This window comes from Euleptes europaea, chromosome 13 (assembly GCF_029931775.1).
Source record: "Euleptes europaea isolate rEulEur1 chromosome 13, rEulEur1.hap1, whole genome shotgun sequence".
Lineage (NCBI taxonomy): Eukaryota > Metazoa > Chordata > Lepidosauria > Squamata > Sphaerodactylidae > Euleptes > Euleptes europaea.
The window spans coordinates 37,477,934-37,592,763 of NC_079324.1; the positions used below are offsets into that span (position 1 = coordinate 37,477,934).

Below are 114,830 nucleotides of genomic sequence, written 5' to 3' on the forward strand. Positions count from 1 at the left end.
GGGGAGGGGAGGGGAGGGGATGGACCTCAGCAGAGTATAATGCCACAGAGTCCACCCTCCAAAGTAGCCATTTTCTCCAGGGGAGCTGATCTTTGTAGTCTGAAGATCAGCGATAATTCCAGGAGTTCTCCAGCCTCCACGTGGAGACTGGCAACCTGTAAGAGATTGCATTGTTGCTATCCTGTAATCCGTCTTGACTCTTAGTGAGAAAAGGAAATTATAAAGCAAGGAAATAAATAAATAAATAATGAAAAAATTGGAACTCTCCCTGAAAAAAAGGGAAGATGGAAGTCTGAAGTCAGTAGTAATCACAGAAAACCCATTAATTAGTACTGTTAAAACCTTTTGGAAAAGTTAGTAAGAGAGTTGAAGCCCCTTGTTAAAAACATTCAACATATTCAAACTAAATACAGAAAGGTTCCTCTGGAGGATAGGGTATGTCCATGTGCTTTAAAGGAAATTGAAACAACAGAGCACTTCCTACTGCGCTGTCCTTTATATCCAGAGGTTCATTCTAAGTTTATCTCCCCTGGCTTAGTCGGCATTCCAGCCATTTAGGTCAGGAGCAAACTAAAATGTTGCTTATAGACGAAAACTCAGAGGTTACAGTAGGAACGGCTGTTTTGTGCAGTGGCCTGTAGAATCTGTCAGGCGCTGCTGAGAACATCAGTGTGTCAATAATTTTAATGGGCAGTTTATATAGTTTGCAAAGAGTCCAAACAACTTTTTATACTATTTGTATTAACCTGTGGGTAGAGCGTAACACTAAGGGTTTTAATGGTAAATTGTGAAGAGCTGTGCTGGTCTATGAGTGTTTTTAATAAAGATCGAGCTATCCAAACCAAGAAAACAATTAAAACAGTGACAATGTATTAATGCTATTAGTACAAACTGAAAATCTCCACTAGGTTTGCAATGATTTTTAATGGGTAGTGAAGGTGGGGGAGAATCAGGAGGAGGAGGTTGCTGTGAAACACCAGGCCCTGATGGTGGATGCTTGCAGGAGACACCCCTTTTGTCCTGATTTTGCAAGGGAGATGGGTCCCTTGTCCTTTCTTTTCATTACACTCCCGACTGCCCAAGATTTGCCTGAGGAAATGTAGGATAAAGGGGATCGTGTGGCACTTGCCACTGGAAGCAGGTTGCTAATTGAAACTGTGCAGTTAAAATAATCAAGCCAAAGCTTAGCTTTAATGTACGCTAATTCCCATCTAAAGCGAATGATGCCAGGAGCACCGTTTGTATGGATAACTCTATTAAATTTTTAGAGACTCAGAGGTTTAACTGAAATGATTAATTTGTTGAGGCTCCCGGAAACAGGTGCTCTTCTTAAGGACAAGGACAAGTCGTCGTCGTTGTCTCCTTCTTCTTCTTCTTCTTCTTCTTCTTCTTCTTCTTCTTCTTCTTCTTCTTCTTCTTCTTCTTCTTCTTCTTCTTCTTCTTCTTCTTCTTCTTCTTCTTCTTCTCCTCTTTCCCAGGGCCCAGCATGGCTGTCTTAAGCTTCATGGTTTTTGGATTGGCTGGACTGCTGCATACTGGCTGCCTGATCCCTGAAGCCAGGATGCGGGTTCTTTTCCAGGGTGAAAGTGACATGTAGTGGATCCTTCTGATGGATCACATTTTGGGGGGTTTGTTGGTTTATATTAAAAAAAAAACAGGAAGCCCACAAAATATTAAACATAGGGAGGAGGGACCAAAAGTCCAGAACACCAGCCACTTAATCTAAAGGAATGCTGTCATTTTTTTCTCAGAAACCCGGTTCCTCTGCTTTTAAAGGCACATAGAAATTCAGCAAGTGAAGCATTTCCATTCCTGCTGTGGAGAAAAGTGGTGGGCAAAGCTTCACCTGCCCCTGACCGAGACTGTTAAAGGTTCAGGAATAGGGTTGCCAACCTCCAGATGATGGCTGGAGATCTCCCGCTATTACAACTGATCTCCAGGTGACAGAGATCAGTTCCTCTGGAGGAAATGGCTGCTTTGGCCATTGGATTCTATGGCGTTGAATTCCCTCCCCTCTCCAAACCCTGCTCTCCTCAGGCTCCACCCCCAAATCTCCAGGTAATTCAGAATCCAGAGGTGGCAACCCTACTCCTGAACTTCCTTAATAAGCAGATAGGACGGCAGCCCTTGTTGTGGCCAGCTGTAGCTTGCCTTTTGCTTGGGCATGCCCTTTTCCTCGTTTTCTTTCTTTGGGGCATTGCTCAGCCCCAAGTCATTGTTTTAATTATACACATGCACACGTATGCGCGCAAACGCATGCACACATCCATATATAAAAGCAAAAATTCAACCAGCATTTTCAGCCAAATCACTTGCATAAGAAAAACACAATGAAATTGTACTCTTGAGCCATCTGAATTAGCAAATACACATCAAGTGGCAGTTAGAGAGCCCCAACCAGCTGTGGGCTTAATTGTACTGAAATTCCCAAGTTTGTATTCCAAACTCTATTTGCTTTCTCTCTCTCTCTGTCTCTGCCTGGAGACAGGCAACCGCATTCAAGTGAATTGAATTTGCATGGAGACAGGCATAACTTCCCAAGGCGTACATACATATTTGTTACCCAACTGTCTCTTCTGGTCAAACAGGTTGTGAAAACAATACAAAAACCTGCAAAACCTATTTAATGGGAGCCAAAAGTGAGATGAGGGTACTCACTACAGGCATATATCCTAAAGATTGCTTCTCTCTCCTTGGGGTACCTTTGCACGCTATGATAACGTAGGGTTTGACAGGAGTTTTCTGGGAAGCTCAAGTTACACATTACCAAGAGATGTGTGGGCGTTGCCCCCCTCCTGTATCTCCCTGGCAACATCAAGCCAATAATAAGTGGGGTGCAACGTAACTACATTACTGCCTCCTCCCCTTGTTAGCTGCCACTTGCGTGGGTAGGGAAACATTAATGCAGTTGTGTAATGCCTTGTTCCCACCCTCCAACACTCTTGGAGGGTTGTGCGGGTTGCAAGATACAGCCTTCCGAGATGTTCTTTCCTTTTTTAATCGTTCACAATGAAAGGCATAAATAGTTTGGTGGCACAGCACACGGATTTACAGTTGCTAATATTTGTACTCCTTCCCCCCCGCAAAAACCCTACAAGGGCACCTATTCATTGGGAAGGCCGATGGCAAGATAATGAGCCCATGATTTTAATTCAGATGCACAACAATTAAGCTGTCTAAATTACATTTTGTGCAGAAGTTGGCTCTTCTGCCAAGAATTCGCTTGCTTCTGTGTGCACCATGGAGAAGGCTGCAGCATTCCCTCTTCCTTCCCCTCCCTCCTTCTGCATCAGTTACTCCAGCTGGCAAGCAATTCCCATTAAAAAGACAACAACGCAAGATGCATTCTGCCAAGTTGGATTTTCAAGCAGTCCACATTTCTCCCTTGAAATCTCAGGATTGCTTCTGAAAATGCACAGAGCGAGAAAAACATCTACCTTTGTAATGTCAGGATGCTTAGAATTGCTTAGAAGACCAAGGTTTCCCAAACTTTTGGCCAAGGCAGACCTGCCACCTATGCCAATAAATTTTGGGGTTGCTGAGTGGGTGACAGTTCTGTGACATGTGGCCATAATTCAGTGGGAATGTCTCCTGCACAAGTCCTGTTGAACAGAGAAAGAGCAGAGCATGCTCAGGACGATGTCCCCAGATGGTTTCTACCTGGGGTTGCCAACTCTGGGTCAGGGAATTCCTGGAGATTTAGGGGTGGAGTCTCAGGAGGGTGGGATTGAGGAGGGGCCTCAGTAGGGTATAATGCCATAGAGTCTACCCTCCAAAGCAGCCATTTTCTGCAAAGGAACTGATCTCTGTAGTCTGGAGACCAGTTGTAATTCCAGGAGATCTCTAAGGCTCACCTGGAGTTTGACAATCCTATTTTTACCCCACCTGAATGAGCGGAAGTCTGTGTATGGCTAGTTCAATATTTTCCTTCAGGCACTAAAAGTTTGGGGGCCATTGTAGGCTCTGAGGCCTTTTCTTGTGCTTGTTGCATGATCATTGACTCTGCTGATACTGCAAAGATGCCACTGTGTTGCACAGACAAAGATTTAGGTGATAATTTCTTCTGGAAGTGGTTGTGGCTCTATGGTAGCACATCGACTGCATGCAGAAGGTCTCAGATTCAAGCCATGGCATCCCTAGTTAAAATTGTCAGGTAACAGATGATGTGATAGATCTCTCCCTGGGAGCTGCTACCTGTCAGAGTGGACAATACTGACTTTGATAGATCAGTGGGCTGACTCAATATAAGGCAGCTTCATGTGTTCATCTGAGGGATGTGGAATGGTATAGTATATCCCAATCTCGTCAGATCTCGGAAGCTAAGCCGAGTTTATACTTGGAAGGGAGACCTCCAAGGAAGACTCTGCAGAGGAAGGCAATGGCAAACCACCTTGAAAACCCCACCAGGGGACGCTATAAGTCTGCTGTGACTTGATGGCACTTTACACACACACACACTTTACACACACACACACACAAGAGATCTGTGCCTTTACACTTTCCAGGCACTCTCATTTGGTCTACACATTGCCAGTTAGCCTCTTGTACTCTAAAGCGCTACACAAATGCTGCCCATTTGTTTTCGTTGTTAACCTACTCTCCACTTTGTAGATGCAATAATTGTGCGAGTCAGCAGCGTTCCTGTGCAACTGAGTCCTGATCTCTGTAGTCTAGAGATGAGCTGTAATTCCAGGGGAAACCCAGGTCACACCTGGAGGCTGGCATTTCTATCTCTAGCCACTACCTGGAGGTAGTGAGATTTCCTGTAGCAGCACTAGTCTAGGGAAGGGCCGTTCTGATTTCTTTTTGACATTATTATACATTTCTGTCCTGTTATGTCTGTAGACTTGCAGAAAACACGCAGGCCTGGGGCTTTCTTTAATTTGATATAAGATCCAGAATTTCATATGAGTGGGCATATTATTTTGCTCGTTGAATGTGTCGTTGCCTGTCTTGAGCCCTCTGAATGGGACAGATTAAGCAATTGGGGTGGGGGATCCCTTCCTGGTTTGTTTGCAATTGACATTACACTGAGGGCCATTCTCCTACTTTTACAGCAACTATATATAACTGCTCCCCTTCCTTCAAAGCAAATGAGGGTTGTCAAGACGACACAACTGTTATTCCTTTGGGAAGACAGGCCCGTCATCCATTTCATTCTGCATCCATCCGACCCTATGAATACAAGATCCCTTTCTCCATTCTGTTAAAAGCAAGACCACCCTAAACAAGTCATAGTCACCATGAGTCACTGGACTGATTCCTGGGATGAAGGAAAACAGCCGTAAGCAAACTCCAATAGCAATTGTTTGGTCTATGCAGACTATATTTGCAACTTGCCCATGGCTACCCCATCCCAAAAAAAAAGATTTCCAGTGATAAGGCCAGAACAATGCATGATCGAGGATGTGTGTAGGGTTGCCAGGTCCCTCTTTGCCACCAGCAAGAGGTTTTGGGGGTGGAACCTGAGGTTTGGGGAAGGGAGGGACTTCAATGCTATATAGAGTCCAATTGCCAAAGCGGCCATTTTCTCCAGGTGAGCTGATCTCTATCGGCTGGAGATCAGTTGTAATAGCAGGAGATCTCCAGCTAATGCCTGGAGGTTCAAAAATCAATAGAAAAACAGAGCTGCTCAAACAGGTTATTCCAAATATACACATAGCCAAAGCAGCTGTATATTTTGAAGTACCTGGAGGTTGGCAACACTAGATGAGTGACTGCCACCAAAAACAGCAGCCGCCAGTCTTCTGCTGCTCTCCAGGCTGGCTGCGCTCCACTTCATTGGCTGCAGCAGAGGCAGACTGGAAAGGTCAAAGAGGCCAGGTGCCAGATGAACCAAGATACACAACAGCAAAACGGGCCACGCCGAAAGGGCCACATAGTCTAGGCTTGGCCCAGAGGCATTAATGGCAGGCGGAGGCTCACCCACTGGCTCCTCTTGTGTTATGTGCCCAACGCAGCTCTGTCTCAGCTGGACTCGTTTCTGACTGACAGGCCTCAAGGATAGCAGGCGACCCGTAAGTGAAAGGGCCAATCTGTTCCATGGCTCTTGCTTGTGTGGGCAAGGGAGAGCTCAAAAGGTATCATGACACTTTTTGTAATGCTAAGCACTTCTGAGGGAGGAGGCAGAGGCAGGAGGCTGCTCCTTTTGTTGCCAGCCTTGCCTCTCCTGTAATTTCTAGTTCTGATCTCATTTATAGCCTGAAATAAGACCCATTGCATTCAGCAGTGCTTATGTTCAAATGAGCATATCTAAGATTGTTGCCAGGAAATGAACTTCTGTGGGTGTTTATTTGGAAATGTCTTGTTGAGTTTATTTATTCAGATATTTATACCCAGTAGGGTTGCCAACCTCCAGGTGCTAACTGGAGATCTCCTGCTATTACAACTGATCTCCAGCCGATAGGGATCAATTCACCTGGAGAAAATGGCCGCTTTGGCAATTGGACTCTATGGCATTGAAGTCACTCCCCTCCCCAAACCCCACTCTCCTCAGGCTCCACCCCAAAAACCTCCCACCGGTGGCGAAGAGGGACCTGGCAACCCTAATACTCAGCTTTTCTCCCCAAAGTGGTTTATAACCATTTTTGGCCCTCCTCCATTTTATCTTCATATCAAATCTGTGAGGTAGGTTAGGCTGAGAGAGATAGTGACTGGCCCGGGGTCACCCATTATGCTTCAGAAAAGAGCAAGGATTTGAATCCGGGTCTCCCAGATCCTGGACCAACTTTCTAACCACTATACCACACTGGCTGTCTTTGAACACCTGGTTCAGTGGGGCTTACTTACTTGCAAGTACATGTGGGCAGGGCTGCAGCCCAAATTATTTACAATACTTATCTTCAAGTGTTTCTGAGAGTATGGTATTTTCTGCATGGCTGTTTCCCTTGTAGTCACCCCGCCTAACTACTTCAGGGGCTTTGTTTTGTTTATGCACGCATTTTCCAACATTCAGAGGTCGCCTTGCTCTCTGCATTCGTTTCCCCCATATTTTTTTAATATTTTTTAGCCAGCATCCAGAAAACACGGGGAAAATGCGCAGAAACACATGGAGAGAGTGAGGCGATCTTTGAAGGCTGGAAAATGCATGCATAATCAACACAATGCCCCGAAGTAGTTGGGTGACCATGAGGGAAACACCCATGTATAAAAGGCCTATGTTGGCTTGTCCAGCCTAGGTCAGCGTCATGTACCACAGTCTGACTGGGTACAAGTACTTTTGCCACTGGCAGAGATCACAACTTTTATTCTTTTAAGTTCACTATGATTAGGTTTTGTTGATTGGTTTTTATCACATTGTTATTTTTATAGATTTATTTCTTTGAATTGATTCTCAGTGTTGATTTTATCATGGAAGTCTCCTTGGAAGCCTTTGGACAAGTGACAGAGTACTAGTTTTTAGAATAAATAGATTCTACAGAGTGCTGTAATGTTAAAATTCTGAAATCTATCATGTTTTCAGTGAATCTGCTTGTGTCTCCTTGGCAGGAAAGAACATTATATCATATTCTTGCACCCCAGCAACTGTTTTGCACCAAACCGTCTTCATCCTCACCACATTTTAAACCCTTTAATGCAAAATCTAGCCCTCATGAAACATCCATGTATAAGAATGGCTGACTGCGCTACGCAGTAAGTAGGACACACAGATGCAAATCCGCCAGTAGTCTGGGGGTTTCCAGGAAACAAGAAATTCTGCAGTGTGACTGGAACCTACCGTGATGCGACTGTTTTGCTAAAGCTAAGCATGTGTCAATCTGGTCAGAGCTTGGATTGGAGAAAGCCTGAGAAACTCCTATGTATGTCACCTTGGTTCCACAATGGAAAAAAAGGCAGATTGAAATATAAGGTCGGACCAGAACCAATGGGTTAAAATTAAATCAGAAGAATTTCCATCTAGACATTAGGAAGAATTTTCTAACAGTTAGAGCGGTTCCTCAGTGGAACAGGCTTCCTTGGGAGGTGGTAAGTTCTACTTCCCTGGAGGTTTTTAAGCAGAGGCTAGATAACCATCTGTCAGCAATGCTGATTCTATGAACTTGGGTAGTTTGTGGGAGGGGGGGCATCTTGGCCATCTTCTGGGCACTGGGTAGTTGTGAGGTAGTTGTGAGTTTCCTGCATTGTGCAGGGGGCTGGACTAGATGACCCTGGTGGTCCCTTCCAGCTCTATGATTCTATGATAACACCTAAATATATATGGTTGGATCCCATGGCTTTGTTCTGTGAGCAGTGGAGCTTTCCCCCAATGCAAGGAGCCTTGTGGTGGTGGAAGGGCCCTTACACCGGAGGAAAACCCCACCAATGGTACATTGGAGTCATAGGATTCAACTGTGATTTTATTTTATTTTTATTTATTTTTTTGCTGTCAAGTGAAAACTGACTTATAGAAACCTGGTAGGTTTTCAAGTCAAGAAATGTTCAGAGGTGGTTTGCCATTGCCTGCTTCTGTGTCACGACCCTGGTATTTCTTGGCAGTCTCCCAGCCAAATACTAGTCAATCCATCTCTTGTGAGGTCTTCCTCTTTTCTACCTAATCTCAAATCATTCGGTGCTGCTGGGAGGCCAGGCTGGTGTTGATTGAGATGCCAAAGTTGATGCCTGGGGGGAGGCCCCAATGTGCTTTTGTACATAGAGATCCCCAGGCAAGAAGGAAGATGCACACCTTGACACATCATATTGATGAGCCTCTTCCTGATTAATATTGAATGCACTGATCATGCAAACAGAATCTGTCACCATTCAAACCAGCAACTAGACTTTCTTTTCAAGGATGAGCAAAGAAGCAGCAGAGAGCTCCTTGTGCATGCCTAGTCCCATGATCTAGACCTCCAAATGTTATTCTTCATCTCAGTTCCAACGGCAACCTTCCATTATTAAGGACCAAGACTCCACTAATCAGGGCTTCCCCACTGTGCTGTTCCTAAGACACACAAAGGCTTGCTCATCGTTGATGCAATCTCTCCGGAAAAGTGACAGCTTGTGTCCCTGAATCGCCAGTTGTCACTTTGCCTCGTTTGCAGTCCTCTTTTTCTTTTTTTAAAATATATTTTTCCACCAATAGATGGCTGGAAGGAACAGCTTGCTACTTTAAAGCCAAAAAGTCTTAGGGAGCAATAAATAATGGATGAGAAGCAACTCGCATGGAATAGCAACAGCCTCTAAAACAAAGTCTCCGGTATCAAATTGCGAGTCCCAGCAGGAAAGGTCTCATCTGGGGGAAACTCAGAAAACAAGCAGCCTTCCTACTTAGAGAAAGCAAACCATTTTTTGTTTTGTTGTTAATGCCAAGTTCCTAATGAGCAAAACTTGATGACCATTGGCCAACACTAAGCCTCACTCTTTGATTAGTTAGGGGGGGTGGGGTGGACTTCAGTTGTCGCTGCCAGCACAGTTTGCAAAAGTGCTCTGGTTCCTCTGGCTGTACGATTGAGGACTATTAACAGTTAGACTGAGATGAGGTCATTTCCACTTCGAGCAATCCAGAACGAGTGAACAAGGGGGCTTTCCCAGATTCATGCTTTCAAAATGTCTGTAATAACGTTGCATCAACCTGCATTTACATATGCTCCAATATTCATCAAATCATAGAAAATGGAAGGGACATCCAAGGTAATCTAGTCCAGAGTTGGAAGGGACAACCAGGGTAATCTAGTCCAACCCCCTGCACAATGCAGGAAATTCACAACTCCCCCCTTCCCCCACAAACCCCCAGTGATTTCTGCTCCATGCCCAAAAGATGGGCATGCTCTGAAACATCTTATGCCTTCTGGACCACATCCAAAAGTCCGTAGGGAGCAGCATGACTGACAGTAAATTCAGGAAAGACAAATGGAAGGGACTTCACACAGTGTACTGTGAATGCATGGTAGTCATTGCCACAGGATGTGGAGATGGCCACTTGACTTGGTGATGGAAAGTGCCACCAAATTGCAGTCGACTTATGGTAGGGTTTTCATGACAAGAGACAGAGTGGATTTGCCATTGCCTGTCTCTATGTAGCTACCCTAGACTTCCTTGGTGTTCTCCAATGCAAGTATTAACCAGGGCTGACCCTGCTTAGCTTCTGAGTTCTAACAAGATCAATGTATCCTGGGCCATCCACTTGGCCTAGACAGCTTTAAAATTTTTTAAAGAAAAATTTATTTAAAGGTTGGCTTTGAAGGTCAGCACCTACTGGTCATATTAGCTAAAAGGGAACTCTCATCTTCAAAAGTGGTATGCCTCTAAAGTCTCAACAAACAACTGAGGAGGACTGTTTACTTTCTGCCTTGCTTTTAAGTTTCTCAGAGGCTTCTGGCCATCTTCTGTCAGAAACAGAACATGGGACAAGCGGGAACTTTGGTTCAATCCGGCAGGACCTTTCTTGTGTCCTTTTGTTTTGGGGAGAGGCCAGAAGAGCTCTGAACTTCAACTGGACAAAGAAAGGGGTTTGCCAATGCAGAGGTGATGATTGACTCCTGGTAATGTGCATCTCTTCAGGACTGCATTGTGGGAGTTTTCTTGGATCATCTTTTTTTTTACCACAAACAAAGATCAACTCTCAAGTAGTTGGTTGTGCAGGAAGATTTAATATTCAACTGTCTTTACTAAACTTCCCACATATATTTCTGGTATTCACTAGCTTTGCATGTAATACTAATCTACAAATTAGGTAGTCAGTATGATGTATGATAGAAATCCAGCCATTTCATCATACCTTGGCATGGGAATGCTGTAGATGGGAAAGGTTTCACTGGCTATCACAGTGTGAAGGATGCCGTAGCCCAGACGTGGGAAACAGCAGAGGCATCATGATCTGCAGATTGTCTCTCAGTGGGAAGGGAATTGGTGAGACGAGTGGTGTAAACTGGGGGGGAGAACCCCTCAAAGACAATCTCATTGATTGTTTTCCCAACAAGAAGAGGATTTTAAACCCAGTGATATTTGCACTGCAGTTAAAATGAAGAGGAGAAGACTGAGAGGGGATATGATAACCATCTTCAAGTACTTGAAGGGCTGACATATGGAGGATGGTGCCGAGTTGTTTTCTGTTGCCCCAGAAGGTCAGACCAGAACCAACAGGTTGAAATTAAATCAAAAGAGTTTCCGTCTAGACATTAGGAAGAATTTTCTAACAGAGCGGTTCCTCAGTGGAACAGGCTTCCTTGGGAGGTGGTAAGCTCTCCTTCTCTGGAGGTTTTTAAGCAGAGTCTAGATGGCCATCTGTCAGCAATGCTGATTCTATGACCTTAGGCAGATCATGAGAGGGAGGGCATGTTGGCTATCTTCTGGGCATGGAGTAGGGGTCACTGAGGGTGCATGGGGGAGGTAGTTGTGAATTTCCTGCATTGTGCAGGGGGTTGGACTAGATGACCCTGATGGTCCCTTCCAACTCTATGATTCTATGATTCTATGACACTTCTCACATAGGTAGCAGAATAAGAACACCCCGCCTTTCTGGATCTGAAAGACGGGGAGTCATTTCATAATTGAGTTTCCATAGCTACGTTTCTTTGGCTGAAGCCTGGCCAGCAACATTTGTGTGATGATACACAGCAAAACAAAAACAAAGCTGACATCTACCACAAAAACTAGGACAACACTCAGAACTGGATGGGGAGATCACCAAACACCAGATTTTTAAATCTAGATTTTCAGTTTGCTGAAAAGAAAATGTATGTTTCGAGATAAAGATTTCATATTCTCCAACAGTTGAAAATAGGCCACTTGTGTACACATGACTCTCCTTTCCCTGAGTGCGGGCACACGCCGCTTTGAGTGCCCTGTTCTGCCTGCTGCTCATTTCCGCAGCAGCACCTGGCCTTGCATAGTCTTCTAAAGCAAGCAAGTTGATAAACTGACCAGCACAGCACAGGATCAAGGGACTGGATGCTGCCCCCAGACCTTATGTTTGACATCCCGGTCTACAAAGTTAGTTATGGGGTAGTGGTAGGGTTGCCAGGTCCCTCTTCACCACCGACCAGAGGTTTTTGGGGCGGAGCCTGAGGGGGTGGAGTTTGGGGAGGGGAGGGACTTCAATGCCATAGAGTCCAATTGCCAAAGCAGCCATCTTCTCCAGGTGAACTGATCTCTATCGGCTGGAAATCTCCAGCTAATAGCAGGAGATCTTCAGCTAATACCTGGAGGTTGGCAACCCTAGGTAGTGGAAGGGCAGCAGGTGTACATGTGAATGCATTAGGAAACAGTCACAGGCAGTAATGTGTCAAGGACAGATACTAAAAAAGATGGATCGCTGAAGCATCTGTGATGTTTTTTTATTCGACAATTTGAAATGTGGCCACTGGCACTCATAGTTCCCCAAAATGTATTTCTGTTCCTGTATCTGTATCTCCTCTTTTAAAACAAAATCTATATTCCTTGCCCTAGAGGAGTTCTTTTATTGCATTGTCATCTTCTCAACCTCCTCAGCCAACCTTAACAGCTGTTGGATTTGCAGCAATTTTCAGGTAATAAAAGGTATCACCGTGCCATTTCAGCATATCCAGTCATTGTTTAGAAGCACAAGAGCAGGAGAACCTCCCATTAAATATGACTAACACCAGATGAAGCTTAGACCAATACCACCAGTCTGTTATTTCCCGCCAACCTCATCCCCAGGAAATTTCTGCTCTGTTGTTGTATATCCGGGTCTCCTTCTTTAGATCAATTATTGCAACTAGGCAGGCTCTGTACATTCGTTATCTCTCTTAACAGTATTATAAAGTTTTTTATTTTTTAATGAGTGAGCAGTTAAGCTTTGAATGGCAGCTGCAGTTTTTTCCTCTGTTTGTGTCATCATAACATCATTATGTTGTTGCTAAGAATTTTAGTTTTTATCTCCCTCACCAAAATATGCATGCAAATAAACGCCAATTTATTTATAGAGCAACATCAAATTAAACAGCTTGGATAATGACTTAACACCGATTATCACCGCCCTGCATAATACCCACTTAGACACACCACTCTGGGAACGAAAGGCGCAACGGGAAACAAAATGTTGCTCCCATTTTATGCCTGTCTTAACCGTTTGGTCCCTTCATAACATTAGGGCCTTGCTCGGGGCACCAGGATGGAAAATCTTTAGACAGTATTTGCCCATAAAATTGCTCCCAGACATCCATCTACTTATATTACTGAGTGTATGCAAAGGACTGTAAACAATGACGAAGGTAACTGAATCTCTGTTTATGCTAGCTATTTAAAAAAAAAAAGACCATTGCCACTAGGTTCTGAGCATGTAAGGATCAAGGAGATCAAATTGAAGCCCTGCTTGATCCAAAATACCTTTCGTTCAAACCAGAAAAAAGCTGAGGTGAGCTCTGAAGTAGACCTGGGTGTGCAAGAAACAGTAGGGGAAAGCATGTCCCCCCAAATGGTCGTTCCAGTACCAGACCTGTACCAGATCAGTCCCAGTGCTCAGGTTTAGTGTGGAGTAGAGACAGGTGGAACCAAGCAGGAATGCAAATCCTCCTTTCCAAGTAGCGTTGCCAACTTCCAGGTACTAGCTGGAGATCTCCTGCTATTACAACTGATCTCCAGCCGATAGAGTTAAGTTCACCTGGGAAAAATGGCTGCTTTGGCAATTGGGCTCTATGGCATTGAAGTCCCTCCCCTCCCCAAACCATGCGCTCCTCAGGCTCTGCACCCCCAAAGCCTCCCACCAGCGGCAAAGAGGGACCTGGCAACCCTATTTCCAAAGACGAATTCTTATTAAGGTAGGCAAACTTGCAAGATAAGCATAATATCTGTAAATGTGTTTAGTGCATAAGTATCTCCCTCGCTGTTTTTCCTCCATGTTGGTGTATGTGTTAAGTGCCATCAAGTCGCTTCCGACTCATAGCGACCCTATTAATGAAAGTCCTCCAAAATGTCCTATCTTCGACAGCCTTGCTCAGATCTTGCAAATTGAAGGCTGTGGCTTCCTTTATTGAGTCAATCCATCTCTTGTTGGGTCTTCCTCTTTTCCTGCTGCCCTCAACTTGTCCTGCAGCATGCCTACGCGCTGGAGCAGTACGAGGGCGAGGGCTGGATGGAGAGCGTCCGTGCCCTGGAGGCCAGCCTGCGCCTCCACCGCCTGCTGCGCGACAGCGAGGCGCGCTGCGACCAGGAGTGCGGCAGCAGCGAGGTGCCGGGGAAGCCCTTGCTCAAAGAGCCGGCCTTTGGAGAGCTGGGCCCCGGTGCTGTGCCGGACGAGGAGCTGGCTGAGCTGAAGATCTTTGGGCGTGTCCTGCGGCATGCGGTGCTGCAAGCGCGGCCTGCCCATCTTCCAGCTCTGCTACCCGCCGGCTGAGACCCTGCAAGACTTCCAGCGACACACCCCTTACCTGTACCTGCACTACGCGCTCTATAAGGTGAGGGGTGTGCCCCCTGGTGACCGTCCAGCCGAGCGATCCTGTGCAGAGCGACTCCGCTAGCATGGGATGAAGTGGGGATGTTAATGTATGAGTTGTTTTTTCTAAACTAAAACCTCAGTATTCAGGTTAAATTGTTGTCACTTTGCGATAAATAAGTGGGTTTTGGGTTGCAGTTTGGGCACTCGGTCTCTAAATGGTTCGCCATCACTGTTCTAGGAGAACTACAGGATACACCCAGAGGTTGCTAGGCCTGAAGAAAAATGTGCTGCCCCTTTAACAGAGGCTTAAGGTGTGAAAACAGGCAGCTGAAGTTTTCACGGCATGAAGCCTCTATTTAAAGGGCAGGGCATTTGTTTCTCCAGTAAGGTTGCCAAGTCCACCCTCTCCACCGATGGGAGGTTTTTGGGGTGGAGTCTGAGGAGGGCAGGGTTTGGGGAGGGGAAGGACTTAGATGCTATAGAGTCCAATTGCCAAAGTGGCCATTTTCTCCAGGGGAACTGATCTCTATCAGCTGGAGATCAGTTGTAATAGCAGGAGATCTCTAGCTATTATCTGGAGGTTGGCAACCCTGTTCTCCAGGCAGTTGGCAACCGTGTTGGTAATCCTATGTCTGATTCACTTCCCATTTCAGAGCCAGGTGTAGACTAGGAAACAGCCCCCAAAATCTCCCGCCGGTTGAGAAGAAAGACCTGGCAACCCTACCCCGGAACAAGCTGCACTTGGTGGCCCTTGAGGCATCCCCATTGCCAATGGTCTGAGCCAAGTGGCCTCTGAGACTCTGACAGAGTTGCTGGGGATTGGCCTGGCTCGCTTGGGCCACTACAGCAGGGGCCCAGCAGGAAATTTCCCTGTATGTTAACAGGCCAGTCCACTCCTGATCAGAGCTGGGTAGGAGAAAAATGGCATTTGAATCTTGCATACTAGGAAAGTGTGCTGTGCACAGTCCTCTTGATATGTGCGGTCACAGTTTTGTGTGAATTGGTCAACCCAGTGTATTTTTCTGCTTCAGCCTGCACAAAAGGAAACCCACGTTGTGTTTTTGCGGGTGGGCATCTGCACACCACTGAAGCTGGAAAATATGTGCAATGGCATAGCCATACAAAATGGTGGCTGTGTGTATCGTATATAGTGTTGTTCTACCCCCGGATATTGTATATAGTATTGTTCAGCCCCCTGGGGAGAAGCTGTGGCTCAGTGGTAGAGCATCTGCTTGGCATGCAGAAGGTCCCAGGTTCAATCCCTGGCATCTCCAGTTAAAGGGACCAGGCAAGTAGGTGATGTGAAAGACCTCTGCCTGAGACTCTGGAGAGCCGCTGCCGGTCTAAGTAGACAATACTGACTTTGATGGACCAAGGGTCTGATTCAGTATAAGGCAGCTTCATGTGTTCATGTGTTTATGTGGAGCAGGAGCACCAAAATTGTAATGACTGAACAGGGCTCATCCTGCCTGGTTTGGCCCTGAGGCTTGCCTACTCACTCCGTGCTCCCCTGCCTTCTGAGTTGTGCCTACTATAAACTCTCATTATTCCAGCCCAGGTGAGCCTCAGCCATTCTTGCTTGTTATTTCCCAGGCAGTGGCTCATAAATTCAGTACACTAAAGCTCACTTACTTCCCCTGCTGTACATGCATAATGGATTTTTCCCCTTCTCCAGCTTGGTCCCTAACGAGCCAATGACAGTTTAAAAAATCTGTCATCATGCTAAGAGCAGACTTTCCTGCTGCACTGACAATTAATATTTGGTCTGTCTCTTTCGGTAGGAACAAGTAGAGCTCTGCTATGATGAAAACCACAGGTTACACCGGAAAGAGCGTATTCTGCCCCCTTCTCTCTCTCCCCGCCACCCTTGTATTTCTCTGCTTGATCATTTAAACCAGGCAAGAAAGGGAGGCTGCACTGCTTGAGAGAGGAAAGGCCCAGGGAGATACTTTAATGGGGGAAAGTAGATAGGCAAGCATTGGGGACATGTGTCCCCGACACAGTCTTTCTGCACCGCCAGAGTTTCCACCCCATAAAGAGAAGACAATATGAACAGTCAGATTATGGGTCACCCAGTCAAGCTGATTTATTATAACACAAGAAAGTACAAGACAGAATACAACACAAAATGAACACAGAGCATGGGCTATTCATTTGATGCCATTTTCCATCCAAAAACGGCTCTCAAGGAACTAGGGTTGCCAACCTCCAGGTACTAGCAACAGAGATCAGTTCGCCTGGAGAAAATGGCAGCTTTCGCAATTGGACTCTATGGCATTGGAGTCCCTTTCCTCCCCAAATCCCGCCCTCCTTAGGCTTCGCCCCAAAAGCCTCCTGCCAGTGGTTAAGAGGGACCTGGCAACCCTACAAAGAACTGAAAAACAAATACAAATTACATTTGACTTCAGTACCCTTTTCCCACTGGGAGGCAATTCTCAGATGAGCTGGATCTCGACATGGTGTGTGGGAGCAGCCTTTTCTCTCCTTCTGATAGCCCTGCCAACAGCAGTTGGAAGCTGGAAGGAGAGCCAGTTCTCAGATATGAATCCAGACATGCGGGAGAGGCATGTTGGCTGCATTCTGCCCTCCATGTGTAGCACAAATTGCAGCCACTCATTTACATGGTTCCATCAGTGGCTGCTAACCATGGCAGTAATTAGGGCTGTTGAAAATTTTTTTTGGGGTATAGTTCGGATTCGGCTGAATTTGGCCCGTCTGGATTTGGGATATGCCAAAGTCCGAACTCCCCCACTTCTGGTCCGTGCAATTCGGCGCGAATTCAAAGTTCGGGAAAAGAATTCGGCCGAATAAAGTCATTAAAAACACAACCGTGCCTTTCCACGGCTCCAGGGGGGGCATTTTTTGGGGTAGAGGTCTCAAACTTTCAGCGGAGCTTCAAAGGACTCAGTCCTGACTGATTGGCCAGAAGAAGACCCAGCTTGGCCACCAATTGGCCGGGGGAGGAGAATGCTGCTTACTGACGGTTATGCTGCTTACTGACGCCCCGAATTTGCCGAAGTTATTCGTGAACTCCCAAACTCGCTGAATTCGGCTCCCCCGGTTTCCCGCCATTTTTGAGTTCGGTTCGTCCCGAACTAAAAACCGCCGAATCAGGGGAAATTCGGCTGTTTTTCAGTTCGGGTCGAACCGAATCGACAGCCCTAAGTGCGATGCCTCTGAATTCCAGATGTGAGGGCAGATGACCAGAGGCAGCTGATGCCTTCATTCTCACTTTGTGGCCTTCCCAGAAACACATAGCTGTCCTTTGTTGCAAACAGGATACTGGATTAGATGGATTTTGGTCTGATCCAGCAAGACAATGAGTGCAAAGCCAGAGGGAAAGAGAGACTTAATCTTTCACAAAGCTTTGATCGGTGTGCATTGCTGTTTATTTGGATCGAGTGCCCCAGACTCCTGCACCTATCTGGAAAATGGAATACAGGGGAAAGAAACATGATTTCACACACACACTTGCAGACACACATTCATTGAAACAGAACCTGAGGACCTTAGCTTTTAGGTGGTAGATAAATCCAGTTACAAGTAGATAAATCCAGTTACAAGTTCTTGCAACACAACGGGGCAATCGGGAAGGGCTGTGTACTCCTTCACCTCTACCAAGCCTCTACCATGATGAACTGTGCGGTTATGTTGATGGCTTTATAACTAGGGATGAAATCATTGTCCTTTATATTCTGTTGTTGCTGCTCTCATGTGGTGCTGTTCTGCTTTCCCATAATTTCTCAGCAAAACGTTGGTTCCACTAACTTGGGGTGGAGTGGGGTGGGGAAAGATTGATGCCGCTTCAACTTGCTCAAAAAGTGTTATTAGGAACTCCTGTTGCCTCTGGGTTCTTTTCAATAGACCCAATCAAAAGGTATATATTTTGGCTTTTTTTTTTTTTTACCATCCATGAGAACTGGGCTACGTACTTGTTTAATAACAGATATTTAACCAGCTCAGGAAGCTGCAAAGACAATTTGAAGAGGTGTAAATTCATACATTAGCAAGTATGCATGACAAGAACCTTCTTTGGAGTCCCAAAGGAATGCACAGAACTGCAAGAAGCACAGCTCTGCAGTTCAGGAGGTTTGGCAATAGTACATTCCTTGTGTCAGAGAACATAGCAGCACAATCTTGGGGAAATTGGATATATATTCCATAAGAACTGTGATCAACATCATCAGGCTGGACCTGAGAATGGGCAAGAAGAAGGAGTATAGGACCCATTTATATGGTGTGCCCCAGGTGCGTCATTTGTTCCTGCAAAAGACAGCTGATCTCACTGCAAAGCCTTTGGGCTGAATATATCAATCAGATGTATGTTTGGGAGGGGCTGTGGCTCGGTGGTAGAGCCTCTGCTTGGCATGCAGAAGGTCCCGGGTTCAATCCCCGACATCTCCAGTTAAAGGGACTAGGCAGGTAGGTGATATGAAAGACCCCTGCCTGAGACCCTGGAGAGCTGCTGCTGGTCTGAGTAGGCAATATGAACTTTGATGGATCAAGGGTCTGATTCAGTATAAGGCAGATTCATGTGTTCATGTTGTATTTTCCCAGTGAGAACTCACTCAATTCCCAGGTGTGTGGGGCCCTGATTCAGATCAGGACTGGACTATGGAGGAAGACATTGCTTTATCCCCTCCTCTGACCATTTTCTCAACCTGAAATGGTGCTGGGGAGCTGCTGTTTGCCTCACTGGAGAAACCTATGTGTACCACATCAGTACACATGAAGCCCCCTAAGGTGGCCATTGGTGGCTCCTTGGAGCTGTTTCAGGTTGGGGAAATGGCGGAGGGAAGCATAAGCTCCAATATGATTCCCACGGGGTAGTCCATGGACTCAGACTTGGACTCCAGAAGAATCCAAAGAACCAGGAGTGTTGCTAGAACAAGAGCGGGGAAGCCAGGGAGACCCCCTATGCTGTAACAGCCCTTCAGACCCTGACCCAGCCGCTCTAGAAGCCAATTTCGAGGAGCCTGCTGTAAGGCCCCTGCCACCAGGACCTCCAGGTGCCCTCCCAGATCCTGGGACAGCTACGCATCTGCCAGGACAGAGAAGAGCCCATACCTCTAGCCTTTGAGGATTCTTCCCCATCCAGCATGAACAAAGGCGGCAGTGGGCTTGTACAGATGCAACACAGAGAGATGCAATACCAGGCTGGTATGCTCCAGCCAGTGAGTCAGACCTGTTGCTGACTTAATTCCCTGCAGGATTCTGGCCCCATTGGGACCTCGGCTGTTTTCAGAACATCTGGGGCTGCTTTCCTCCCAGGCTAACTAAGCAGAGGGTGAAGAAGGGAGCTTTGCTGGGTCAACCGGCTTGCAAGACCACTAACCTTGTACTCCAGGCCCAGCTCCAGATGGCAGGGTAAGTCCCTGCTCTTGAGGAGACCAGCAGGCTCAGAAGCTAGAGACCAGCACAAGCATCTTCTCATGTACTGCAGTCCTGATCCAAATTGAGACCATGCGTACCTGGGAATTAAGTTCCCAGTGCAGAACTCCCAGAACACCTCTGGTTGATAGGGCCTGTAGCAGACATGGGTGGGTGGGGGGGGCGGTGGCCCAGGGACATCATAAGATATTATTGGGTTTTTTGCTTCAGCAGGTAAAAGGCATTCAGGAATCAGATTAGAAGGAAAGTAGCAGTCCTCCCACTACATCAAATCAAATATAAAATAAATCCTAACCAAGATTTAAGCTGTGCCAAGTAGAAAAATGGAAGAACAAGTATGACCTGGCTATTCCAATCATTTGGCCTGTGAACTCCCACCTGCCTACCAGAGTTAGGTCTTCACCCAGTTTGCTCCTTTATGGAACAAACCCAGTTTGTTCCATAAAGGAACTGAGCCTCTGGTCTGGGCAAGCATGAGGCTGGGCTTCACATTTATCACTATTCTGAGACGTGCTGGTGGTGGTCATTCTTCGGGAATGGATGCTGCTTTGGAATAGGCACTGCTGGGCTGTGTGCTTAAATCTCTGCCCTTGTAAGCACACAACCTCTACATCTGTAAATAATCCCAGTATTACAAAGACATCATCGGGTAGTTAGGGCTTGATCCCCTGAAGGGGCACAAAACAATACTGTGCAAAAGGTGCCCAATGCTTGTTAAAAGGTATGAACCCATCTGAACCACCACCTCTTTTCCAGACTTTTATAGCGGTGAATAAAAGTCCTCGAGACCAGATTTCAGCTCCCAAACTCTAATAAACCAGATTTTATGGATGTTCTTGCTGTGATGAGGGGGGACCCCCCCCCCACACACACACTACAATCTGTCAGCTACATCTTATGAAAGAGCCTGGATCACTGCACTGCATAATAAAAAGAATGAGAAATTTCATGTCAGCCTGTCAGTGGAAAAGCTCATGAAATGTGAGGGCATTTGGTGTGGTGTTTGTTAATCTCCTGGAGTGGCAGAGAACTGGTAACGGAGGCTGGGGTGGCCTGATAGGCTATTCAGGAAGACTGCTGGGTTTATTCTGTCCCCTTCTCCATCTCCAAGTACTATGTTCATTGCTCTTCTTCTGACATAATGAAGGCCATAAAGGAACTGAGTCTCTGGTCTGGGCAAGCATGAGGCTGAGCTTCATATTTATCACTATTCTGAGACGTGCTAGTGGTGGTCAATAGTGACATGAGGTTGTTGTTTTTTAAAGAAGAAAGATTAGAAAAAGAAAGGACTGGTCTAATAACTACTATTGCCCTGACCTGGATGGCCCAGGCTAGCCCGATCTCGTCAGATCTCAGAAGCTAAGCTGGGTCAGCCCTGGTTAGTATTTGGATGGGAGACCACCAAAGAAGTCCAGGGTCTCTATGCAGAGGAAGGCACTGGCAAACCACCTCTGTTAGTCTCTTGCCATGAAAACCCCAAAAGGGGTCACCATAAGTCAGCTGCGACTTGACGGCACTTCACACACACACACACACAAAATAACTACTATTAGCCATGGCATCTGAATGGAACCTCCATATTTCAAGGCAACATACCTCTGATGTATGGAGACCAATAACCTTCATAGTCTGGATTTCTTGGGTTGCCAACCTCCAGGTAGTTGGAGAACAATAAGCAGCAGTAGCTTAGCCAAAGCAATTCACAAGTATTATAATATTTCAAGTAAATGTTTGCATTTTATGTTATCTTCAAAAAGAATTTTTTTTCAATCATATGACACATTCATATCATATACTAATTCAAACAAATTCCAACAAAGACTACAAAATTAGTTGAACCATCGGTGTTCAACAACAAGAAAATTCAGAACGCTAGAGTGCGTTCTGAATTTTCTTGCTATTGAACACCGATGGTTCAACTAATTTTGTAGTCTTTGTTGTAATTTGTTTGAGTTATTATATGATATGAATGTATATCATTGAAAAAAATTCTTTTTGAAGATAACATAAAATGCAAACATTTACTTGAAATATTATAATACTTGTGAATTGCTTTGGCTAAACTACTGCTGCATATTGTTCTCCAATTATCATACAGCAGGCTAACTTTTGTTTACTAAACCTGGAGATCTCCTGGGATTACAATGGATCTTTCGTGGGGCTGCCACCAAGCTGATAGATTGAGATGTTTCCTCCCCCCTACCATCCATTATATTTCAACAGTATCTAACAGTTTTTTTAGAAGCATATTTTCTCCCTGTTCCTTACATTTACTGTTACTGCCCCAGAGTCTCTGGCAATGGCAATTGCGGAATGAGACATATCACTTCCAACCGTACACTTCTAGACAGGCAAATGTGCATGGAAGGAGGTAATAAGGGTTTTATCTCCATCACAGCTGCCTTGGGAGATCTTCGTGGTTTGCAGGTGGACAAAGCAGAAAAGCTACTTTATGTTTTATGAGGTCAGATAAATCCAGTTGGAGGTGTTCCAATACACACCATTTTTATCTGTCCAGCTGCTTTCTCTTTAGTGCCTGCATTTTATGGGCTGGATCTCCAGGAGGGCAGTGAAGTGCCAAAGGGTATACAAATCAAGCCCACCTGAGGCTCAGCAGGATGATATGTGTCTCTTGGGGCAGAGGCTGGCACAGGGGACTCGAGTCAGGACTCCTTTTCAGACTGGCCCAGTCATGTTTCTTGTCACTCCAGGCTGATCTTAGCATTTATGTAAAATGTTCAAAAGACAAATCTTGTAATCCTTATAACAACCCTGTAAGGTGTGTGCCTAAAGTGCTGTCAAATCGCTGCTGACTCATGGCAATCCCTTATGGGGTTTTCAAGGCAAGAGAGGTGGTTTGCCATGGTCTTCCTCTGCATAGCAACCCTGGTATTCCATGGTGGTCTCCCTTCCAAATACTAACCAGGGCCAACCCTGATTAGCTTCTGAGATCTGACGAGATCAGGCTACACCTCACTGCCTTCCCTCCTAACCTATAAAGTAGGTCTATATTATTGTTGAATGTTTGTTTTGATTTTTGGAAGATTATCTCCCATTGTTAATATTGTGATTTTTTTTTAAAAAAATCCTGTTTTAAAAAATGCTTTTCTGGTTTGGTTTAATTAATTTCAGTGTTTTATGGTGATTTCCCTGTTGTTTTAACTATGATGCTACTCATTTCAGATTTTCATTTTAATACTTTTATTGTATATTTTGCACTTTCCATGCTTCAGGCTGGCTGTCTACCTTACTAATGGATCCATTTAAGCATTCATTCATTACCTTATTACTTTAAAAAAATGTCTGAAACCAAAAAATGGACCTGGCATTGGAAGGGGAGACAAGTTTCTGGGTGCTCTCATGAGTTGGCAGCCAATTAGTAGTCAGCATCTGTGTCAAACTTGCAGATTCAATTATTTTCAGAACTTGACCCTGGAAAGGTAAAGCCCCAAAAGCAGTGAGGATGCTTCCAAAGCAACATCATTGCTTGAAAAAATGGTAACTACTTTCCTCCTTATAGACAGTGTTCTCCAGTAGCTCACATGATAAGTGTTGCTGTACAGTTACATGAAATCTTTGATGTTTTCCAGTGCAGATGCTGCGGATTCACCCACGGTATGCCAGAGAAGCGAATTTCGCAGCAAGCAGGTTGACAGTTGAGCTTACCACGTTCAATTGTGGCAATCCAATGAGAGCTAATTACCAGAGTAACCTGCAAAACAAACACAAATGGGTCGACATTTCTGTTGCTCCAGAAGGTCAGACCAGAACCAATGGGTTGAAATTAAATCAAGAGTGTCCGTCTAGACATTAGGAAGAATTTTCTAACAGAGCGGTTCCTCAGTGGAACAGGCTTCCTCGGGAGGTGTTGAGCTTCCCTGGAGGTTTTTAAGCAGAGGCTAGATAGCCATCTGTCAGCAATGCAGATTCTATGACCTTAGGCAGATCATGAGAGGGAGGGCATCTTGGCCATCTTCTTGGAATTGAGTAGGGGTCACTGAGGGTGTGTGTGTGGGGGAGGTAGTTGTGAATTTCCTGCATTGTGCAGTGGGTTGGACTAGATGACCCTGATGGTCTTTTCCAACTCTATGATTCTATGACACACAGGTGAGGGATGGTGGTGGAAAGTGCCATGCCATCAAGTTGCAGCCGATTTATGGCAGCCCTGTAGGGTTTTCAAGGCAAGAGGCGTTCAGAGGTGGTTTGCCATTGCCTGCTTGTGCGTAGCAACCCTGGACTTCCTTGGTGGTCTCCCATCCAAATACTAACCAGGGCTGACCCTACTTAGCTTCTGAGATCAGACTATCCTGGGCCACCCAGGTCAGGGCTGTGTTCGATTGTCCCAATCAAATGAGAGCTGATCACTGGAGTAACCCGCCAGACAACCAGAAATGGGTCGATGCACAGGTGTGTATTTCATCAACAAAAAATGGTTGCATGATCTTGACTGGCAAAAAGGATGTGAACCAATGGGCGTCTCTAATAAGCTTCAGCTCACCACTTTTGTGGAACAAACTCGGAGCACTTTCAGATAGATCCCATCCAGGGAGATTGCATAGAACTGCTGAGCGACCTCTATTATTGTGCTTTACTTTGCTTATTTCCCACTTCCACATCTGCCTGCTGGGAATATCTTCATTTTCTGGAATTCCTTAATGACACTGGAGTCCCTTCTCAGAAAAAAAAATGTGTTTCCCCTCCCTGAAGTTACTCCAGTATTGAAAGGGTGGTGAGGTGACACCTCTGCCTTGTCACTCAAAGTCCTGTTTGCTTCTGAAGAAGCCAGCTCTGACTCATGAAAGCTCATATTGAAATAAATGCCATTAGACTTTAAGGAGCCATAGGACTTGTGTTTTATTTTGCTTATTTGCTTACATGAGAGCCAGAGTGATGTAGTGGTAGGAGTTTGGATTAGGATTTGGGAAACCCAGGTTTGAATCCCCACTCTCCTATGGATTCTTCCTTGGATATCTTGGGCCAGTCATATACTCTCAGCCTAACCTACCTCACAGGGTTGTTATGAGGATAAAATGGAGAAGGGGAGAAAGTGGTAAGGCACTTTGGGTTCCCATTGAGGAGAAATGTAGGCTATAAATGAAGTAAATAAGACAAAATTACTCATATGTCCCCATATATCTCTTGTCACCACAATTTAGAAAAAGCTAAATGTTGCAAAAGTTCAAATCCCTTCCCCAGAATAAAGCATGTATAGTGGAAATTTACTACAAAAAATGAAGTACATTTTCATTGATTTTCCTCACATGCATAATTGTATGCTCAGGACTGATCTTTCTTAACCACTGATTTCTTGGCGGGGGCAGAGATTTCAAAGACAAGTGGATGAGAAGTAGGCGTGAATTGTCCCCAGGTGTCAGAACTGTCACTCAAGAAGAAGTTTTTAGTTGGCCAACTCAGGGGTAGACGAAAGCAAGCAGAGAAGAAATCTGGTCTCTGCTGTGGCTTCCACATTCACAACCAAAAGCATGGGATTGTTGAGGAGGTATAATAAGGTTGACAACACGCCTCAGAGTTACAGGACTGAAAGCTTTCTCAACTCGGGATCTGAATCAGCTTGTGGCCCCAGGGGACTTGTTGTTTTCACGGTCATTCAGTTTTTCCAGCTGCGGATTCCTGTTCCAGTCGTCCCTCTAGCCTCCATTTGGCCTTCTTCTCTGCGTTGATCTGTAGCAATGTGTCCTCTCGTTTAGCAGCCTTTGAAAACGAGACAGTTGCTCAGTAAACCTTTCCCACAATGCAGTACTGGGGTAGGAGCCAAAACCCCACATAGAGACCAGTTTCATGTGGCCATTTGGATTCCTGCTTGGTGAACACCAGCCCCATAAAGAGCCCCTCCACCTTACCACAACCCCCCCCCAAAAAACGGCCCTGATGGTTTTATTTAGTTTATTTATTGTTTCGATTTGTATCCTGCTCTCGCCGTCCTGCCAAGACCTTTCTTTGCTATTGGGCCAGGGTTTTCTTTTGGGGGGGGGGGCGGTTTAGTTTCTTCTTCCCTTCCAGCCATTTATTTACTTATTTGCTTTTTTGATGTTATTTTTATACTGCCTCTTAAGACATTTACAAGGCAGTGAACGAGTTAGAGCACCGGATTAAAATACAATAAAAAGACGGCAACAAAATAAAAATAGAAAAAGAGCAGCACAAAATGTCAAAATGGCAGCAAAGAAAGGTTCCCAGTTAGTAGTTCTGTGATCAAAGAAGTATAAAACAGCATAAGCATACATAAAACACAGCACAAACCCTCCACTTAAGCAGCCGGAAAGAGCTGTATTTGTATGTATGACTTTGTGGTTGTGTGTGTGGAGTAGGATTGCCAATTCTGTGTTGGGAAATTCCCGGAGATTTGGGAGGTGGAGGGTGGGAGGGGGTTTGGGGAGGAGCAGGGTATAATGCCATTGAGTACACCCTCCAAAGCAGTTGTTTTTCACCAGGGGAACTGTTCTCTGTAGACCTCCTGGAGGTTGTCAACCCTAGGTGAAGGGAGAATCAAATCAACAGAATCTCAGAGAACAAAAAGGTTTTCATTAGCTTTGCTGCAGGATTCTGTCCCCAGGTCTAGCTGCACTGTATCTAGTGGGGTCCTTTCTGAATCTACCCAAAGCCACTGGATTTTGACCCCAAAGCTGCTTGATTCCGTCTACAAGCCCAACCTCTAGTTTGTTCTTTAACTCACACTGGGCTCTGCCTTGCAGCGGATTGTGGCTCACCACTGCACCCTGCAAATGAGCTCAGTAAGGGATGTAGAAAGTGGAGTCTTCGCACCAGTGTGCCAGTCCTGGTTTGTTTTAACAAGCTCATGGGTTGTGTTGCCAATAGGGTTGCCAACCTCCAGGTATTAGCTGGAGATCTCCTGCTATTGCAACTGATCTCCAGCTGATAGAGATCAGTTCACCTGGAGAAAATGGCCACTTTGGCAATTGGACTCTATGACATTGTCCCTCCCCTCCCCAAACCGTACCCTCCTTAGGCTCCACCCAAAAAACCTCCCACCGGTGGTGAAGAAGGACCTGACCTTAGTTGCCAACCTCCAGGTGGAGCCTGGAGATCTTCCATAATTAACACTGATCTCCAGACAACAGAGATCTGCCCCCCTGGAGGGAATGCCCCACTGAGGTCCCTCCCTTCCTCAAACACCACCATTCCCAGGTTCCACCCCCAAATCTCCAGGAATTTCCCAACCCAGAGTTGGCAACCCTAGGAGGAGGCAAAGGTATTCTTTTTCCTGTCCAGAGCAATCTATGATGAAAACCTCTTACCTGTTTGCCGGAGATGACCATGGCCACACATCCCAGTAAAGTCAGTGCCATCATGATGTAGCAAATTCGAATCCGCATCTTGTTCTGAGCAGCCTTAAGTACCTCCACTCTGCAAAACAGCCAAACAGCTGGGGTGGAGCTGGAATGGGGTTGCCAACCTCCAGATGGTGGCTGGAGATCTCCTGCTATTACAACTGATCTCCAGCTGATAGAGACCAGTTCCCCTGGAGAAAATGGCCGCTTTAGCAATTGGACTCTATGGCATTGAAGTCCCTCCCATGCCCTCCTTAGGCTCCGCCCCAAAAACCTCCCACCGATGGCGAAGAGGGACCTGGCAACCCTAAGCTGGAAGCTACAATGGGGCCCTGGTCCAGCAAGAAGAACAGAACATTGTGAGGAGAAGATGTCAGGCTGCTTCTGGAGGCATGGCTTCCCAAACATGCAACTTTTCAGTGTACCCATGAGGACTAGAAAACCTTTTTAAAACTACTGTTTGCCAGGAAGCTGGATTTAGTGGCCTTTCTCAGGCTGCTCCATTGTGCTTTCTGCATAATGTAATGCCAAGGAAAATGTTGTGCTCCCTATTATTCTGAGCTAGAGGAAATCCCAGGGTCAGCTGTCAGACCCATTTCCTTGTGAGGAAATAACATTGGAGATTTCTGGGTGGTTTTTTTTTGGTAATATCTATTTATTTATAGATATGCAAATTGAGCACAGGGGACCTTGGCAGACACCCAGTCTTTAAAACACCATCCATTTCTCCCAAAGCAAACAGCTTGCAGCCTCTACTGCTCTCCCAGGATGATTCTGGCCAACCAGCTCAGACCCTTTTGCCAGCTAAGCTAGATTCTAGGCCCCGTCGGAGCATTTACAGCACCTAGTCGACACACCAACTATCCAAAGCCATCAGTATTCATTTCCACAAGCATCTCCCAGCCCTCAGTGGCTGTTAAAGAAATATTGTTAGCCATTAACTAAACCAAAGCCTTGAGTGTCTTCCCTGGGCACAATATAATTTGTTTCCCAATGCAATATCTTTGCCTCTCACTCCACTATCAGTGGACAAATATCAGTTACAGAAATCAGATAATGCTGCATTGAGGGTTTGGTAGACATTCATTGCCGCAGTTTGCAGAAGAAGATTCTGTCGAGAATTTGACAGGAAGTAAGTTCACTTCAGGAGCAATCCTAAGCAGGTCTATTCAGAAGTAAGTCTCATGTTACCCAAAGTAAGGCTTTCCCCCAGGATTGCAGCATAACAAGTTTGCAAGCCTTGTTTCTGTCCAGAATGATCCAGGTGTTAGAACTCAACTGTCATGGGTCAATTTGAACAGATGAAATGAATGCTAGAAAGCCCTGCTTGCTGTCTTATTCTTGAGTGCTACAAAGCTTCTCTCCAAAATGGGGGGAAGGAAGAAGGGCGGAGAATAAATTAATGTTTCCAAATTGACTTGGTGTTTTTTGGGACAGAGATAATGATCAACACCCACACATTTCACTTCAGTATCACACAGCTTTCCAGAAGAAACGCACTTCCAACATCAAGGTATTTGGGGTGACACAGAAAATAATGGTTGTGTGGGTGTGCAGAGAAGGAATCAGAGTTTGGTTCTCTCTCTGGCTGAAGTCAGACAAGACTTTCTAGGAGTGTTGAAAGTGGTACTATAGAGCCGTAATTGACTGTGTTCCATGTGCTAATTTTACTTGTCCCATTGTTGCTTGTGGTTAAATAGGTTTTACAGGTTTCTGACACTCTAAAAAACACACACAGCAAAACCTGTTGGAACAGAAATGACATGTAGACAAGGGAAAAGTGTATACCTGTCACAAGACCCAGGGTTCTCATACCACTTCCTTCCAGCTCTGTCCAGCTTTCTTCTAAGGCAGTTGTACACAAAAGATTTAACTAGCTACTTACGACAAAAGTGGCGGAATATCCTCCTCCTTTTTAAACCGCCCAGTCCACAATAGTATCTTTTTATCAAATTCTGTAGGTCTTTTCTCACTTCTGAAGATATTGCGACCTTTAAAAAAATAAACAACACTCAGCAGCAGATCGACTTTAAAAAAAGGAAAGCATTACAGGGGAGGATGGGAGGGAAGAAATAGCATTACATTTTAAAATATGTGACACTAAAATGACTGTTCTATGTTTTTTTAATATGTAAATTAATGTTTCCCACCACAACCGTCAGGCTCAGAGCAATGTTTAAAAACTGACATCTTTTAATGTGGAAAGGACTCCCCAAATGTGAGAAACTGAGATGAATAATAAATAAAATGAGCTCCCTCTTGCTTTTCCTTCACGCCCTTAATGTCTGCCTGTAGGAAAACATCCACAACATCCAAGGATGCTCTAGATCAAGATTGGCTGGACCTCCAGGGGAAGGAAGTTCTGAAGCTGGGGAAAAGCTGTTGAGAACATATCCTTCTCTACACTTGCTGCCAGAGGTACTCAAGGGATCGTAATCGCAGTAGAACACCACCTATGCATGCCTACATCCAAGGTTCAGTCTTTGCCACCTTCAGCTAAAGGGCCTCAATGTCTAGGAAAGACCTTTCCCTGCTTAAGAGCTTGAAGAGCTGCTGCCCTTCAGAGGGGATGCAGCAGCTGAGTTTCCCCTTTGCACGCTAAAGGGTTCGGGTTCAATTCTAAGTTAAAAGGTCTCAGGCCACTGATGCTGGGAACAAAGAGCGTGATCTGCAGCAGCTATTCGCCGCCCAGCACTCCTATGATGAGGAAACGCACACATCTCTGGCCGGAAGACTTCTGCGGAGGTGGAATTAGGGTTGCCAAGTGCCAGGTAGTAGCAGGAGATCTCCTGCTAATTCAACTGATCTCCAGCCGATAGAGATCAGATCAACAGGAGAAAAATGGCCGCTTTGGCAATTTAACTCTATGGCACTGAAGTCCCTCCCCTCCCCAAACCCCGCCCTCCTCAGGCTCCGCCCCAAAAATCTCCAGCCGGTGGAAAAGAGGGGCCTGGCAACCCTAGGTGGAATGGCGGCCTGCGATACTTGTCGGAGCACAAAACTCCCCTTGTCCAAGCACCGTTGGTGTGCGTCACGGGGAGGGAGGAGAAATTTGCCTGCAAGGGCGGGGAGAATACATCCGACTCCAGGGAGTTTTTCATGGAGATCTGCGCCGAAAACTGCGTAGCAAAAGAAAAGAACGGACTAAAACAGGTTTGACTTGACAAGGGGATGAAGTGTTTTTTCCGCCTCAAATTCGAAGCAGTCATGAAAAATCAAAAATTAGCAGCGTGGCAAAACAAACGTGAAACCACTGCAGACCTCCGTGAAAAAAATGACCTAAGGGTCTTGTTACACATTATTCAATCCATGAGGTTTCTGTCAACTCCTGTCTATATGGCCCTGCAAGACAGGTGGAGAGAAGAGAGGAGTCACACCTCCTGGCATACTTGCATAAAGGCAAGCTTCCAGTGTCCATGCGGCTCCCGCCTCCAACAGCATGCGCTTAATAAGAGAGGCTGCAGGCAAAGAGCCAATGAGAAGCTGCATATTCCTGGCTGCTGCCCTCACTAAGCCTCCAAAGGCAGCTGATATCTACAGTATTTAACAAAAAAGGAAGACGGTCCTGAACATAAGATGGCCTACACCTAAAAAAAAGGTTGCGCACAATATTTTTATTAATTACTGTACACATACTTGTAACTTGTATGAAATTTAAGATGACCCTCTCATTTTCTTGATGGCACACCTGGTCTTCCTTTTGTGTAAATACAGTAGCTTTTAATTTGCCTCCTTGCAAACGTGTCTAGTTACTCTAAGCAGAGAAGAAAACATGATGTAATGTCAGGTTATTAATTTTCATTGTATTACATGCTTCTGGATTCCCCTCTTGTACCATTGTTCAGATTGTGCATGGGACTGACTGACGCCTGTCCCTTTTCACCCTAGTTACCATACTGGCTTTGAGTACACCAATTAACAGTGCAATCCTAAACTGGTCTGCTCAGAATCCTACTGAAGTCTACTCCCAGGAAAGGGTTCTTGGGATTGTACAATAAATGCCCTACAAGAGAGGCTTCTTAATAGATCTTTTAGGAGGGAGAAGAGGAGCAAGGACTTCTCAAGGTGACCCGTGTTTTTCAGCTCTGCTAAACTCTGGGGAAAGGGCATCAGGAGGGTTTCCCCCCCCCTTTCCTTAAAAAAAAATTCAGATGGAAATGGAAAATGTCTCATCTACCTCTAGTAATTCCCTCCACTGAAATCAATAAAGCACGCAGCTCCCAGGACAAGCTTTGCAATGAAAATAGTCTCTAAATGATTTATAGTTTGTGGGCAGAAAGCACCAAGAATAAATCGCCAAGTCTGAAAGTTATAACAATGTTGCAGCTCCACTGTACACATTTTGAGAAATAGATTATTTAAAAGGAGGATGTTTGTGTGTGTATTTTACCTTTGTTCTAGATTACCTGTTGCAAGGAAGAAATGAAAATCGCCAGAATTTAAAATGTAGGGATGCCAGCCTCCAGCCTCCTGGGGATCTCCCAGAATCACATCTCATCTCCAGACTACAGAGATCAGTCCCCCAGGAGAAAATGTATGCTTTGGAGAGTGGACTTTATGGCATTGTACCCCACTGAGGTCCCTGTCCTCCCCAGGCTCCACCCACAAATCGTCAGGAGTTTCCCAACTTGGAGTTGGCAACTCTATCCCCTTGTCCCCTGCCGTTGGCCGGGGGGGGGGGGACCCTCTTTAAAAGAAATACATATGTCCTTTTCAAGTATTTCACTATTTAGGTTTTCCACTCCATTAGCTAGAACCTGTATTAAAACAAGAGGGACAGCATGGGGTAGCAGGTGGAGTATTCGACCACACCTCTGCCTTGGCCATGAGGTTAATGTAGTGGCCTTGGGCCAGTTGCTATACCTCACCCTAATCTACCCCACAGGATAATTGCTGCCTTCGTATCTGGGGCACATAGCATGATGTCCATGCAAATTAGCTTCCAACTGAGGAAACAGGCTTAAATGCAAGAGAAATAACCCATGGAAAACATTTCTTTTGGTGGCAAATTACATCCTGTGAACGTTCCTTTATTATGATAATCAAAAATCTGATTTCAAGAGATGGTCGTGGTGCAGGGAAATGAAGCCTCTACTCAGGTCGACCCTCAGTTTTAAAAGCAGGGTGTTTTTTTTTGTGGGGGGGGAGGGTGAAATCAGAGTCAGCCAAAGTCATGACCATGGCAGCTCTTGTGAAAAGGAGATTGCTCATCTGCACGGGTTAGCAGTCTTCTTCAGAAGCCTGGTAAGTAGCTGTAGAAGTGGTCGTTTTTGAGTTGGAGGGTATATCCCTCTGGACGGGACTGGGTGAGCCCTGTCTTTTAAAGTGCAGATCAGATCACTATCAGTTGGTCAGACCAAGTTGGCTCCAGTTACACAACCCCTACCTCAAAAGGTCTATGTGGCCCTAACAAAACCAGTAAAAAGGAAAAAAAATAGAAAAATGGAATAAAGCACATAGCCGTGCATCTGAGCAAAGGTGAATAGCCGAACCCCCAAAGGCCGAATATCTATTCAGCTTTTTCAGGAATCGCCTATTCGCCTGCAGACAGATCCCCAGGTTTTGGTACTCAGTAAACCCTAAACCTGAATATTGCTGAAACGGCTAATTTTGGGTTTATTTTCATTTCGGGTATATCAATATGCACAACCCTATGGGGAAACTATGCATGCCACCCTCCTGGAGAGGTAGACAGAGCAAGAGAGAGAGCACTGTAATACATCAACGTATCGAAACCACCATTCTCTCCCTAACTATGCGATATGACCACTCACTGGTATTTAAGCATCTCAGTTTGACCTCCAATGCCTTTTTCACATTGCCAAGGAGTCTCCCTTTCTCTGTTATACTTGCTGCAATACAAACACCTTACAAGATGTACCCTGGAATCAGGAATGCCGCTTTTGCTTACCCACCTGAAAATGCTCTTTGAAAAACAAACCCTTGAGTCATGGGGCCTTTTCCTTTGTTGGAAGATGCTGTCCTTGCCTGAGTTAACATTTCCGCCTCTGCTGTGTGGTTGCTTCCCCACAGAGCTCTCAAGCCCCATGTGGCAGTGAGAGGCCTGTACCCAGCCATCCTAACAAGCATGGTGGTAGCCTGAGTGCCGTGCAGTCTACTTGTGAGCTTCTGGTGAGGTGGACTGCACATTGGAAACTGAATCCGTGGCTTAAGGCTCCAGCAAGCCAATAAGGAAGGGGACACTCCTTCCAAGGTGAGTCAGAGACAGATATGGCTTTGGGCCAGTTAAGGGAGATGTCTTCCTGTACTGAGATACTGCTGTTATGAAATTACCCTCTGCCAGATCTCCTAAGTCACTCTAGCTACAGCAACAAACCCTACTGCCTTTTTAGGGCCAAAGGCCATGAAAACCAACATGTTTATACAGCTGGTTTAGAAGTACCCTCCTTATATTCAATCCAAATTTACTTTTTAGGCTGGACTTTTCAAACAAATAAGTAAAGGAACAGAAATGGTTTTCTAACGGTGTAGTAAAAGCTGGCTGCAGATGGCTCCAATTGACCAATGCCCATGATGTCATGAATGTCAGTCCCTTCTTCCCATTTTTTGCACTTCTTTAAAAAGCTTCCCTTAACCTCATGTTGCCAATTCTAGGTTGGAAAATTTCTAGAGATTTGGGGATGGAGCCTGGGGAGGGTGGAGTTTAGGGATGGGAGGGACCTCAGCAGGGGTATAATGCCATAGAGTCCACCATCTAAAGCTGACATTTATTCCAGGGAAGCTGATCTCTGTTGTCTGGAGATGAATTGTAATTCTGGGAGATCTCCTGGCCACACCAGGTGTTTGGCAACCCTAAGAGTTACCGCTGCCTTTACCTTGGCTGCCTAATTTCTTCTTTCTTCTTGAAAGACAGGCCCATCCTCCATGTACATTGGCAGAAATGTCTCCAGTTATTCCACTAGCTCTTCTTTCGCTTGTAAGATCCAAGCACTGGGAACTCCATCCTTAGAACTCCCCATGTCTCCTCTGGTTTGGCCTGCCTTGGCTTTTCACTGATATGCCTGTCTATTTCAGAAAGGCTTGCTAAATCAACACCGGTACTGTGGGGGAAATGCCTTTGATGGGTTCAGCCTCCGCTTCAAAGATTTCTGGCCCAGTGAACTTTAGCTGTGCCAAATGGGTGTGATTTGTCTTTGAAGCTGTAAAAGCCGACAAACAAAAGCCCAGCCATAAAAATCACCTTGCAGTGAGCCGGATCTGCGGGAACCAAGAAATTACCGAGCTTCTTCACACAAGCTGATGAGCCTCGGTGGGATTCACATGTGAGTCCCTCATACAAGGACATCCATGACACATGTCACCTGGGGGAAATGCCTTGCTGTGGAAGAGACAAACTCGTTGCTGGGGGCGGGGGGAAAGCTGTGCTTCTTTCCCCCTCATCGCCAGTTTCATAACTGTTTAGGAGTTCTGACATTCATTTTTAAATGCCCCTCATGTAGGGTTGCTTGGTCCCTCTTCGCCACCGGCAGGAGTTTTTTTGGGCGGAGCCTGAGGAGGGCGGGGTTTGGGAGGGGAAGGACTTCAATGCCATAGAGTCAGTTGCCAAAGCAGCCATTTTCTCCAGGTGCACGGATCTCTATCGGCTGGAGATCAGTTGTAATAGCAGGAGATCTCCAGCTAGTACCTGGAGGTTGGCAACCCTACCCACATGTCAGGCCAGTACTGTCTTATTGCTCCACCTCAGCACCCTAATTTGATATGCATGATACTATTAATAACAATTAGCAATGGAGTGGTAGTGGACGCTTCCACGGGTTAGAGGAGCCCTGCTTCAGGAAGCAGCCTGCAATAAATGTGTTAGCTGTTAAGGTACTGGGTCCCCAAGGTTGGGTGGGATAAATAAATTGATAGTGAAAATATAATTTATTTAAGACATGTACAGCCCAGTATAACTACTTGTAGAAAATCTAACCAAATGTTTGTATAATTGGAAATATACTATACAACCTATATACATGCTTGGTCTGATATATAATTATCTGTATATGTTTATATATCTGTAAATATGTGCGTGCCCTGTCCTGGATGGCCCAGGCTAGCCTGATCTTGTCTAGATCTCAGAAGCTAAGCAGGGTCAGCCCTGGTTAGTATTGGGATGGGAGACCACCAAGGAATACCAGGGTTGCTGTGCAGAGGAAGGCACTGGCAAACCACCTCTGTTAGACTCTTGCCATGAAAACCCCAAAAGGGGTTGCCATAAGTCGGCTGCGACTTGACGGCGCTTTACATGCACAAATATGTGTGTATGTTTTACAAGGGTTTCAACTGACCACTAAGGAAGGCCAAATAGGACAAAACGTGTCTGGCATGTGGTTATAGATATCAACCTTAGGAAATGCCATTGTGCTGTTTTAGCTTTAAAAAATAATAATTTTCATCTTGACATAGAGCTTTAAATAAATTATATTTTCACTATCAATTTATTTTATTTATCCCACCCAACCTTGGGTACCCAGCTTGTTTTTTAGGTTGGATTTCATTCCCCTTTTCTTTTTTCTTCAGTTGTTAAGGTACCACAGGATTCTTCACTTTTGATATTCTGTTTCGGAAAAGATGCTTAATTTATCCGGCTATACTCTTGCGCTGACATTCTTCAAAATATCAAGCATCTCTATCGACAGTAGATCATGTAATCCTTCCTGGGGTGTGTGTGTGTAGAACTGGGCCTTGAATAGTGCAAATGATTCAGCCGCTCTCCTCCATCTGTCCCCCGTGGCTGCATTGAAGAACACCCCCACCAACATCACAGTTCTGGGTGTTCTTCTGCAATTCCCACCTCCTCCCACACTCACCGGCAGGCTTTGATTGTCTTGCCATGTGCGTGTAACTTCTCATGGTTCTTCCTTTTTGGCAAACATTCCCTTTCCCTCTGAATGAAAATGGAAATCAATCAGCGAGAGAGCCTCCTGTTTGTCGCTCGTCACAATACAATGAGGAAAACACACACGAATGTCAGGATTCTGAAATCTGGCTTTTCTCTTTGCCAAGCCATACGACGTATTAATGAAACACGGCCAAGAGGAAATAGATCAACTCTATTACACGACTTTTGGCTTGTGCTTCTGGGCTTCCTGGAGGCATCTGCCTGGAGATAGGATGGGGGAATTGAATGGAGCCTTGGTCCAATCCAAAAAGAATTCTTCCTATGCTGTTAGATGCTAGGAACCAAGAAATAGTGTGGGGTGGGAGGTGGATATTGCCACCATTTGCTGAATTACGACTAATAATGAAGCTCAAGACGATGCATTCTGTGGGACTTAATAGAGATCTGGGATTCCTGTCTCATTACCAATGCTGATTTCTCCACAACTACTACCCCTCTGCATATCACACCTAATCCAATCATGCCTGCTAATGTCATTTACTTGCTTTTGACATTTACATTGCCATTGTGTGTCTAGTTCAGTCGTCTGAACTTAAGGATAGATGGAATCTCGTTCTAGCTGTGTCTGAAGAAGTGAGCTGTGGCTCATGAAAGCTCATACCCTGCCAGAAATTTTGTTAGTCTTTAAGGTGCTACTGGATTCCTGCTCTTTTCTGTTGCCACAATCATGACCCATGTATTGCTTCCTAGAAGCATCCAGTTGATGTCTACTTGGAGACAGAAGGCTGAATTAGCTGGACCCTTGGTCTTGTTTAGTAAGGCAAATCCTGTGCTAATATTTCTCTTGTGTGCACGCGCCTGTATGAAAAAGCAGTACAGAAACTGAGGGGCCATGGCTCAGTTGCAGAGCATCTGCTTTGCATGCAAAAACTCCCAGGCTCAATCTCCATTTAAATTATCTGAGCAAACAGGTATTGGGAGAGCCCTATCTCTGAATGAGATCCTAGAGAGCCACTGCCAATCACACTAGATCAGGGGTAAGTAACCCCTGCACGTGTACCAGCCATGGCAACCAGGGCCAGATCTCCAACCGAGCAGGAGAGGGCACTGACAGCACAGCTGGGGACAGTGATGTGGGAGAACGGAAGGCGACAGGTATGGCTTATTATGCCCATCACGGCCTTCCAGACCTGTCAAGTCCATAGTGACTCCTGGAGATCCTGGCAGCGCTGCTGGGACTTGGGTTGCTCCAAGTGTGCTTGTCAAAGTACAACCCTTCCTCTTCCATTTTGTTTGCCTTCAAAGATATACGTTGCATTTTTTTCACTTGGGAAAAAGGTTGCTTATCCTAACACTAGATGATATTGAGTTAGATGGACCAGAGGTCTGCTGGCCCCCATGTTGCCCCTTGCTGCTTCTGAGAGTCCACTGACCCTCAGGAACAAAATTTGGGGAAGCTCAATGGGCTGCAGCAAGAAGGGGAAACAGCAGAAATTGCCACCCCCTCTTAAGAAAATTTAAGTACCCTGAAGTCTTTGGAACTGTGTGGGTGGACAGGGGTCACCCTAAGACAGTGTTGTATTTTTTGTGTGCTGTCAAGTCACAGCTGACTTATGGCAACCCCGTAGGGTTTTCAAGGCAAGAGACGTTCGGAGGTGGTTTGCCATTGCCTGCCTCTGTGTCATGGCCCTGGTGTTCCTTGGAGGTTGCCCTCCCAAATACTAACCAGGGCCAACCTGCTTTTTCATTCACACTCAGAGATCTGATGAGATCAGGCTAGCCTGGGTCCATCCAGGTCAGGGCACTGTATGTTTACTGAGTGTCTTATGTGTGTGAATGATCATTTATGCAGCTTTTGCCCTTCCAAATCTAATATATCAGGGATCAATAATAACTTCTGCCGTTGGTTTAAATAATTCAGGGTTAAGCACCTGCTTTGTAAAATGTCCAGTTTTAATATGCATGAAATTATATAATCAACAGTCCCTTAATGAATCTTGAGGGACCTCTGGGTAAATGTCCTGCAGTGGTCTGCGGAAGAGCCTTTTCCCCAAGCTGGTTTTTGAGGCATGGTTCCCCCAATGGGGAGCCCTAAAAAACTTCAGTGACTTTGCTTGGCTTCATCATTTAAAGGAAGCCAGCCTCCCGTTTTTAATTAATATGAGCAGCTCATTTGGAATCAAACTAATTGAACATTTTGATGTGCAAAACTGCCAAACACCGGGGATTCCATTGATGTTAATGCAAAACTTCCCACAAACTCTCGTGAGAGCCAGAGTGCTGTAGTGGTTAAGAGCAGTGGTTTGGAGTGGTGGACTCTGATCTGGAGAACCGGATTTGATTCCTCACTCCTCCACCTGAGTGGTGGATGCTAATCTGGTGAACTGGATTTGTTTCCCCACTCCTACACATGAAGCCAGCTGGGTGACCTTGGGCTAGTCACAGCTCTCATAGAGCTCTCTCAGCCCCACCTACTTCACAGTCAGGGCCGGATTTAGGTTTGATGAGGCCCTAAGCTATTGAAGGTAATGAGGCCCTTTACAGTATATGTCCAGCTGTCCTTTGTCAACAACAAATTGTTGCTGTTTTTTGTGTTGAATATATGCTATATAACACAAAACACTGTTGCTGTATGTAGGTTTTATTTTATTTGTTTTTTATCTTATATTTTGGAAATGTACATCGTTTTTTTTTCCTTTAAATTTTTTGGGGGGGCCCAAGAGTGTGGGGCCCTAAGCTATGTAGCTTGTTTAGCTTATATGTAAATCCAGCACTGTTCACAGTGCGTCTGTTGTGAGGAGGGGAAGGGAAGTGATTGTAAGCCGGTTTGATTCTTCCTTAAGTGGTAGAGAAAGTTGGCATATAAAAACCAACTCTTCTTCTTGTTCTTGTTTATATAGCAGGCTTTTAAAACCAAAAGGTGATCATTTCGAGAGAAAGGGCAGTCCAGGGTGTTCACGGCTCCCTTGTTTGTAAGCAAGAGGCCAGCTCGTATTTTCAAAATGCAGTTCCCTTTGCTCTACAGCAAAGCACATTTGAAACTGGAGACTCAGAAGCAGTTTATGAGTGGCCAGGGAACTTTTGGTGAAAGAACAGTCAAAAGATGTCACTGGGTACATGAACGGGGTGATAATGCATTTTTCTGGAGGTAAAGACAGCAGCAATTGAACTGCCAGCTGTGAGAAAAAAGTGGAAGCTCTGTTTGAGCTGCTTTGTACCCAAGGCCAACGTCGTTGAGCTGAGCGACAGGATGGCACCTCTGCCCTCGTGAGCTGAGGTGTTGCTTCAACTACTTTGATCTTACAAAAACCATCCACACCTTGGTTATTCTTGTTTCCCTCATGAGGCTAGTTGGGTGTATTTTCTTGGCTGTATGTCATGGCACAGGAGGAAAACTAGCCAAAGAACATGGCAGTGTCCTGAGCTGCATATTAGGAATGCAGCAAACCAGGAATGCAATAATGAAGCAAGTCAGGACTGCCCTCTACCGGCCAGACCTCTTGTGTGCGTAGCACTGCCTCTACTGTCGTCTCTGGCTTGTCAAACTTTGTGTTGAGAGAATACATTCTACATTGATTGGCCTGCTATGAAATCTGTGGCTGCTGCAAAGGACTCTGGTACACGTGTATACTGTTCATGTGGTATAGTTGCCAGGTCCCCCTTGGACACCGGCAGGGGATGGGGGGGGGGGGGGTAGGGTTGCCAGATTGAGGTTGGGAAACTCCTGGAGATTTGGGGATGGAGCCTGGGGAGGACAGGGACCTCAGTGGGGGTATAGTGCCATAGAGTCCACCCTCCAAAGCATCCATTTTCTCCAGGGGGAACGGATCTCTGTAATCTGGAGATGAGCTGTAATTCCAGGGGGGGGGGAATCCCCAGTACCCCAGTACCACAAGGAAGCTGGCATCCCTATCATGTGGGAACACTGACCAGATATGCTGGGTCCCACTGCTGTTGTCCCTACAATGCACTGCAGAGGAGGAGGAGGAAGAAGAAGAAGAGCTGGTTTTTATATGCCGACTTTCTCTACTACTTAAAGGAGAATCAAACCGGCTTACAATCACCTTCCCTTCCCCTCTCCACAACTGACACCCTGTGAGGTAGGTGAGGCTGAGAGAGCTCTAAGATCTGTGACTAGCTCTAGGTCACCCAGCTGGCTTTGTGTGTAGGAGTGGGGAAACAAATCCAGGTCACCAGATTAGCCTCCACTGCACATGTGAAGGAGTGGGGAATCAAACCCGGTTCTCCAGATCAGAGTCCTCTGCTCCAAACCACTGCTCTTAATCACTACACCACACTGGCTCTCAGTTGTGGTGGGCAAGCTGTCTGTCAGAGAAGCTTGTCTGTTGTTACTGCTCTTCTGAGGGACCCTGGGAGATTTCAGAGGAGCCTCTAAGGCACACCAGAGCACACTTTGAAAAACATTCTTCTAGGCTATAGGATTCTGATGAAATCACCAAAAGCGATGAATAAGAAACACTTTAAAAGGGGGTGCAGAAATGTCACCATTTTGCTTCATCAGTTCCAAATAACATCACCAACCAGCAATTAAAAATTCTATATTTTATTGATTTAAGACAGCAACATGTTAAATTAACAAATAAACAAAAAATACATTTCCCAGTATAAAAAGGTACGCAGGAAAACCAGCACCATCCTGCCTCATTGCCACAGGCCGCCCACCCATGACATAGACGCCAGTCTCTGCCATGCCTGCCATATTGTATGCAAGAAAACACAATTTAAAAGACATTGAGGAAGAGGCAGAAAAACATTTTCTCAAACAAGGAGTGCCATTAATAAATCTTCCCTTGCACGTAACACACAGCCAAAGTGCTAATATGAGAAAACTGGACTTCTGGGACCCTAGCCTTCATGACAGGAAACTGTGCAATGAAGGAAGGAAGGACACCGACTGAGTAGTGATTGACTACAGTGCCACATGTGAAGAAACGATTTGGCAGTTGTTCTGTCACATCCTGCCCAGTTGTGAGGAGGATTTTACCACACATACTTCCATAGTCAGAAATACAGGGCACAGAGCATTTGCCAAAGTCCTTTAGGATCTTGTTGGAGCTCCACTGGACAGAGGAAGCTATCCTACCTCCATTTCATCAGGGGTCACCTCAGAGGGCAAGAGAGAGGTGCTTGTTCCCTGTGTAAGGCCCAAGACTGTGTTCTCTTTCAGACCACATAGTTCAAATTCAAGGCTCCGGTCTACTGACTGCATCCTAGCTGTTGCTGAGGCCCTTTCTGACACAATTTCTTTTCTGCCTCTGCAGGAGACAGAAAACAGAGCTACGAGTCCATGAAATAGTACTTAGAGGTGGAAAGTGGTGTCAGTGTTGCATGAAGAGTTTTAAAGAATGGTAGACTAAGAGGAAATTAGGCAGTACGTGTAACATTCTGAAGAAAAATTACACACACACACACAAAATGGAACAATGATCCATATGTGGAAAGAAGCTCTGCAATGCAAGATCATCAAGAACATCAACGTCAACACCAGCTCATGCTGAGATGTACCTCCTATAGACTGCAAGACCAAAACACAGTGGATATCACCACAGCCTGGCTGGCCAGCCAGCCATGCTCAGCCCTCTGGGTATATCCTACGTTGCACGTACGCTGCAATTCTGCAAGAACACAGAAAAATTCTAGCCCTTATACCTGAGGTTGAGCAATTATTGCTAGAAGCTGAAGAAGAGGCTGAATAAGATTCTCAGCAGCTAGGGGGTGAGGTTTCGAGGGCTGCTGTTCCCAGGGCGGCAAAATGAGAATAAACTATGCAAAATCTTACAAATTAAAGAATAAATTATATAGATTCAGATGAAATGATGCACATCATCATCTTTCTTCGGTATACAGATCTGAACTGCTTGTATGCAGAATTGTGTATTTGTGCACTTAGCTCTTGGAACAGGTTTATTCAGAAGTAACTCCCACTAAGTTCAATGGTACTTACTTCAAGGTAAGCATTGCCAGGATTGCAGCCATAGGCACTTACGTGGCTGCTAATCATTTTGCTATATTACAGAAGTGCATTCACCAGCATAATGCCCCCCGAGAGGTATTAGAGGAATGTGGTTTTGGTCAGGCAGAGGATGAAAGTTCCAACAGGATTCATGCAAACTCGTGCCTTGCAAGGACTTTGGTGTGGCAAGGCACTAGGCACGCCCCCGACACGGACTGAGCTTGAACACATCTGGAATCTAGAACTATGCTTGAATCACAAGCTCTGGATACCCGCCCCACTCTTTTTCCATGCACAGCATGGACCCAGTTTAAGCACCGTTTGAGAGGACGGGGCTTTGCTCGCAACCTGAGCACATCCTGCAGCTGTGCAGACTGGCGCAAGCTAGGCTGAAGAACCAGTCTCCAAGCTCCACTGGCTTATCCGTTGCTCTGTAATAGAATGTACAAGTTCTCTGAATAAATAGTATGGCTTCCATTTCCATCCCATTATTTTCAAACTCATGGGTTTTTTTTTTTTTTTAAAGTCAGCACTTGTACCCCGACACCTCTTCATTCCAGCTTGTGTATGTAGGCATCTACGGTTGGGATCTCGATGTCTTTCTCCTTGACAGGATCGATCATGTGGCTGTACCTTTCTCCACGATGGCATGCCAGGGCAGGCCCCCAGGTGTCTGCTGGCTTGCAACAGGTGACAATGCGCTGCAAAAGTGGGGAGAAAGAGAAGTTGGGCTACTTTAGAGGCATTGTTTTAGTAGGGAGCTATGGGAGGTGGGGCCTTGACCTGGATGGCCCAGGCTAGCCTGATCTCATCAGATCTTAGAAGCTAAGCAGGGTCAGCCCTGGTTAGTAACTGGATGGGAGACCACCAAGGAATACCAGGGTCACTATGCAGAGGAAGGCAATAGTAAACCACCTCTGTTAGTCTCTTGCCTTGAAAACCCTACTGGGTTGCTATAAGTCAGCTGTGACTTGACAGCGCTTTACACACACTCATGGGAGGTGGGCATTGCTAAAACTGGCTACTATGCAATGTGGTCACTTGCAGCAATGTCTTTAAAAGAAGATTAGACAAAGTTCACAGAAAAGTCTATCCAGGAGTGAATCAATTGAAATATCTGACTGGTACTGCCTCCCTTGAGGTGGGGCTGGAAGCAGAAGATGGGAGGTACCACTTCAGCCTCTTTCTTACCAGAACTTTGTACCAGCCCCAAACAGTTTACTTTTTAAATGACTGCATCATTCAAATAGAACTGATTTTTGTGCAATTGTTCCCAAGTCTGAAATCAGAGCACATCTTCCTGGGAGGCCTTAGTGGGAGCAAAGGAGCTCATGCTTTGACACGCACTGTTCTCAGACACTCACCCGCCATAGGTTTCCTTTTGATTTTATGATATGGTAAACTGCAACAATGGGAATCCAGATGAGGCAGAACATGATCATGCACCAGCCGATGGCAGATCCCCAGCTGGGGTATTCAATTGAGCCATATGAGGGAGATTCAAATGTGACCAAAGACCAGACCAGAATTGCCTATTTGGAAAAACAGTAACAGAGGGAGAAAGGCATAAGAGTCAAACTCGAACACACGAACCTGCCGTATAGTGAATTAGACCATTGGTCTGTCAAGGTCAGTATTGTCTACTAGCAGTGGCTTTCTAGGGTCTCAGGCAGAGGTCTTTCACATCACCTACTACCTGATCTTTTAACTAGAGATGGGACCTTCTGAATGCAAAGCCTACACTGAGTCACACTCACAGCCCCTTCCCTAGCCTGGCTCAGCTGGGCTGTATAATAAAATCTGAAGCCGTGTGCGCAGCTCCAAGAAAGGCCTGATCAGGCCCTTTCAAATCCTGAATCCAATCAAAAAAGAAATGCCAGCATTTGAGCCTCTCTTTCACCAACCACCACTACTCACGGCCTCCCCAGGCCCATCAAGACTATATTGCGCTGGCCATCTTTACCTCACCACTGCTATTAGGGTTGCCAACTTCCAGGTAGTGGCTGGAGATATCCCGCTATTACAACTGATCTCAAGGTGACAGAGATCAGTACCCAAGAAGAAAATGGCAGCTTTGACCATTGGGCTCTATGGCACTGAAGTCCCTCCCCTCTCCAAACCCTGCCCTCCTCAGGCTCCACCCCCAAAATCTCCAGGTATTTCCCAACCTGGAGCTGGCAACCCTAACTGCTATTCAAAACATACAGTAATAGTACAAGCATACCGAGCACATTTAAAATGGCAAGGTGGTGAAGATGGTGGCATCAGTGTGACGCACGAAGGAGGCAGCATGGCAACTGAGAGATGGGACCGAGGACAGGCAGAGGATCCAGAGGCAGTAGTGGCAGGGGTGTTAGATCTCCCACTCACCTGCTGGCAACCTGCTCTTTCCACCACTGCTCCTTTGGTTGGTGGGGGGGAAATATTGGCGGAGTGTGCAATGTCACGTCACTTCCAGGGAATCCCCAAAAGTGATGTAATATCTCTCTAGGAATCATTGGAACTCTTTGGTTTTTCAACAGAGTTTCCAGCAATTCCTGAGTTCCACTCAGAGGCTCAAATCCTCCTCATCGCCCATATTTCATATAGTTAAGAAAGCTGGGGTGGGAGGAAGAGCTGACTGTTTGCTAGTAGTCCCAGATGAACAGCTGATGTTTGGCCAGTGGGAAACGAACGATAGGCAATGTCTGCTTGGCAGCTGGAAATCTTCCCCCCACCGCCCGCCGTTGGAATGTGAGTGACACCTCTCAGAGCTAAGGGAAGGGGAAGGTAAAATGGTCTGGAGCCAGAATTTGAATTCAAGTAGAACAGAATGTTTAGCTGGAGGGAACTTACTTGGGGTGCAACCCTTGGGTGGAGGGAGGGAGGAGAGTTGCCTCAAGTTGTTCCCTGGGAACCAAGGGCAAGGGCTATGCCATTGCTTCCAAGAGGGCTTTGCTCTTAAGTGCAGATAAAGAGACTCATCCAAGCGAAACAAAAACATTTACACTCGTTCTGGACTTCCTCATCAGGTAGGAATACACAACCATTTTTTTTATTAACCATGTGGAGGCCTGACATTTAGACAGAGGTCTGAATTGCTTGCTCTTGGTGTTATATTTTGGAGGCTTCTGCGTCATTCAGATTTGACCAGCAGGTGCGACAGCCAGAGTGGTGTTGGGGTTAGAGTGTCGGACTAGGATTTGGATTCAAAATCCCCACTCTCACATGAACTTTACTGGATGACCCTGGGCTAGTTACTGTCTTCAGATTGCCAACTGGACGGGGGGGGGGGTGTCCTGTCCCTTTACCAGTTTAGTGAGTGGAAATGGGTGCTGAAGTTTGTCATGACGTCAAGTTTAATAACCTCACTTGATAATTGCTTACAGATCCAACTGATATTAAAGGGACAGCTAGAGGGACCATTTTAAAAACTGGCAACCCTGCTGACTTTCCTTCAACCTAACCTACCTCACAGGGTTGTTTTGAGGATAAAATGAGAGCGGAAGGGCCAATTTTAGCTCTCTGGAGAAAGGGTAAGCGTTCTAGACGGATATTTTCTGAAGTATCTGAAATGCAAATATGATTGTACTCTGGCACCCAAGTTTCCAGAGAGTAAATTAAGCTAGGTAAACTCTTTACTACTGGCCAGTTTATACAGTACATCTATCACAGGCATATTATAAGGATATCTCAGTGCCTTGGACTTCGTATTCTTGGCTTGTGTTTGCAGAGGGCCAAGGAGAAAATCTTCCCTTAACTCTGTCCTGCATTCCAGCCCAACCCCATGATCAATAGTAATTGTTTCCTCAGTTTAGTAAGAACCACTCAGAGGTGATGCCGGCACTGGATCTTCTTAAGGAGGAGAATGGGTGAACCACTGTAGGGGTGGCAAAGAGGAAGGTATCAACTAGAGAGTGGAGAGATAGCACAGCATAGTGGTTAGGGTGTTGGACCTGTTTATCCTAGGTCCTAGTCCAACACCCTAACCACTATGCTGTGTTATCTCTCCTCTCCACTCTCTAGTTGATACCTTCCTCTTTGCCACCCCTACAGTGGAACATCCATTCTCCTCCTTAAGAAAGTAGATTTGTACTAGATTGGGCATCTGGACTTTGCTGAACATTCCCCTACAAAATTCTCACCCTAAAATCTGAAATGGTGTTACTGGTTACTTACAAGCAGGAGAAGAGGGGTGATGAAAAACCAGCATGACCTCCACCACAGCCAGAACCAGAAACTTTTCTTCCCAATCATCATTTCTACGTCTTGGATAAATCGGTTTCCTCCTATACAAAGGAACCAAATAATCTGTCAGTCATTTGGTGGTTGTGATCAGGGCTGCAAGATACATATAATTTCATATCCTCCAGGGGGCATTGTACAGATTTTCTCCATTTGCCTGGTGTATGGCCAGAACAAAATTTGAAAACAAAACTAGACAAGAAAATCTTTCTATCTGGAGCTGGCTTGAATTAAGAGATTGTTAGAAGAACAGTGTTCTTCTAAGTGTCTCTTGATTGAGCCATCTTAGAAAAACTTGGCCTAGTGCCATTTAGCAAGTTAAGGTTCTGCAAGAATTTTTCTTTAATTTTAGAAGGACTTCTTTTGGGGGGTAGTATCTCCACATAAATTATTTACCATAAATCCAGCAGATTCCCACTAGTTCAAGGACAGCTGCAAAAAGGATTCCCCAACCGGCACAGAAATGGTCCACTAAATTGACCCAGTAGATTCCTGCCTGTGGAAACAGCAAGGGGAAGAGGGAAGGTAAGCTTTGACACACAATTCTCAAAATGTCCTGAGATGAGAAGTTCTCAGTGTTTGTCCTTGTGGGCTTCCATACTTTCAAGGAAAAGGAAAGTGTTGCTCAAGCCTTGCACATTTTGAGGCAATGCTTCTTGTCTTGGAGATAACGGGTTAACATCCTACCTGCGTGACGCACACGAGCCCGAGCAGAAAGAGCAGCAGGCATAAGCCCATGGTCACTGGGATCCTCATCTTTTTCATCACCTGGGGGTACAGGTCTTGGATGGTTGTTGTGATGGTTTCTGCAGGATGAGGGGGCATTGTGTTAGTGTGATGCTACGAGGTCCTTTGAGAGCCACTGCCTGGCTCAGCACTGCACACAATTGGTTGTGAAATCCCTCCTTAAATGTCTATGCTGGTTTCCCATTCCTCATCTTGTCCTCCCTTTTAAAGCTCTGTGTGGCCTTACCACAGACCAATTTGCCAGCTCCAACATTTCACAGCTGAAAATAGGATATTCTTGTGTATTACTCTTCTTTCCCCATTCTCTCTCTCTCTCTTTCAGTGCTGGTTGCTATGTTAATTTCCCAAGGAATGACCTGCCCTGTGCAGGCACCTGAAGCAAGGGGGTTAATAAACTAACCAGGACAGTTTCCTTAATTAAAAAAAAATTAATAACAGAAAGTCTAATGCCACCGTGGATCTGCCTGCACTTATCAAATCACGAAAACTCCTTCAGCAACATTTACTGTCTAGATAGGTGGGGGTGGAGAGGAAGGAAAGGGAATCTACTGTGGTATGAATAGGGTTGCCAACCTCCAGGTAGTAGCTGGAGATCTTCTGCTATTACAACTGATCTCCAGCTGATAGAGATCAGTTCACCTGGAGAAAATGGTTGCTTTGGCAATTGGACTCTTTGGCATTGAAGTCCCCCCCCTCCCCAAACCCTGTCCTCCTCAGGCTCTGCCTCCAAAAACCTCCCGCCAGTGGCAAAGAGGGACCTGGCAACCCTAGGTATGAATGTGTGCACACAAACAACATTTTAGAAAGATATCTCCAAAACTGAGACAAAACAGGGATAATGGACCAGGTACTGGAAACAAAAAAATAAGGATTTCCCCTATTAAACAGGGACAGGACAGTTGGAGTATCTAACCCAACTAGTGGATCATCTAGCCCAGCATGGCCTTTCCTAGTTCAGCAGAGATAATTTCCCCAAGGCTTTCCCCAACTCCCCCGTCTTCTCTGTTCCCATAACATTCTTGACACTCTTGACCTTTCTTCTTCCATATCCACCATCCCTCAGCTTCCCAAGGCTTCCTTGTTTTCTTAAGCAATCCCACCCATTCTCCCATTTAACCCCTTGTGCTTGGAATACCATTCCATAAACCCTATTTAGTGCCACCGTCACTTTTTTCACTTCCTTCAAACCCTTCCTTAAAACCCATATTTCGACCATACGTCCCTGGGCTCAATCCCCAAGTCTTCACCCTACTATCAAAATGAAGTCCCCGTGTCATTATGTATTTCTGAGTGTGAGAAGCTCATAAAATATAAGGTCAATTGGTTCTCCGGAAACCATTAACAAGTGCCATCTATGGAATTTCAGTCTCGTACCTATGGATAACTACCAGATGGCTTTCTGTTTTCCTTTGGGCCTATGAATGTATCAGTGACGACCACCGCCATATTGTTATTTACATGGAGTTGAGACCCATTTTTGACCTCCAACCACCTTACACGCATGCTTCTTACACAAAAGAAAGGCAACTTCTAGCCAGCAATGCCAAAGGTCACGATCTCCCAGCATATGGTACTTCAGTTTCCTACATCCAACAGTATGCTGCTTCAGAGTACAGGGGTCTGACCCTCAGGAACAGGGCAGATTGGGGGTCTGTTGTAGGGTAATAGGTAAAAATCTCACCCTTTTGTTGGCCAAAATTATATCTTTGGACTAAACTCATGGGGAAAATAGCATTCAGTCAAAAGCCCTTCATCATCTGACAAGGAGTTCTTAACTCTCAGTCAGATTAAAGTTTGGAGTGTATTCAGTGGGTGTTTGCCCAGTAGAATGGTCCAAGTATACAGCTCAACAGACTGTGCAGTGGCAGACACATCCTGCAAGGTGCATCATGCAGGCTTTCATTTTGCTTCAGTAGGCACACAGCACAAAAATCACAAGAATTGCAGTGAACAGGAGCTAGGGCAGAACAGGTTCTTTCAACCATTACTCACCTATTGTAGCAAACTGAGAGTCGAGGCCCAAGAGCAGAAGCATGAAGAAGAATAAAAAGGACCAGAGAGGAGCGACTGGCAACTTGGAGAGAGCCTCCGGATAGGCAACAAATGCCAAATCAAACCCTGCCAATGAAGAAGAATCAGTTGTGATGTTAGAAGACAATACAAGGGTCTTTTTCCATGGATGTGTGCAACTCAAGGTCATGCCATACATCAGGGATGGCCAGTTGTTGGCCTGTGGGAAGCATCAGTCATACGCTTGATTATGTTTGGGCCCGCCACACCAGGTAGTGTGCTGGTTCACCACTGAGCTCAGAATACATAAAAACATAATAAGTGGGTATGTGAATTAGTCCCAAAGTTCCCCTGGTCCAGCATCTCCTGTTTCTGACAGTGGCCAGCCAGAACCATCCTCCACTGCTTGCACCTCCTCAACTGACACTGAGAATCATGATGCCTCTGAAGCTCAGGAGAGGACAACATGAGAACAAAAAGACCTTTGCTTCCTCTGCCCTTGCATCTCCCCCCCCTACTCCCATCAGGTTGAAGAGAGAAGGAAATTCCCACTGCCGACAATTCCATCATCATTTTATTTCTCCCGTTTGCTTCTAGACCCATTGCGCTTTTGCCACGACAGGTGTTCACTACACACAAATGGCCCAAGGGCACCTCTACAGCACTGACTGGAACTGTCTGCAGTCATTGTCTACCTTACCTGAGTCGACAACTTCCGAGACTTTCTTGTCTGCCATGAATGCCATGTGTCCCAAGATGGAGAAAATGGCAAACCCGGCAAAGACACTGGTGAGGCAATTGGTCACGCAGACGAAGATAGCATCAGAGTAGCAGTTGTTGTGGAACTTATTGTATGACGAGAGGGCAACCAAACCTCCCCATGCAACAGACAGAGAAAAGAAGATCTGGGTAGCTGCATCTTTCCAGACCTGAAGGGAGACGGAAAAGACAAATGTTTTTACATTTATAATCTCTATGACTTTAGGTTTCTCAAAGATGTACGCAATTTTTTTAAAAAATTGTGTGAAATAATTAAATAATGGTGGTATGTCTAGGTCTTTCCCCATATGATCAAAGCATTTTAACATCATTAGCTTAGTAATTGTTACAATCACCTTGTAAGGTAGGCCAGTACCATGATCCTCATACTTAGGGTTACCAACCTCCAGGTGGGGCCTGGGGATCTCTTGCTATTACAACTGATTTCCAGATGGTAGAAATCAGTTCCCCGAGACAAAAATGGGTGCTTTAGAGGGTGGAGTCTATGGCATTGTACCCTGCTGAGGTTTTTGCCCTCCCCAAACCCTGCCCTCCCTAGGCCCCACCCATAGCTGGCAACCCTACTCATACTGCAGACTGGGGAGAAGGATGAGAGCGAGAGAACAGATGGTCTAAAGCCACTAGTAGCTTTGTTGAAGCACTGACTTTTGTCTCATCACTTATGCCCCTAACCACTAGACTCCTCTAGCTTATCTGATCTAGTGGATGGTGTTGCCTTTGTAAGCGAGAAGTCTGGTTTCAAACACTTGCATGTCTATGGATTCACTGGGTGACCTTGGGCACACTGTTCTATATGGCCAAGTGGGGATGGTTTTGAATTAATCCGCCAGGCTGTTTCAACCACCCCTCCCATTTCCCTTTTGCTTTGATTTTGCCAATTGAACCCATGATTTTTTTTCACTTGGCATCATTTTCTGTTTCCTCTCACTGAATTCTCTCTGAAAATGCCGGTCTGTGTCAGTGCTATTTGCATGTCTATGGATTCACTGGGTGACCTTGGGCACACTGTTCTATATGGCCAAGTGGGGATGGTTTTGAATTAATCCGCCAGGCTGTTTCAACCACCCCTCCCATTTCCCTTTTGCTTTGATTTTGCCAATTGAACCCATGATTTTTTTTCACTTGGCATCATTTTCTGTTTCCTCTCACTGAATTCTCTCTGAAAATGCCGGTCTGTGTCAGTGCTATTTGCGGACCATTAAATAAGAACTAGATGTTTTAGGTCTATTATACATGTGTGTGTGTGTGTGTATCACAGAAAATGACCGTGCAACATGTATACACAATACAACCAAAACTACAGAAACTAGAAAGAATTGCAGAGACCAAAAACACTCTCAAAAAATAAACGTATATATAAAAAGCCATATGCAATCAGGACCATTTCCCCTTCCCTAGGGCAAGGCTGGAGCCACCGGAGGTCATACCTGGACCCAGACCAGGAGGGGCCTCTGTCCTGCTCAGCAGCCCAAGTGCCAACAGCTGGAATGAGAGCTCTGTTGAGCCGGCCAATGGGCAGAAGGTTAGGCTCACTGAACTGACCCCAGGTCTGATCAGTCCACAGGCTTCACACTTCCTAATCAACAGAGTGCACAGGTGGGTTGCCAGCTCCTGGCTGGGAAATTCCTGGAGATTTGAGGGTGCAGCCTGGGGAGGGTGGAGTTTAGGGAAGGCAGGGGCCTTTAGTGGGGTGTAATGCCATAGAGTCCACCCTCCAAAGCAGCCATTTCCTCCAGGGGAACTGACCTCTGTAGTCTGGAGATCGGTTGTAATTCCATGAGATCTCCAGGCCTCACCTGGAGGCTGGCAACCTTGGTGCACAGGCCATGCCCCTTCCTCTATGGCTGTTTCATTGCAATGCCTGAGGCTGCCCTTCATCGAGCAGCTTCTGTCTGCCATGTGTACCCACCTCTGCCTCCATAAGCTTGGTGAAATTCGACTGCCTTCCAATATAATACTCAATGCCCTCCTGGGCACCCTCCAGCGTAGCGCCTCGTACCAAAAGCACGATGAGGATGACATAGGGGAAGATTGCTGTGAAGTAGACAACCTACAAAGAGAGAGGAGACAGTGACACTGAGATAGTGGTCTGAGAGCAGGATTGCAAAGAAAGAGGGCTGATTCTTCAATGAAGGCTGGGTGGTGTCCCCCCCCCCCATAAATCAGCAAATGACTTTGACCACTGCTCCAAATAAGAGATGGAGAACATCTTGTGCCCCTCAACAAAGCGTGAAGACCCTCTGGTCCCTCAGTCAGGGTGAATTCACACAACCATCCATCTGGTCTTAAATCAATATCAATTGTTCTTTTTTAATCCTATCAACGGGGTGGACCTGTCTTGCAAGCAGCTCTGAGTATTTCCAGCATATCCAAAATGTTCTGATGACTTTCTAGTCACATATTTTGTTATCATTGTTTCACATTATAACACACTGGTATAGATTAACTGCTTATCCTCCCCCCAAGATACTTCCATAGATGAGATTCCAGTGGAATCTATGATCCAGCATTTGAAACCATCTCCAGAACAGTCTCTCCAATAAAGGAAACCGTTCCGATGAGACGTGCCCACAGAATCACTTCCCAAACCACCATATGAGCGCCAAATACCAAACCAATTTGGCTCAGCTACATTAAGTGCTAGTTTTGAGCGGGGCCACTCCTGGAGATACTTCCAAGTGGTTGCATGAGGAAGGGTGTTGGCCCCCTTGGTTTAGGTTAATCATTGTGCTCTTAAGCTGTCATAGAGCTGGCCCAACTGGTTCTTCTGTTGCACTCCAAGCCTTCCTGTTGCACCCATAACCTCCCACCAAATGCCCATGCAGCCTCCACAGGCCTGCCTCTTTTTCGGCCAAGGGAACTCCCTCATCTCTTACAGAAGCTGTCCAAGGCGTATGTGTTATATGCAGTCAAGTAGTTTCCAATTTATGGCAACCCTATGAATTAATGACCTTCAAAACGTCCTGTCATTAACAGCCTTGCTCAGGTCTTGCAAACTGAAGGCCGTGGCTTCCATTACTGAATCAATCCCTCTCATGCTGGGTCTTCCTCTTTTCCTACTCCCTTCAACTTTTTCTAGCATTATTGTCCTTTTCAGTGAGTCTTCTCTTCTCATAATGTGATAATAGTATGATAGCCTTCTAGGGAGAATACAGTTTTTTTTTAAAAAAAATCCTGAGCAAAAGTATAGAATGTATCTTAAGAACATAAGATCTCACATTGGAACAAGGTGACAATCTTGTAAATTATGCCAGTTGGGGAACAACACAGGCTCATACTACATATGCTCCTACAAAAACACGTTCAGCCAGTGGATGCTGGTTCTCTTGGATACTTATTTTAACTTTTTTTCTGCAGCGTGTGGTTTGGCGAACTTTCTTGAATAACCCAGTGCAGTCAAAAACAATCTTTTAAAACTTTATGGTGTGTGGCTTGACTGACTTTCTTGAACAATCTGGTGGCGTTTGCCTTGCAAGCACCTTTCTGCAATGCACCTGACCTCTGTTGATGTCACACTGAGGTCTGGATAGCACAGGCTGGTTGAGGAGAGGAAAGAAGAGGGGCCAGATCTTTAGTGGACACTCATCATAGAGGCCTGCCACAAACGGCCTGCCTGACCCTTCGAGCACTGCGGCTTGGAGAAATTACCTTTCCTGAAGACTTTATGCCTTTGAACAAAGCTGCTCCCACAATCAGCCACGAAAGGAGAAGGCAGAGGGCCAAGTACCACACTACGTCCCCTGTTTCACCTAAGCCAGATGAACGCTGTAGGGCCTTTTTGCTGGAAAAATAAGGGGGAGGGGAGCATAAGCAAGGATTCCACGGTTTCGAATACAGAACAGAGCACTCCGTGCAAAATTATGGATTCAAAAGGAGGAGGCCAGGTGCCCTCTGACAGGTCTTGTCCAGTCCCAGGTCCCTGTTTGCCCTGGGACTGTTCAGTTTACCGAGTATGGGTTTTAAATGTCGGGGCATCATCTAAAAAGAAATGACTATCAACACAGACACTGCAAACTTTGTCTTGCTCATGACTGTTGATCACAACCCTACCTGCTTGATTGAACCCTACCACGGTCCCTCTATCCACTGTTGCATCCTAGTCCTAGGCCCAGATTGTGCCTGCCAAATTTGAGTCTTGACTCTTGTATCTTGTAAAGGCCATTTAAATTGTCATGGCAATAGCACACCATGAAGCTGATCTGAAAGCACATGAGTCTCATTATTGATTTGCACACCATCACCACAGTGTTCACACCTATATGTGTGCACACAGGGTGTGCCACAGTGTCTCATTAACACACACCCTGTCAGGGTTTAATACTTTAATCAACAGACAATTTGTGTGGTGTATGCCACAATGAATCATACTTAGAAGAGCAATGGGGTGGCCCAAACACCTGCACATTAAATAGGCTCAAATGTTCTTGAAAACAGAAAACTATTCCTCATGTGGGTGCAAAATTATGGGGAGGGGCCATTGTTTAGTGGCAGAGCATCTGTTTGGCATGCAGAAGGTCCTAGGTTCAGTCCCCAGCATCTCCAGTAAAAAGGATCAGGCAGCAGGTGATGTGAAAGACCTCCCTCTGAGTGACTGCCAGTCTTAGACAATACTGACCTTGAAAGACCAGTGGTCTGTTTGGGGAGGGGCTGTGGCTCAATGGTAGAGCGCCTGCAGAAGATCAGAGGTTCAATCCCCGGCATCTCCAGTTAAAGGGACCAGGCAAGTAGGTGATGTGAAAGACCTATACCTGAGACCCTGGAGAGCCGCTGCCAGTCTGAGTAGACAATACTGACTTTGATGGACCAAGGGTCTGATTCAGTATAAGGCAGCTTCATGTGATTCAGTAGAATGCAGTTTCATGTGTATTTGTATGTTTATTTTGAGCAAGGACTTTTCTGATATGAAGTTGATGGGTAATAGATTCAGGATGGACAAAATGAAGTACTTCAATCAATGAGTGATTGAAGTATAGTATTAACTGCCACGGGATGTACTGATGGCCAAAAGCACACATGGCTTTAAGAGGGAATTAAAACAGATTCATGGTGGATGGGTCTTATCAATGGATACTAGTCATAGTGAATAAAGGGACTCTCCATATTCAGAGGCAGCAAACCAGTGCTAGGAGGCAGCATCTGGGGAAAGCCTTGGCCTTTATTCCCTGTCTGTTGGCCTCCCAAGGCAACTGATTGGCTGCAGCGTGAAACAGGATGTTGCACAAGATGGACCACTAATCTGATTCAGTGGGGCTGTTCTTAGGTTCACACAAAATGGATGGCAAAGAGCCCCAAAAGGATCTCTCCAAACAGGGGGAATGGGCATTAAAATGGCAAATGAGATTCAATTTGAGCAAGTGTAAATTGATGCATTTGGGGGCAAAAAATTTGTGCTGGCAGCTACAGACCAAGAAAGGGATCTTGGGGTGGTAGTGGATAGCCCGATGAAAAAGTCAACCTAGTGTGTGGATGCTGTGAAAAAGCAAATTCTATGCTGGCCATAATTAGAACAGGACTTGAGAATAAAACGGCCACCATCATACTGCCCTTATACAAATCTATAGTGAGACCACATTTGGAATACTGTGTATAGTTCTGGCCACTGCACCTGAGAAAGGATATTGTAGAGCCTGAAAAGGTACAGAAAAACAACAACAAAATGATCAGTGGCTAGAGGAACTGCCCTGTGAGAATCACAAAAATGCTTAGGGCTGTTTAGATTAGAAAAAAGGCAAGTAAAGGTAGACATGATAGAAGTCTATGCAATTATGCATGGTGTGGTGAGACAGGACAGGGATAGGCTCTTCTGCCTCTCTCATAATACTAGAACCCAGGGTCATACACTGAAGCTGAAGGGTGGAAAACTGAGGACAGACAAAAGGAAGCATTTCTTCAGATGGCACATGGTTAAATTGTGGAACTTGCTGCCACAGGATGTGGTGATGGCTACCAACTTGGAAGGCTTTACAAAGGGTTAGGATTCTTCCCTCTGCAGTGTTACTTTGAGATGGAATTTGGAATGGTGCATGGAATCCATAACTGCACAAATAGCACAGCATGCTGCACTGAAATTTAAATACAGCTTTCTATTATTATTAATAACTATTTACTATTTAGGGAGGTTAAATCTTGCCTTTCTATTTTTACAAGCTTTTAAAGTGGCTTAAAATGGTGTGAATAATAACAATCATAGTGAAAAGAAAGCTTTGTTACAAATGATTTCTGGGTGGGAGAAACACTTTGGCATTTGCTAATTACTTCTGCGTTTGATGCCCCTTTTATTAAAACTCAGATGTGATAACTGAAATATGGTGTGAGTGTGCATGCGTGTGTATGCATGAGAGTGGGGGATGAAACCTGTTTGATTTTTCATATCAGAAACATACAGTATATCATATTTAATCCCAGGGCTACTTCCCTCATTTTAAAAAATTGCCATTTTCAAGCTTACAAAATCTGAAGAAGTTGAACGGATAGCAAAGACGAAACTGAGCCAGTACAGGCTGCTACAGAGTAAGAAAGCAGCTGAAGTGATCCCTCCCATCTTCTGAGTTGAGTCCCCTGAACGAGATAGAACTGGTAAGAAAAGTAAGTTATTTTTTATCCCTGAAGGCTAGTATAGTGAACTTGGATCTGGAAGACCCCTGATATTCAAGTCCCGTTTCTTTTGAGGCCTCATTATGTGATCTGGGCAAGCCCCTGAGTTCCTCATCTGTAAAATGGGAATAACGGCATCCTTCCCTATGACTCTGGAATAGCACTGGTGAAGCACTGTGCAAATGAGAAGTAGTCATTAAATGACAAACAATAATGGGTGTAATACTTACTTCCAATATTGTTCGCTGGGAACTTGGGTGTTTACAAACTGTGAGGTTCCATTCAAGCAGGTGAGGTTCTGACTTTGGACCCAAGAGTAGTTGGCATGGACAATGGTGCCATCTTTCTCTGTGGTATTGCATGAGCGCACTGAAAGAACAGAAGGCAATATTATATGGTACTGGAGAAAGAAAAGATTGACTTCTTGTCGCAAACATCTTTTTAGTCTTTTGATTGATGAGTTTGTTTAAATTATTATTATGAAGCAAAATGCCTTTCATATTCATGTGTGTGTACAGACAGTGTGTACACTGTAGAGCGCGCCCTCTGTACATAGATGCACATTGCACCTACTTGTGGCTTCCCTGTCAGAGAAGGCTGAGAACTAGGCATTGGAGGGCAGGTTTAGCCCTCCCTGGAACAAAGTCCACAATAGTCAGCTCTTGCCTATCAGTGTGAACGACCTGTACTCAGGGCCACCATTTGAGGAGGAGGCTAAATGTCTCTGAGGACCTCAGCCACTGATCACCCCGCCTTCTCCTGATTGCACAGATAGAGCAACCTCTTCATCTGCATAGATCCACCCTGCTCTTTGTTTTTTGGTCACGTTAAAGTGTGACAGACCACTGGCTTCTTATATACAAGCTAGCCAGGTGTCTGTAAAAATGATGTGTGAAGTTTGTGTGGAAATGGGAGGGACTGGCATATTTAGGGTTGCCAGGTCTGTTCGCCACCAGAGGGTGGTTGTTGGGGCAGAGCCTGAGGAGGTGGGGTTTGGGAAGGGACGTCAATGCCATAGGGTCCAATTGCCAAAGAGGCCATTTTCTCCAGGTGAACCAATCTCTATTGGCTGGAGATCCGTTGCAATAGCAGGAGATCTCCAGCTACTACCTGGAAGTTGGCATCCTTAGACATATAGCCAGACAGAGCCCTGTGAGAGTGTAATATATATCATAGTATCTCACAGTACTTTGCGCAGAGATGTGTTCTGCACATGGCATGGCATGGGGTCTCTGTTGGGGAGGGCTGGATCACCAAGTACAAAGAAAAGAAGAAACTACTCTCATACAACATTATTCCTAAATCCAGGACTCTATTTTTCTCCTTAGGGGTAAATGAGAATAACACATTTACCCGAACAAATGAAACAATGAACTTGGACACACCATTTGGTGTGGGCTAAATCTGCCTCAGGAGACATCTGTCATTAAGAACAAACCAGTCCTGCGTGCATAATCCTGTCCCTTCACCTGCTCCACCTCATTCCTGGTTCTGTTCTGACTCAGACTAGAGCGTGACAGATTGTTGGATCTGGATTATGCACAAGTGCTGAAAGATGACCTTTCTCTCCTCTTTTGGGGAATCCCTCTAGGACCAGAAGTGCACGGTTTAACAACAACCGTGACTCCATTTAATGTAAATAATGCGAAATATTGTAAAGGATTATAGGTCAGGATGGGGAAAACAGCGTATTGCTAATGCAGCCTACCAATTGGAGTCTTGCTGCACAATTCATCAGCCCATTCCGGATCACAGTCTGCCCAGGGAAGCACACTTCGGAAGGAGGCAAATAAATAGTAGAGGCTGTAGCCGATTATGACATTGTAGTAAATGGTCACGAATGTCGAGATCATCACCATTGTGACTCCCACTCCTAGAGGGAAAGAAAGAAGATGTCTCACCATCAAAATGGAAGGTTGGTCCTTTTAAAATGTTTCTTTGTCACTTCCCCAGAACTAAGCAGACTGGGATATGGGAGGAAATAAGGCATATTGAGGGGGGGGGGGTCTGCCCTTTTCACCTCCCATGGACTCCCAAACCATCCTTTATTATTTATTCCAAAACTTTATATGCTACCTCTCTGGGGAACTGCTTAAGACAGCTGTCAAAGTAAAAACAATAAACAAAATTACAAAAAAGCAGCAGAGCGTTAGCATTATGGATAAACAAGCCACAAAAACAACATCCAGCAGCCTAAAATTATATTCATAAAACACACTAGGCCATAAAAAAACCAGCTAAACTATGGAGCCTCTCAATTAAATTCCTAGACACAAAAAAAAAGAATCACTTTGGCCTGGTGCTTAAAAGACAGCAAGGTAGGTGTCAGGCATCAGCAAGCCTCAAACGGAAGGTGCCACCTCTGAAAAAGCCCTGTCTCTGGTAGCCACCTACCTTTCGTCTGCAGGTGGGGGCACAGAGAAAGCAGGGTTTGGGAAGAGAAACTTCTGCTGCTTTTCCCAGGAGGCCAGCCCACAAGAAACAGAAGTTGTAATGAGTAAATCTAATAGACCAAGAGAGCAATCCTAAACAGATCTACTCAGAATCCTACAGGGCTTACTCCCAAGCAAGTGTCCTTAGGATTGTATTCCTCCATGCAGAGTTAGTGGCTGGTTCGAGACTTATTGATAATGCTAGTCAGATCTGCATGAACTGAGTCATCTTTTGCATGCTGTACATGTTACAGAGTCCTTGTGTCTGCCTCTTAAGGTCCTCTCGAATCAGAAGAAGAGTTGGTTTTTATATGCTGACTTTCTCTACCACTTAAGGGAGAATCAAACCGGCTTAGTCACCTTCTCTTCCCCTTCCCACAACAGACACCCTGTGAGGTTGGTGGGGCTGAGAGAGCTCTAAGAGAACTGGGACTAGCCCAAGGTCACCCAGCTGCGCACACCTGGGAATTAAGTTCTGAGCATGCAACTCCCAGAACACAACTGTTGACAGACAAGACACGTGAGACACATCAGGATTTTGTATAGTGTAAGTTGGCCCACAGTGATTGACCCGTGAACTGGCCATCAGCGAAGAGCAGGGGCAGTGTCCTGAAGGTAGCTTCTGTGCAATGGTTGGTGGGAAATTTTCTCATTTAAGGACAGCAGCAGTTGAAAAATGCCAAGCAGGTTTGGGGTGGTTCTTCTTTTGGCAGAGTGGAAATGGTTGCAGGCAACATTTATTTCTGCCAAAACCTGAATTGAGCTGTGGGTGTTTCTCAGACCTCTTCAGACTGGCCAGGAACCTGCCAGTATTTGGAGGCACTAATCCCTTCAGAGCTTGTCTATTCCAAATGATCAACAAGGTTTAATTGTTTTTTAAATGAAGTTTCCTTGTTCCTCCTATAATCTACTATGAAGGTCAGAAGGACAGCCTCTGGATCTTTAAAGCCAACTTGCTCTCTTCCGTCAAACAGAAGTAGTAAGAATATAAAGGGAAGCGAAGATCAGCTTGCAAAAAAACAGACTTTCTTTTAAACACAGCAGTAACAACCAAAGCACTAAAACCTACACAGGGGTGCTTCAGAGCTCTCATGCCTCATATTTTCTGTTGATGTGACCAGTCTCAACCATCCTGAGGCTCATCTTCACAGGGACAAATGTACCATACCTCTCTCTTTCTTACAACTTTTCAAAGCAATGATCTTTCCTTCTGAATCAAACTCAATGTAACAATGACTGAGGGTCAACAGGAACCAGGGTCAAGCTGATTCAGGCCACAGGTGGCACCAGGTCAGGGGGAAGGTGGATATGCATCATAACAACAACAAGAGTTGGTTTTTATATGCTGACTTTCTCTACCACTTAAGGGAGAATCAAACTGGCTTAGAATCACCTTCCCTTCCCCTCCCCACAATAGACATCCTGTGAGGTATGTGGGGCTGAGAGAGCTGTGACTTGCCCAAGGTCACCCAGCTGGCTTCATGTGTAGGAGTGGGGAAACCAACCCAGTTCACCAGCTTAGCTTCCGCTGCTCATGTGGAGGAGTAGGGAATCAAACCTGGTTCTCCAGGTCCACCACTCCAAACCACCACTCTTAACCACTACACCATGCTGCCTGCCCAGCTATGATCAAAGGCCTGTGTTTGTATTATTGCATGTTAAAATGCTGTTATTATGCCAATAAAAGTTTATGAATGTATGTATGATCAAAGGCCTGATTTAAAAATGATGCTGGCTGGGGCAAGAGAGCACATCTGGGGGACTGTGCAGTTGCACAGCATTTCCATGTAACCTGGGCTCCCACCCATGCAAAGCAGCTAAGGTAAAGGTAAAAGTCCCCTGTGCAAGCACAGGGTCATTCCTGACCCATGGGGTGACGTCACATCCCGACATTTCCTAGGCAGACTTTGTTTACGGGGTGGTTTGCTAGCGCCTTCCCCAGTCATCTTCCCTTTACCCCCAGCAAGCTGGGTACTCATTTGATTGACCTTGGAAGGATGGAAGGCTGAGTCAGCCTTGAGCCAGCTACCTGAAACCAACTTCCGTTGGGATCAAACTCAGGTCATGAGCAGAGCTTGGACTGCAGTAGTGCAGCTTACCACTCTGTGCTATGGGGCTCTTGCAAAGCAGCTACACGTGCTTAAATAGAACACCAGTATAATACCTTCCTGGACATAAAGGATAGGTCTATCAATGCCTATTAGCTATGATAAGTAAAGGGAACCTCCATATTCAGAGGCAACATCAGGGGAAGGCCTTGGCCACTGTGCCCTTTTTATTGGCCCTTTAGGGCAACTGGCTGACCTCTGTGTGAAACAGAATATTGGACAAGATGGGCCACTGGTCTGACCCAGGAGGATCTTCTTATGTTCTTATGACTGTGACCCATACCCACCAGCAATGCTAACTAAGCAGGTATAGCTTTATGGGTGAGTGCTTTTGTCTTGCCAGCATGACACTGAAATCGACCCTCATGTGCCTCCTTGGAAAGGTGAGGCATGCTTTCTCACTACCACTGTTACCTCTCATGCCTAACACAGGACAGTAAATCTCCTCTGTGTATTTCGAAGCTTTAGACTCTACCTTTCTATTATGAAATAATACTCAAGGTGACTTACAGCACAGAATTGCAAAAACAAAAAACCAAGTGAATGCTAAAAAAATGTAAATGCCAGAATAACGTCAATAAACCACAGTGACTGGCAGCAACCTCATACATAAATAACACAGCAACAAAAGTTTTAAAAAAAACAGCTTAAAAACCCAACTCAGAGATAATAAACTAGCTATCAGTGATAAAACCAGCAATCAGTGGTAACTTCAGATAAAATCCACAAGTATATATTAGAATAGCACAGAGTCAGGGAGACAAGACAATTGAAAGCCTCCCAGCAACCCTTCCCCCAAGTATTGGGGAAGTCAGGACTGAGAAGTATTGATGAGTCTCATGGGAAAGGGAATTCCATTGTATGGGGGCCAAAGCAAAGAAAGCCCTGCTGCAAGCGGAGAGAAGGAAGCTATGGCTGCCTGTCCATGGCCTGGTCCCATTGCCCAGCCTCTACTACCCCCATTGTGATACACTGGAGAGCTGCTTTGCTGCAGCAGTGGACCGAGGGGTGCAAAACAGGGCTGGGGTGCCAGTGGTGTGGAGGAGTCACCCTTGCTTATCCCATTTCACTTGGAGCTATGTAGCTCCTTTACAATGGCAGCAGCCCACTGTCAACAAGACATTGTGTGAATGCCAAGTCCCCCAGGAAACAGCTTTCGGCTGCATCGTGTTTCCATCAGCCCATAGAAAGTGGCAGATGTGTTTGCATTTGGGAAGGTGGCATGAGGCAAGGCACGGTTCTTTATCACCACATCCCTCACCACCTCCTTGCTCTTTTGCTGCCCATTCTATTTTTTTCCCTGAAGCCTTTCTACTTTATGGGCCATCTCCACACCACAGGGCGAGAAACTGAATAGTGGCTTCTCTGGAATGCATTTATAACCCACCCTTCCTCCACGAAACTCCAGCCCGGGGGAAGTTCTCCCATTCTGTCCTCACAACAGCTCTTCAAGGTAGCAATGGATTCAATGAGAGCTGGAAGAAGGTCTCCCTGGTCCAAGTCCCACCACTCTCTATCCCTTGAACCACATCAGCTGTGCTTTCTTTCTCTGGCCCCCTTGCTCTAGCCCAGCGGTTCCCAAACTTTTTGAGTCATGGAGCACTTTTCAGGAGAGAAGTTCGACACGGAGCACTAATTTTCACCTAGCACCGATAGGGCCGATATGATGGGTGACAGATGGCAAACTTTGAGTTGGGCACAATGAACGCTGACTAGCCCTTTATCATTACTGCTTCACAGCACACTGCAGGAGCGAAATAATTTCTACTCGATACTTACCTACACACAGTTCATGGCTGAAAAAATTCACAATTTTGAGATCTTGTCACATTTATTTCATTTATTTTTCTTTCTAGTCTCTTCACGGAGCACTAGGAGATGTTTCACAGAGCACCAAGTGCTCCGTGGTACACAGTTTGGGAACCACTGCTCTAGCCTGTGTACAACTGTGCTATCCACCAAATTGGAAGGCTACGACCTTTCCCAGGGAGCTCATGTTTCTATTTCAAGTTTATCTTGGCAACCGGTAGAAATCAATATGAGAATGTAACAACACCGACCTTGTAAAAGGGGTAGAATCCTCCAGATGGAAATGGGTCCTAAACTGGCAAACTGCCCCAGGGAGCATTCCATGAAGAACAAAGGCAGCCCAGCCAGCGCCAGCATGATGGTGTAAGGTATCAAGAAGGCCCCTGCCAAGAGAGCAAAACCCACATGAGGCTCCAACCTGCTTCTGCTTCATATGTTCGTGTAAACACAACACAATGCAAAGCTGTAAAAATCAAACGTGCCAGCTTATTAAAGGAAATCAAAGCCTTCTCTTGTTGTGATTGGCACAGAGAATAACAGTGGCAAAGAATAAGTAAATTGTCACCTGAGATGGGGCCAGCTTCTGTTGGCATAACATTAAACCAGCATTAGAGTTTTGCGTAATTCTGAACTGCGCATTGACTGATGTCAGCAGAAGTTAGCACAAATACTAGACAGTTCGGGAGGGTTCCAATGAGAGAGCCTCCCAAGCAGGACTTAGCTCACACACATCATGGAAGACAGTAAACAACACCCCCAGTCGTAGAAATGCAGGGAACCAGGATGCCACAGAAAGAAGCCTGCGACAACAGAGACCACACTGGCCGGTCTGTTGCAATCCCATCCTCCTCGCTGCTCACTTCAGTGTATCGTGCATGTGACATTTCCACTGCACGTGTCTTCCCTGGTGGGTGAAAGGCTGCCTAGAATAATGCATGAGTTATCACGGCAAGGCAGCACTTCCAAGCCAACCAATATCTGGGGCGTGGACTCTTGCCTTTATAGGTGAGGAGTGCCTTGCTGGATCAGACCATGGGCTTGATCATTTGAATTTAAGAAGAGTCCCGCAGGATGAGATCAAAGGTCTATCTAGTCCAACATCCTGTTTCCCACAGTGGCTAACCAGATGCCTCCAGGAAGCCCATTAGTAGGGTGCAAAGGAAAGAGCCCTCCTCTGTAGTTGCCTCCAGCAACAGGTATCGAGTGATATATTGCCTCTGAACATGGAAATGCCATTGAGTCACCATGGCTAAGAGCTGCTGATAGACCGTCCTTCCTCCATGACTGCCTGCTTCCCTGTCAAATTGGCCTAAGCCAGTGGTCATCATCATATTTTGCAGCAGCAAATTCCATGAGCGAATTATGCATTGCATGAAGCGCACAGACATCTTTGCCACCACAGCTGCTCATCGAATGATGTGCTTTCAACAGAAACACACGGGTGAAATACTCCCAGCTGTGGACCCCAACATCACCAGCTGCAATGTGGCATCGGGTTAGCAGTTCTGGAACTGAAACCTACACACTTTTTTTTTTTGACCCAACAGCTCACAGAATCAAATCTCTGCGCATTTTAGACAGAAGAGTTAAGGCCTGGATGGTCCCTGTCAAAGAAGCCCAGCCCTTGGCTGAGCATCCAGAGAACTTCATGTTTCGTTTAGAAAAAGAAAAAGAAACTTCTGAGCAGTGCAAAGTGCAGAATGTGAAAACTCTGAAGCTAGAAAGGGATTCAATAGGGTTTCCAGTGTGGGGGCGGGGGCTGGGTTCAGATCCCTGCATAGCTCATTGCCTCTCCCCATAACTACCAAAAGCAGAATAAACAATGGAGAAGAATCAAACATATGCAAATATGCATATATAACTAGTCATGCAACATGTACAATTAATCGCCCACAAAAATTATAACGAGCCTGCCATTGCTTATATATTCATGTGAATCATTTGTGTCCTCATATTTGTGGGGGGGGGGAGCAGAGAAGAACTGCCATTAGCACAGCTTCCTTGCTGGATCACATGGATGTCAGCTTAACTCACCACAGGTGACCAAGCATATGGTAACCTGGGAAAGGGGAGACAGAAATGTAACCCTCTATTGATAGTCTGCCTAGTACATTTTAAACACACTTCTTCTCTAAAGAGTTTAGGGCACTGTATATTGTCTTCCCTTCCACTTTTTATCCTCACAACAACCTTGTGAGGTCAGCTAAGAAAAGGCAACTGACCCAAGGTTATCCAGCTTCATCACAAAGGGGGGATTTAAATCTGAGTCTCCCGGACTTGGTTAGATGCTTGGTTAACCACTATATCATACTGGGTCTCACACAACATGATAACATATATGTACAGCTTTTAACAATAGGACACTGAAAGTAATTTTCCCAAGGCAGTTCTCAGAAAGTCTCCTTGGTGAGACAGAAAGTGCGGGAAGGATTCCTACCTCCGCCATTCTGATAGGTCAGGTATGGAAACCTCCACACATTGCCCAGACCGACAGCGTAGCCGACCATAGACAGCAGATAGTCTGTTTTGCTCGACCAGTTGCCCCGATCGGTATTCTCATCATCTTTGTCAGCAATGTTCTCAGTGGACAACGTGAATGCCTTTGGGGAGGAGAAGAACAGAGACCCTGGTGACCAAAAGAAAACAACCGCTCCGGCATGCACAAATGTTTCCACCAAACACAGATGCCCATCTGGTCCTGCTACTCAGATCAACACTATTACTACTGTGTGGGTAAAGGGCCATCAAGTCACAGCTGATTTATGGCGACCCAGTAGGGTTTTCAAGACAAGAGACATTGGGAGTTGGTTTGCCATAGCCTGCCTCTTCATCGAGACCCTGGACTTCCTCGGTGGCCTCCTATCCAAGTACTAACCCTGCTTAGCTTCCACTGGGGCTAGCCTGGCGCATCCACCACCACCATTACTATGACTGTTACTACTAGTAGTTATATTAAAGGCTGCTGCACCCTCTCTGCAAAAGAGACGGATCCCTGCTCAAGGAGATCTAAATAGGGAGAGGGCGACAAGCCACATACTTTCTGCTGCCAGGAGGGTAGCTCGGGATTTGGCCTTCCTGCGTATTCTACCAAACCGTCTTGGGTCACTCCTGCTAACAGAGAGGTTTTGCCTTGGGTTCGCTGCTCTCTGAATGCACCTTTCCCCCAGCCAAACGCTCAAAACTCAACAGTAAGCCCCCCTGCAGAGTTTAGAGAATTCAGATGGGGGAAATGGGCATCGAGAGAAGGGCAAACCCAAGGCAAAACCTCCCGTGCGTTTTCGCCCAGAGTCGCCTCTCTCCCCGCCCCGTCGATGCTCGGAAGCCGGGCAAAAGAGCACCTGTCGCGCGGGTCCCGGGAGCGCAGAAGAGAGAGCCGCCAAGACCGAAAAGAAGACGGCGACCCCCCCCCCGTCCCGCCCCAGACGCCCTCTTCCCGGGCCGCTCCCCCCTGGCCCGCCTCTCACCTCCTTCTGGCGGCAGCGCAGGCAGGCCGGCAGGCTGAGCCACCCCATCTGTGCGCTCCGTCGCTGGACTGGCGGGCTGTGCGCCGCTCCCCCACGTCGGGGCCGCCTTTATAGGAAAGCCGGCCCGGTCTCTCTCTCCCCCCCCCCCACCTCCCCGGGAAAGTCTTGCAAGGTGGAGCTCGGAGTGGAGGAGGAACAGGTGGGTGGGCGGCGGCGCCCGTCCCGTCCCGTCCGCGGGAGAGAGGGACGAGCCCAAGGAGGAGGGAGGGAGGGGGGCCGCTCCTCCGTCCAGCCGGCCCCTTCGATGCCGGAATCTCCCCTGCGAGTCCCAGATCACCCCTTCCCGCCCTTGGACTAAGCATCCTTGCAGCCAGGCTCTCTCCCTCCGAGAAAGCCACCGCGGGTCCTTTGTGCTTTTCCTTCCTTCTCTCCATCCTCCCTTTGGGCAGTTTTTCTGCGTGTCTCTTCCTCCAGACGTTCTTCCACAGGTCCATTGTCTTTCCAGTGCCCATGTTCATGTCTGCAAACGTCCCTCCTACATTGTGTAACCAAACATAGATCTTTCTTTCTTTCTTTCTTTCTTTCTTTCTTTCTTTCTTTCTTTCTTTCTTTCTTTCTTTCTTTCTTTCTTTCTTTCTTTCTTTCTTTCTTTCTTTCTTTTCCTCCCTCCCTCCCTCTATCAATCACCCTTACAATTCTTCTCCAAAATATAATGTTCTGCAGAGTCTGAAGCTTTCGTTTTTACCCCTTCCAAGAAATTACTGAAGATCACCCAGGGTTTCGGCAGGAAAAGCCAGACAGGCAGGCAGGCAGCAGGGATGGTGCTCCTTCTTGCAGCCCAGGCCATCCACTCACCTGTCTCTGCATCCCATCTTCCCCTCCCTCCCAGCCCCTCCCTCTGTGTCTGTCTGCCCATCAGTCCCTCAGTCTGTCTTTCCACATATTCATTAACTTCTCCAGTCACCTTTCAATCCATTTCTGTCTGCATCTGTCTCATTGATAGGCACTTACTGGAGAGAGTGAATGATTTTTTTTTTGCCAAGTTTCAATCCAGCCATTATCTTTCCTCAGCAGTCATATAGGTTTTGCAATCTAGAGCTTTCAACAACATCACATCATTTGAAAGGGCAAACACATAGAAGCTTTCCTGTATTCTAAAATAGTGCACACATACACACAGAGCCCTTTCCTGTTCCCAAAATAATTCAAAAAGGGGTGGGTGGGTGAGTCTTTGCAACTGGAAAAGTTTCAAAATGATAACACAAAGCTAAACAAATTTAAGCAACTGCATTTAAAACAACAGCAACAGGATGACTGCAAGCCAAGCTCACGTGGTATGACTTACTGGCTTCTCAGAAACTGCCAGCCAGAAATTTTGTTTTGCTCTGAACAGAGATCAGGATAAGGTAGGGAGATGAGGGCTCAAAACCCCTCCCCTGTGCCTGCCCCCCAAAGCCTTATCGCTGTTTCACTGTCAGCAGATCCCATCTGTTGACATAATTGATGGAGGACAGCGTGAAGAGAGACTTCACAAGGGAAGTCCAGAGTTGCCCCATTGTCTGCCACGCCCACATGTTCTGCTACCCATTCATCCTGAGCAACACACATCATTGCATGGTGCCTTGTTGAGATGTGTCATCTCAGGGAAAGGGAAGCAGGTTTCATGGGAGTCAGCCCCCGTGTAATGGGTCCAGATCTCAGTTCTGGTGGAATTTGGATTGATCACATTGGCAGTATATGATGATGATGATGATGAAGGAGGAGAAGGAGAAGAAGAAGAGTTGGTTTTTATATGCCGACTTTCTCTGCCACTTAAGGGAGAATCAAACCGACTTACACTCACCTTTCCCTTCCCCTCCCTACAACAGACACACTGTGAGGTAGGTGAGGCTGAGAGAGCTCTAACAGCGCTGTAACTTGCCCAAGGTCACCCAGCTGGCTTCGTGTGTAGGAGTGGGGAAACAAATCCAGTTCACCAGATTAGCCTCCACTGCTCACATGGAGGAGTGGGGAATCAAACACGGCTCTCCAGATCAGACTCCACCGCTCTAAACCACCGCTCTTAACCACTACATCATGCTGGCTTTCTTTTGGGGTTGGCAACTTATTTATTGAGGTTTTTCTACCCCGCCTTTCTCCCCAATGGGGACTTAACAGTGGCTTACATCAGCCTCCATTTGATCCGCATAAGACCCTGCAAAGTAGGTCAGGCTGGAAGTGTATGACTGACCCAAGGACACCCAATGAGCTTCCATGGCAGAATGAGGATTAAAACCTGGGTCTTCCAGCTCCTGGCCTGACGCTCTAACTACTACACTACACTGGCTTATGATGTAGCTGCATTAGAACTATAGTGTACCGTTTGGTTCGTCCCATTTCAAAAAGGATTTCATAGAGCTGGGAAAGGGACAGAAAAGGGCAACCAAACTGACCAATGGGAATGGAGCACCTTCCCTATGAGGGAAGGCAGAAGAGTTTGGGACTTTTCAGTTTACAGAAAAGTTGACCAAGGGATGGGGTATGATAGAGGTTTATAAGATTATGAATCGTGTGGATAGAGAGAACATTTTCTCTCTCTCTAAAAACATCAGAACCTGGGTGTGCCAAATGAAATTCATTAACAGTAGATTCAGGACAGACAAAAGAAAGAAGAAGAAGCGTTGGTTTTTATATGCCAACTTTCTCTACCACTTAAGGGAGACTCAAACTGGCTTACAATCACCTTCCCTTGCCCTCCCCACAAAAGGCACCCTGTGAGGTGGGTGGGGCTGAGAGTGTGTGACTGGCCCAAGGTCACCCAGCTGGCTTCGTGTGTAGGAGTGGGGAAACAAATCCAATTCACCAGAAAGTACTGTCTTCATACAATGCCCGATTGATTTATGTAATTCATTGCCATGGGATGTGGTAATGGACATTGGCACTCTAGAGGGCAATGGGACAAATTTTATAGAGGAGGAGAAGTTTATCAATGGCTGTTAGTTACAAACAGCTGAACGGAACCTCCATAGTCAGATGCAGTATACATGTGAAAGGCAGATATTGAGGCTGTCCACTAAGAGAGGGCCTTGTACCGATGCGTTCTTTGTGGGCTTCTTGATAGCACATGGCCAACCACCTTTGGTCTAATGCAGTGGGCATTCTTCTAATGTTCTTATAAATTTACCTCATTTCAAAACCACTTAATATATAGCAATGAAAAATTGATATGATTTTTAAAAGATTGATTTTAATAGATTGCAATAGTGTGCACAATAGCACACGGAGAGATTGCTCCATCCTTTTTGGGGGTATTTTCTCACAAAAGTATGCCTGAGTACTTACATTTGCTAATCTTTTCCATGTATATGATGGCCCCGTTGAAAGCTCTGCCATCACCTGAGTTGAAGGGCAGATTTAGTAAAGTTTCATTTCTTAATAGGATCTACCCTTGTGAGTCTGGCAGAATAGGTACAATTAGTCACTTCTTTTTTCATTGTCTGTTATTTGAGGTTGATAGACAGAGACTGGTTGAGTCATTTGATAATGGAAAGAAGGCACTCACCCTTCCTGACAATTTTTAAATAACAAAAAGTGGCCATTTTCTCCAGGGGAACTGATCTCTATCGGCTGGAGATCAGTTGTAATAGCAGGAGATCTCCAGCTAGAACCTGGAGGTTGGCAACCCTAATGCCAGAAGTGCCTTTTGTCAGCTCAGGCAGATATAGCTTTTTGGAGGCCCCAGTTCTGCATGTTCTGGCGACTTTCAATTAGGCTTCATAATATGCTTGATGCAGGGCTGCCTTTGAAGAACTCTCCAAAACTGCAACTGATGTAAAATATGCTTGCTTGACTGTTGACAGGAGCCTCCAGTATGTTTCAAAGTCAGTTAAAGTGCTGGTTAAAGCCCTTAAAACTGAAAGAGTTTGGAACACGAGTATCTCAAGGACCGTTTCTCCACCTGGGTCATTAGAAGAGGCCCTCCTCAGTGCTACAACCACCAGAAGGCTGGCAGGTAGACACATAGGACCCCCTTGGTGGCAGCGTTGAGATTCTGGAACTCCCAACCTCAATAGGCATGTTTGGCCCCATCCATTGATCTTCAGCAAACAATAAAGCCTCTTCCCTGAACTGTCAGATAGTATGTGGAAAGTATTAAGCTGATGCTGATATTCTGTGCATGTTAGGTTGGCCTTTGGTCTATCTAGTTTTTTTGGGAGGGAGGGTCTTGCTTTTCTTCTTTGAGCTGCCATCCATTTTAAACTGTTGATTACTATTTTTTAAAAGGTTACTATATATTGTATACTGAGATTTTAAATTACACGTATATTGTTAGCTTGAGAGCCAACATGGTGTAGTGGTTAAAGAGCAGTGGTTTGGAGCAGTGGACTCTGATCTGGAGAACCGGATTTGATTCCCCACTCCTCCACATGAGTGGTGGACATTAATCTGGTGAACTAGATTTATTTCCCCACTCTTCCACATGAAGCCAGCTGGGTGACCTTGGGCTAGTCACAGCTCTTCTAGCTCTCTCAGCCCCACCTACCTCATACCTCACAGGGTGCCTGTTGTGGGGAGGGGAAGGTAAGGTGATTGTAAGCTGGTTTGATTCTTCCTTAAGTGGTAGAGAAAGTCAGCATATAAAAACCAACTCTTCTTCTTGTTTTTAAAACTGAAAAAAGTAGCATAAAATGCGTAGATAGATTGTTATCCATGAAACCTTCTGTTTTGGTTAACAACATGTTTGTCAGTTTTACAGTGCCACAGAGATCTCTGTTGTTTTTGTTGTGGTGGACTGACAGCTATTCTAACGGGGAAAAATGTGTTCGCTTATCAAAGACCAAAATATAACAGTATTTCTACACAGCCAAAGTTGAAAGAGTCAAAAGTATCTGAGAACCACACCATTGAAGCAAAAACCTGGGCACGCACAGCAAATGAAAAGGATCTAACAAGTTCTACAACAAGGTAGTCAGGCTGGCCACAGGAATGGCAGAGCTCCCTGGGGTACAGAGATTGTCTCAGCTATGAAAAAGCCCTTTGCCATATACTAGATGTAGGATCTGGACCAGGGTCTCCACGAGAGAGACATCAACTCAAGCGCAGAAGTTCATTGTTGTCTCTATATCTAATTTGGAAGACAACATTTTGAGGATAGTCAAAGTTCTACATTGGCAAGAAGGAGACAAAAGGTTCTGCATGTTGTGGGGAATCTCCAGGTATGCAGGAAAAAAATCAATATTTTAAATTGTGCCTTCTCCCATACTATAAGCCTCAAGCAGAAGCTTGGACAGGCCGGTGTCAGGAGTGCTCTAAAGGTAAAGGTCCCCTGTGCAAGCACCGGGTCATTCCTGACCCATGGGGTGACGTCACATCCCGACGTTTCCAAGGCAGACTTTGTTTGTGGGGTGGTTTGCCATTGCCTTCCCCAGTCAGCTTCCCTTTACCCCCAGCAAGCTGGGTTCTCATTTTACCGACCTCGGAAGAATGGATGGCTGAGTCAACCTTGAGCCGGCTACCTAAAACCAACTTCCGTCGGGATCGAACTCAGGTCGTGAGCAGAGCTTTTGACTGCAGTACTGCAGCTTAACACTCTGTGCCACGGGGCTCTCAGGAGCGCTCTAGCTTTGGATTTTGTGCACTGAGCAGAAAGTTGGACTTGATGGTATCAGGGAGCCAGTGTAGCTTAGGGGTTAGAGTGTCAGACAAGGATCCTGGAGATGCAGATTCAACTCCCCACTCAACCACAAAGCTCACTGGGTGACCACTCGTCAGTCACTCAATAACAATCAAACCTACCTCACAGGGTTACCATGAGGATAAAAAAATATGGAGCAAGGGAGAACCTTATACTCTACTCTGAACTCCTTAGTGGAAGTGCAGCACTAAAATGTGCTCGTTACATACATCCCTTCCCTCTCTAATTTGTGACACAGTCCTGAACTTTGTCAGCTCTAAACTTTGTCAGCTCAGTGGCAGAGCAACTGCTTGGCATGCAGAAGGTCCCAGGTTCAATCCCCGGCATCTCCAGTTAAAGGGACTAGGCAAATAGGTGTTGTGAAAGACCTCTACCTGAGAGCCTGGAGAGCCGCTACCAGTCTGAGTAGGACCAAGGGTCTGATCCAGTATAAGGCAGCTTCATGTGTTCATGTGAACATGCTGGAAAGTGTGAGCTCAATAGAGTTAGAAAAGAAAATTACCTGGGACCTTCTGCATGCCAAGCAGATGCTCTACCACTGTGCCACAGCTCCTCTCCATGCTGAAGGTCCCAGGTTCAATCCCCGGCATCTCCAGTTAAAGGACTAAGCAACTAGGTGATGTGAAAGACCTCTGCCTGAGACCCTGGAGAGCCGCTGCTGGTCTGAGTAGACAGTACTAACTTTGATGGACCAAGGGTCTGATTCACTATAAGGCAGCTTCATGTGTTTCATGTGTTCCTTAAATTTAACTAAACATAAATGATGTACAACTTACCTACCCCCAGCCTGGAATGAACAGCCCTCGAGCTGTGTTAGGCAATTCGTTGGCATTTTGACTTAGTGAGTGGCCTGGAGCCTCCTAGATAATTCGTATTTACCTGCCAACAAAGCCTAGTGCCCATAACGGTAAGCGGTGACGTTCCTGCTTACTTAACAAGATTAAGGTGTATGTGTAATGTTATGAAGTTACACTATTGTGGCTTTTTTCATGCACCTACTGAAGCGAGAGAAAAATAGAACAGTAAATACCACAAAGGTAAACAGGTTTAAAGCTGTCTTTTTTGGTGGAAAGAATGCGTGTGTGTGGGGGGGGGGGGAAAGGATATTTCTTCCTTTTTTAAAACATCACCACAGCAGTGGGTGACTGTTCATACCCTGGTGAATTCTTGACAGCGGCTCATTGGGCTGATAGCTGGCCTTGGATGGGAGCTTCTATTCAAACAACTGGACAAAAATAATGTGCATAGACAGGGGGCAACCTAAGGTTGCCAACCTGCAGGGGTGGCCTGGAGTTCTCCCAGAATAATAACTGATCTCCAGACTACAGAGATCAGTTCCCAGGGAGGAAATGGCAGCTTCAGAGGCATCATATTCCTGGGGAGTTCCTTCCCCTTCCCAAGCTCCACTCTTCCCAGGCTCCACCCCAAAATCATGAGGAATTTCCCAACCAGGAATTGGCAGTGCTAGGGTAACCTTGGGCAGTGTCCAAGAGGAACCTTAAATTTACTGGGAGGGCATTGGCATCCAAGGTTTTATGAAGAAAATGTTAGATTTCTTGTAAGCTTTAAACAATTACATTGGTAGGTTAGTCAGTAGATGAACCAATTGATGTTTTAATTGTTACCCACAATGACCAATTTTACTCAGTAAGTTTGAAAACCATGACTGTACTTGTTTATTTGTTCGGCCTATTTTGTTCTTGGCGTGTTACTGTAAAGGAAATGAGGGGAAAATAGGGTTGGATCAAACGGATGTGTTCTGTTACGGTGGCACTTTCCTCTAGCACTAGGATCGTCCCCTTACTCAGGAGGCTCTTGAGCAAGCAGAATACATTGGGGGAAGGCTCCTTGTGCCATAGCAAAACACCACTGTTAGCAGAACAGATCCATGACATCAAACCTAAGGCTTTGCCTTCTAACAACAGAAGACAATACTTATTATGGCATAAGCTCTCCTACAGTCTCTTAAATGTCTAATTTTTTTTTGGAAAACCAGGATTTATCTTTGTGTAATAATACAAAGGTATTAAAATACAATTAATTAATTTAACAAACTGGGGACCTACAAAAACTTGCAGCGGGCATTTCATTTCCCTCTCCACAACTATTTTTCCCTTCCCTGAAAGAACCCATAGCCTTTCCCCTTTTCCAGCTTCCTTCTCTCTTACCTACCCACTAGCCAACATGTCTTTAACTGTAATCCTGTCTTCAGGTTTCTCTCTTCCCATTCCCCTCCCATTCCGGAAAACTGCATGGTTCTGGCTGCCAGGCTGGGCTGGGCTCAGTTGCACAGTGAACCCTAAAGGACCCTTTAGATGAACCCTAAAGGACTTGCGGGGAATAGCTCGATTTCCCCTGTATCCCCTTACACACACTATTTCCTTTTCCTACCCACCAGCTAACCTATCTTTATCTGCCTCCCCTTCAGTTTTCCCTTCTTCCCTCGCTCCTCAGCCTCTACCCAGGAAAACTATGGCCGAGCTGCATGGTACTGGGCCCAGTTGTATGTTGCTGGCTGTTGGGCTGGGCCCAGTTGCATGGTGGGGTATCCACAAGGGCTTGTGAGGAGCAACTCATTTATCCCTGAATCCCCCTCCCTTTCCCTCCTCCTGGTAGCTCCTGTATCTTCCCCTTTCCCTGCTTCCTTTTCTCCTTCCCACCCACCAACCTTACCTTTTATTTGCCCTCATCTTCAGCTATATTTATTATTTATTTACTTCATTTATATCCTGCCTGTCTCCACAATGGCAACCCAAAGTGGCCTAAGTTATTCTCCCCTCTATTTTTACTTCACAACAACCCTGTGAGGTTGGTTATACAGAGGATGTGTAACTGGCCCAAGGTCACCTAGTGACTTTCCACAACGGATGTGATGATTTGAACCTGTGTCTCCCAGATCCTTGTCTGAAAATCTAACCCTTATACCATACTTGTTTGGTAGAGTGGCTGCTGTTGAGCAGTAACAAGCAGCAGGGCCTGGGCAATTCCTGGAAGGCATGCGATATAAATTACCCTGACAGACCTGCCCTGATGAGTCCTTCTTCAAAGGCCAAAATACTGCTGGAAAGGCTTCCCCTTCCTTTTACTGACAGAAACCATGGCTTGAAGGCTGGCAATACCATTGTGGTTGCCTAGCAACAGCTACTGAGGGCATCCATTGCTTGAATCTATAGGCACTGCTTCTGTCATTCTGAAAAGTTTTAACCTCAATGTATTTTTTTAAGATTTCAGATTTTTCTGCAGACCTGGGGCTTTCCTCAGATTCGTAGAAAGATCTGACTTTTCTGTCCATGCCCCCAGTCTCCAGAGTTAAGTATCTACAGATCGGGCCATGTTGAGAATTAGATATATTGATATCAACTATACATGCTTGAATCACTGACTTACTAGAAGTAATGCTTAGTAATTAAGTATTGGGTTCCTGCTTCTTAACCAGAGATGTGGTCTGTCCTCGAGTAAATATGGTACCTTCTCTGTGAAATTCCCATCAGAGGGAAGCTCACCTTGCTGTCTCTCCCCTCACTTTTCAGAAAACATTTGACACATTTTTATTCTGTCGTTAGGTAAGCCAGAGAAATGCCTTAATGGTATAGGGAGATATTTTGTTTGCTTGTTGGTGATGTTTGTATATGTTTAATATTTTTCTGAAATTGGGGGTTCTTTGTCAATATTTGTATTGTTTTAATAGCATTTTTTTAAATGTGACTGAGCGATGGACCTTTTTCATATTTGCCTAGTTTTAATCCTGTTGGGAAGTGTGTTTTTTTCCTGCATCCGCACAGCATCATACACCTCCCAGGGTTTCCTAGCTTCTTTCCAATTATTCCCAAACCTGGTTTGCTGTGATGTTTTGGGAAAGATTGCAGCAAAGCCTGGATGGCTGCGGCATGGGTGGGAATGTCTGGATCTTCCAAGTCCTTCCAACACAGCAGCCATTTCCCCTGCCCTGATCCCTGCAGCTGCCATTTCCTCCCCCCACCACTAGGAGCATTTTTTTTGTTTTTTTTCCACTACCAATTAAATGATAGTATATTGTTGTACTGATTTGTGTATCAAATTCTCTGAATTCCCAGCTTTCATTTTTTTTGAGAAAATAGTGAGTCCCTAGCCCCCCCTTTTTTACAGAGATATAAGGGGAAAGGCATGTCTCTACAACAAAAGGGGCTACAGGCTTACATTTTTAAAGAAAGAAAAAGAAAGCTGAGAATCCAGAGACCCTGAGACACAGATTGTCCTAATTTTATAATGATAGAAAGGTATTCAATTACTGATTTAAAAACACCCTGGAAAAGCTCTGTTGGTGCGGAGGGGCACTGCCGAGGAACTGGGGCAGGGAAACCGGCCATGAGGAGGCCCCCATTGCTCTTGCACTATATTGGCATGAAGCTGCAATGTCAACAGGGAAACCACACAAGCCTTTCTCTGTGTAGAAAACACCCCGACTGGAACATCTAAATGCACTGAAACAATAAAATAACTGCTAAATTGAGAGACATTGTATTAGGACGCAGACTGGGAGTGACTGATATAAGTTCAACATCATGAAAGCACCTATGCTACTCTTACTCTTAGGTAAACCAGGGAATTTTCATTTTCCAAATTTGGTCCATTGTTTAATGGAGATTGGTTGTGGTCTGAACTGCAGAATCTGGAGGGAGTATGTCAGACTCTGGAAATGCAGTCCATGAATGCAGATACTGTACTTAGAGTAAATCACATAGTCTTGATAAGGGCAGAGTGAAACTATGTCTCAAGTTCCAATCGAACCTCATAAATAACTAGTGCAGGGAGGAGCTCAGTGGTGGCAGCAGAGTGACTCTTTGCTTCCCACACCCAAGTTTGGCTTGCTTGGAGTTGCTTCCTTAAAGTATGCCCCCCACCCCACCCCCAGCTTCCCCTCTGGTGCCATTTCCTCCTTGGTCTGCTTGGACTCATGCCTAGGACAAAACGGACCTTTGTTTTGACGCATTAGTTTTGAGAAGACTCTTGTCCCTTACCTAGCAGGTGACAAAGAGTGAGATCTGTGGAGTGAATCAGCCAGTTGAGCAAGACTGGACTGCATTCCACTGGTGAAAGCGGTATGTAGCTTCACACGAAACCGTCTTGCAACTCAGAGGACTCAAAGGACAAAGCCCCTAGAAAAGAGGCTGCCCGAGAAAGCAAGACGGCCGCTTCGTGACAGAGCCTTTAGTGTGCTGTCGATGGAGACAAGATAGGTTTTTTCAAAGGCAGACCTGAGCAAGGTCAGTCGCTCCACCTCACTGAAAGGAGAGGCAGTTTTCACAGACAGCCACCGGCCTTTTCTTGTAGAGAAAAGATCATATAGCTCAGGCTATGTGTGCCAAGAGGATCTTTCTGAGCCAAGGAGCTAGGCGAAAAGCAGGGAACATTCAGGGCAAGGTTTGATTGAGTTCAAAGCAAATGCAGAAAGATCTATGTTGCTTCTAAGAAGATTATTGTGGTTGAGCAGTAAGATTCTTCTTGGCAAGTAGTTTGAATGGCCACCCGAAACAATGTATTCAAGCAGAGTATGAGATGGTGCTTTCAGTTTCCGTACCAACATCAGTTCGGCCATTATGTGAAAATTTACTCATATTACACCTTTGCCAAAAATTTTGGGCCTCCAAGATTCAGATTATTGGATAATTAGGATTAATGGAGAATGACTCAGTTGTTGAACAGGCAAAATATGCATGCAGAAGAGCAATTAGATGTTTGAAGATTATCAAGTCTATGTTGCAGTACAACTGAGAGCAACTCCACCTGTGCATTAGTGTCCAGGTCCTAGAGTACATCAAACGATCACAAAAGAGGTAAACTATAGATGTTCAAAAACTGAACCAAATGTTGATTCAGCCAATGGATTTTCTGCAGAAATCCATTGCTAAGGGTGGAGGGAAAGGGATTTATTTATTCAAAACATTTTAATGATTCCTCTTAAGAAAATACTCCTAAGGCAGTGTACAGAAAGCAGCAAATTTGAAATGATGATGAATCTCCTTCTGTGGCACCCCTCCCTCATATGACTGGATCATACCTTTCCAAGCAGAGAGCGGAATGTCAGATTTGTCTTGTTACAACATGTCTCTCAGAAACTGCTAAAAGAACCTACCCTGATGCTGAGGTCATCTGATGAAGTCTTCCTTGTTGGCCACCACCATTGGGTGGTAATATGTGACAGGGCCTTTTTGGTGGGATCACCAAGATTATGAAATGATCTGACAAGCACGACTAAACCTAGCAGCCTGCAGGAGACCAGCAAAAAGTTACCTCTTCTTCTAACCTTTTGGGTTTAGCATAAGGGTGGTTCTGTTAGAACACTGTAGGATTGCCAGGTCCTCTTTGCCACCAGCGGGAGGTTTTTGGGGTGGGGCCTAAGAAGGGTGGGACTTGGAGAAAGGAGGGACTTCAATGCCATAGAGTCCAATTGGCAAAGCAGCCATTTTCTCCAGGTGAACTGATCCCTATGGGCTGGAAATCAGTTGTAATAGCAGGAGATCTCCTGCCACCACCTGGAAGTTCTTATATGATATACAGCACACCTGCTCCACCTTCAAAAACACCAAATTACTAAAAGTTTCACTAGAAATCAATGTTAGTCTATATGAATATATTGTGGTTCAAACTAAAGAAAGTTTCATTTACCAAATAATACAATCTAGTAGTTAGGAATGTTGACGTCACATATCCATAACACTAAGACATGCAAAATGTACTTCAAAAAATACAAAAACACTTAAGAAAAACAGTTCCTTTGTTCTATAGTTACACAGCGTCAATATCCAAAGTTCATTCACGATTCAAATGGTTTAGGGAAGTCCATGTGCTCCCGTTTTCCCTCCCAAGCTTTTTCCCTCCCAAGCTTTTGTTTTAAGACTCTTATTTCTGGGTTTTTACTATATTGTATGGATTGTTTGGATGGTGATTTTATTGGGAGTATTTTGCGCCAGCATTCCAAATATATTTACAGCCCATTCCTGAAATTTGGGCCAAAATGCCTTAGGAAGCCGATGCTGTCCGACGCCGGGGCCCACACCACTGGTGCCCGGAAGGCGCCCACTGGAGTGAGTAGCCCCAGCGTCAGCGTGCTGGCCCAGGCACCCGTCCCCAGCACAGGCCGGCGCCCTGGGAGGCGTTCCTGGGGTGTTTCGGCGCCGGCCGGGGCCCGGGGCCGGTGTTAGACAGCCTCCTGACCTGTTTTGGCTCAGGAACACCCCTTTTTTATTTTCTTGAGATACGCCAGCTGTTTGCTGGCATATCTCCCATGCAATCCTATGAGGGTTGCATGGTTTTTTTGCACTGGGTAGAGGTTAGGGGGCAATGCCGCTGGGTTGCCTCCTAAGCCCGGCGCAGGCATTCCTTTCAGGAATGTGCTGTTATTTTAATAAATAAGTGGTATTTTAATGAATAAGCAGAAATCCGTAAAAGATCTGTGGTAATTTTTTTCAAGGGCTAACCCTATAAGAGAACATTATATATATATATGAGTTTTCTTTCATAAAGATATATAAATAAGTGCATATGTGTATACAGAACTTAGGGGTTGTTTTCTTTTATATATTAGAGAGAGAGTGGAGAGGGGGAGCACTTAGTACTTGTAAAATCCATAGAAATGATGCTTGTGTCTACAGGATATCTCAGCGAGGGCACTACCAATTTTCTGTGATGCTAATTGTTTAGAGTTTAAAAGACCTGGGAGAAAAGCAACATTTTGGCCTGGTGTTGGTTGTGGCATCCAGGGCTGCCAACTTCGGGCTGGGAAATTTTTAGAGATTTGGGGGTGGAGCCTTGGGAGGGTGAGGTTTGAGGAGGGAAGTGACCTCAGCAGGGTATGTCCTGGAGTCCACCATCCAAAGCAGCCACTGTCTCCAGAGCAAATGATTTCTATAGTCTAGAGATCAGTCGTATCTCTGGGAGATCTCCAAGCCCCCCTTCCCGGAGGTTGGCAACTTTAGTGACGTCCCTCCTTCAGTGGGTCAGAAGCCCCATTAGGGCCTTTCCTGCCAATTGGAGCAGTGACAGAATGCAAGATCATGACGGGAGCAAATGAGGCTGTCTTTTGTCCTCCTTGGCTACCTGCTGTAGTGGCTGAATCCTTTTAGGAGTCTTTGTAAGTCCCGTCCTGCCAAAAAGTCAGTTCACACAACCCTGTAGGCATATGGAGGCCCAGTGAGAGAGGACCTGTGCATGCAGACCTCAGCTTTTATATCCCACCTTCGTCGCCACTGTTAAGTCCGCGTGGGAAGGATTCATGAGATCAGAGACGGAGTTCAGCAACACAGCTTTATTGATTTCAGCACAGAACTAACTTACACTCTGAACCTGCCCTGCTTATATGCCCCCCTGGCCACCCTGCGGCCACTCCCCCCCTGATGCGTGATGGGGGAATACCCTCTCGGTGACCAATGGGACATGCTGGCTTAGGGCCAATAGGATCCATTTGCCTAGCCAATAGAGTGAGCAGGGTTTAGGATCCTTCGTGCTGGACTCAAGCTCCTAAGTCTCCCTTGCTTATTCTCCAACTATATACATACACAACACTGTGCACCCATCATCACTTTTAAGAAAACACCACTGTACATATCACACTTCAATAAGGTTGCCAACCTCCAGATACTTGCTGGAGATCTCCTGCTATTACAACTGATCTTCAGCCGATAGACATCAGCTCACCTGGAGGAAATGGCTACTTTGGCAATTGAACTCTATGGCATTGAAGTCCCTCCCCTCTCCAAACCTAGCCCTCCTCAGGCTCTGCCCCAAAAACCTTCCGCCGGTGTCAAAGAGGGACCTGGAAACCCTACTCTTCAAGCCTTTGCCCCTCGTTGAAACCCTGTGCCACATGAATGGCTGCACATCACCAGATCTTATACAGGCTTTTAAAACACTTTGTCAGTAATACCCACACTTCCTAACTGTCATGCAAGAAGCCCCTAAGTTTGCATTCACATGTCATTTTCATTCCAATAGACACCCATATTAATATTCAGGGTGGCTATTTGGCTTCTGTCTTGTTTTTAATGGCTTGTTTAAATATTTATAAGAAATTATGATTTTACGGTGTTTTGGCTCGGTGGTAGAGCATCTGCTTGGCAAGCAGAAGGTCCCAGGAGAACATTGTTCTGTTCTCCTCCATTTTGGTCTTACAACAATCCTGCGAGGTAGGTTAGGCTGACAGTGTGTGACAGGCCCAGCAAGCTTCTATGGCAGAGTGGAGATTTGAACCTGGGTCTCCCAGATCCTACTCCAGCACTCTAACCATGATGCTAAACTGGCTCTCTGCCTTCTACTCCGGATTCCTAGATGTGGGAGGTGTCCGTGATGCAAAGATTCTTTGAATCTTTAATTTTTCCAGGCGGTTTCAGCTTTTGATTGGCACATATCTTGGGAATGCGGAACTTGTTTCCTAATTCCTGGCACAAAGATCTAAACAGATCTAAACCCAGATGCACTGACAGTCACTTACAGGAAAATTTCTTCATAAGTCTGTAGTTATCATTTCAAAAGACATGTAAGTAGTTTCTAGATCAAATCAAGCCTGAATTTTTCTGAGAAGCGAAAATAACTAAATTGAGGCTATCGTACTTCAGTTACATCATGAGAAGACAAGAATCACTGGAAAAGACAATAATACTAGGAAAAGTTGAAGGCAGTAAGAAAAGAGGAAGAAGACCCAACAAGAGATGCATTGACTCATTGAAGGAAGCCACAGTCTGCAGGACCTGAGCAAAGCTGTTACCTATAGGACGTTTTGGAGGTCATTGATAGGGTTGCCATAAGTTGGAAGTGACTTGTCCATCTCATAGGCAAAAGCCTTCTCCCTAATTGGTAGGTGCAGGAGGAACAGAGAGATAGCCAAGGATGGGGGTGTGACATCTCAGACTGAATGAGGCCTTGCAAATTCCTCATGCATCCATATATGCTACTAAGGGAAATGGGATTTAGTGAAGGGTAGGTGGGCCCAGTATCCTGTTCCCCACATGAGTAGCTCCAAGAGCTTTGTTTTTGTGAGCAATTTCAAAGTGAAAATATATTTTATCATTCACAGAGCAACAGAAATTCCTTCCAGAAAACAAAATGGCCTCCACAGTGTTCTCATTTGCTTCCTTGAAGACTCTCTTGAAATCTGATGAAGGCATCCTCAGTAGAGTTGCCTGCTCCCTGTTGGGAAATACCTGGAGATTTTTGGGACGGGGCATGAGGAGGGTGGAGTTTGGGGAGGGGAGGGACTTCAATGCCATAGAGTCCAATTGCATAAAACGGCCATTTACTCCAGGTGAACTGATCTCTATCGGCTGGAGATCAGTTGTAACCGCAAGAGCTCCCCAGCTACCACCTGGAGGTTGGCAACCCTAATCCTCAACGTGCTCTGGAAAGAGTGATACACATCTAAATCCAGTCAAGCTTAGCTGGATTTAAGTATTTGACTAGAAGATGAAATCTGTCTGATCTCAGTATGAGCCATGAAGTTGTCTTTCACTGAGTCAGCCCACCAGTCTAGGCCTGATTGGCAGCAGCTCTACAGGCTCTCAGGCAGAGAAAAGTCTTCCTCAAAAGCTGCTTTGTGAGGTCCTTTTTTAAAACTGGAGATGCTGGGGCTTGAACTTGGGACCTTCTGCATTGAAAGGCTGTACTCTCATTTCTTGACACACTTCCAATTTTCTTCATGTGGTTCTCTGTCCATTTTCTAGCTAGTGCGGTACACGGAGTTGTTTTTCTGGTGATGCAACCGTGTTTCTTTAATCAGCCTGAACTTGACGAGCTTGCATTGCAATAATCGTAGTGTGCAAACTCGTCCAGCAAAGGCAACCTAAGTGTGGTAGAAACTAAGGATATTAGACAATGGGTGCTTTACCCTGATAGATCACCCAGCGATGAGCGCATACTCTTATTGGACTGCCCTCATGACACTGAATTCAGGGATTTATCAGTCTTGTGCAATAGTGACTAAGGTTTTGCTTTATTTCCAGCTCTGTTTAAAAATTCAGTGACTGCCACTGTGCAAAACACACACCGAATCTTCTGAGTGTAATATTTACAAATGCAACAGAAGCACACATGGAGCCCAACCCAACACAAGAGAGCCACGTATGGTATGTGGCTGGTGGGAAAGCCTGACTGTGTGTGAAAGCGCACTGCAGTGCTCATGTGGCCTGTGATGAATCTGATGGAGGCAGGCAACAACTAGAATGGGACCAAGCAGAATAATCAGGGATAAATTTAACTTGCATACAAATACATGAGCCATTACTTCAGCAAAGCCTTGCTGTCTTCCTTTTCTTTTATTCTTCAGAGGTTGTACAATCCCTCTCTCCAGTATGGTGTGGAGTGGCTGATTATTGTGCTGGGAACAAGAACCCATGCATGGAAGGTGAGAGGGAAACTAGATGTCTCTTTGATCAAATATCAGATGAAGCTCCGAGGAGCTGTGTGTGAAGCAGGCTGGAGAGGAGGAAGAGCTTTGGCTAAAGGCCCTGAAGTTTGGGGTCAGGGCAAAACAACTTCTGCTAGCTCCTACTGAAGCCATTCTACCTTGATCTAAGACTCAAGGAAGTTTGACATCTTCCCCCATGGGAGTGTATACCTCTGCCCTGTGCAGGGACTTGACAGCAGATCTTGAGGCTGGGTTTCTGATCTGCTGCTGTAAAAAGGAATGGGGGTAAGCGTTTTCCCAGCTGCTTTGGGGCAGACTCTTGTTCCTGGGCTGGTAGCTGGTGACAACTGCTCAATGCCATGCTGCAGGGGTGGGTGGGGAGTACACTGCCTCCAATGAACCAAAAAGAAAGCAAATAAACTAAGAGAATACAAATGAGACAGCAGAGAAATCCCCCAATAAACTTCAGTGGGGACCTAGGCTCTTTCCAAAACTGCCGCCACCTTAGGGATGCAATTCAGCATCCCATTTTGGTGGTTCAGACAACCAAGAGAAGCATCAGCTGGAAAGACAGAAATGAATTGACAATGAGCTCAGGCCACCAGGTACGTCCTCAATGGAAGCCCCACAAAAATGAATGGTGGTGGGGCAAGGACACGGAGGGTTTTTTCCTACAGAGTGGGATGGAGATCTGTCACCATTGCACAGATTGCTTCAAGCTTTGCTGGGAAAATTCATTTTGAAATCAGCTTCAAAGTTCAAAATGTACTCAAAAGGTGGGGAAAATACATTCAAACTATGGTGAAATGTCTCCTTCAGAACTTAGTAAGAATATGATACATTTGGGAGCTGACTGGACTTTAAGTCAGGAGGATGGGTATGATTGTGTTGTGTTGTAAACATACCCCTGTCCTTACTCAAAAGAGCTCTCAGCAGCTGAGACGTGATTCCTGTGTGGTCCATTTCCCACCCAGGCACCCTGCAGGGCCAGACTTGCTTATAAACTACCACTGGGTCCCATCAGATCCATCCCTGCTCTACTCTGCCATTGACATTTCTGTATATAACGGACAACATAAAGAGGTAATTGCTATGGCCTATATCCCCTTGCTAGATGAAATTTAGAGGGAGAAAAATGGATACTGGTCTCCCTTTCAAATGGTCACAATGAAATTCAATGATATATTAAGATATCCTTCAAGTAAGCCCATCATGACACTAGGAACTCAGCCTGCTTAAATTCCCTTTCTATGGTGTTGTACTAGTCACTGGGCACAATACCATGGATATGAGACTTAAAAATTCATAACTTTGGAACTATATATTTGTAACTTTGGAACTATACCAAAGACTCTGCCATTCTACTGAATCTAATTTTCGGAGGTTTGATCTGGGAATATCACTGGGAGCAAAAACAGAATTTGGATATTAACATATCCCAGTATCAAGTCAGAGGACAGGTCCATCTAAATCACTTTCTCTATTATAATTACAGCAGCTCTCCAGGGTCTTAGGCAGAGAAAAATCTTTTCCAATACTTGCTACCTAAGGGCCAAACGAGACATGGCAGCATCCATGGGTCTGACCCATGGGTGCCGATGCCATTTTAGAGCTGAATTCTGCCCTTTAAAATTGCCCAGAGGCTGCAAGGTGGGACCAGGCAATCCTGTCCCCTCCCATGCCTTCTTAATGCTGAAACAGCCCCCTGCAGCTGTTTCAACACTTGAAAAGCCACAGAAAAGGGGACAAGATCAACCTGGTCCTGCTTTGCTGTGGGCTCGGTCAATATCAGGCCCTTGCAGCACTTTTACATGGCCAAGTTCAGCTCTAAAATTGCATCAGCATTAATGTGTAAGACATCATAATGTCTACTTCGGTCCCGCGAGCCTCCAATTGGAATCGCTAGGTGATTGAACTTGGGACCTGCAGCATGCAAGGCATGAGTTCTACTCCCATGTTTTGCATGCAAAGCATGTTCCTTGCCACTAGGTCACAGCTCCTTCCCTAATCTTATAATAAGCCAAGCCCTTGGTCCATCTAGATCGATATTGGGGCTCTCCAGGGTCTCAGGTAGAGAAAGGTCTCTCCCAGTTATCCTTCAGTTGGAGATGCCAGGGGTTGAACCTGGGATCTTCTGCATGCTAAGCAGCTGCATGCTAAGTCTCTGATCTGTGCACCTTCCTGTTCTGCATATGTGCACGTGTTGTCCCACAGCAAACAATATAAGGAAATAGTAACTACAGTATTAAGGGCAGACATGACTGAAAGGAGCAGATGGAAAGAGGATGACACACTGACAGCCCCATAAAAACAAAACACAATGAGTTTGTGATGTCACCAGTGCCTAAAATTTATACACAGATACTTGGTTGACTGTTGCAGGGGGAATCTTACTTCAAATAACCTCTACTTCCTTTTCCTTAAGTGATGTCTATACCAGTTGTATTGAAAATGTATTGGACTATTTTTGTTCTCTTGGGCCATCGACAATGCCCATGGCCTCTGTGCATAAACACATGTTAAAATGCAAAATGCATTCAGTGTGGGTGATGTCTAATTTCAACATAGAGAGTGAGAGAGAACAGAGAGAAGGTGTGGTGGATGCTTTTGGTCCACACCCTCTGCTCTTCTTTCTCTTGAGTTTCTGCTATTCCACCTGGGCACCATAAATATGCGAGCTGTAAAATCTGGACTCTATCACAGCATTTCCATCAGCTTTAAAGAAAAAACTTCCACGCATAGAGTTAATAGCTGAGTACACCCAAGAGAAAAGAAAGGGATCCAGACTCCATGCCAAGAACGAGCTACGCCATTTCTTGTCTTGTGATAAAAGGCTCCTGAGATGGCTCATGCCCAGGCCTTTCTCTGATAAAGACTTTTTGTCACCTGGATTAAAAGTTCTTAGATACACCAAGTGAGGCAGCATTCCCTGGAAGTCGCAGAGCCGATGAGAGATGCATACCAGCCTTATCTAAAACATTTTGAAGATGCCAAAGAAGTATGTTATTTTCTAGCAGTGACTTTGATGTGCCATAAGGCCTTCTGCACAATGCGATAGGTGTTCATTTTGGTGGCTTAGTATCTCAGATCCACCTTCAGAAGGAGCTGGAGCCTCTCATTCTGGCATCCAGCTGGCCATCTCACCAGATAGAACACAGCATTCCCCACTGTGATTTCAGCACCTATCGAGAGTGGCTCTCGGTTTGCTTTGCCCAAGGAAAGAGTAGGAAGTGTGTGTTTGGCTCTCTCCTCAGCCCCACGCTCTTAATTATACGCCAGCCCCAGCCTCTGTCTGATGAGCATGTGAAAATAACAGTCATAAAGGGAGACAGCAGCACATTAGGATACAAATTAAGCACCTACTTTGGTTTGGCTCCGTGGAGCGGGCGCACGCACGCCATCCTGGATGCCCTTCCCTGACTTCTCTGCCTGGTCTCGAAGGCGGAGGTGCCACAAGTCCAGGAAACACATCGCGCAAGGGGCATTCACGGCGTTGCCGAACACCTGCTGAACAGAAGCTGAAAGGGAGGGGGAGAGGCCCTGGGCAAAGGACTCTGGGTAATTTTATTCAAGACCCCCGGGGTGGCTTGGGAGGGATGCCCAACTTAGTGCCTGGTTTACCAACTGCCATTGCTGCCTTCCATTCAAAACACCCACCTGATAATTTTATTGATTTAATTCTTTTTCCAAAACAAATGATGGTGCGACTGTTGGCAAATGTAGAGCGCAGGTTGCTTTGCACTGGATGCTGTTTGAGGGTTTCCATCAAGAGTTGAAGTTTCTTGTGGGAGGGGGCGTTACCCAAAGAATAATGCATGCCTCCCTCACATGATCTGCTTGCCAACGCCTGAGGGCCACCCCACTCAATGGGTTTAATTCACCTCCATTCCTCCTCCTGGGGAACTGAGCTGGCTTCTAGCTTTATGACACTGTATTGACCTCATTAACTACCTCAAGCAGAGCAAACAATGAAATCATCCACAGAAATACCTCTTGGGAAAGACTGGAGATGCCTCCTAACTCTCCTGGCGTGAGTCAAACCTTGGCAGACTCTTAATGACTATCTTTCACCCCCCCCCAAAAAAAAACCCACAATTTTTATTTTAACAAACAACCATAAACACATTAGACACTTAATTACTATCTTCATCTTGTTCGGTCTCCCCCTACCACCATGGTAAGGAAAACCATTCACAGCACTTCAGCACAAAACCTTTTGAGGGGTTAAATTAGGGCTATGATGATGACTAAATCTATCAGTTTGATTGAAACCCTTTGGGCTAGCAAAACGGTGCCCTGATTAATTGGGAAACACATTCCTATTTAATAAATTTGTTAAATGTTAATTGTTTTTTAGTAAAGGTTTCCATCTTAGATGAGGCATAACCCCTTCTCAGTGAGGGGGCTGCCATTGCCTAGGCCCCGGGTTGCCAACCTCTGGTTAGGAAATTCCTGGAGATTTGGGGATGGAGCCTGGGGAAGGTGGAGTTTGGGGTGTGGGGGGAGCTTGGCAGGGATGTGAGGCCATAGATCTCACCTTCCAACATGGCCATTTCCTCCAGGGGAACTCATTTCTATAGTCTGGAGATTAGGGTTATGCATATAGATATACCTGAACCATAAATAAACCCAAAATTAGCTGTTTCGGCAATATTCGGGTTTTGGGTTGACCGAATTCCAAAACCTGGGAATCTCCCCAAAGTTGAATAGGGTATTACCAAAAAAGCTGAACACTTCTTGGCTTTTTCAAGTTCAGCTATTCACCTCTGCTCAGTTGCATGGCTCTGTGCTTTCTCCCATTTTTCTATCTTTTGACTGGTTTTGTTAGGGCCTCATAGTTGGTGCCTTTTTGAGGTCGGAGTCATGTAATCAAAGTCAACTTGGTCTGACCAACCATCACCTTTCAGAGGAATAATCTGGATCAAGCATAAGGGTTATTTAAAAGACAGAGCTCAACAAGTCCCGTCCGGAGGGATATAAAAGGTAAAGGTCCTCTGTGCAAGCACCAGGTCATTACTGACCCATGGGGTGATGTCACATCCTGACGTTTCCAAGGCAGTTTTTGTTTGCGGGGTGGTTTGCCAGTGCCTTCCCCAGTCATCTTCCCTTTACCCCCAGCAAGCTCGGTACTCATTTGACCAACCTCGGAAGGATGGAAGGCTGAGTCAACCTTGAGCCGGCTACCTGAAACCAACTTCCGTCGGGATCGAACTCAGGTCGTGAGCAGAGCTTTTGACTGCAGTACTGCAGATTAACACTCTGCGCCACGGGGCTCCTTCGGAGGGATATACCCTGTAACTAAAAGGAACTGGCTTCAACAGCTGCTCACACCATCAGGCTTCTGAAGGAGACTTCCTCACTCACGCGGATGAACAGAACAGCCCCTGTGGTCAAGACTTTGGTTGGCTCCAATATCACCCTCCCCCGAAAACCTGCTCTCAAACTGAAGGTTGCCCCGAGTAGAGGCTTTGTTTCCCCACACCATGACCATCTCTTGAAATCGAATTTTTGATGACTATAATAAAGTACAGGATGTCATTTGCCTCCAAAAGAAATATTTTCCATGCCTTATTTTTTTTGCATTTAAGCCTTTTCCCTCAGTTAGGAAGCTAATTTTCATGGACATCATGCTATGCACCCCAGATATGAAGGGAGCCCCAGACTTTGAGGTGCCAGCCTGCCAATTGGCTCTTTCTGCCAGACTTTGGCAATGCTAAACTTCTGAACCTGAAAACCTATGGACAGCTCGGCTCGCAAATGCCTGGAGGATGGGGGTGACCCCTTTTCTGGCCCATAAAATTGGACCCCCTGCCCCAAAGTTCACCAAAGTTTGGTGTTCATCTAAGAAGAGTCCCTTGCAGCCATGCTGCAAATTTGGTTACTCTACCTCCAAAAATGCCCCCTCAGGAACTTTGAAAAAATCTCCATAGAGTATAATGGGCCCGATTTTTGGGGGGTAAACCCAGAAATAAGCCGAAAACCCATATTTACTGGCATGGGTATTCGGTTTATTCTGGGTTTACTGGAAAAAATCGGGCCCAATAAACCCGAAGCCGAAATTTACAGGGGTTTTTTGTTTTTGTTTTTTTGCATGACCCTACTGGAGATCAGTTGTAATTCCAGGAAAATTCCTGGTCCCGGAGGTTGGCAACCCTACCTGCACGATCCTCATCTCTCTCTCTTTTTTTTTTTAAAAAAAGATTTTTTTCTTCAAAATGATTGTTTTATTCATATGCAAGTATATGCACATTTAAATGAACCATTTATTGATTAATTCATGAAAACCCATAGACTGGGTAAGATTTCCTTAACTGAGTGGCAATGCCTGGTTAAATGCAGTGATGCTGAGTCTACTCATCCCAGGGGGTTTAGAGTAAACTAATCCTCCTCATCACTGACTGGGGTGAGATGGGAGGACTGGGATTAGGTCCCGTTAAGCAGTCTGCACTGTCAGTTTCCTGCTCTTGGCCTTGGGTGTTTTGTGGCCAAAGTTTCATCCCATCCTCTATTACAGTGGTTTTCAATCTTCTGTATTATATGTCCCACCAATGACTCTGTTAAAGATTCCAGGTTGAACCATGATCAAAACAAAAAAAAGCACTTTTGCCAAGAAGGACATTTATATGTTTACAGGTGTTGTGATGTTATAATAGTAAGTTATTAAAAGTCCAAGGTTGTAGAAGCACAAAGGATAATGTCTGGCAGGTAGGGACAGCACCTCAAAGACATCTGCTGGTGGGCTGGTGGAAATGGAGGATTAGAAGAAACACCGAAGTGTTCAAGGTTACTACTAGCATTAGGGTTGCCTGGTCCCTCTTTGCCACCAGTGGGAGGTTTTGGGGGAGGACCCTGAGGAGGGCGGGGTTTGGGAAGGGGAGGGACTTCAATGCCATAGAGTCCAATTGTCAAAGCGGCCATTTTCTCCAGGTGAACTGATCTCCATTGGCTGGAGATCAGTTGTAATAGCAGATCTCCAGCTACTACCTGGAGGTTAAGGAAAATGGCGGCACGGAGGCTCAGAAATACAACACCACACTGGAAAATCACAAAAATCAATGTGTAATAATAACCGAGCATTAATTCATGCCAAACCAAAAAATACAACCATCTTACAACAATAATAATATGCAGATCTCAAAGAGGCCGAACAAAAATTCCTGAAACGGGCGGGAAACACTCGTCCCAGAGAGTCAAATAGTCCCAAAATAATGAGGTCCAAAGGTACAACAGGAGAAAACAACGAAGAACAAAGTAGGACGTGTGGCTAGTCGTTGGTGCACGTTTCAAAAGCTTTCTTCAGCTCCAACAAAGTTCATGACAACTAAGGACTTTATATTCCATTTGGAAAGTAACGTTGTCCATGGACCGTCAGCTGTGGAATTAACAAACAATTATGCTAAATCATTGAAGGATCATTTTTAACCATAAAGCAATAAGAAATTAGAAGTGGTAGAATGAACATCCTTTATAGGCAAGCTGTAAGGACACATGGAGCAATGGCCATCTATTCGAGACATGCTGGTCAAAACAGATCTTTCTCCCATGAAGGAGCAATTACAAACTAAAGGCCATTATAAATGTGGCCATTGCTCCACTTCTAATTTCTCTTACACTTTGCAACAGTTTAGCAACTGCAGTACGGCCATGTCCGTGTACGCGGTTCTCTGCCCGTGCCATCTGATGTATATTGGCTGCTCGTCCCGCCCTGTCTGCCTTAGGATCGGTGAGCACAGGGCGCGCATACGCGCAGGGAATTTTGAAGCCCCCCTGGTCCAGCATTATGTAAATGCACACCATACGGACACAGATATTTTGTTCTTTGTTCTTTGGCAGTTTAAATCAAAACCCTATCACATTCAGGATGCAAAAAAGATTTTACTTCAACAAGAATCTCGCCTGATTCATGCGTTTCAAACTCTTATACCTAAAGGTCTGAACAATGAGTTCGATCTTTCCTGCTTCATCTGATCCACAGCAGCCGGCTTTCACTCTGCTCCTTTGATACTGTCCCTTTAAGACTAGTGTTTACTTCCGTCTTCTCAGCCAGCCTTTCTGCACCTTTGGCTTTCCATATAAAAAGACTCCCCTTTCCCTTTCACTCTACCGCCTACCACATAAGAAATTATATGCGCACTTGAATTCTTATTGACACATTTTTCTTCTAGGTAAGCATGCATTATATGTTGTGACTGCTAGGTTCATTGTCTTATTGCTTTATGGTTAAAAATGGTCCTTCAATGATTTAGCATAATCGTTTGTTAATTCCACCGCTGACGGTCCACGGACAATGTTACTTTCCAAATGGAATATAAAGTCCTTAGTTGTCATGAACTTTGTTGGAGCTGAAGAAAGCTTTTGAAACGTGCACCAACGACTAGCCACACGTCCTCCTTTGTTCTTCGTTGTTTTCTCCTGTTGTACCTTTGGACCTCGCTATTTTGGGACTATTTGACTCTCTGGGACGAGTGTTTCCCGCCTGTTTCAGGAATTTTTGTTGTAAGATGGTTGTATTTTTTGGTTTGGCATGAATTAATGCTCGGTTATTATTACACATTGACTTTTGTGATTCTCCAGTGTGGTGTTGTATTTCTGAGCCTCCGTGCTGCCATTTTCTTTAACTTTGTTAATTCTGGCACAGGTGTTTTCACTTATTGTAACTACCTGGAGGTTGGCAACCCTAACTAGCATGATAAAAAGAGTTTCAGTCTAGACATTAGGAAGAATTAGTTAGAACAGTTAGAGCAGTTCCTCAGAGGAACAGGCTTTCTCGGGAGGTGGTAGGCTCTCTTTCCCTGGAGGTTTCAAAGAAGAGGTTAGATGGCCATCTGTCAGCAATGCTGATTCTGTGACCTTAGGCAGATGATGAGAGGGAAGGCATCTTGGCCATCTTCTGGTCACTGGGGGTGTGGGGGGGGGGAAGATAGTTGTGAATTTCCTGCATTGTGCAGGGGGATGGACTAGATGACCCTGGTGGTCCCTTCCAACTCTATGATTCTATGAAATGTCATGGATAGATAATGCAAATTATCACTCCACAATCAGCAAGCTGAAATATTGCATGTATAGCCAGGGGTCACTTATTCCAAGAGTTCTAGGAACCACTTCACTATAGGGATCATGTTTGCAAAAGAGATCCATGAAAAGTTCTGGTACAGTTCCTAATCTCATGCTCATCAAAGTCCTCACTCCCTTCCCTGGCATTCTCCCTGACCCACATTGCACAAGTCAGGATCTCATTTCCTGGGGGAATGCCCAGAATTCTTTCACTGTGTTTTTGTTGGGAATTGGATGACGAGTTTTGTCTTGATCAGGGATGCTAGTTAAATGTATTTATTTATTTGCATGTTCTCAGGGAACAGTGCTGCAGCACATAGTCAGTGTTATTTGATCAGCTGGTCATGAGACATTCTGCTGCGTTCTGAGGGGCTGCAGTTAAACTGCCGTTTTAAGTGGTTGAGACAGACTGGCTATGAAAGCGGACATATTCCTCAAACTATAAGCGACATGACAGCTTTTATTATGCATCCCATGTTTACCCTCCCTATAATAAGCAAACGTTTGTTCAGTTAAAAGAAAGCTACAAGTTCAGAGTCCTTTATTTTGTGTGTGTGTGTACAATAATCCACAAGATCATGATCTATTTAGAATTCAAACTCAACAAAATTGGTAGCAGAGGATGGTTGTTCACTGGATGAGACTTGTGGATACACACACACCTTTTATTTTAAAACGGAAAAAAATGGGGAAGTTTTCTTTTTGCCTCAAGAAGCTGGATTACAAATAAATTCAGAGCTCAGCTAACTCTTTTCAGTGCTTCTGGGGAAAATCTAGGGGTCTGAGAGAAAATCAGCATCAGCTTTGAAACAAAGTAATCTTCAAGCCATGGCCAGCAATTCAGAAGAAACAAGTTCGTGTAAAGGTCACGTGAGTTACACATTTCAAGCACCCCCAGCAATTTCTCTTCCTAAACTAAATCAGATGTCATTTATGCTATGGAAGTGTGCAGTAGAGAATGCATTTGAAATCCTGGGCATATAAGAGGTTCTTACAAGGGATAAGCCAGGACAGAATGATAAAGATTATAAATGTTTCATAAAGAATGAATCCTATGCAATATTTCCCTTTATTAACTCCATTGGGGAGAATGAAGCCTCTACAATATGAAGTAATTCATCTGCAAAAAGAATATGGGAAACTCTGAACCAGAAGTATGGAAAGACAAGTGCTGGGCAGATCAGATGATTAAAAGCTACACTTTATTCTGCCAGAATGGGATCCAATACAAGTTTGACTGAACATTTAAAATATATGCAAGATTTGGCAACTGAGATTAAATTGAATGCAGAACCTCTATCTGAGGAGGAATTTCTGACAATGTTTCTAGCAAGCTTGCACCCTAGATACAGGACTGAGAAAAGAGGGCTGATGACAAGAGAAAATCTTAATCTAATTCAAGTAATGAATGCATTGAAAGATTTTGAGGAAGAAGAAAATAGAAATGATGAATTAAACAGAGGAATGTCTGTGCTAAGGTTAAACCATTCAAAACCTGTAAGATGTTTTCAGTGTGGAAGAAATGGGCACAAATCCTTCGAATGTGGACAGAGAAATTCTCAAAAATATTCCCACTCCCTGACTCAATTTCATAGCCAGAGAAACAAAAGGGGAAATTGTGATTGGAATGGAGGAGTTGAGAGGCAGCAGCACACAAAACAGGCCACTAGGAAGGGTATCAATAATAAGAAACTTTCCAGTGATAAGGCTGCATTCATGTTAACCAACTATAATTTAGAAGGAAATAAATCAAAATCAAAAACTATTATAAGGATTTTACTAGACACTGGGTCATCATGCCATGCTTTCAATGACAGATAAAGTTTTATTTCATTGGAGGAATGTGAAGAAACTTTGGTTGTAGCTAATGGGCAATCCTTTGTGTGCAGAGAAAAAGGAACAGTAAGAATCTTTATTGAAAGTTTTGTGGTGATGTTATGGAAATCCATCAGAAAATTGTGATGTTTATTTCTGAAGCCAAGGAATGTTTGATATCGGTTGGCAAGATGCTTAAGGCTAATTTTAAAATGGAAATGGAAAATGGCTGTTGAACTTGATAGATCCTAAGAGAAGGAGATATGATGTGGAAGTGGATGGACTACACTTCTATTTGCTTAATACAGCTGATGAAATGGAAGAATAAGAGGACAGTGATGAGTATTTACAATTAGAAAGTGAATCTTATAAACAAATATACAGTGAAGACTCTGATTCAGATAAGGCTGAATCAGAAATGGAACATCTAACTGGAAATAACAAAGGAGTCATGCAATTAAAAGAAAGAAAATGTGATCATACAAATTGCGTATATTCCTGGCATGTAAGATTGGGACACAGAAATTTCAACTCTGTAAAACAGCTACTCTCAGAGTATGGAATAGTGGTGAATGACTGTGAAAATGGTCATGAGAGATGTACAATTTGTATTAAAGCAAAGGGAACAGCACCAAGGCATGTGCAGAATGCTAGTGATGTGAAAGTTGAGATTTTAGAGCAAGTACATAGTGACTTAATTGGACCTCTACAGCCATTCATTGGAGGAACAAAGTATATTTTAAGCTTTGTTGATAGTGCCTCAAGATTCGCATGTGTTTGTTTGCTAATGAATAAAACTCAAGTGCCTGATAAATTCAAATCATATGTTGCAATGGTGAAGAATAAATTTGGAAAAGGACCTCAAATTTTGTTTACTGATAACAGAACTGAATACACCAACAATGAATTTCAGAGGTACCTAGAATCAGAAGGAATTGTAAATGCAAAATCTGTAATTTATACACCTAAGCACAATGGTCTGGCTGAAAGATTCAATAGAAGTTTGATTGAAAGTGCAAAATGTCTACTTATGCAGGCTAAATTACCAGATGCATGTTGGGGTGAATGTGTTAACACAGCAGCTTATCTATACAACAGATCAATTTGCAGAACTATTCATATGAGCCCATTTGGAATATGGTATGGAAGAAAGCCTGGGCTAAGACACCTGAAAGCGTTTGGTGCACAAGTGTATGCGTACCTTCCCAAGGAGAAAAGGGGCAAGCTACAAGCTACCACAGAACTTGGCATTTTGGTTGGATACAATGAATTTTCAAAAGGCTACAGAATCCTAAACCCAAAGACACTCAGTGTGCAAATAAGCAGTGCAGTGTATTTTGATGAAAGAAATGTACTGAATGTCACTGATGATGAAAGCTCTATTATTACAACTATCAACAAAGAAGCTGAAATGATTCCCTTTTCAGCATGGGAGTTCAGACCTTCTGCTGTGATCGAATGCCAGTTGGGAATTACCCTGGAGGAAGGACCAGCAGATGTGAGCAGTACCGAAGTTGAGAAAGAGGAGATCTTACCTACCATAAGAAAGTCTAGTAGGTGCAATAAAGGCATACCAACAGAGAAACTTACTTATTATACTGAAACGCAAAGTCAAATTGAGCCACTAAGCTGGGAAGAAATGCTAGAGTTACCCAGCAGTGAAAGAGACAAATGGTTGGAAGCAGTACAAGAAGAAATTGATTCACTATAAAAGAACCAAACGTGGACTTTAACCAAATTACCACTTGGTAGAAAACCTGTAGGATGCAAATGGATATTCCAAATAAAAAGGAATACAGATGGAAGTGTGGACAAATATAAGGCAAGACTTGTTGCTAAGGGATTTACCCAAAAATATGGGACTATGTAGAGACTTACTCTCCAGTTATTGGATATACAGCAATACACACTTTGATGAGTATAGCAACATCCAGAAAGATGCATATACTCCAACTTGATGTGAAAACAGCCTTCTTAAATGGAGAACTAACAGAAGAGATCTACATGGAAGTTCCACCTGGACTAAAAGATTCTGTCAATAATCAACAAGTTTGCAAACTTCACAAAACATTGTATGGACTAAAGCAGTTAGCCAGAGCATGAAATCAGAAATTGATAACACTGTTAAAAGATCAAGGATTCAAACAAGGAAATATAGAAAAATGTTTGTTCAGCAGAAAGAAAAATGGACAATGCCAATACATACTTACATTTGTAGATGATATCCTGATATGTTGTGAAACAGAATCAGCAGCAAAGGAAATAGCTGATAAACTAAATCAACTCTATGAAAGATAAGCAACAAAAGGGGATTATAAATGTAAAATACTGTACATCAAAAGAAATGGTGTCTGACATACTAACAAAACCAATTAACAGACATCAGTTTGAGTATTTGCGTGATAAGTTGTGTTTGCATGCCTGACAACGACTAAAACTCGAAAAGGGGTTTGTTGGGAATTGGACAACGAGTTTTGTCTGGATCAGGAATGTTAGTTAAATGTATTTATTTATTTGCATGATCTCAGGGAACAGTGCTGCAGCACATAGTCAGTGTTATTTGATCAGCTGGTCATGAGACATTCTGCTGCGTTCTGAGGGGCTGCAGTTAAACTGCCATTTTAAGTGGTTGAGACAGACTGGCTATGAAAGAGGACATATTCCTCAAACTATAAGCGACACGACAGCTTTTATTATGTATCCCATGTTTACCCTCCCTATAATAAGTAAACGTTTGTTCAGTTAAAAGAAAGCTACAAGTTCAGAGTCCTTTATTTTGTGTGTGTGTGTACAAGATCCACAAGATCACGATCTATTTAGAATTCAAACTCAACAGTTTTGTATAAAGAACATTTCAGCCAGGAATGTGCCAATAAGCAGCTCTTAGGCTCTCACTGTCTTTTACCACTGGTCGTGCTATCAAAAAGCAAATAGCACTGAGCTTTCATTCTCTGGCAGAACGGGTAACAGAATGGATTTATCTTCCTCAGACTGATGCTGCTGGTTTAGTCATGACAACAGATTACACAGGTTAAATGTCCTGCCGTGATATATATATTCATCCACTCTCCATCTCCCACAATTCCACCCACAGGAAATGCAAACAAACAAATAAAAACACCCACAAAATCCCCAGAGAACCTTCCTTATCATTCTTGATAGGCACAAGGAGTCCAAGAACAGGCAAGTCAGAACACCAAGTTCAGGTTGGACACATCATGACTCCAAAACAGCACAGATGGTGAAAGAGGAAAAGAAATGGGACATGTTGCCAAGAAGTGAAGAAGTGAATACAAAGGGTCCTGGCAGAGATCCTTAAAGAGGGGCTTGTGATCACCACGATGCTTACCAATGTGTTTCTGCATGTCCACTTACTTCTCCCCCAAACCATCTCTTCCCCAAAGCAAAGAGCCTATCCTGGTTTTCTGGTGGGAGTGGGGGCAACAATTCCCCTCATTCCCCACCAGCACTTCACAGGTGTGTGTGGGTAGGGGGTCAGCATGATGTCACTTCCAAAGGAAAAAACAGAAGTGGCATAATTTCGTTAAGAGTGATGCTCTAAGATTCGCCCCAACCATTGCTCTGATACAATGACATCACATCCTCTTTTTTTGGCTAGAAGTGACATTGCCTACCAGCACAATGCCAGCACACCTGTCCCCTTCCCCCAATTCCTCTTAGCAAGTTGCTGGGTGCAGCTTGAAAATGCTGCTTTCTGGCACCTCGCTGGGGATGGAGGTTCTTCAAAAGAACACAGGGGTCTTTGTGTCTGCAGAGAGCGCCCATTCCAAGACAGCTGACTTCATAATAGAAGGATGTTGGGTTGCAACCTCCCAACATTTCATGATTGTCCCCAGCCTCCCGTGGCAGCCACTTTGTCACAGCACCCACTCTGCATCTTCAAAATGTCAAAAGTGACCACAGGTGCAACCAGTCTAGGGGCCCCTGGGTCATGGAATTAAGTCATTTATGCATGGGTACTCTCACTCACGTTTGCCCCTGGTCTGTCTTGGTTGTTCCTTGGAGTTATGCATGAGTTTCACCTCCATTAGAGATGACCTCGCTCCCAGCCCTCACACATCCCGGGACTTCCCATCCCTCTATTAACCCGATTCTTCCATCTCCCCTGAGCTCCACCCACTTGAAATCCCTATGCATAAGGCAAAGCGTGGGACACGGAAAGCTTGGGGGGTGACGTTTCTTTCACAGAAAGAACTACAGCCAGTTACAAAGCAGCATGTCAAGAGGCGGGGATTCAAATGTTTCCTGCTTCCTGGGAGTTCTTTCTGAGCAGAAGGCATTTAGAAATGAGGCTTGGGTCCCCCCCTCAATTCCTTTTAGGGAGCTTTGTTTTGTTTTTGTTTTTTAAAATGCTTTTTGACTTGGCACTTGGGTTTCTGTGGGGAGGGGACTTTTCTCTCAAAGAAAGAACCACTGCCTAATACAAAGTGGCATTTCAAGAGGCGGGGACTCAAAAGCTTCTTGTTTTGACCTTAGAGACTGCTGGTGCATAGCTTCACAAGAAGAAAGTGTGGGTCCAGTGAGCAACGAACCTTAGGTAAAACTCCCATGCATAAGCGACCAATGAGGAAACAAAGTTGAGTCGCTCCTGGATATTTAGCCTTCATTTCTTGTACTTCAAAGCAGGTGTTCCCAAATCAGAGACAGCCCAAGACATTCTGTGGCGCATGACAGAAAAAAGGGGCCCTGTTATGACAACAGTGAAAAACTTAAATACTGACCGTTTGTAAGATTCTCAGGGCAGGGCCCTATCTTCTTGCACTCTGAAGAGCCATTGCACACTGATGGTGCTGTTGATATAAAGAAGGCAGGATAAGGATGTTCTGCCTTTTAATGGTGCTTGATTGAGATGAACACCCTACGCGTAGGGCTGTCCCTGTCCCCAAATTAATCTCCAAGACCCATTTCAGAGGCTCAGCTCCCCCAAGTACTTCCTGCTTCTCCCCAGGGGATAGAAGGAAACCAGGCACACTGTCCAGCTCACCTAACCAGGATATTCCCAGTGTTTCTGTCAGGGCTGGTCCTACCAAAGGGTAACAGTTTGGTGGCCACTTTGGGCACATTAAGGGTACTGTTCAATGATATCACTCAGTCAGCTATTTACAGTGCTGTCCTAAGCAGACATTCTAATCCCATTGGCTTCAATGGACTGAGAAGGGTGTAACTCTGGTTAGGATGGTCCCATATTATACCTACATGAACACATGGAGCTGCCTTATACTGGATCAGACCCTTGGTCCATCAAAATCAGTATTGTCTACTCAGACCGGCAGCAGCTCTCCAGGGTCTCAGGTAGAGGTCTTTCACATCACCTACTCGCCTAGTCCCTTTAACTGGAGATGCCGGGGATTGAACCTGGTACCTCCTGCATGCCGAGCAGATGCTCTACCACTGAGCCACAGTCCCTCCCCATACCTTTGGTTGCAGAGTTTGTGTGTGGGTGGTAACCACTCATTACAATGTGAACCTTTAGCATTGACTGTGGATTTACTATTATCTGTATGGTCAAGGCTCATCTCAGGGTGGTAGATCTGAGTTCCATCTATCCATGCAAGGAATTCTATGGCATTTTATAGAACTTGTTTTTTGACTTATGGGGGATGGATGATTAAACAGATTTCACTGAACTGCTTCCATAATGGAAAATAAACCAGAGTCTTGTGGCACCTTAAAATATAATAAAATTTTATTCCCACATAAGCTTTCATGGACTAGAGCTCTCTCCTTCAGACTGCATCGCATCGTTGATGAAGTTGGATGCACAAAAACTTATGTTGGAATGAAATTTTGTTAGACTTTGAAGTGCCACAAGACTCCTGCTTATTTTTGCTGCAAGAGATTAACACACCTCCCGGTTTGGAATCAAGCTCACGTTGCAACCGAACCGCCACTGATAATATTTTTGTAGGCTTTCCATGATTAATTTTTGTTTAATGCATTGGGTGCTTTGATTACTGCTTAAAAACAAATGAGTCATTGAGGGCTGGCCCAGGCCGCTGAAATCTTATGCATACTTTGGAGGTTCAATTTGGGTAAGCATGTAAATGAGAAACCCCAAATTAGAAATATGAGGTCACACACACTCTCTCTGTGGGGAGCCACTGACTGTGATTCAACGTTCCCTCCTGCTTGTGGCAAAGGATTATTCAAGCCCAAAGAGAACAAGCAGAAACACACCTGTTCCCTGTGCAGTGCATCAACAGGCCCTTTGCCAGCCTTCCTCTCTAGGTGAGGTTGCAACATTTCCTGGTGAGGCTGGACTTTCCCCAGCCACTTTGCATGGGTTAGGGGAGTGCTGATGTACTGGAGGAGAAACAGCCTCCTCTCCAAGTAGAGAGCTTTCAGTTCTCCCTTTAGTTTTCTAAGTTTCTTTCTGCGCTCACAGAACAAGTTGGTTTAGCCCAGGAGGGGAGGAGTTAGTGAAAGGGTTAGCAGCAGAGGGAGACTCCCTGCTGAGGAGCTTCCTGCAATCCTGACTTCCCATAGCATGAGGGAGGCTTCTTGTACCCTCTAGCATGTGTGTGTGTAAAGTGCCGTCAAGTCGCAGCCGACTCACGGCGACCCCTTATGGGGTTTTCATGGCAAGAGACTAACAGAGGTGGTTTGCCAGTGCCTTCCTCTGCACAGCAACCCTGGACTTCCTTGGTGGTCTCCCATCCAAATAGCCCTCTAGCATAGGGTGCCCCAAATCCATGGCCCGGCAATGAGCTGAAGCTTGGTTTCTATGATGTCCAGTTTGTTCCTTTTACATAGGGCTGCCAACTTCCAGGTAGGGCCTGGAGATCTCCTGGAAGTACAGCTGCTCTCCAGATAGGGTTGCCAACCTCCAGGTAGTAGCTGGAGATCTTCTGCTATTACAACTGATCTCCACCCGATAGAGATCAGTTCACCTGGAGAAAATGGCCGCTTTGGCAATTGGACTCTATGGCATTGAAGTCCCTCCCCAAACTGTGCCCTCCTCAGGCTCCACCCCAAAACCTCCCGCTGGTGGCAAAGAGGGACCTGGCAAGCAATCCTATCTCTAGACTACAGAGATCAGTTCCCAGGATATGGAAGCTGGTGGACTCTGAACCTGCTGAGGTCCCTCTCCTCCCCAAACCCCACTTTTCCCAGGCTCCTCCCTCAATCTCCAGATGTTTCCCAATATGGAATCAGCAACCCTTTTTTTACAGGAAGAGTACATTGGAAGGATCTGGCATTAGATGGACTAAGTGAGTGGGACTTGGCTCATCACAAAGGTGATGGGATCAAGAACTCATTCAGGACCTTTGAATGAAGATCAGAATTGCCAGGAGGTGTTTTAATTTTTCCCTCAGGATGTGAAAAGCGACACCTATTAAAGTTCCCTCTTCCGCACAGTTCTGAAAGATACAGGAGCCCTATCCCACAAATGGTCACCCTAGTGACCCAGCTTGCTGGGGGTAAAGTGTAGATGACTGGGGAAGACAATGGCAAACCACCCCATAAACACAGTCTGTCTTGTAAATGTTGGGATGTGACATCACTCTATGCGTCAGTAACAGCTAGAGTTGCCAGGTCCCTTTTTGTTACCGGTGAGAGGTTTTGGGGGTGGAGCCTGAGGAGGACGGGGTTTGGGGAGGGGAGGAACTTCAATGCCATAGAGTCCAATCGCCAAAGCGGCCATTTTCTCCAGGTGAACTGATCTCTATCGACTGGAGATCTCCAGCTAGTACCTGGAGGTTGGCAACTTTAGTAATGGCCTGGTGCTTGCACAGGGGACTACCTTTACCTTTATAGTGACCTGGAAGATCCATGGCCCCTAGCCCCAGATGTGTGAGATAAGTTATGTTTACTTCATGGTGGTGGGAAATGCACTCAGTGGTATGTTCAGAAACCCCGTTTCCTTTATTCATGTGGTTAGGATTGCCCAGCTCTGGACTGGGAAATACCTAGAGATTTGGGGGTGGGGCCTAGGGAGGGACCTCGGTGGGATATAATGTCACACACTCCATCCTCCAAAGCAGCCATTTTCTCCAGGGGAACCTATCTCTGTAATCTTGAGATCCGTTGTAATTCAGGGAGATCTCATGGCCAAACCTAAAGTTTGGCAACCCTACGTGACGTGGTATCTTCCAGGATGGTATCCTCCAGGACTGAGCACTGGGTGTCCAACACAGCAAGCAGAACAAAGCCAGGGCTCTAAGCAGTAGCGAATCTGTGAAGACAAGGACTTTCTTTTCAAGGTGGCTACTGAGGGAGTCACCTCACCCAAACTTAAACAAGCAACACTGTTTATTATGTAACTGGAGTCCCGGGGGCGGGGCGGGGGAGAATAAATCGGGTTTCCAGCTCCAGGTTGGGAAATACCTGGAGATTTGGGGGGTGGAGCCTGAGGAGGGCTGGGTTTGGAGAGGGGAGGGACTTAAATGTCATAGCGTCCAATTGCCAAAGCAGCCATTTTCTCCAGGGGAATTGATCCGTTGTAATAGGGGAATTGATCAGTTGTAATAGCAGGAGATCTCCAGCTACCACCTGGAGGCTGGAAACCCTAGGAATAAAGGACATTGTACAACTAAGGGCATTTCTAGAGAAATAAGTTTTAGCACAAATATTGCACAGCTATTCATTCAGTAACCTGATTTAGTGGCCTTACTTTCCATAAGAGAGGAGGAATCCGGTGGAATTTGCCAACAAGCTTGAAGAAAAGTGTCCTGTCCCTTTAAAAGGTCCCACCTGGAGGATGGCAGCCACATTGGCCGCAGACAAATGTACTGATCTGCGAGAAGGCCAAATGAGTAACCTGGGTTGCAGACACATTTAGTGTATGTAGGGAGACGTACTACACCAGGAAGCGGAACACGGGTGCACAGGCTTACACTGTTAAGGAAAGGTTTTCTTCATGAATGGGGGCATCATTTGCTCAAAGCAGGTTAATCCCTTGGCTTTTAGAGGCTTTCTTTGCAGGGTGAATAGGCTAGGTGTGACACCACCGGAATCAGTTTCCTGGCAAGGAGGGAGAAAAGGCTTGTCCCATGAGCCAAGCCAAGCTTTCCACAAACGCACCTTTAAATATATATATGGAGATATCTGTTACACTTCCTCTTTAAGAGCAGTTGGTAATATTTCTGAGCTTAGCTTGTTCTAAGACACTGAAGTGACAGGCTTGCCCCACCCCCACCCCCCACCCCAGCTTGGCTGGTTCACTAAGGTGCTTAGGGTTGTCAACCTCCAGGTACTATCTGGAGATCTCCTGCTATTACAACGGATCTCCAGCTGATAGAGTTCAGTTCACCTGGAGAAAATGGCCACTTTGGCCACTGGACTCTATGGCACTGAAGTCCCTCCCCTTCCCAAACCCCACCCTCCTCATGTTCTAACACAAAAACCTCCCGCTGGTGGAGAAGAGGGATCTGCCAACCCTAAAGGTGCTATTGGACTCAAATCCAGCTTTTCTACTGCAGACCAACACAGCTACCCTCTGAAACTACCAGTATGCCCTGTGACCCAGACAATAAGAACCAAGATGCTGGGATGACAGCCAGTATGGTGTCATGGTTAAAGTTTGGGACTAGGATCTGGGAGACCCAGTGTGAATCCCCACTCTGTGATGGAAGTTTGTTGTGTGTGACCTTGGGCCAGTTGCCCACTCTCATCCTGACCGACCTCACAGGGCTGTTGTGAGGATAAAATGGAGAAGAGGAGAAAGATGTAAGCTGCTTTGGGATCCCCGTTGGGGAGAAAGGTTGGGGTATAACTGAAATAAACACATTTCTGCCTACAGATATGTCCCCTTGAGTAAGGGTGGGGGGAGAACTGATATGCCTGTATTATTGTATTAATTCCCAATGACAATAACACAGTAGGAGGTTGAGAGTTCAAAGCAGCTTGTTTATTAGGCCCAATATACACACCGGGTGAGAATTGCCCCAAATGCGCAGGACAATTCACACACCAGAACAAAGGACTGCAACAACGTTTATAACTTCTGGTCAGGGGTGTTACAATTACGTAATATAGTGCGTAGAGACACAAAGACCCAATAATGGATACATTTGGATTAGCATATCCTATCAGTGTGGTTTTGAGGCATGGATTTAGGTGGCTACATGATCTGTAATGGAGAAACGAAACTTAACATTCTCATCTGACACCCCTAAATCACTGCCTTGGGCCTCATTAGGGCAGCTAGCTGTACCAGGCCTGCAAGGATGATCTCACTGGCACCTGATTCGTAGTGGATGCCAGTTTATGCTAACTCAGTGATCACACAGGAGTGAATAGGAACCAAAGAATAATACTTGACCCCTTATACATGGGGTATTGCCATTATATATGTGTGCAGAATATGGTATTGTGCTAGATGCTAACCCTTATACCCCAGGGTTAGCATCTTTATAAGCGTGAGTATGCGGACTGAGTATAAAAGCATACATTTCCAATAACAATGAAGATTATAGGCATTACAGAACCAAGGTGCGGGAAGCCTGCCTGACAGCAGTCCTGCCACCCCTTGGCCATTGTCTCCAGGATGAAAAGACAGGAGGCTCCAGACAATGCCTCTGTGTATCCATGGTGCTTTAAGACGTTGGAATCACAATGGTCACTAAGCAGATAAGGAAAGGGACTGGAATGTTGTGTGACTTCCGAAGCAAAAGGGCTACTCAAAGGTACAATGGTACTGAATGATGGAGGGGTCAGTGGCAATTAACTGTAAGTGCTTTGGGGCAATGGATTCTTGGTGGTGGTTGTAGTGCTATTGGGCATCATATAAATCACCTGGCTATGGGTGTGGGCTGGGGTTTAAAGCTTGCCTTTAAAAGGCTAGGTTTGTTCTCTATATGGAAAGTGGTTGAGCAGGTGGGCAGAAGGGAAACCTAAAGAGTCTACGCTAAATTGATGGGGTTTCTTCACTTTTCTTAGCAAGGAAAATGTTGGTATTGCTGAGGGGGATTCATGTGAAGGTTTATGAACTTCTGAATGATAAAACAAAGAGAGAGAGAGAATTAATGAATACATAAAATCCAGAGAAACAGTATAGCAGTATTGGTCCATATGTTATATTTGTAGACAAGTTCCAAAAACTAGTATTTTTTAAAATTAGCCCCCTCCCCCAATATCACAAAAAACCAAGCTTGTGAGTTCTCCAGAACTCACCAGAATAGATGTTCAGTACAAAAACAAAAGAAAAAATTAAATAAATAAATAAAGGGAATAGGGAGAAAATATATTTTAAGACAGGGTGAGGAAGCCCTGCTCTATAGTTGGAGGAATCTTGAAATATAATACAAGATGTGTTGCAGGCTCCATCGTCTTAAGGGACAGTGGGTGAAAAACAGATTTCAAAATGCAACGAGGACTAGCAGAGAGGGAACAAAAGCTACTCTCACATTCAACACATCTATCTCCACAGCACTAGTTAGACTGGATCCTTTCTAAGAAGAAGAGTTGGTTTTTATACCCCGATTTTCTCTACCTTAAGGAGTCTCAGACCGGCTTACAGTCATCTTCCCTTCCCACAGCAGACAACTTGTGAGGTAGGTGGGGCTGAGAGAGTTTGGAGAAACTGTGACTGGCCCACGGTCACCCAGCTGGCTTCATGTGGAGGAGTGGGGAAACAAATCCAGTTCACCAGATTAGAGTCCGCTGCTCATGTGAAGGAGTGGGGAATCAGAACAAAAACAGGGAAGTTCTGACAATGACAAATCTGGAAATTAATTTTGTGATACATCTGTGTTTATAGAAACTGGATAGTATTACCTATTGGTTAAAGAGCAAGTGACCCTCAAAAGCAAAATCCCATTTGAAAATCATTTTCTTCCACTTGAGGCACCCCTCTCTTTGACAGCTGAATTTTGCATTCAAATAGACAAATTTTGTAGGTAGCCATGTTGGTCTATAGAAAAAAACACCAAAACAACAATTTATACAATACATTTTTATAAGGCCCAATCAAAATACCACGAAGTGGTAAGCTTTCACATGCCGCAGAACTCTTCATCAGGCTGAATGTTTGGTATAAAAAGGGGGCAGGGGAAAGGAGAGAAGAGCAGAGACATTTCAGGGTCACACGGAAGAGGCCCTAACATGCAGTTTGGAGAGTCGGGATAATGTGAAACACAGTGATTCAAAATGTGACAATTCCCCTTCAGCTGTCCCATGACTTAAATTGGTGTGAGCAATTCTAATCTATGACATCACAGGGAGCCCTTGACATTCACCGCCATTACCAGAGCACTGGAATAAATGGGCAGGGGCTAGGGTTGCCAACGGCCAGGTAGTAGCAGGAGATCTCCTGCAAATTCAACTGATCTCCAGCCGATAGAGATCAGATCACCTGGAGAAAAGTCCCTCCCCTACCCAAACCCCACCCTCTTCAGGTTCCAGTAAAAAGGTTCAGGTAGCAGGTGTTGTGGAAGACCTTTCTCTGGGATTCTGGAGAGCCATTGCCAGTCAGAGCAGACAATACTGATCTTCATGGAATAATGGTCTGGCTCAGTAGAAAGCTGCTTCAAGTGTGGCCATTTTTACAATAGATCATGTACAAAGCTGTGTTCAAGCAACCATGGTCATGGTGACAATTAAATACAAAAATCATAAATAATATAGTTACATCACAGAGATTTGTGTCAACACAGCTGAGACGAATAAGGAGGCTGAAAGATTTTGCAAATACTCTCCAGGATCACTATCCTAGTTCAAAAAGCTACAAGACCCAAAAGATGTTATGAAGATACAGACCCAAGGAGAACAAATGAACTGTCAGTTTGATATCCGCTTGTCTTTTTGGCAGTGCAGCCTGTTCCCAGCCATACCAGGGAACTTCCCAATTTAGTAACAGGCTGACATAAGCCAGAATTTCCACGGGCCAAAGAGCTTCCGTGATGAGAGATTATGAAGATCAAAAAGTAAATCAGTCCTTTCAGCCGTCAGGTGGCTCATATGTGCCACGCCCTCAGTGGTAGAGCTGAGTTCTGCATTATTTTCTACCTCCTTATTCCAATTATTGCTCTTGTCACCTCAAATTGCCAGCTCTAGGATGGTCACCGGAGAGGCATCATCCTGACCTGCTCAGGGAAGTGGGGGGGGGGGATAAAATATGTGTCAAATCAGTTGCTCATTTCTTAGCAAACAAGTTTATTGCTCTGGACATGCCCTGCCCTGAATGATTTCGGAGAGGCACCTTGTGTCACAGTCAGTTTGCCAAAACTTTCTGTGGAAGCTGGAAATTTTTGCAGTTTGTGTTGGCAAAACTTTGCTCATGGTTATCATAAATATGCATTCAGACAATCTTTTAATCACTTTATTTCTTATTCCCTGATTAGCCAGTGGCTTGAGGACTGACAGCTGAGCGTGCGAAGTGACTTCTTGCATCTGAATTCAATGTGTGGGTGCCGTGAAGCTTCAGCCTGTGACTAGTTAATTCACACATGCAGCAGCCAGAACTTAGGTGTGGTGTGTGGGTGGTATCACCCCATCCAGACCACTGATTTGCCTCACTTAAGAATTTGAGGGGTGGGGGAGGCTCAGGTAGTACAACACACTGGTCAAACAGTGATAGAACTTTAGTTGTCCAAAAACGGGGTAAGCAGGCTGTTTAGGCAGGATATGGGGATCATATCACTCCTTAACTGAAAGATCTGTGCTGGCTTCTTTTTGTTACAGGACACAGTTCAAAGTACTGGTACTGTAAAGTGTTTGGGACCATACCTGAAAGGCCCACCTTCTCCCATGTTGTCCAGATCATCATTATTTATTATTTTCTTCATTTATACTCTGCCCTTCTCCCCAATGGGGACCCAAAGTGGCTTACATCAGTCTCCTCCAATTTACCGTTGCACCAGCCCTGTGAGTAGGGTTGCCAACCTACTAGTTGGAGATCTCCTACTATTACAACTGATCTCCAGCCAATAGAGATCAGTTCCCCTTCCAGTGTACACCAGAAGTGACATGGATGTGCCACTGGCCACAGAGGTCTAGGCCTCGGTTTGCTGTTGGTAAGTTTCCTATCCCACCCCTATCCCCTGCCAGTAGCCAGGGGGTACCTGGCAAACCTAGGGTGGAACCTGAGGAGGACAGAGTTTGGGGAGGGGAGGGGCTTCAATGGGGCATAATGCCGTAGAATCCACCTTCTCAAGTGGCCGTTTTCTCCAGGTGAACTGATCTCTGTTGCCTGGATATCAGTTGCAATTCCAGGAGATCTCTACCACCTGGAGGTTGGCACCTTACCCCACTTTGAGGTTAGTCACCCTATTCCCAAAAGTGTTTCACTTGTGTCTGCATCTCTTTCTTCTACAGTCTGCGTGGGCAGCTCACAGGTTATATAATTGTCCAGCCCCAACCTTTTTCAACAAGCGCTTGGGTGGAGATTGAACGAGGAGGATATATTGAAAACACCCACTTAAGGGCAGGACCAGAAATCTAATTAAACAAAACAAATATCGCTGAACATAATCAATTTCTACAAATCTGGGGTTCTTTTTAATTAGCATAATCACATCCTGTTTGTTTTATATATTCTGTCTGAGCCTAGAGGCCAGGTAACCCAAGTTTGTTATTTAGTTATTGAAACAATAGTGCTACTTATATTCTTCTCGCCAATTTCTTTGTCCATAAAGAAAAGCCCATTCCAATAAATGTTATGTCTGCTTCATCTGTTCAGATCTTCCCTTGCAATCAATGAGTTTTCAGAGTGCTCACTTTGAACTGCTTATATTGGGCACAACCTATTTCCCTGGGGTGGTGAGGTTGACTGGTCAGTAGGTGTGGTGTAGTTCAGTGGCTGAGAATAAGCAGGAGATCCCCAGTTCAGCTTCACCTCAGGGGAAGGTTCATGGCTCAAGGGTAGAGCATCTACATGTGGAAGGGTCCAAAGTCCACTGTTACTTAAATTAGTAGGAGTCAGGAAGGACGACCTTTCTCTGTATAAGACCTGAGAAGCTTGGACATGGAGAAGACAATTACTGTGAGGAGCTAGACTGTGTACAGCAATTACTACTGCCTTGCCTGACTCTGCTTTGGGACCTGGGTGCTTTGGATATCAATTTGTTTTTCTTTTCCCTTATCATATTGTCTGGATTATGAATGCATTGTTTATACCTAGTACAGGACTAGAGGGTGTTATGATAAAAGATGCAGGATCCCTTAATTAATACTTAGGGAGGCCCTGATTTCAGACAAAATGTCCCTTCTCTGAGAATGGAACCATAAATATTTCAGATTGCTGGCTGGCTGAGAGGAGGTGAGTTTCTAGACAAGTAGACAGGATGGGGATGACCACTGGCCCACCTACCAGGAAGGGTCAAAATAGATGGCTATTTGATATCCTGAGTTGTTGGGTATGAGCACCTTAATTTGATTAGAAAAAGTGTGCAGCGTAGTACAAGTGGGGCCCACTCCAAATTCTGTAATAAGTGAAAAGTGAAAAACTCCTGCTGGGACAGGACGGGTTAAAAAGCCTGGTCACCCAGTCAGAAATGCACACACCAAGGAACTGAATGAGGAAAGCAGGGGGAATAAACTCTGTCTTGACCAGCCTCTATTTTCAAAGTTCCTGCAGGTGTCCATTCTAGGGAAGGAATGCCATGGTAACCCCAGTGGCTGTACAACTTAGATAGTGTTGTATGTTTTATTTCTTTTCTTTGTTCTCTAGTACATGGTAGTATTTTGATATAGTTCTCCGATGTCTTGTGAATTGAGATTGTATTTTAGTAAGTAAAGATCTTTTCCATTGTCTGTGGCCAACATTCTCAACAAGGGCTGAAGCCTTCTTTAGCGGCTGAGAAGTCACCAGAAAGAGGATTGCGTTATAATTCGGCTTCAGATACAAGGAAGAACCGGAAGCCGTTCTAATCAAGAGCTTTGAAACAATGACCAAAGAATGGAACAGTAAACGAACAGTCACGTTTATTTTATTTTAGAAACTTTTAAAAAAATCTCTCCTCTTTGTACCATATATTGTTTTCAAGGCAGTTTACAAAATCCACAAACTCAACTTGGCAACTAAAGAAAAACAACCCCTCACCTCACACACAACATAGAAGTGCCCTCGGTTCATAACTCCCCAAAGGAATGACCCCCAAAGGGAGTATTCCCTTTGGTGTTGCCTTGTCTAATTAATGATTACTCTGCATAATGTCTTAGTTCTTAACCTATTGGATATCTAAAAACCACTGAGAAGCATTTCTGTACTCACCCTTTCTTTTGCCTAACAAACCCACTCCCCCCAATCGACTTTCCCAACGGTCCTGGAATGCTCCTGTCCAACACATAAAGTTCCTGACCTGAATTCTAATAGCACCAGAGCATTCCAAGGCATTTGTTCTCAGGGCAGATAATGTGTTCAAAACTACTTTCACTGCTTGTAGAAGGTATTTCTGTCTTCACCTTATGAATATTTAATCGCCTCTCACATTCTCCTTCACCTTAAGGCTGAATTACGAAAGGGAACTGTCGTTCACAGACATTAGTGGGTCAGAAGGACAAAAAAGAATAGCTTATGGTGACTGGGGACATGGCAAACTTTGCAAAAAACAAACAAACAGGCAACTGGTATCCCAACATGCCTTGTTTGCAGAACCCATTCAATGTTAAGCTGAGAACTGCGTAAGTGCCTTGAAGATTTGCTCATAATTCAGAATAACCAGCATTTGGAGCAGCTTGGCCTCTGCATTTGGTGGTGTCCAGTATGGCACGTGGCCATGGCTGATGCATCCTCAATATTTGCTAGCCTGGGTTGCATATGACCCAGGGTTACGGAGGGTAGGTCATGCACCATTGAAAGTCAACTATGTTAAGAGAATGTGGGTTGATTTTGTGCCCACAACACCTGCAGCGGTCACCACTTGGCGGTGTTCACCATGCTGCTGCAGGCACAGAAGGGAGTGGAGCAAGCTACAGTGCGAGAACGCTAAAATCCAATTAATACAAATGCAGACAACCAAACTTAGCTGTGGGAGTCAGGCACATGGGCAGGGCTGGAACACTACTAGACAGACAAGCCAGGCAGCTTCTCCAACCCCAACAAGACTGAGACAGCTGAGGAAACCACCTCGTTTGTGAACCAAGACATTTTTTTAAAAAGAGGTCAGGTGCATTGGTCAAAAAAACAGGGGGCGGGGGCAGCAACAGCAAAGGGTTTGTAATGCTGACCCGGTGGACAATAAGTTAGCCCAAATGCATGCCTAATTTGTTTGCGGTGCAGACCCGCAAGGTTAGAACTGAAATAAACCACACAGCACTGAAATGCTTCTATTTTCTTAAATGATTTGTAAACACATAACAAAGGTATTAGATCAGGGATGGGGAAAGCATTATGAGACTGTGCATGGGTGGAATGTGTAACATGTAACCCCCACCCACTACCCTGCCAATTAAACATTCTTTCAAGGTTTGAGATCCTCCTGCAATTAGTGAACAAACTGCAACCTGAACACAGTGAGCAAGCATTCGTGGTGACAGCCAGTCAGTGTAACAATAGTTCAGATCCATTGGAGGATCCTTCCCTTCCATGATTTCTAAATCATATTGTTATCATTGGTGTTGTCACCACCATTGTGAGCACAAGGAGTTCAACTGCTAAAGATTTGGCTGCCCTCTAGTGGAAAACAGAATGAAAACTTTAATCTGTGCGGCGGTTTCTTCCTAAATCAGGGGTGGGGAGCCTTTTTTCTGCCAAGGGCCATTTGGATATTTGTAACATCATTCGCGGGCCATACAAAATTATCAACTTAAAAAGTTGCCTGCTATATTTGGTCAAACATTTAGCCAAGAGGCACGACCGGAGACAGCTCCGAGTGTCTGCCACATAGAGCGACTCGCTTTTGAGCTCTGCTGTCCCCAGCTGGGCCCAGGAGATTCAGGCAGAACAGCATCCTTCTGAGCTAGAAATCTGCTAGGACCCATGAAGGGCCAGACCAAATGATTTTCGCGGGCCTTATATGGCCCCCGGGCCTGACTTTCCCCACCCCTGAACAATTGAACAATTCAGAGCCTACTTGCTCAAGCACACCACAAGTATAAGGTTCATCTCATACAGCAATTTGAGGATTGTAGCTGTTTGGATTCATGTGTCAAAGGAGGACACCAGCTGGGTTAAAATGGGGAAATAAGAACATAAGAAATGGGTGCTGTATTTGGGTGTAGTCCAGCGCCATGTTTCCAGTTGCCCACCAGACAATTCTTGAAAGTCTGCAATAAGGGCATGAACATAACATCCCTGCTGTTTCTAAAGGTACTTGAATACCCTGTTCTGTGAGGCTCCTTCCTTGCTGGCGCCATCTCTTGGCTCTCAGACGTCATGCCACTTTCACTCCTCAGGGTCTCCACAGGCCTCAGAATAGAAAGGCGGGGAGAGGCTGTGTCACCCAAGCCCACCCTCGCTTTCCTGGAGCGTTGCCCCTGTCTGAGCAGTTGCCCTCTCCTCCTTAGGTTTGTCAACCTCTAAATGTCGCTTGGAATTACAACTGATCTCCCGACTAGAGAGATCAATTTCCCTGGAGAAAATGGCTGCTTTGAAGGGTGGACTGTATGGCATTATACCCTTCTGAGCTCCCTCCCCTCCCCAAACTCCACACTATCCAGGCTCCACCCCAAAAATCTCCAGGTATTTCCCAACCTAGAATTGACAATCCTACTCCCCCTTGGCCTGGTTGTGGAGCCACCATTTATGTTTCTTCCCCACCTCTACCAATCAGCCCCAGCCCCCTGGCCCTACTCTCTGACCCATTATCTGGGCTAGGGGTTGAAGCACCATTTTCCCCAATCTCCTGCTTCATCCTTGCTGACCCTCCCCCTTTCTCTCACTGGCCAGTTCCCAGGAGGCCTTCAGCCAGGCCCTTCCTGCCTGGATCTAGTTGTCAAACTCCAGGTGGTGGCTGGAGATCTCCCACTATTACAACTGATCTCCAGATGACAGAGATCAGTTTGCCTGGAGAAAATGGCTGCTTTGATAGGTGGACTCTATGGCATTGTTCCCCATTGAAGTCCCTTCCCTCCCCAAACCCTCCCCTCCGCAGGCTCCACCCCCACAACCTCCAACCTAACTGGGCACCTCCTAGGCTTGCCAACCTCCAGGTAGTAGCTGGAGATCTCCCGCTATTACAACTGATCTCCAGCTGATAGAGATCAGTTCACCTGGAGAAAATGGCCGCTTTGGCAATTGGACTCTATGGCATTGAAGTCCCTCCCCTCCCCAAACCCTGCCCTCCTCAGGCTCTGCCCCCAAAACCTCCCGCTGGTGGCGAAGAGGGACCTGGCAACCCTAGCCCATCTTGTGCTCAACCCTGGCTGTCATGTTTGGCCTTCTGCTGGTTGCCTCCATCTTGCCAGCTGCCCCGATGGCCTCTGAGACTCATGCTTCCCTAGCGTAGTCTTTGTTGTCTTGGCACCAGGAGATAACATCATCAACCATCATCCAATTGCCAAAGTGGCCATTTTCTCCAGGGGAACTGATCTCTATTGGCTGGAGCTCAATTGTAATAGCAGAAGATCTCCAGCTAGTACCTGGAGGTTGCACGTGGCTCAAAATAATAAACATCAATATCAAAAAACAACAATTGTGTTTGTTTTACTGTCAAATGTATTGAAAATAGACCACCAAAACAAATGAAAAGTGTGTCAAAAACACACACACAATAGCCTCGCAGGGCTAGGCTCGCAGGGCTTAAGGCAGTGCCAATAGGCTGAAAATATAGGAAAGGAAATACAGTTACCACTATTTTCAGCATAGGTTCCTTCTTTCTCCAGTACCTGGAGGTTGGCAACCCTATATACAATACCAAGGTCTCACAGACTCCACCAGGAAGCGGGTGGCCTCTCCTTCAAACACTGTGTGTGTAAAGTGCTGTCAAGTTGCAGCAGACTTATGGCGACCCCAGCAAGGGGCTTTCAAGGCAAGTGATTAAGCAGAGGTGGTTTGCCATTACCTTCCTCTGCAGAGTCTTCCTTGGAGGTCTCCCTTCCAAGTACCAACCCAGCTTAGCTTCCGAGATCTAATGAGATTGGGCTATGCTGCCTTCTCTCCCTCCTTCTCCCTCTTCTTTATTAATGGTATAATTTTTGTATACTCTTAACCACAGTATCGTGCTTAGTTCCTTCCTTAATAAGGCATTGACTTGTCTGGTACAAGACCCAAAAGGGGAATCTTCATTAGAGACCCCACCCAGGACCTGGCTGGTGCAAACTGGGCCACATTCTCAGTATATCCTAGGAAATACAGTGGGTGGAGACCGACACTTACCAAGAATGGTCAACAAAATTGAAAGAAGAAAAATTAAAGACCTTCCCCGGAGATGCTCTTTTCGATTGGAGCCAAATATGATTCATCCGAAGCAGAGAAGGTTCTATTTTATACATCCTCTAACTTAGGTCCTAGTAACCCTGATTTGAACAGCTGGATGAATTATGCCTTGACTAACTGTCCTGCCAAACAATGAGACTTAATCACAGCAAGAGGAGCCAGACTCCTCCTTTTTTCTTTCCAATAAATGAGAATGTTCGTCCCAAGTAAAGGAGCAGAGAACATATTCAGGATTCCAGCTTGCTTCACTCATGAGATACCCCAGGGCTCGGACTCTCAATGTTTATCCTACAAATAAACTGTATAAAGTGTCTCTTACAGTCACTTTTAACACACTGAAAGTCACCACAAATTGACATTTTCCCCCTGTGGTGTTTTGGGTTTTTTTTTTGTAAAGAAAACCAGCCTAGTGAATGCCTATTAGTTAAGCACAGCCAGGAAATAAAATAAGAGTCTGGTCTTCTTTAAACATTTATTTTCAAGGGTCTAACTAGATATGATGTGGCATGTGGAACTGTGACTCTCTATGTCTCTCCGCTGAACACAAGCCATGATGGGCCACCTCCATGCTGATTTGGAGCGTTGGAGTCTGATCTAGGAAACTGGGTTTGATCCCCCACTCCTCCATGTGAG

The 114,830-nt window shown here is 45.3% G+C and overlaps 2 protein-coding genes across 2 annotated transcripts; both read right to left on the bottom strand.

Annotated features, from left to right (window-relative positions):
* Window positions 1-25,309: 25,309 nt before the first annotated feature.
* Window positions 25,310-40,571, bottom strand: LOC130485862 (protein FAM162A-like). The gene is made up of 5 exons (XM_056859008.1): window positions 40,498-40,571; window positions 33,852-33,949; window positions 28,901-29,006; window positions 26,983-27,091; window positions 25,310-25,417 (listed from the first exon to the last, which is right to left on the bottom strand). Exons 1-5 carry the CDS (start codon window positions 40,569-40,571, stop codon window positions 25,310-25,312), a joined length of 495 nt encoding a protein of 164 aa, XP_056714986.1.
* A 1,783-nt stretch (window positions 40,572-42,354) lies between these two features.
* On the bottom strand, window positions 42,355-66,066 carry SLC6A14 (solute carrier family 6 member 14). Its single transcript, XM_056859911.1, has 14 exons — window positions 66,003-66,066; window positions 64,976-65,138; window positions 62,790-62,921; window positions 57,898-58,062; window positions 56,420-56,558; window positions 53,244-53,376; window positions 51,505-51,645; window positions 49,516-49,744; window positions 48,798-48,923; window positions 46,746-46,864; window positions 46,455-46,554; window positions 45,993-46,102; window positions 43,199-43,366; window positions 42,355-42,535 (listed from the first exon to the last, which is right to left on the bottom strand). Exons 1-14 carry the CDS (start codon window positions 66,048-66,050, stop codon window positions 42,386-42,388), a joined length of 1,923 nt encoding a protein of 640 aa, XP_056715889.1. The 5' UTR covers window positions 66,051-66,066; the 3' UTR covers window positions 42,355-42,385.
* Between the last annotated feature and the right edge of the window lie 48,764 nt (window positions 66,067-114,830).

Coding starts and splice junctions, on each gene's coding strand:
- LOC130485862 (XM_056859008.1), bottom strand. CDS start 40,571: ATGGCAGAGACTGGCGTCTATGTCATGGGTGGGCGGCCTGTGGCAATG. Junction 29,007..33,851: donor GAAGAAATTAGGCAGCCAAG/GTAAAGGCAGCG, acceptor ATTTTTTTAAAG/GTCGCAATATCTTCAGAAGT. Junction 25,418..26,982: donor TGGTCATCTCCGGCAAACAG/GTAAGAGGTTTT, acceptor TCGTTTTCAAAG/GCTGCTAAACGAGAGGACAC.
- SLC6A14 (XM_056859911.1), bottom strand. CDS start 66,050: ATGGGGTGGCTCAGCCTGCCGGCCTGCCTGCGCTGCCGCCAGAAGGAG. Junction 56,559..57,897: donor GTGCAGCAAGACTCCAATTG/GTAGGCTGCATT, acceptor CTGTTCTTTCAG/TGCGCTCATGCAATACCACA. Junction 46,555..46,745: donor GGCTCGTGTGCGTCACGCAG/GTAGGATGTTAA, acceptor CTGTTTCCACAG/GCAGGAATCTACTGGGTCAA.